At 42.1% G+C, this 121,896-nt stretch overlaps 1 protein-coding gene and 1 long non-coding RNA gene across 8 annotated transcripts; one reads left to right on the top strand and one right to left on the bottom strand.

The window, feature by feature from the left end:
• Window positions 1-448: 448 nt before the first annotated feature.
• Window positions 449-101,117, bottom strand: KCTD1 (potassium channel tetramerization domain containing 1). 6 transcript variants are annotated; one of them, XM_068190248.1, is made up of 5 exons: window positions 100,981-101,117; window positions 33,392-33,570; window positions 6,843-6,987; window positions 4,297-4,602; window positions 449-1,441 (listed from the first exon to the last, which is right to left on the bottom strand). In XM_068190248.1, the coding sequence occupies exons 2-5, from the start codon at window positions 33,553-33,555 to the stop codon at window positions 1,283-1,285; spliced, it is 774 nt and encodes a 257-aa protein (XP_068046349.1). In that variant the 5' UTR covers window positions 33,556-33,570; window positions 100,981-101,117; the 3' UTR covers window positions 449-1,282. The 6 variants fall into 6 exon arrangements, with proteins under 6 accessions (XP_068046349.1, XP_068046315.1, XP_068046338.1 ...); XM_068190214.1 differs by lacking the exon at window positions 100,981-101,117 and adding an exon at window positions 67,760-68,069; XM_068190237.1 differs by lacking the exon at window positions 100,981-101,117 and adding an exon at window positions 67,279-67,402.
• On the top strand, window positions 68,434-71,333 carry LOC137478213 (uncharacterized). 2 transcript variants are annotated; one of them, XR_011001474.1, is made up of 3 exons: window positions 68,434-69,477; window positions 69,573-69,627; window positions 71,257-71,333. It is a non-coding gene; the product is annotated as an uncharacterized lncRNA (long non-coding RNA). The 2 variants fall into 2 exon arrangements; XR_011001468.1 differs by lacking the exon at window positions 68,434-69,477 and having other exon boundaries at window positions 69,492-69,627.
• Window positions 101,118-121,896: the final 20,779 nt, after the last annotated feature.

Here is a 121,896-nt window from a genome sequence, read left to right as displayed (position 1 = left end):
GAGGGGCTGGCCACGTCACTCTCTAGACAGAAGAACAACGGCTTGAAATGAGGGAAATGAGGAACCTGAAAATCAAACAGGCTGACTAACACTCAGCAAGGCAAGGGCTTGGAGAGTCAAAGCTGCCAACTCCTTAATCAAGAGGGAATGATGCAAGGATTTACTGTGGCGCTGAAGGTTACAGAACCAGGTGTCATTTTTGGATAGGTTTCCTTGGGCTGACCTGGTGTTATTTTCATGTCTGACCAACAGTTTCTCTTCCAACTGGGGCAGTGCTGAAGGAACAGCAGCCATGTGCACCACACCACAAAATCCCTCAACAGCCTCTGCTGCCTTAAGCTCACTCCATCCTGTGCAGGCAGCTCCACCTGCCCACTGTCTTGCCCCTCTACATGCTGGAGTGCAGTGTCATCCCACCTCTCTGCTTCTGTTGGCTTAAACCAGACCCTTGTTATTTTAAACAGGAGTTTATTGTATTTAATACATTATAAAATTTGAAAAATTGTAGGAAAGCAGCAGATTCAAACCAGAGCATCTCTACCAAATATTAATTATTCTGGCCCCCTTTGAAAAACACAAAACAAAACAACAAAAAAAAACTCATTCAAAAGAAAAGTTAACCTTTCACATCTGTGAGGGCTGACAAAAAGTGTGCGACTTCTGTACAAACTACATTTAAAATTTCAGCTTTCCAATGCAATGGATGGTTGTCTCCTGAACACCTGCCCATCCACCTCTAAAAAAGACAGACATAAACCTCCATATGCAAATAAAGTTGAGTCAAGGTGTGTACACATTAAAAAGTGGATGGCTGTTTGGCAATGAAAATGGGTGAAGAATAGTCCATGAATCCCCCCCGGCAATGGCTTGTTCACCGTTAAGTGGGCCCGGGAAGGGCCTAGGACACTTAATGGCCATCACAGCACCAACCTCATCTACCACATTTTGTCATTGCATTTCCTACCCTTTGACATATACATACATATATATATGTACAGACATACATATACATACATATTTTTTATGCGTGTGTGTGTGTTTTCTTTTATACCTTGAGGTTGTTATTATTATTATCACTACTATTCCAAGTGTTCCCATATGAATTCAGGTGTGGTCTCTATATTTGATATAAATGTGTCTTTTATTCAATTTTAGTTCCAGGACTTGTTTGGAGTCCAAACCGCACATGAAATGTCCCCCTTTTTGTTTTTCCTCTTTGTTTTTCTTTTTCTTTTTCTATTTTTTTTTTTTTTTTTTTTTTGCATAAAGAAACATGTCCATTTTAGTCCAGAGGCTCTTGCTTTATTCGAATGACGGAGGGTGCACGAGATGTCCTTCTGAGTTCTCGTCTCAGTACGTATTCACTGAATTGGGAAGAGTCCACCCCACCTCCACATGAACCAACAATCTCAAACCCTCTTTGCTGTAACCTCTCAAGTACCTGCAAAAAAGAGGAAACAAACACCAATGTATAAGTAAATTAACAGACTATTTGCTGTCCAATGATAATAATTGCTGTTTTCAAATGGATTCAGCTAGGGGGAAAAAAAGTGGTTACATAGCTTAACTGTATTGGATTGATTTCTGCTGACTATGGCCACTGAGCAGTGAAAAAGAAAAAATGAAGAAAAATTTATTTTTTTTTTAGTACTGCCAACAAATCTAGTCTTCTTCTGGCCACAGAAACATGACTAGAAAAACACATTCTTTGCTTCACAGAATTTACAATACAAAAGGGCAAATGCATGATTGCACAGCAGATGCTGAGCAAACACCACAATGAAATGGTGACTGTGTAGATAGCAATGGTCATAATTTAAGAAAACCTACCATGATATTTACTAGAGACTTAAAAACCAACTCTTTGTTACTTTTATCATCATCTTCACCTGTTCTGGGATTCCTTTGCCTCACATGTGAGGGAGACTTGCTGGGATTTACCAGGGTCAGCCTGACAGCCGCCAAACCCAAGGAAGGGGCTGATGCTCCTGGACCCCAGAGGATGTGGGACCCTCTATTCAGCATGACCAGACCTCACAAGGGTTGTGCTGGAATCAGGTGCCTACCATGGCTTTCCCAGCTGTTTCATGAGTTGTCAAACTGGCTTGCATGCGTGCTGGGACAACACTGACAAGCAGAACGGCAGAAGACTGCAAAGGACTAGGACAGGGGAAGAAGCAAGCTGAGGTTTAAAAATGCTTCAAAGAAGACATGCCATGTCTTTACATAAAATGTTTCAGGTTGGCAAATGACTTTCCAAAGTACTTGAGCATGGCTAATTGCACAGCAGTCATATAAAAAAGGAAGGGATAGGAAAAGAGACTTGAAAACAGCAATTGAAACACATGTAATCTTTAGCTTTTAACAATATATGCCAAAATCCCCTGCCCCTATCCAAATGTGTCGGTGCAAGCCATTAAAAAACAGAACAGGAGAACTTGAATCTTGATAAAAAAACATGGTGGAAGCAACTCTGGAAATTAACTCAGCCCTGGAAAATCCATTTGGTCTGTACCTCACTCTTCAGGTCTTTTGGTAGTCCTTGTCCTGTCTCCCGTTTTTATTAGTACTGGGAGATGCTTACATCCTCCTGCTATCAATGTGGGATCAATACCTCTCTTGAAGCTTGTACATAATTTGCTACTCTGACTCAGGTTATTCACATCAGTAAATATGCTCTGTAATTCTTTTTTGTGCAACAAAAATGTAAGCATCAGAATAAGTGACAAAGTGCTGAAGGATACAACTGCCTTGAAAACTATCATATGATATAACTAAGCAGCCATCCTTGAAACTCCTTTTCAGTTGTAATCTGACATCTAAGGCTGTCCTAAATTTGCATTAATCTCTATGACAAAACAATTTTGATGTTTTAACATGACAGTTAAAGCCAGTAAGAGACAGCTGTCCAAGCATAACATGGGTTAGATAGGTCTAGATAATTCTATCTAGACCCTTGTGTTAAGTGCTAGCATGAGTGCAGTGCCTGGCCAGCCTTCAGAGCGTGCCCCAGTGCTCAGCTTGCTTCATTTGGAGAAAAAGAGGCTCAGGGGTGACCTTCTCAAACTTCCTGAAAGGTGGCTGTTGCAAGGCGGGTGTCAGGCTCTTCTACCAGGAACAGCAACAGGTCAAGAGGAAATGGCCTCAATATGCATCAGGGGACATTCAGGTTGAGTTGGACATCAGAAAGAATTTCTTCACAATGAGGGTGGTTCAGCATAGGAATGGACTACCCAGGGCAGTGGTGGAGTCACCATCCCTGGAAATGCTCAAGAAATGACTGGATGTGGCACTTAGTGCTGTAGTTTAGTTGACATGGTGGTGTTTGATGAAAGGCTGAACTTGCTGATCTTGGAGATTTTTTCTAACCTTGATGACTTTGTGATTCTCTACCTGGACAGTGGGACCTGGCAGATGAAAAGATGTCAAGCCCAGCTTGCAAGCCTGTTCTGTAAAAGAATTCACCCATGAGCCTGCAGGATTTAGGAGGTGTGTTTAAACCAAACAGCATTGATTGTGCCATTGATGACTTCACATGGGAAGTGCTGGCTATGCAGGATGTGCTAACTAGGGGCAGGCAGGTGTCTGAGGTTGGTTGCTTTTAACCAACAAAGGATAAAAAGATAACATTAACACTGAAGTTGATCATAATTATTCCAGGAATTACCTGCATTTGTCTCCCAGATTTTTTCTTATCCATTTCATAACATCTACTGATTTTAGACATTGCTACACCTAATCACAGAATACTTTGCGTTGAAAGAACCTTTGAAGATCATCTAGTTCAACCCGTCTGCAATGAGCAGGGACATCTTTAACTAAATCAGGCTGCTCAGAGCCCTGTCCAGCCTGACCCTTGAATATCTCCATGGATGGAGCATCCACCACCTCTCTGGGCAACCTGTTCCGGTGTTTCATCACCCTCACTGAAAAATTTTCCTCCTTTTATCTAGTAAAATTCTACCTGATTTTAGTTTAAATCATTATCCCTTGTCCTACCAATCACAACAGGCCTCTACTATGCTATAAAAAGTCAGGAAAAAACACTGGAAGTGAAAGTGAAGGGTTTTCCCTATGACCACAGAAAATTCTAAAACTACTGTAGTTTGTTTGCAAAGAGATTTGGTGATACATGAATTAAATGGAGAAAGACAACTTAACACACAGAAGTAAATAACTTGCTTAAAACCTCCAGCTGATTTGCTCACCAAAACGCTCCAGTGACATGGAATAGGGTCAGCCCACTGGTAGCTGGCCAGCAGCTCCCTTTCAAAAAATGCACATGTGACTTCCTACCTGAACTGAGTTGAGGTGACAGTATCCATTCAGCGGGAATCGGATGACGTGTGTAGAGTCGTGGTTCCAGCCGGCGTTGACGGAATTACACATCACGTCCCCGATCTCCGGGAACACCTCCTCTATCAATGACTTATCTCCACTCAGTGTAATCCTCTCGCCGAGATCTGGGGCAACTCGCACCACCAGGCACTCGCAAGACTTTGAGAAGCGGCCACTCTCCCGGTCCTGTTTCCACCGTTCCATCTCTCCTAGCATGGGCTGAAGCTGGAAATACTTTGCTTCTTCATATAATAAGCTGTAGTCCTGAAAGACACACACATTACTGTGCACAATTAAGAGAGGCATCGCAAATGTGGTGCTTAAGGTATACGGATATTAGGGCCAACGCTGCTCTAGGTCTGGAACCCTTTGGACAGAGCTCCTAATTACTGTGTAGGAAGGTATAATAAAGTAACAGTGCAAGCAAAAAACAACCATCAGCCACTTGAAATACAATGAGTATAGCAGCACTTGCAAGAGTAGGGAAAGGCTATGCTTGCTCAACTCCCTTCTGAAAAAAAAAATCCCACTTTTCCCCATATTTCATCCCCACAGAGATGTCATATAATAATGATCTCATTGAACAGATGGAACAGAATTCAATCAGGATTTAGAAAATTCATCACTAGGATCCATTGTGTCTTACAGCAATACTAGCAGGCATTATAACAGGTATAAGAATGTAAATGAGGAAGCCTGCAATGTTTGTTAGTGTAAAATGATTCAGATATTTGCATAATGTTTGCACATATTAGTGCATTTTAAAAATTAAGTATTTTTTAATACTTCCATATTTTGCCACTAGTATTGTTTACTACATCATCTCAAATGCCAGAGCAGAGGGAATGCATTTCTAGGCATAGCCACTGCAGAAGTAATTTAGAACTGATGATGTGGAGTCTGCCTACTGCCATTTTTTAAATTTAAAAAACATTTTTTTAAAAATCGTGTTTTTCTAGGTATAAGAGCATAAAACCATTTGGAAAATATTTATACTGAGGAAAGAGATACGTGAGAATTAGGAATGAGAGAGAAACAGAATGACAACAAGAGAAGCCTGCAAACAGTTAATATGGTCCTGAATTTGAACTAGAAACCAAATACTTGATGAGAACACCTAAATCATGGTAAAAATACTGCTTACATTTATTGTGTAACAAAAAAGTAATGTAACCTATGTATTTCTAAGAAACAAAAAACATTATTCATCTTAATCACTTTTTTTTGTACACCTTAAAGCATAACTGGGGAGGACATCCCTTTGAACATCACAGTTGGGTGAACTTGCCAGGAATTACATTTTTAATTTCAACACAGCCACAGTATATTTATGTGTTTAAAAAGCTCTACATAAGTAATTTCTTAATAATGCATGAAAGGTGGCTTTTCCTTTTTCTGTGTTTCTGATTACCTGCAGAAGTGCCAAGAGCAGCCATGCTGAGGCTTCAAAAGAAGGAAATGATCCTTATCTGTTCACTCCAAACTCCCACTTTGTACAGGGAGACCTGCCCCTGTCACTATGGGAGCAGCAAGGATGTGTCTACAGCAGATGATTCAAAGGTTGCTGAAATACAGCTCTTGAACTCAGCCTCACATCTCTTATGCCCAAATGCCTGAAAAAGTCTCTCAGGTGCAAGGGGAAAAGGACTGCATACCGGTGTGAACTGCTCCATCCCTGCCTCACCACCCATCACCTCTCCTGTTCAATCACAATTGCTGCATTTCCTGCAGTGAACCATGTGCCCTGATGTGTGATCATTAAGTGAAGGTAAGGATCTGTTCTGATTGAAGACACCACATATTCACCCTCATAACTGCTGGCAGATAAACATCACATGGATTCTGAAGCTCTGCCTCTGTAGGCTTTGTCTGACATTGAATTACCATTAATTAATTTTATTACCAAAAAAATAAAAAAAAAGCAGGCTCTTTATTAAAGTTTAAATAATAAACATAGAACTATTCATTCCTGACTTCTCTAAAAATCCAAAATTAAAATTGCAGTATGCATTCAAGAGTCTGAGGGAGAAAAGATTCTCTGACTTAATGCCCAAATATTACCATGTGTGCAGTTTATTTTGTCAATATTGTGATTCACACACCATTTTCTGAATTTCAGTGTGGGAGTGGAAACTGAAGCTGCTGCAATCACTGGGGAAGCATAAAAAAGGATAAGAGGACAAGTAATCACGAATAGTCAGTTGCAGATTGTAACATTGCTTCTGTTTCCATAAGTATGGTACAACATTTAATTTCTCTATGTCAAATCTGGCAAGGATGCTTTATTACCACTGTAGCCAGGAGGAGGAAATTTAATATTGGTGCCACTCTAGGAAAGGAAGACACCACTTTAGCAACCCCATTCTTACTTTTGCCATGTACCTGAAATCAAACACCACACCCTGCAAGTCCACCTTCTCTATCCAGGGCTCTGTTTTGACTACACACCAGATACTTGCCTTACCAAGGTACATGCAAAACACCCAAGTCCCTTGAAATCTCACCTTGAAATCATCAGGAATGAGGAGTTTTGATGTCCTTAAGAAATTCAAGATATATCTGAACATCTGCCCATCTCTGTCGATGAAATAATGCTGCTTGAGACTGTCGAGGACAATGGGCTCCGTGCCATCGAAAAGCCGGCCAATTCTGGAGAGGAAACAAGAGACAAGGAGCACAGTCAGACTAAGCTCAGCTCAAGAGCTGCTCAAATAGCCCAGCACTACAAAACCCTCCCATGCAAACTTCACTGAAGCTGCTCTGTGGCTTTCTTTCATTAGAAAAGGGCTGGTTTCAAACCAGTGTGTAAGCCACATATTTTCCAGCATGGCCTCATTGAGTTCCAAGCAGCACAGCTGGGGAGGTTGAAGGGAAGAAGCCAGGCCAGCAGCCTCCTCCATCTACCTCACTGCCCCAGTCTGTACCTCATAAGATGACAACCCCTCAGTAATTCTGGACACCTCTTTGGACAGTCGCCTTCAGCACAGCCCATCCCCTCTGAATGCTCCAACGCCTGGACTGACTCATTCTGCTTTACAGAGCACTGCATAGGGAACTTGATTTAGTTTGGAAACTGTACTTGGGGAATAGCTTGGTTAAGTTCTTTGCTTGGTTTTCACTTGTTTTTTAAACCCAGGTCACTTTTTGGACACTATTTACCGCAGCCAACATTAGGGCAGGCACAGCTAAGGTGGGGGGCAATGTGGTAATATAAAGATGACAGTACAGAGCTGATAACATTTCAATGTGAGGTAATGCTCTAATGTAACAGTTAAGTGCTTGTGGCAGGTATCAATCAAAGCACTCAAATAATACAGAAAAATGTCTCAGCTTTTAGACGCTATCCACTGACCACCAGAACCACACAGCCACCTAGAAAGCCTCTGCTTGGCAACAAGAGGTCTTGCAACATCAACCACTGGGTACATATACATTTCTGGATGCAGGTTTCCCAAACCAGCTTTAGTTAGAGCAATTGGAAGAGTTGAAAAAGCCAAACAAAACCCTCAGAGTAACACCAAATAAATGTTTTGTTACTGTACTGGGGCATTTGCAAAACACTCCTGAGTCATTCGTGGTTTCCCAATGAAATGAGCAGGAGTCACTGGCAGGTCTGATTTTGTGTGCCTGTTCATATGTCTCTACATGCAACGTGGAAGTACTTTTTGATAACAAACTGTCACAGCACACTGTTTTTGTTTTGTTTTAAAAACAGTGAATAAACAATTAACCCCCACCACCAGCAATAAAAAAAAAAAAAACACCAAATACTCAGAGGTGATCGGCCCTCCAGGCTGAGAGATGCCCCATCTACTGGCCAACAGAACGTCCAGACGACATTTAAGAGGCAAAAGACAGAAGTGTCTCCCAAAGAGGAGGAGGCAGCAGGGCTTGCAGCAGGGTCTCAGGGAATTGCAGAGGGGCAGGGCTCCAGGCGCCCATATACTGTGTTGCATCAACAGCCAAATATCCTCCCTTTGAAAATGGCACAGACAACCCAAACAGAGTTTGGAACGATGTCTGTGCCTGGAGCAGGTATATATGTAAGTTGTGAACAGAATACAAATCTCATCTATAGTTTCTCACCAGCTGGGAGGAGACCAGAAAAGAAATAAAACTCCATTAACCCCAGCTGGCCATTTACAATTCTGTAATAAATGCATGAATCAATTCAAGTTGCATGAAATCTGTAACATATAAGGAATTCAGTATATTTTGCATCATGAGCAGGTACAGAGCACTTTTTTTTCAAAGCCATCCCTTGAACTGTTCAAGCTTTCTTCCTCAAAGACTTGTTACTGCCTGCCCTGCTGCTCAAAATTTAAGCTGTGACAGCCCATATAACATAGGCTTCTGTTCACGTGGTGTATGAGCCACATTTTATGTCTAATATGGAAGTACTCAGCATTTAGAATTAATTTTCCCTTATACTCAAGCATGTCATCTTCAAATTTATCACGGAATTCACACACAAAACATGTATTTGGCCAAGTCAGTCATTACTGAAATGAATAATTGTAATTGGTTTCTGCAACATTTTCCTAGTTCTAAATTACTTATATAATTACATATTTTAAACCTCTAGGCTTTTTGTCTCCATTTTATTAATTGTTTAGAGAAGAGCAAGATAGTATCAGAGGATGGAGCCTTCAGACAAAACCATAATGCTGAGGAGAGTGCTCAGCCACTGGGAGTGCTACCTAGGACCTGAATGGCTTTGGGAATGGACTGGAAGCGTTAACAGAAAGCGCTGCATTAGTGCTCTGCTGCTCTGCAACAGCAACAGCAGCAAAATCCTAGGAACTGCAAAGTCCCAAATCTCTCCTGACTCCTCTCCCAGGATCACTCTGCAATACCCTTTCACATATTAAAACAGCATTGGAAGGGTAGACCCTCAGCAGAGAGACTTCTGTAAAGAAAATTAAAACTTTTTTCCTTTTCAGATGGAAAAATGTAGATTCCAGCTTCCTTCATATGGCCTTCAGGGAAAAACCTGAGGTACTACTATGGGATCCAAATCTGGTGACATGGTCCTGCTCCTAATTTGCATTTGCTACACCCATCAGGAGAGGAGACTGGGCTATGCCAGGATCTGGGAACAACCAGCATCCTCAGCTTTCAGCATCCTCAGCAGGAACTCTTGTGTTCCCAGGGGCACAGTGGGAAGCACTTTCTCATGCCTCACTTGTCACCTCCTCTGCACAATACAATTTGATAACCATCCTCCCTGCACTCCTGCTTGGCCACACACTGGGATTATACATGCTTAAGAGACACCAGTTTGCTAGCACAAGAAGGGACTGGTAAGCCATTATAATTTCACTTCACAAGAAAACCTGAAAGATGTTTTTCCCCATCTCCTTCTTGACAATGTTGGCTGATGATTGGAAAGACACCTTTCTTTTTTAAATGACAAATACGTAACAGCTGAATGGAGTTTCGAGCCAGGAGAGCACTTTGAAGGAGGCTTGCAAAATAAGATGATAATTATATGCAGAATTAGCCAAATATCAAGGGTAAAGGATAAGAAACTGTAGTCCATTTACAAGAAAATGTGCTTCTGAAATATTTAATTAAAACTAACAGGCTGGAATTTTCCATATGTCAGGAAAATTAATGTCCCATGGGCTGAAAGTGCGACCTCCAATGGGTAATAATTAATGTCTGTGGCATTAAATATCATATTCCACTGTGAGAAATCAAATGCTTCAAGGGTTGAAAATATAACCAGTGGAAAACCCTGTTTCCATCAGAGAATTTGGTTTTACTTAAAGGACACAAACTAGGTATAGCTACAAGCCCTTGTTTACTGGAGAAAAAACAACAGGGAATGGAAAAGATCATTGCTTTAATTCCATAAAATACCACAGGGATGGATCTTTCTTCCCACAGATCAGCACTCCTGTAACAGAATTTCTATACCAAAAAGCTAGCACAGGAAGATGACATTGCTTGCAGGATTTCTCAAATTCTTCAGAAAAAAGTCCTGCTTGTCAAGTATAAAAATATACTGTCTGCAGCAAAACTGTATACACAGTGTGTTTATAGCCTTGTTCTCACGTTGTATATATATTTAAATATATTATTATTATACACATAAAGAGAAAAGACTTCACTTTAGTATATTCTGCCTTAGCTGGAAATGTGGGAAAGCAGCAATAATTAGGAACAGGATGGCCAGCAGTAATTAAACAAGTCAACTATTGCAAAACTCTCTTAATGCCAAGAAAAAATGACAGAGTTCTACAGATTGTTTTAATGGCTTCACTGGACAGAGCTAAAATTCTTCCTTTCTGTAATCAAAAGGATCCAGGGAACTTGGAAAAGCTGCAAGCCTTGATGTTTGCAAACATGAAGAATATTACATCACTTGCAAACTAAGGTAGAAATAAACATTTCTCCTCCGAGAAAATACAGGTTTCTTATAATTGAATATATTCAGTATATAATTTCTCAGTATATTAACATCTTTATCGATGGACACTACAGACTCCAAACTAACTGAAAATCTTTTGCAATAAACTACTTTCAACAGTTCTGATCTGCCAGAGTTCTGTGCTCCCCACGTCTTTCACAGAACAACAAAAAGGGAGGAAAACTGGTGAGAAGTCCTCTTCTTAACCCATCAGAGGGGGCTGTGCAGCAGGAGGAGCAACAGTGATGCCTTGGAACCTGCAATCCCACACTAATGGCAAGGCAAGTAACTGCCTGGCTTTCACCCAGGGCGGATATTCAGCAGCTTAGCAAAGAGCAAAATACTCATGAAAACACAGCCCTCTCCCTCCAATAATGAATCACATGACAAAGTAAATGCATTTTATTTGAAATCTTACTCATCTGGTTGGAGCCACTGCAGCAAAGTGATTAGGAGTTTGGTCCTTAAAAGTTAAGTGCAAGTTTTATTATCACATCATTGTATTTATGTGGCTAATGGGAATGCTTATTTAACACTCTGGAGTGTGCGGAGAGTGAGCTGTAACAGGCTTTTACTTTTTTTTTCCCTCTGCAACTTTTTAGTCCGAGCTGTCCTTATTAATTTCTTTTCACTTTCTTTTACTGAGTGCTCAAAGGCAATTTGCATAAGAGTCCATTATAAATTAGATCTGTTTAATGGTATGCTCATCTCATGGCTATTTAATTTTACTTCCTCATATGTCTAAATTACATAATTTTGCACCGTCCCCTAGCAGCTAGTACAGTTGAAGTGGTGTCCACGCCAGTGAGAAATGTTATCCTACCCAAGTGGAGAATGATAAGGTTTCTATTCTTTTTTTTCAGAGAACCACTTAGTATCAACCTGCTTTTCTTTTTTGAGTAATTCACATCATTTGGATCCATAGAGACTGAATACATAGCAACCTTTATAATTCTGCATAACAAAAGTTGGCTCATAAACATAACAGAATACATTTGCAATTTTCAGGAACATGTATTATGAAAACCGCATTTTAAGCAAATACCCTGTTGTAATCTCTTGCTCTCAGTGCTATTATAATTTGTTCTTATCTTTTTCTTCTTACATTTAATTTAAGGTTTCATGTCCATGAGTCTCAGGAATTTCTTGGCACATACAGTTCCTACATTATGAGAAGATGCATGAATACAAATAATTATAAAGCAAAGGTAACAGGGAAAAATGTATTAAAACCTAAAAGCTCATTAAACTTTCTATAGAAAAAGTATTTATATAGGAGCCAAAATTACAGATAAGAATGTACAGGAAGAGGTATTTAAACACCAGTTCTTATGAGATTTAAAAAAAAAAAGTTACATGGCATTTTAAAGAACAGATAAATGCCAAATACTGAGTAAAAGGATGTCAAACCTTTGTAGAAATATTTGCTAAAGATTAAGGAACTGAATCATTTACATGGAGAAGATTTCAAACATCTTAAGATTGTTACTTCAGCATGACAGTAAAAGAAAAGGTAGGGGCAAGCTCAGAGGGTTCATAAGGCATTTAGAAAGAAGTGAGATAGACAAAAAGTGGTGAATAATCTTAAAGGCTGAGCAAAGCATACGAGGAGCAGATGGGAAGGATCTGAAATGATGAGTGACATGGTATCATCAAGGAACACACTAGAGACAAAAAAAAACCAAACTAAGAAAAAAGAGAGAAACATGGGATTTGCTACAACCTGCCTGATCAGAGACAGCATCAGGAGCAGAGATGAAAGCCAATCAGACATATTACAAAATGAACTAATAGCCGCTGGATCTAATCCAGATGGACAAACCGGCACTTTAACTGGAAAAGTATGAATTGCACAACATGGTGTAGTCATGCTGCAGGAATGCTACTGACACGAGAGCAAACGATGTCTTTCTACACCACAGATGAGCGTGGAGAATGAGAGACATATATTGAAATGACAGCAGAACAAACGTGGACACATGGGTCACAGCAAACACAGGGGTAAATTAAAAAATGGACGGCCAAGGCTCCACAAGTCAGTAGAAACACCCTAACCTCTGTTTTCCCAAAAAGGAAGTTTTTCCAAAATAAAATAAAAGCGGTATTTTCCCTGCTAAAGAGGCGACCTAGCTACCTAGGAGTTTCACACCAGAACTAATGATTACACCATGAAATAGAGCTAATACAGCAACTCCCCTGGTGTACAGAACATATTGGTTGATAGTCAGTCACCCTGGTGGGTGTAGCGTGCCTGAATGTTCAACAGAAGCCAGTTCAAAAATGTAGTCTCTGTCACAGCCTTCTCCCAGGATGTTCAAACCCTCATTCCCAAACTCAGGACCATCATGTACCCAGACACCACTGGCACTCATAGAAATGCTGACATTTTAGAATAGAAAGGAATAAATCGTTGGGATGGGATGTTGAGAGCTGTTGACTCATGACCAGAGAACAGTATATGCAGGTAGATGGAAACCACATTGCCACAATCAAATCTCCCTCATTGCAAGACGGCAACAAGGGTGAGGCCAGGAAAGCATTCCCCTGACCGTGGATGGGCCAGGGATTTTCTGTTTACCATATTCCTTCTCTCTCTGCTCTGGTATACCAGGGAGATGCAGACTGATAAGAGGAACGGGCTGAAACCCTAATCTGCATTTTTTCACACAAGGCTGGGCAGGTAATTGTTTTAAAAGTAATTTCAATACCGTGTCAGCCAAGCCTCCTGGATCTTTAGGTTGCATTACAGGCTTCAGATATGGCTGAGAGGGGTCTATCCTCTGCTCACCAGTTGTTCTCCCACCCCAAACCAGGATCTTTACCCCACAAACCCCATCACTTTTCAGAAAGTGAGGTTCCTCCATCTGACAGACACTGAAGTCATTGACATTTCCCAAGACATGTATGGGCCATTCACTATGAGCTGGACTTGATGATCCTTGTGGATCCATTCCAATTCAGAATATCCTCTGATTGAATACACCCTTGATCCTCACATTTTTGCTTGTCTTCAGATACCAAACATACCTTCAAGTCCTTTTGCTACCATACAGATATGTTGCCAGAAAACTGAAGCCTTGCAATCCCCAAACACGTGTTTCTTCAGCCAAACCACTGTCTACAGACTGGTGCCACAGCCTCTCTTCCTCTAGAACTTTCAGACACCTCTGGGACCAGCCAGCACCCTGAGTGACCCACCTACCAAATCTTGGTAACTCAGAGCAGGGCAGGAGGCTGCAGATATCTGCCATCATCCCTCTCATCACAGAGGGCAATTTGCTCGAGGTATTTGTGAGGACATCAGGCAAAAAGAAGCTACACACATGGCCTTCCCTGAACACCCAGGGACCATAGCCACAGCTTGACCACCAGGATTTTAGCCTTTTAAAATGCCATCTCTACTCTTCTTTCTTTTCAGGTTTGTGCACACACTGGATATACCGAAGAACAATCTACAAGCCTTTAAACCCCACATCTCCTACAGTGTTAGGAATCTTGCAAATGAGTCCTTAAAAACTTTCTAGTTTTCCAGAGCATAGCAAAACCACTTTTCCTAAAATCACTTAAACCAATGAAATGTTAAATCAATTATTCATGCAAATACTTTTGCCATCTCTGTTTTTTGTAACCAAGTTTTCTTGGCAATGATAACATTTCACAGAAAAATTAACAAATATTCTCTTTGCTTGCCAAGATGATTTTACTAAGCTTGAATCCGATTTCATTGAGGTATGTTATTTGTTTTATCTTGAGGGAAGCTGCCTATTAAGTTAGTAGCAACCGTGTCCTTTTGCTTATGATATGGTTATTACTGAGCTACCAGGAGTACCTTTAAGTTATTAGGGTGCAATGGCAAATTAAGTACTTTGCGTCATAATTAGCTAATAACTTTTAAATTATATTTTAATCATGTTTAAGATGGTCAGGTTGGCTGTGAGTACAGATAATGGAGGATAGGAGCAGAACAGGAGTGTTTATCATTCAATACCAAAAGCCAGAAAGTAGGTAAACCGGTGGATGCACAACAGCCCAAAGGCCATGATAATCTATATATTCAGAACACTGAACTCCTTCATAGGCAGCAATGTAAAAAGTGGGACTTGTGTCTTAGGATCACATTTAAGTAAAAAGCAAAAATATATCAGTTACAACTCAGCCTCCTTTGAGCCTGTCAACTTTTTTTTTTTTTTTTTAATAAAAAGATTGTTAACAATACCCATCCTCAAATCCGTGTTGATAAACCTGTTCATGCAGATTCCACAAACAGAGGACACTGTTAAAGCAGCTTGGAAAAAACTACCAAGGCCATTTCCCTTTCAAAACTCATGATCAAGAAAAACCAAACAACCAACAAAAAAACCTTCTCAGAATAGGGGAAATCCTTTGATGTGTTCCTTTGTACATCAAGTTTGCCCCTCAGCTTTCATGAATTTCATTCAAACCACTATTAGCTCTCAGTATTTCCTCTGTATCCTTGAGAAGACTCAGCATCAAAATTCCACATATGAATCACTGGAAATCAGGAAACACCATGAAATGCCTTAGAAAAGTAGTGGCAAAACAAGTTCTGGATCCAAATCCATTAGAGACCCCACTACACCATGTATATGCTTTGTAGAATCTGTAAGGTGTTGCTAATTCTGCCCCTTTCCAGGATGTTGCTTTGAGAACCTGGCATCACTCTCACATGCCTGGAACCACTTTCCGTATAAATTACAAACATGGCAAGGAAACCATAATGAATTAAGCTTTCCAAGATCTTCACAACTTTGACTACTCAGCCAGAAATCACATCTATGTTGTTTTGCTAAGTGTGGCCTTCTCTAAGAGAAAGGACAACACGTTTCCATAGACAGGACAAGAACACACTTGCCTTTCCCTTTGCAAGAATTGCACAAGCTCCTTCTTCATTGCAGCCCATAAAAGCAGGAGACTGCACAATTAACCTCTGTGTGCTCTGTGGGGGATTCTACAGGAACTGCTTCCTGAGAGACAAGAAGAGGCCACTACTGCATTAAAGCCTAAGTAAAAGCTTCCCATTAATGAATAAAATTCAGAGAGACAAAGCGCTTCTAAAACTTTTAGATGACTGTGTCTTAACTATGTCTCTGCCTGTGTCCCCAGAAAACACCACCCTCCAGAGCCCAGAATGAAGGAATGAAGTATTCCCAAACATCCTCCCTCCTCTGCTTTCAATAAATACCCATGAAAGTCACACACAAACTTTGTAACATTCTTCTTAAGTGCGGTTCACTCAGAAGACAACAATTTGCTGCTGTTAGCTTGTGCAGCAGAAGCCTATAAAACAGATTACCAGGTCCCAACCCTGCTGCTGAACTAGGGCTTGGACTGTCAGAAGACAAATTTGCCAGGGAAGGTGGAAAAGATGTTCAGTCTGCTTTTTAAAATCTCGACACAAAATAGACAAAGGAGAAAAAAATACTTGTACAAAGAACACTATTAAGGTAGTCAAAACAAGCTTCACAAGTTAAGATATGTCAGATATTAGAGATGCTCCTGCAAGTCACATTTGCAAACCTCCCTTTGTGTGAAAGATTTTAGACTTTAGATTTTAATGATCCACTCTTATCTCACAGCACCCTGAACTTGGTACCCAAGCCAGGTATAAACCAGGTTTGTACAGCCTAGCAGGCTGTTGCTCACGGGACACCTGCTTCATATGCTGGAGCTCTAATGGATGAGGAAGGGACTGCAGGAAGGGAAAATGGATAAGGTAGATGAGGGCTGACCTGGAAAAATGGACTCTGTCCAAGCATGTGCCAGATTTCCTCTGTGATGCTACCACTAAGCACACCTGCCTTAATTTTTTCTACCCCCTTTGAGTGAAGCAAGAAGGTACCAGACTAAGGAACGTTGTGAAGAAAGCATGCAAGAATGACTCTTCAGAACAGGACTCAAATAATATGCAGAAAATACAGCCCAAGGGCCACATACTGAACTGAGGAGGAACAGGAGATGCTGATGACATGTTTAGTAAATAAGCAACACATCTCTCTGCACAGAGGCAGGCAAATGTATTGGAGATAGTATTATTACACATATACTATGAAAACTACAAAGGTCACCCTGGCTGTCCAAATAATGTTCTTCTCCTATAAAGCTTACTTTAATTGCAATGAGAGAAGCTGCAAGGACAGCTACCCAATATCACATTTATTATACTTGAAAAATTAGTATTTTCCCTTACTTACTTAGCCCACCTGCTCAGAAATTCCTCTACCTGGACTGAAAGCAGTACTTTCAGACTAACACCCTAGATTACAAAATCTTCTAGAAGGGCAATCCATATAGCATAAAAGTATACACAACAGAGGCAAGGAAGAGGTGGGTGTTATGAGCACAGAATGTAATATGAGAAACACAGGACCGTACACTGCTCTTCTCTTGATTAACTCACACACAGTACAATCACATTGCTGTGATTCCCATACATTTACATGTTTAATCGCTTCCATGCTAGAGGTTAAAGTGATTTATGCACTTCAGTAACTAGAAAAATCACACCATTAACCAAATCAGTTCATACAGAACCTGTGTGCTAATCAGTTAAGAGGACAGGAAAGTCCACCTGAAACATGTAGACAGTGGCTCTGAGCAATAAATAATGCTTATTGCACAGGTTGGAAGTGCCAAAGCCACACCTGAACATTTTGGTGGTGGTGGGGTGATAAAAAAACACACAGATAACATTATTTCCATTGACAAACTTTACATATACAAAACAGTGGCTTTATTGTTTATTAAATTAGATGCTGCCATGGTGTAATCATCCCTGCAGCCATACCAAACCCAACAGCAGGTCAGACGCAGTCCTGTGGAGGAGGCAGAGAGAGGAGAAAGGAAGAGAAGTGAGACACAGCAGAGAAGCAATACAGCCCCATAAACTAGTGGTGCAAGGAATAATTAATCCACGGATGTGAAAACAGATGCTGTAACTGTAGAAAGCAAAATCTGCAAAAATACCAAATGACACAAGTAAATGTTACAACATGGTTCCTTTAATAAACAATATCCAGGATGTGATTCAGCTGCCTGTTGCCACTTGAGATACTCTAGGGCATCCCAGAGTGCTGGGTGATGGCACAAGGACACTACTGCAGGCTTGTGCACTGCTAGAGCGGCCACAGAGTCCAAGCAGAAACTGTGCACAGGCATTAGCTTCCCATGTCAAGGTGAGTGCATCCCACTCACAAAAATGACCAGAAACTAACTATACCAAATTCATGTATTAGACAAAATCTAACATTCTTCCTGGACACTCATTTCAAGTTTTAAAAAGTTGGGCTCTATTAAATAAAAAATTACAAATTTATATTATATTAATTTCAGAGCAAAAGTCTGTAGTGCTCCTAAGTTGTATAGGAATTTGTAATCTTTTTAATTTAAGAATTCTTTTACCTGGCAGCTCAGGTTACTCTCACACAGAGAAGCTGGCTGGTCCTAGCTTCTTCCTGAGCCACAGCTTCACTACAGGAATACAGAAGAGTGACATCCAAAGCCATATTACACTGCGAAGTGTGTTACGAACCCCACTTCTTAAATGCAGGCAGTCAGCCTCAAGTATTTAGCAGGGTATTGAGGTGAGCTGACTCTAGAATCAAGCTACAGCCCATGGATAGACAGAGACTCCCGTGGAGGGCAGCCCACCCACACAGGGCTGGGTCTCACTCCACGCACTCCTTGTGCACTACCGCAGCAGAGATCGTGTACCCCAAAGATTGCAACAGCTCCGTCACGTAGCAACTAATAAATGCTGAACGCAGATAGGAAATGATCTGTGGAGAAACACTCAAACAAGCTTAACCTCATCAGTCTGGAGGATTTACAGCAATGAGGATATAGGTCCTACATCTGTTGTGATCCTCCTGGTGGAAACCAGCACAACCCAACAGTGAAAATCTTCCTGGGGTGGTTCCAGGATGCTAATAAACAAGAAGATACCTATTAAGCTGAACACTGCTTTTAAACTAGTAGAAATATGCTGTTGATGAAGCAGACTACTGCTTGAGTTTGTAGGTTTTCATAATTTCACTCACTTAACTGTGAAGCTTTTCTTTAAAAAGAGCAAAATATAACTACACTTGGAACAATAGAAGTGAAAAAAGCACCATTTCCTAAGGGTATCTCCATACTGCATCTGCCCTTTTCCCCAGATGCTGGTAACACCAGACAATCCTCATATCAATAAATTAAGTTGCAGCTTGCACTAATACTAAAAAAAAAAAAAAAAAACCAAAAAAACTGATCAAGAACCAACAGGAGTACAGACACCTAAAGACAAGGATTTCCTTAACAACAAGAAGAAAAAACAGCTAAGAATTTATTGAGAAAAATACTGAATTTCAAACCTACAGTTTTTTAGAACAATGCAAGTTCTGATACAGGCATTTTTGGGGAGAGAAAACTGTTCCAGAAAGTTGTCCTCCACTCTGTTGAAAATCAAACACATTACAACCACCTTGCATTATTCCCTTCAATTGTGTACTTAGTTAATACCAATGCTTTTTGCTCTGTATGTGAATGTAATAAAATTTTAATTTCGCAAAAATCCAGGTGTCTTGGTAGATTTCTGATTTTTTTTTTCTTTCTTCACCCCAAGGCATAGATATAAATTGTTTTCTGCTATCTTTACAGGAGATCTACAGAAACACATTATCAAAAGTTGCAGAAGACTGAAAATAGTTTAGGGTAATCAAGAGCTGCACTGTTTCATCAAAGCCCCATCTCTCCAAAAGCCACTGGTTTTGCAGAAAACAGTTTGGGGCTATAGCTTGATTTTGATAATTTTCCATTACCTTCCTAAAAACCTCCTCTTTTCGTGGCAGGCAGAAGACAATTAGCACCATGAAAGGAAGAAGTGTGGAGAAAGATAATGTGTGAACACAACCAACTTTGACTAGGAAGTCAGACCATCAAATTAAATATTGCTAACCCCCCTATGCACAAGAGTCTGTATTTATTTGGTTTAACCTCAAAGTCCTGTGATGGAAGCTGATAGTGCAGTTCTTGGCCCCTCATTTTTGCACAGCTTTTCTTCCCCCAGTGTATACCACAAGATGACTACCCACAAGTAATGACAGGAGGCGAAACGGACCTGGGCTGCCCACCTGTCCAGCAGAAGGCAGAACCTGCTGCTGAGCATCATGATAGGTTTTTAACAGGAGGGAGAGGGCACCTGAGGTCAGACTGGGCTCTGTCATATCACCACTGATACTGCAGCAGTGCAGTTAACAAGAGATGCAAGACCACAGGTCTCATTTGCTTGCAGCTGTCCCTCAGAACAGATGCTTTCCCCAAGCCCTCCTGCTCAGCAGCTGTGCCCACTCAATCCTCGAATCCTGCAGCCCACCCAGAGCTCCAGCCACAGTGGGTGCAGACACATAATCCATTTTTGCTGCCTCTAATTGCCACCAACCACTATCCATGTGCTTTGATGTTAGAAGACCTCTGGCAGAGATCTGCCCCAGGGATTTACACCGCAGTAAAGAATGAGTCTGCCGTATTCACACTGGTAACACAAAGGCAGACAGCTTTGCAGGGATCTCTGAGAAGTGTTTATGAAGAACTGAGCCTCACAACAGATGACAAAAGGCAGGGGTATTTCTTCCACTGTGCTTCAAGGGTTGGTTGATCTTCGAGGAAAATCCTCTGCTAAACAAATACTGAGGGGTACAGAAACAGCCAGCATATGACTGTGGACAGTAGCTCAGGCTACTTTGCAGGACTGAAGATAGACAAAGCATGTTTGCTCCTCAGGGTCTGTGAACACAGGCAAAATTAAATTCCACGTCTAATTTTGGGAGCACATTACTGGCTTATTATTTATTAGAAACAGACAGACATGACAAAGAAGGAGCTTCACCTCAACTCTGAAGTGGGGAAAGCTGACAGCAACAGATTCTTGCTGGCTGAAGCATGTGGAATCACTTCAGAGCAGGGGCATCAACTCCCTCCACACTACCTGCCCTACCATTGCCAGTATTTTGTTACTACGGTGGAATAATATTAGGACATCAGTGAGGAAAATAAACTCTCTGTTATGATGGATGTGCATTTAGTCAGCAACGTGCTACAAGAAACTTGACCTTTATCAGGACTAGATTTCACTGACTACTTTTTTGGAACCTCACCCCATTTATTTTGTTCTGTCTACAGCCTCTGCAATTTCCAACTGATGAAACTTTCATCACCTTTCCCAGTGGAAGCACACTGCAAAGAACAATATTCTGGCATGCAAGGCCAAGGGACAGAACCCTTTCTCTGGTCCTTCACAGCAACAGAAAAGGGTATTGGAATAAATACTCCCAGAAGAGCTGCAGATGAGTTGTTCCATGTGAAACAGCCTGGCAGAGCCCAGCAGAGTTTCTGCAGCTCAGGCTCAGGTTTGCAGAACAACATGACTCATTTTTATTCTCTGAATAGGAACTGTACTGCCAGCTTTACGTTTTTACATGGTAGCAAACCTGTTATATGCTCTTCATCACTCCCAGGGCCATTCATGTTTATCATGTTTCTAGGATTTCATTAATAAACAAAAGGAAGACAGGCTTATGCCTCTGATTGAACTACTTTGCATTTTAACAGGAAATAATAAACTGACCCCTGTGGAATCTAAACACAATTGAAAGTTGTACCCATACTAGCTGTTTCTATTTTCAAACCAGTGTTTTATGCCTTGTAATGAGAGCAAACAGCAGTGACTTCCAATAGCATCTTTTTCATCCTTCATTTTGTTGAGCCTACCCAAGAGAGAAGCATGAAACATACCTGATTAGGACTTTTATTTCTACTTCCCAAGAGGGGAATTAAATGCTCACCTAGAATCAGACCTCTGTGGTCTGGAGAGCAGCATCCATTCAGTTTCAGAGAGCTACACCATTAATCCAAAGTGGAAGTGGGAAAGTGCAATTGTAGCTCTGCTGATGAGTTTATCGAGGTTAGCTACTAAGCAAGGGCAGGCCAGTATGAGAGGCATGGCCCAAGGCCCAGCTTTATGAGATTGCAATATTAGAAACTGGGAAAATGAGAATGCTTGATGAAAAGTGGGAACTCCAAATACGCTTTAGCTACAGAGAAGCAGCATTTTTTCTCCCTTCCCTTTCCCATAAGGTCTTCCAAAGGGGAAATAAGCAGGCAGGTATCCTAGCTGCCACTGTTTTGCCAATTTGTATCTCCCTAGAATAACATTTGCCACCACTTCCCCACTCATGCATCTCCTTTGCATCTCCAACTATGGACACTGGGCTTTTCTCTGTGGCAGCACAATGGAGCCAGAGTGGTTCCCTGTGGCATTACTGCAGCAGAGCTGGAAGTTGCCATGAGCAGAGCACCACCCTCATCAGGTTTTGAAAGGCCAGAGGGAAGATTATCACTCAGGGGAGCTCATACACAGGAGAAGCCAGTAAAGAAAAATTAAACCTTAATATTCTGCAAAGAATAAGGACATTGTTTTTGAAAATGTCAGCAAGGCACAAGAAAAACATATTTAAAAGTCAGCCACTGACACATCAGGAGTCAATTGTGCTGGGCAGCAAAATATTCAGAAAAAATATAAGATAAATATAAATATAGCTTACATGTTTGAAAGTAAACATTAACTGCTTTTCACATGCTTTATGGCAACTTCAGTCCTGTGCAGCTGTAGCCACAGCACTTTGAGAAAAAGCAAAACATCTCATTGTTTCAAACAAACATGAGCAGTTTGATGTGACAAACTCCAAGCATAAAATGAAAAAAATATTCCTAAAACTCCCACATTATACTGCTAGTAAACTAGAATTTCATAGCAAAAGTGAATAAACAATAACTTTTGAGGCTGGAGAAATTACCATCATGGTGATATCTAATCTCTCCCCAGAAGTCAAGAATTATGACTAAACCCTTCCAACACAGATACAGCCTGAAATTCTATGTCAGAAGTATGTCCAATTGCATTTGGCAATCCTTAGCCAAGAGAGAGGCTGACTATAATTGGATGAATATTTGAAGTGCTTCATTATTCATGTAGGAAGGCTAGGTAAAAAGTGTTTTGTAGTCCCAAGACACTGGAGGGTGTGTGTTATTGGGTAATAACCAATTAGGAATGTTGACAGCACTCTGCCTTTGGGATCACCCTGGCCAACGAAGCACCTGGGTGTATGTTGTTGTGCAAAGGCACACACCCACTGCCTACTGCTCAGTTTATTTAAGCTAGGCTTTCACCAAAGGAAATGGAGGACACCCCAAAGGATGTGTGTTTGACAACTCAGCTACATTCAGAAATAGTGCTTCTTCGTTGTTCTGTCTTCCAAAAATACACCTTTTTTCAGTAGCGTTTCTGAATTACTGATGCTACTGGTTATTGAAAACAAATTCCAGTTCTTCTGCTTTACAGCTTATAATCTAACAAAAAAGCAATATTCTTACTATTTCCAGTAAGGAAACACTGACAGCAAAAGATAAGCTTCTACCCCAGTAATCTGGTAAAAAACTCCACTGTGCTGCTATAAATACTTCAAACTCAGAACAACAGAAATCAATGCTTTTCCTTTCATGCTAGTCTAAGAAAAACATATGAATCATTAGTACAGGCATGCAAAAGATTTTTAACACTTCAGCATTTAAAAACTAAGAATCTTGACTCTTGCTCACAAGAACCAGAAATTCAACACCAATTCAGGTTATGATAGAGCAGTTCAACCCTATCTCTACTTCCCACAACAAGGGTAGAATGTACTGATGGTACAAACACTGAGCTTTATTTGCTCTTTTATTTTCTTAATCATTGCAATGAAAAAAAAAACACCCTGCCAATTTACATTCTCATTGAGAGCAAAGCAATTACTGTACAAGCTGACCAACACGACTTTCATACCACAAAAGAAACGCTCAAAACTCTTCCTGAAAGATTTGCTTCTTTCAAACATGCAAAATTCAATATGTTATAAGGAGAAACATATCTGTTTTTCTGCAGCTCTCATTTTCTGGCTTGTATCATATTTAGCCTGTCCTGTGGCACTGAGAGTACTGCAGCATTTTCTCTAAAATCCCCCGAATGCCCCGTATCACCAAGAAGATGATGTTTTGATGAAGCATCAAGCACGGGCCCTCGAGATAATGGATTCAATGGGATACACTTAAAAGATCATTTTTCTCTTTTGTATTGACTGCTTGCACTGCTCTAAGACAGGAAGGGCTTTCATTTTTTATGTAAGCTGCAAGACCCCGAGGGTCCTCTAAACTGTTTAAGAGGGATCAATTTTCAGATGGGTAGAAGGGGCCCAGCAGACCGTCACGGTTTGGAGTGCCTTCTTCCCCTCGGATCACCGACAAGTTCGGGCGAACCGAAAACCAGCTCCCAGCTGAGCCACTCCAGCATGGCAGAGCTTCCCACTGTTTGGGATTTGTGGTTAGCACTCGAACAGAACTATAATTTCTAGTCTGCATGGAACAAAATACGAAAAAAAGTTTCACAGAAGCAAAATAATCACAGGGGCTGACGGAGATAAACAGCAATCGAGCTGCTAAGCAAAGCAGTGCTTGGCACTGGTGTAGGGGCAGGAAACCATTGCCCCACGACATGGGTTTAATGCAGTGACATTGTTGCAATTACACCCAGGCAACCTAACAAAACAAATTTATTTTATGGCACACAATATTTCCAATTCAACATTGCAACATTTATTTTTTAATTACAGAACAAAGAACAACTTTTGGGGTGTGGAAGGACATAATCCATCACTTGCTCTGAAGTGACACACTTATGGCAAATGCTGTATATTATAACTTTCTATGCCACAATAAGTAACTACAAGCAATTTCTTAGGCAAGGAATGCAACGGGTTTGGGTGTGGTTCTGTGAGATACTGCTTATCCCTCCATCTCCCTCTGTGTCAGCAGGGAGCCAAAGGCAAGCCACATGTTGCTGCACTGGGACTTCAATCACTCCTGTTTTACATGTGTCTCACAGCTAGTCACAGCTTTCACCTGCAACACGCCTCAAGTGGAAAGAGTGTTTATCGTTCAAATATGGCCTGAACGAGAACTAAAATACAATTTTTAATTAAAAGAAATGGGATGTTAATAGGTCATTTAAAGAACAATTATGTCTACCATTTGATTGACAGGCTTCTCACATTTTATCAAGAAAACCCCATTGCAGTCTAGGAGGTAGAATTTACCTTTCTAAATTGCTGAACTGCAGAAAGGTACCCCATTGCATTTAACATTGCTTTTTGCAACTATCTCATCTTCTGAACAAAACCCTTTCATCTTCCTGTCACTCTCCCCCTTTATCTCTTTTAATCCTTTGCAAACAGAAAGGTTTTGATTCACAGAAACTGAATTGCCAGAGTTGCTCTCCATCACCGAATGCCTGTTCTGCAAAATGCAGCAGTGTGAAGAAATTGCAAAGATAGGTATTCAGTAATTAGCTTGGGTACCAGACATGGCACTGCTGAGTTTGCTGGAAGCAGGAAAAACGAGTCCAGGTGGAGCGTCGTGCTATATTGCTTTGAGCACTTGAGCTACCCAAGTGTCTACACACACAGTGCTGCACAGTGGAAGGACTGGATAGGAAAGTGACTGTGAGCCCACTGCTTTCCTGAAAGCACATCCCTACAAAGCAATCCACAAGTAGCAGCTACAAGCTCAGCTTAAATGCTTTCAAACAGTTGCAGAAGCCCGATGGTTCTCAGAAGCAGGCAGAAAGTGCCTTGAAAGTGCCTAGAAAAGTGCCCACATTTGCTGCAGAGAGCTGCAACTGTGCTGGAAGAGTCCTTCAGACCCAAGCTAATGTACACATCAGGGCTAGAAACAATTTATTTGATAACTGATTTAAAGACTCAATGAAAGAAATCAATGTGAATGAGTCTCAGAGGCATCCCCGAACTGATGTCACTAAGAGCAAAAGCAGTATCTGAGATATCCTTAAAATATGCTGTCTGCTTACCTACTGTAAGACAGCTCACCATTAACAATAGCCAGAAAACCATACATGTGTGGGGGGAAAAGGACAAGAAAGCAAACAATGTGCTTTGATCTGGTCAGGTAAAGATCACTTGTGACCTCTGTGAGCTCCGACTCCTTCCAACAGAGATAGGAAAGTGTGTATGAAAAAGAAATGAAGACAAAGCAACGAGGGACTTTAGTTGACAGAAGTAGGGTCAATGCTCAGAGCAGAATAGGGACAGAAAAAAAGATACTGAAAGGCAAGAGTCAAAGAGAAATCAACATCTTGCATGGTGTAGACAAAGGCAAAAAAAAAAAAGATTGAGAACAAAAGACAAAAGGAGAATAAAGCTTGCCAGATGACACTTGTCTGGTTATGATATTTGAATAAACTGCAGACTGGTTAAGTTAGAGGAAAAGTTCACATAACAGGAACTAGTGACATTCCCTTAGCCAACACAGCATTTGTGCCTTATTTGCATCAAAATGACTGCAGATAACCATTGAGTCCTGAGCAGTTTTCACCATTTCCTATGTAACCTCTGCAAATACATCCCCAAATGGCAAGCATACATGAAACCCAGCCAGAAGGTTGATCATCACCAGAAAGAAGTAAGCCAGAAGTTGGAATCTATATCCTAAAGCTTTAAACACACCCAAGAGGTGGCCGGGTGTTGACGGCAAAACTGGAAGCCAAATATGTTTGCTTCTGCAATTATGTATGTACTAGATGCCAATTTGCTTAGCAACTACATTGCAATTTATGAAAGGCCCATGAATTATGAACAGTTTATGTGGGAGCAGAATGAGAACCTTGTGCTAACACACTCCTTGCCATCAGGAACCTCTGTAAGTACAGCAAAAGGCAAAACAAGTCACTGAACCTCACGACTATGATTCAAACCTGGGCCCTATCAGAAGTGACCAATAAGCAGAATACTTCAGTGCCACTTCAGTTTCTAATGGGATTTTTTCTTATTAGGTCAGCGAGACCTAGAGACTCAGAATATTGTTTTATCTTCCCAGGTCAGGAAGAGTGAGAAATACTGCTTGGGTGCCTTCAGTCTAGCTTATGAAACCATGTTATTGGGCAGAAAAATACAAAAGTTGTAAGGTTCCCATCCACAAATTTCCATCCAAGGATTCCAAGGATTCCAAGAAGCCTTTGCAGTCAAATGATTTCTCAAAGCACAGACCCTTAAACTAGTTATTGACAACCTCCCCCCTGCTGGACCCCTACAAACCCACAAAAGCCAACTGGCAAAGGAATCCCAACACTGATTATATGGCTATGGATTTTCTTCTTTGCCCCCAAGAAAAAATGATTGTTACTTCTGAGGATTACTAGCTTCAGAAATAAGGAGCTGAAGTCTTTAGCTTTCTAACACTCCTGAATGTAGACACTTATTCCTCTGAACATACTTCCTTACACACTGTCATAGCTGGGCAGCCAGAACAAGCATGTAATGAGCCCCTGTAGCATCAAGTCTGCACATCTACTTTCCCTGGCTCTGCATATGTGCAAAGAGCTCTCCAACAATCCACTATCTTGATTTTACTGTCATTTTACAGATCTGAGTGCAAAAGCACTGAACAAATACAGGACACTGCTTTTTACCCTCCAAGTAAATATACATAAGCCCACTTTTACTGACATTTAGAACAGGAAGACAGACATCAATTTTGTGGCCCCTTTCAGTGATGATTCACCACCAGTTACTGACCACATGATGTGAGAACCTGCTAATCTGATGATGCTATTTCTTTCACCAGTCACCAGCCACAAGCTACAGCAGCAACTTGCTGACCTTGCAAGTTAAACATATTACAGGTCTACAATTTGAAAAATATTTACTTCTACTGAGGCAACAGTGATGACTGACCTGTGGTGATCATTAATTGAGGCAAAACGAGGTCAATATATACCCTAAGTTCAATATACATACCTAGAGCTACAATTAATCTTGGTTCAGCCAGGACCAGAAAATACCTCTCAGAGCTCTTTATTGACTGATGTGTTAAAGAGAGATCTCTTTAAAATATTAGTTGTGTAAATTCTCTGAATTTCTTTAAATAGGCATAAAGTATAGTATCATTCACAGTTCTGTTTCCATTTTCTTTCCAAATCTGTATATGTGGTTACTCTAACCAACATAACTGTACTGCCTGACTCCGTTGAGTCTGGTCCTCATGAATCAACAGTTGATTTTTTATTAATACATGTTACTGATGATACCAACATCATCAACCTCTATCTCAGTTACTGGATCTATAAATATTTATGCTTAGAGATAGTAATCTTTTACACTTTCAGTCATCATCCCAAAGCACTCTACAAATTGGTTTTTTGTTAACCTTGGTAGGAAGCAAGTGAAGCTCAAAGTTAAATCAGTTATCTTGGGTCACAGAACAGGTCAGTGAGAGTCAATGTATTTCCCTATCTCAAGCCCTCACTTTTCCTTGCCACAAGACCATGCAGCAATCAAATGATGAAATATAAAAGGTGAATAACGAGATGACTAAGAGAGGATAGATAACAAAGATTGAACTGACCCTCTGCCAACTTCTCCTGCCTATTTCCCTCCTGCCAGGAATGTTACAAAACGTTAAAAAGCTGTGACCTGGACCATTCATGCTAATACAGCAGACAAAGGTGGTTACAGCAATACTGAAAACTTTCACAGAAGCTTGCTCTTTCACAGAAGCTTGCCTTTGATGTTGCTGTTCTAGAAAAGATACAGAAAGAGATGGACCTCTCAGGAAGACAAATCCAAATAAGGAGAGTGGAAATGAAGATGCAGTAACACCCACTCTCTCAATATTTCCTTAAAAAACCCAAATCACCAAATGCTCATTAGTTAGAAAATTTTGTATTTCTTCAAGTTTAGCACAACTTAGAGCAGACTGAGAGGTGCTTTCCAAGGTGAGTAGGAAAGTTGTGACAGGGCTGCTTTCGTGCAGGTGTTACAGAGAGAGGCCTATGCAAAGTGCAGACCACCCTCACCTCAGCAGGTCTCCCACCAAGACAGAAGTCTCCAGTATGGTGCTTCAATTTGCAGAAGCTTGAACTAAGGGCCATGTCAGTTTGTTTTAGACATGGGGACTGATGATAGAAACTGACAGAGCTCTGATACAGGCAAGCATTGCTGCCTGACTCACAGCATGTCCTTGGAAGTCTACCTACACAACTTGTGAAGGATAAGTCTTTCTTCCAAACTGTCAAAAAAGGCCAAGGACAGTCTGGGCATTCTCCTAAGTAATTCTGTGCTCTTGATGCAAAATAAACCCTTACCAATAAAAAAAAAAAAAAAAAAAGTCAGTGTCCTAACTGGATCCAAGTGTGTGAAATTTAATTTCCCTGAGGGCTGAGAGTGAAGATTGGGTAAGAAAACTGGGACACAAATGGATTGGTTCATATGAAAACCTGAAATAGCCCAGGGCAGAAATATGGAAGCATTGTGAAATACTGTATAAGAAGAATCCATCTTCATATGCAGGGAGTAACTCAAGATGGGAAATGTAGCAACACAAACAGATACTCTAAAAGGTTCTACAAAGTTATATACAAGGTTTTAAGTGATTTTTTTCCCATTCTGTGGTGGGAATATAGGATGTGGCAATCCAATGCCATGGTATTACACAAGTATTTGTACCAGATGACTTGGATAGAACTAATTAAAAGTTCAGATGCTTTGAACATACGAGATAGACAACACTGCTGATATTGCTGATATCAGAGATACCAGACAGCTGATGCTTGTATGATCAAAGTTCTACATCTTCCCATTCAGCTCCGATATTCAGTTGAGGTTGTCTTAGCCTGGTACACAATAACTTTTGGTAGATGCCATGCAGACAGCATTAAGGCTGAGAGATGTAGGAATGCCGATTCCAAATCGATCGTGCTGCAAGATGACAATGCACTGGAAGGAGAGTAGGCTGCTTGGGTTAAAGTATCAGAGCTAACCAGCCAGTGCTTCCTCTCCGGACAAGCATAAATCCTAACACCTCAACCCATTATCCTCAAACTTTTTGGTGACCACGGGGAACAATGGCACTGCACGCATGTGCCTGAGCTCTTGGGGGAGAAAGGCTCCTTTAGCAGACCCTCATCTTGGATCCTCCTTTCCTGGAATTTTTTTTTCCTGTGCAGTGGAAAAAAAAACTATTAAAAAAAAAATCTTTATTTTCAAAAACCAAGCAATTAAAAAAATTTTGTACACCCAAGTCTTTAACAGATAGCTCACTGTTGCCAGGTATCCACCTAAAGATATAGTAACTTCAAGTAAACTAAAGGTTGTACAATCTGTGCAGGGCTGAGTGCACCAAGGTCTACAGTGGAGAGGTCTCAGTGGAGACAGCTACATAGAAGGACACCTGCTCCCTCCTCAGATTTTAATAGAAAATTGCTATTTATTTCAGCAGAGAGACCTCACATTAGGTCTTCTTGGTAGACAGGCTGATTCAAACTTAGGCTTCTTCCCGAAGCCTAAGTCTGGCAAATTGTGTTATTGAGCTTTATGAGACCATGTTTGAGGCATTGTCTCACTGGTTTCTTGGGAGAACCTGAAGCCTGTTGATGAGCTGAAGTATTCATAGGGGATTTTCCGTGTGAAAACAATAGATTCTCCCTAGTCTGGATTATAACTGAGCTCTTTGAAATTATATGATACTTGATTTTAAAATCAACTTTGAGGGCTTTTTAAAGCATTATTTTAGCTTCAGAATTTATAATTCTAGTATTACTCAATTCAAACCATCTATTAGATAAGCTGCTTGTCTGTCGGATTGCTTCACCAGGACAGCTTTTGCCCAAAACACAGATCGGTTCTGATTCTTTGGCTTCTTCAAGCATAAGAGCATTTGAGAGAAACCCACAATTGTCTTTCCAACGCAAAGGGCAGGGATCCAGCAACAGTAGCAAGACACTTTTACAGTCACACCAAGGTTTCTTTGGAGGAATGAATAGGTATCTGTCAGGAGGCATTTTACATGTCAAGGCACAAACCAGGTTGGGGAATCTAACAGAAGAATTATGGAAAATGAACCCTTCAAGCTACAAGTCTTTACCTGATATCATTTAAGGAACTATTTTTTAAAGCACTCTTTCCAATTCGTACTCCACTGTCCAGGAAGAAGAAAACAGCGAGGTACAAGATGAGGTGCTATTGACTCCAAAAGGAGAAGAGTACACTTGCTCCAAAGCAGAGACTGCTCTATCAGAATAGGTCTCCCTCACACCAGCAAGTCAGAGTGACTCCAGAGCTACTGGTTTGAATATCACCCTTTCAATCTCACAAAGAAAGATGACTCTGGTACCTGGCCCACAGATTAAAGGTTCATTTTAGGCTTCTGGCCCTTAGACTGCATGTAATACGAGTCAGAAACCTAATGACTTTCGTGTTTCAACCTGTTACATGCTGGAGCCTGCAACCAATGCCTTGACTCATCCCTGGAGCAGTGCTCTTTCAGGCAAGATAATCAAGACCTTATTTTTCATAGACAATACTTCATATAACAGTCTCAGGAGGTTTCAACTGGCCCAAAAATATCTGTGACACCTTCCTTAGTTTTGATGTCATTCACACATACGGTATTGACAGAAAAAGAAACACATAAGCAGTGTTGACAAAAACCTTGTGCTAAATTTGAGTAATGAAGTTATAGTCTAGCCAGATAGGAAACTGACAATGTCAGGCTTCAAGAAACTATTTGTATTAATGTCCAGATATTACTGGATAATTTTTACCTAGCACTCACTCTATATAGAAATGTACAGATACATATACACATATATATACATCCCAACTCTCCACTGGAAAAAAACCTCATGGCAAAATCTCAGACAAAACCCAAACAACTGTATCATGATTACTGGCATACTGCTTCATGCCATTGTCTTGACATTCAAACTAGTATAATAATTACTCTTTTGAAGCTGCTAATGTTAAAAAAAAAATATCTCTCAAGTTCTGGAAGTGGCTGGGAATTCCAGGTTCTAACAGCTACGCTGGAAATACTCATCAAGAGGTTCAAAAGACACTGTCAGAACTGAAACACAAACACATGTCAGAACGACTTGAAACAGAATGACTGTAACTCAGAGTTTGGGTTTTCTTTAAATTATGTTTGAAGAGCTTTTAAAATGCTTAATTTATTAAACTGGCTTTGATACTACAGGCATAGCTTTCACTTTCAAGTGCTACAATGGCTCAATTGAGCATAGAATACATTAAGCTTAAATTCCACTGCCAACAGACACATTTTTGAATGACATTTTAGTGTTTCTTCACTTGAAGTAATATACTCTCTCTGCAAATCTGACATGAAAACAGAAGCAGCAGCCTCTTATTCTGCATACACAACAGTGTCAGACACCATCACTGCTCCAACTACCAAAAAACCCATGAAGCATTCACAACTACTAGGAGCTGAACATGAGAAGCTTCTAAAAAAAAAAAAAACAACCAAAAGAACAGATTTGGTTTTCGAAGAACAGTTCAAGTTTTCCCAGACATTACTTCAATCTCTCCTGGCAGACCCAGGCTTTGGCATGGCTTCTTTTGCTCCCCTCCGCTGGACCTTCCTTGAGGAGGCTGTGACAAGAAAGGCCATGTGCCTCGCTGTGTGTACGACTCTCTTCCTCCAGCCCTGTTGGGAGCACTACTTCAGCCCACCTAACACTGTGAGCTGATGATGCAGAGGCAGCAGCATCAAGTGAAACCCAGGCTTTGAATGAAGTCACGTCCCATGAAGTGGGCTTTGTGCCCTTTGAAACGGCAAGTCAGAGCTGTGGGATCAAGAAACTGAATATCTCCCCCCTCAGATTGGAGAGAACACAATGGGCACACTGCCTGCTCTCTAGAGCAGGATTGCGCAGTGAAGGGCAAGGTATAGATTTGTACTGTGGACACAATGACTTCCTGCTGTCTCATAACCAACCCTTAGAGTTACAGTACCACCACACTGCTTGTCTGCCTGCACCGCCAGGTAATGCCCACACACACTGCTAAATGCACTCTAGATTTCTTAGAGATGCACTCTTGTTTTAGCTACTCTACAGGCACATTTGCTCACACGTGCAGCAGTTCTCTGACTGCTTAATACCAGTGAGCTACCAGAGTCACAAATACTTCATTCAAAAGGTACATGAGAGTTAAGAGCCTAATTATTTAAAAAGTCCTAAGATTCTATAAAAAGTATTCAGTTAATACTGTCCTATAGTTTATTTCATTCAACTTTGCCTTTGCCTCAAGTGACACATATGAGATGGCGTGTTGACAGCACAGGAGAGCAGTTACTGTTCCAAAAGAAACAAAACAAATACTCCAACACCCCCACATTTGGGATTAAACGCAGTATCACTACAGTTTTTGAATGTAACTAACCACAGCATGGGTGCCCTGGCATAAACCCAGAATCCTAGGTAGTAGAAAATAAGTGCTCTTTTCTCTCAGCTTTGTTTTAGTACACACGCATCAGGATTTGCAGAAGCGCCATTTGTCAGAAACACAGTGGAGCAGGGAAAGAAAAGTAAGTCTCTAACTGCCTACTAACAAAGAAAGCTAATTTAATTTTGAAACAAAAGGAGCTAAATTCATCATTCTGAGACAGCCCCAGGACGTCCAAGCACGAAAAGGAAGAAAAGGAGTTTGCCAAAGACATGCAGAAGAAGCTTTTTAAAGTTACCTGGAATCGGGATATTTTGTAAGCGTGGCCAAGCTGCTGGTATACATGTGCCCACCCACATCAATGTGAACTGGTGCGTTGGATTTTGTGAGTTGTGCTGGAGTGGGGATGCCTTGATTGTTCAATGGAGATGCAGGGGATCTAGTGATCAGAGGTCTTGACATATTGGGCCGACTGTCCTGTGAAAAGATAGACCTGGGTTAATGATCTCCTTTAAAACCTTACAGAAACCCCCAGTCTTGACTCAATAGGACTGTCTCATCGCCTCAGATTATTACTTTTATCTTAGTAAAGCACAGACAAATATTCGGCAGTTTTTAAAACGAATCCAGCTCCGAGAGTTTGAAATGGCCACATTTTAAATCAGTGGGGCAAAAGGCACTGATAAAATCCACAAAGAAGAAATCACATTCAAAACCAAGTTCTTCCTGAACACTATGCACGACAATCAATCCATACCAACAAAAAGGGTCATTCTCATTTTTAAGAGCTGATGAAAGCACTGACAGAAATCGATACAGACAAAAAGACCGAGAACAATATTTTCCTTAACTGAGACGACCCCAGGTAGAGTTTCTGTTCCTTCCCAAGCCCTCCGTCACTGCCGTACCACCAGAACAGGAATACAAACCCTCAACTCCTCCATCCTGCACACGCTTCTCTTGAATTCCCAATTCACATAGCACAGGAACAGAAGCAGAAACACCTGGACTAGTCAACTGCTCATGGACTGCAGACCACTGGACATCGACAGCCTTTGAGAAAGACATTTTCCATTTAAAAGTTATACGTATGGCGACAGCTGCCCCCGCGTGCCGCACATAGGCTGCAGGTGTGAGCGGCTCCCCGGGGCCGGCGGGCTGCGAGCGCGGAGCCGGAGCCGGAGCCGATGCTCGGCTGATGAAAGCAACTTTTAGTCACGGCGGGAGCGCTGCAGCAGCGCCGGGGGAGCAGCGGCCGCCTGCGCGCTGCGGGTGGGGCAGGGCAGGGCGGTGAGCTGGAGCCAGGAAGGCAGGCGGCAGGCAAAGTTGGGGATTAAAATAGAAATGCGTTCGAGAGCGGTTTTGGGACAACCCCGCTTTCGACTGAAGGACAGCTCCACACGGGGTGGAATCTTATAGGGATGCCCTGAGAACTAAAAGCCCTTGCAAATGACCGAGTTTTACATTTAAAAGGTAAGCAAAGCAGCGAGAAGTCAGATACACTTCATCACAAAACTCCCTTTGTTCTTTCAACACCGTCTTTCAGCTGCACAAAGTAATGGATTCCTTGTAAACATCTCCTCGGAGCCAGGCAGCAAACCTCAGCAAAGCGAGCGCGGCCATCACAGAGAGTTACGGGCCGTTCGGGCCAGCAAAGTCCGCCGCCGCCAGAACCAGCGTTTCTCCATTTTTCATGGCTGTCAAAGGACTCAAGTCATAAAGGCAACATGAGCCAGGTAATCGTCTGGCTGAAATGATTTACAGGCCAACGTTGCACAATAAATCCGAGTAGTATGTCACAAAAGGCATCTATAAACCACAAGGTACTTAACTAATTTTCCTTCATACACAAAAGCAAGCTTCGTTCTAATACTGATAAAAACTAAGGGAATGGAGAAAATCATCTAGTTTAGATGTTGGGGCGGGGAGGAGGGAAGGGTTGGGTTTCTTCTCTTTCTTTATAAGCAGAAGTTAATATAAATCTGCAGAAATACCAGGCTTAATCACTACAACTGCTGGAGGAGGTGCCTGCAGCGCAAAGAAGACAAGTCCAGACAAAATAAGGTACACACGCTATGCAAAGCTAATGTCTGCTACAAATGCTATGTGGTACAACCACCACCCAAGATGCTACTGATCTGCAGAGCGGTATTTAGCAAAATAATAAAGAAAAAAATTAAAAACAACAACTACAAAGGTGAAAGTAAGGAATCAAGGACTGATACAAACTAAGGGTGGGGGGAGCATGCGTTGGACGATCAGCAGGCCGAAAGCAGCAGGTCTGAGGAACACATTTCAGTGCTTAAAAGCAGACAGTTTGGCAAAAATAAAGATAAAATTATCAATGAAAGTTGAGACTAAAACGAAAAATAAATTCTGTAACTTGTACAAGACGGACACCAGCACGTCCCTTCACAGGATCCTCTCTGGCAGAAAAAACAGCTCTCTTGCAATTTAGTACAGTGCAGCACCACCGAGTCTGTCACAGTTTTTCAATTGGACACATTCTCTCCTGTATACCCTGCCTGGGGCTGCTCAAGAGAAAATGAACAGATTTGCAGGGTTAATATTGTAGTTAGGCAGGAACCTCATTCAGCATAGCTGTGATAGCACTAGCTGCACAAAATAGGAGAAGAATGTGTGGTATAAACATCACTGCCAGGATGGGAGATAGGTTGGAGGACCGTGGGCATTTTAAAAGGCAAAAGAACCCACAAAGCTTAAGAAAAGGGAACCAGTTTCCAAACCCAAGTCATAACCAAGCTGCCATTTACACAGTTTACCTACTAAAACTCCCAAGAAATAAAAATGCTTTACAGTAAAACCTTTTACTATTTTATTTCACCCTCCTTTTCAACATTTCCTCTTCAAGTTACCTGTGTTTATGTGTCTCATGAAACAAAGTCCTTCTTCTCAGTGGCTGATATTAAGCACAATAATGCCAACCTTGCTCCAGTCTGAGCCCACAAAGCACATTTCCCTGCATAAAAACAGTTCGGTACCATTTTGGAGACACTTTGAAATTAGGCAATTATATCTCTACTGCAGTTGCCCCAGCGAAACTAAAGCAAAAATGGGATTCAGAGAAGCAGGTCCTTTAAAAATCCCTTTTTTTTTTTTTTAATGTGGCACAACTCAATAGCACTGTCAGAGCATAGATCACCATTCAGTGCATACAGCATTTAACAGATCAGAATTATATAACTGCATTAGTTAAATCACTGTATTGTTCAGCTACGGAAAGGATAACACAGGGGCAAACAGTTTCTGAAGAAATACATGGGTTGCATTGGATTATTGCAAACGTGGAAGTGAACAAGTTTTGGTAAAAAGTGATTAAAACAAGGCAGTGCTGGTGACCTAAGCTTCTACCAGCTAATGTGATTACAAACACAATTCCTTAGCAAGAATTACAGGTGGAGAAGGGAGAGAAAGAAACTAAACGGGCTCCAGCAAGCTATCTGGAACAGCTGACAACAAAAAGAATCAAAAAGCTCTTCAGAAGCCTTTCTTGGTGTCAGGCAGGTGAGACATGAACCCAGGAATGGGTTCAGAGCTCAGCCACGGTTGTTCTCACACAGGAGATCACAGAGGTTGTTGTCTGCCTTGGGAACTGCATCAGCTTTGCTCATGAGTGGGGCACAAAGCATGGCCACCACCTGCACTGGCTGGATGGGCAGTGACCCTCCTGACCTGTCAACAGTCTGACCTCTCATAGCTTTCCTCCTCAAACATTTTATTATTTATCCTACAAAAAAAAATTAATAACAGAAAATACACTTTTATAACAGTTCCATGAACCAAAATACTTCAAATACCCTGTAAAGCATTTATCATTATTAATATCCAGATGATTCCCCCCTGCCTCCAACAACTTTTCATAAAAATTAGTTCCTGCTTTCACTCAGAATGAGTATATGACTGAAATGATGTAATGAAAAGTGCCAAAATCTATGTGCTAGGCAGGCTAAAGGCAATTAGATTGTCTAAAACTTTTCAGTTTTGGTTTAGCACACAAAAGCACTGCTCTTAGAGCAGTTTGGGGCTCCTCCACTTCCTTGTTGATATTTGAAGGAGTCTTTCCACAACAAGCAGCTCATAGGCACAGTTTTTAGAGTAAATCTGAACCTTTTAGAGTAAATCTGAACCTCACATTTTCTGCTCTAAGCAAGCCCTCCTGTAGACTCATCAAAAGCAAAAGCAGCCCTGCCTTAACTGCTCCTCCTGGGATTTACAAAAATCCGTATAATTTAGAAGCCTTCCTACCAAAGGGGGCCAAGGATCATGGAGAAGAGTTTACAAATCCCTTCTCCCGTCCCTGCCTTTTCTTCTATACCGTCTTCTCCCCAACTCCACTCAAAAACATTGCTAAAGAATAAGCCTTTATACCTGGGTTAAAAAAAAACACAGTAGCTGCAGGGCTGAGATGTGCACTCGTGCAACTGGTCTACCAAACGACAATAACATAGGAACCATGTCAGTGTTCTGGTAGCAAGTGGAAGGAATAGGAGATATCTGAAGAACATGAGTCATTACAATGTGCTTAGTGTACAAAAATCAAAGAGATGGGAGGCTTAATCCTCCTCTCAAAATATTAGCACAGGTGTCCTAAGTGTTATTTACACTCTGTGGTCTTGAGTAGAGTCATCCTGGTTCCCTTCTTAAGACAGAAACCTTGACAAAAACCGTGCCACTACAAGACAACCTAAGCTCAGGCACAGAAGGACCGGCATTCAAGTACAAACCGTCAGCTTGACTCACTGGACTGTGAGGATCATTTTAGTTTGCAGGTCAAGACACTGCTGGCTGGAATTATTTTAGCCAGTGTCTTTCCTGTAAGCCAGCCCAGGTCAACCAGAAGTGTATATGCTACTCAGTAGCATATATATTCCCTGTCAAAGCCCCAGCAATTATTACTGCTGAGAAACTCGAAGTTACACATTTCTAATTCCCTTGGATTTTTTGGGGGAAGTGAGGGCAAGCTTATCTGTTCTAGACATTAGAACGAATAATCATGCAGTAGTTTGTTCTAAAGTATCGAATCCGTCTGTGTTCATTATCCTTTTTTCACAAAAGAGAGACATGAGACAGATGCTTCTCCTCACAAAAGCTTGGTACTCAGGAACAACTGGAAACAGTAGTTAACACATCCACATCAGCCACCTCCAGCAGCAGAGTCTGAACACATATATCCCACTGTACGGGGAATGAATCCAAAAGCAAACAAACTTCAGAAGCTGGCATCAAATCCCTTCTCCTCCAGTACAGAGCAGAAATCACTCAAGCGTCAGGGACATCTGTGTGCCTGCACTCTAAAATAAACAACAGGCTGATGCTCCGGGGTGAGATGGGGGAAAGTGCAGCTCAAGAACCTCATCCAAACCAGGAACATTAGGACTGCTCTTGGATTTGGCTCCTGCTCAAGTGTCCCCACTTTGAAGATGCACTTTTTTTTAAAACAAACATTTCATTAAAGATTAAAAAAAAAAAATCCTGATCACCACAATGCTTAGACAAGTACCCCCCCACTTTTTGAATTCAGCAAAAAGAGTTGCCACAACAAAGAGGCTGGAGAAAGCATTTATTCAACATAAACAATATCAGTATGGTACAAACAGCACTTCTGGAAGGTGTAGCAAGCAGGCAGAGATACAAAGCTACATGTCCAAGAAACCCAGGAGCTTATCCTGCTGGAAGGGGAAAATCCCCCCATGGGTACCTCCATGAGCTGGTGATGTCCTCACACCGAATTCTCTAGCTGTAGCTCTGGTACTCAGCATCCACAGATGACACCAAACTGTGCTGGCCCCTCAGACAGAGCCCTGTAAGGTGGTCAAAGATGACCATGTGCACCACACAGAGCATGCAAACTGCATTTTGATCTCAAGGTGTGCATGCCATCATGGTGCTTTTTCTTCACCTTCATTCTGAAGAGCCCAGAAGCACAAAGAAATTGCTCAGAACTTTGTCAAAAAGTCTTTACATGTAAGCACATCCATCCTTTTCTTCTGCTTCTTCACCCTGACACCAATGGTCGGTAGCTCCCTGAGGACATGGTTGGGCTTTACTGCTGCCACTGGGTCTGCAAAACAAAGAAACAGCCCATTGTTTTCCCCAGCAAAAATATGCCAATTGCACTGTCATGTTTTGCCTTTCATCAATATAATACAACTGCCCTTGCTCTCACAGCTGCAAGGTTTAGGATTGCTGACTCTGAACATTAGGAATTATGTTTATAAGGCAAAACTCCAGAACAATTGTGTCTGAGCATCACATGAAAAACAGGCCCAAAACACAATCAGCTGCAATTCAATGCCACAGTAAGCTAAGACACCAGGTCCTCTGAGACTCAATAGTAGTACTAGATTTATTATTCTAAATCTCTAAAGCTTCATTTTAAACCCTGAATGTCTGTCAATATACAACAGAAGGTCAAATTATCCTGTGCAAGACTGTCAAATACAATGGAGAGCTTGAGAAGCAGGAAGGTTTTCTGGATATGCTGAGCCACCAAACTGCAGAAGATCTACTATGCCAAGCAGCTGCTCACTCCTCACACCACAAGTGCCATGCTTGGGGCACTCAGTATTATTTGCAGAAATACATGCAGCAATGCATTTTAGAAAGGTGGGTGTCACAAGGCCACCTGAGAGAGGGGACAGAGATACCCAGAAGGGTCCCTCATAGCCAGAGTGTAGGGTATAGTTCATCGTGAAACAAAAACCGTGGCCAAAACTCTTTCCTGAAGGTGTCAGGAACAGTACTGGGCTGTCCTGTGTGTATCCTGAAATAGTCCAAACACAGATCAAGCCTACAAAGGGGATAACCGCACCTCTGGTCACACCAGAGTGGCTATAGCAGTGGTGACTGGAGCACTTACCTGAGGGGACAATTTTAACTGGTACATTCTCCTTGTCCCAGAGTCACTGGCCCTGGAGTGGAGCGCTGATCTGGCCCCTCAAGACAGGGGTTCCTTGCAGCACATCCCAAATTCTGGCTGCTTTCAGCCTTCTCCTCCTTGAGATGCTGGCACTGCAGAGCACATGCACATGCTAAATGCTGCAAGCGCTGGAGAGATGTGGTGGCATTTCCTTGGTAAAATGAGCCTTGCTGGGATTTCAGAGCTGACCAGGACCTAGAATAAATGACACATGTGCAGAGAACCAAATGCAAGGCAAGGGGCTGAAGGAAGCGAGGTATTTGTGCTGAGTGGAGAAAGCTGTCTACCTGGAGACGTAGGACAGTTAAAAACCACCCTTGTGCAAGAGCTTGGAGGCACCTTGATAATTCCAGAGCCCAGGAGCCAAGTCTATAGCACACAACTAGCTTGAGCAGAACAGCTCTAACCACACTTTCATCAGAAACTTGTCATTGAGCCCTTAAGAAAAATCTTTAAGTGGAGAAAAAGAATTAATGGATAATGGCAGAAGTCAAATGAAGGCCTGTGCTCACACCAATACATCAGTAAAGGCGAGTCCAAAAACCTGGCAAAGTTTACAGAGACAGGAGGTATCTTCTCAAGTGCTTATAAAGTTCTCTGAAAACCTCCCTAAGCCTTGAAACTGCAGACAAAAGTTTAATACCTCCCTCAAAATATTTTATAAGTTTGCACTCTTTATGGAAGATTAACTCAGCCCCTTGCTTGTTTGGGTGAGTAGTGCTGAGGTCAGCCCAAATGTTGTCATTTATTACATCCCTGTTCTTCTGCACTGCCTATCCATTTCTTCCTTGGGTCAAGCATAACTCTTCTGCTGGAGGTGGCTGATGTGCACACTTGCTGTGCTTGGGTCAAGCAAGTGGCAAACATAGCCAGCACACAATCTGACTGAAGCCCCTAACACAAGCAGGATCTTTGGAATACATCCAACCCACTGTATTATTAAAAAAACCAAATGAAACTTGGAGGTCCAGCCCAGATTCACTACCCCCAAACACAAACACTTTGGCTTTCACGATGGAAGGAGAACTTCTATAGCCTTTAGAGGTGCCGATTCAATTATCACTCAGCAAAAGTGTCCATTTAATTTACAAGCAAAACCGGATTTGAAAGCTGCTCCCAGTTAGTGCACAGCACACCACTGCCCACCTGACACTGTAATAACAGGGTGTTCACCCCAGGATGCAGCAGGCAAAAACATCCCCTAACCATGCTGGAGGACACAGATGCAGGAGGACATGGGACCAAAGGTAACAGACTTGCCGTGACACTGCTAAGGGTGTCCTGTGATATGGGCAGACTGGACAGCTGGCATTTCAGGCCACTTGCTCCACCAAGGGCTTGTCTGTTCTGCACCAGCATCTACTCAAATCAGCAATGAAACTGAGGTAGCAGTGACCAAATGAAAGCGGGAACTCCCCAGCCTGAGCTGGACATGACCAGTTGAAAATATTTTATAAGGTACACAATGCAGTTCTTCAGTCACCTTCACTCAAACTTCTTTATTCTCACTTACAAGAGGAGACAAGTATCCCATCAGATGCTGTAGAAACAAGCCAGTAAGTACAAAGAGCTCCCTTGCCTGAGCACAGAGCAACTGCAGTCACTGTGGACACTTAAAAAAAAAAAAAGAAAAAAAAAAGGAAACAGTATTAAAAGATGAGCAGTCCCTGGGAAAGGCTTCCAGGTCTGAAGAGCCTTCAGCAGCCTGGCAGCCCTGCCCACAACACTACAGCTTGATACTAAAGTCTTTGCTTCTACTGCCCTGAGGACAGTTTCATTTACTTTCCTTTAAACCTGGAAAATAGGTTGCTCTTCTTCTCGTACCTCTATCAAACCTCAGGTAGCAGAGAAAATGTGAATTTACTTGTACTTCATAGGAAAGCAAGCACACACAAAGGGAGTTTCACCTTTTGCAAAGGGCAGAGATGACAGATTACTTCCCCACCATACAAGGCTTCCCTCATTCCAGTGCAAAGCATAGATCCAAATATCTTGGACCACTTCATCCCTGCTGCAAGAGGTTTTGCATGCCAGCTACTTTGCAGATAGCATACCTAAATTCTCTGGGGCTCCATTCAGAGTCTACACCTCCTCCCTGAAAGAGGCAGCCACTCAGTCAGCTCTCCCCATTCCCAGGGAATAGCCCAGCACAGAGCAGTCAACAGCTCCCACTGCCTCTGCGAGGGATGCAGCATCTGCCAGCTCATCTCCTGCACCAGTGAAGGCAGGAATGTGACAGCCACCTTCACCACACATACATGGGGTTTGGCCAGAAACAGCTATGGGAAGGACAGGGGAACTCTGAACACTGGAATCCATCTTTCAATTGTTCCCAAGCAGACTACTTGTAGGTTAAGATTTATTAAAAATGTAATTTTTAGTCAGACTTTTCACTCAAGTGTTGTTGCCTTTTATTCACTTCTAGCAGGTACTCTACACATATTTTGCAAGAGTTTTCACAAACGGATAAGGGAAAAACAACAACAAACACTCCCTCCTGGGTTTAGAAGGAAAGGACTTCTCTTTGCCAGAACCATGCTGGTATATTTGAATGCAAAGTCAAACAAATCCTTACAAATGGTGTCAAGATTTGAGTGGGAAAGAAACCAAGTGGTTACGTTCTTCTTGGATCAAATTTGCAATCTGTCCAATAATCTTCTGGTGAGAAGTAACACTAAAAAAACAAGCATTGTTAAAATCTGTTTTGTTTGCAAGGTAAGATCCTATCAGCAGTACCTGAATAAAGATTAATGTCTTGAATTGCAGTTGTATCTGAAGATTTCAAAGACCCATAAATTGTAGAATTCAGTGGGATAACTGGAAGATTGTCATGAATTGTCAGAATTTGAGTAATGGGTTTCTATTCTTTAGATTTGACTCACAAACTGAACAAAAAGCCTGTACTGCCTTATTTGAAGTCAGTTTACACTCTAGTTTGAATAGCACCTGCCCTTGGGTATGTTCCAGAAGAACATCTACCTTTCCACAAAGGGAGGCTAACACCCATTGTAAAACTTCCAGAGGCACATTAGATGTCTGTTCTCCCCCCAGCAATTTCACCCTTAGAAGTAGAAGGAACGCTGCCAGTTACAGCCTGTGCTGAGGAAACATGAGTTATAATTTTACCCTGGGAAAATTGCTGAACTGGGAGCTTCTGGTGTGGCATAGGTCTTGCCTTCGCAATCCAATGGTTCTTTTGATTCAGAGAGGCTTTGAAAGGGTGGTGATGAAAAACATAGCCTCTCCCTTTGAATCAGCCAGCCGCCTGCTTTCCTTTGCACTTTTAAATTTGGTTTATTAATTTGCCTAAGAGCAGAAAGAAATAACACTGAGCCATCTAGAGAAGATATCTACTTCAGACTGAACATGAAAACAATAAAACAGCCCCACTTGTGGACCATCTGAAGAATTTTGTATCTAGAATCACCTTTACCACGCTTAAGAAAAATACAAGAAAGTCTTTATTAGGTCTCCTGGCCATATGAAGAGGAAAAAGGTAAGGGACAAAACAGAAGGATCTGATAAAACCACTTCTTTGAAATGTTGTAAGACAGAAGAGCTCTAAGCAATCTCCAGATGTTTCTTGAAGCAACCAGTAATAAAATATTCCCAGCTGGAATTGCAATTTTGAAGACATTGAGTCCATTTGGTAATTATGGCAGTAGCCAGTAAAACAGACAGCTTCATCTATAACCTGACTGCAGGAAAAAGGCATGAAAGTGCTTTGAAGCCACACATGTATAAATATCTAATTAATGTTAAAGATGTAAACAGAACCACAATTTTGAAAGTCACAGCTCAGTCTTGTAGAGAATTAGAAAGAAGGCATGAAATTGTAATATTAAATTATACATTCCTCACTCTGGGATCAATGAAACACCATGAACAAAAAACCCTGACCTTCAGGACCCCTGTGTCACTCAGTTTTCTTTCTTTCTTTCTTTCTCATCTATTCCCCTTCCAACAAGTCTCTGGAGTCGAACTTAGCAAAGCAACATCCCAGTCTCACCAAAATGATAATCTATCAAAACCCCACTAGAGGGACAGAGACTGCCAAGAGGGAGAAGAGTGCAAGGAAAGGGTAAGAGTTGCACTTACTGAGATGACAGGCTTTTTGGAAGTTCTTGTCAAGATGGACTGCAATAGGGAGCATTTACCCACCTCTCCCATGCATTTCCAGGGCTAGCTGGGAATTTTTCCTCTCCTCTTGTAACTCCCATTAAAATTATCAGCCTACAGATTTCATAACAAGCAGGAGAATGAGAAAACCCAAGCATTATCGTGAGAGAAATCGTATTATGATTAACTATTTCAAAATGCCTGTGGGTTACTTAATACCTTGGGACAGGCAGCAGAACACCACAAAGGTGTCACTGTATGGGGACAGGAAACAGCCCCCTGCTAAAAATACGCACCAGGCAGCACACAGCAATGGGAGCCTCTCCCCAGAGCTCTGGTAGTGGGCTATGCATGTGGCACATGAAACCTGCACTCAAACCCATCGGTGACCCAGATACTTCCCTACCCCCACCCCACTCCAAAGTCTGTCCACCTTTGGATTTTAAAGCCCTTAGAGAAGCAGGTATGTTTTTGAGTGGCTGGTAGGAAGATGCCGAAGTCCCAAACTAAGCTAAATACAACTGTGAGTATATTCAAAAGGCTTCTTCAATGCAGTACCACATGAAGGTTTTTTATTTCAGTTTGCCTCTTTTCATGTGTTTGGAGTTTTCTAAAATGCTGGAAATGTATTCAGGGAGGAACGAAGAAAGTCATATGCCCACCATTCCCTATGCGGGTCAAGCAGCAATTCTGTTTTGCTAGTGTGAAGGGCAGGATTCAAGGAAAGGAGAACACAGGAGTCTGCTCTGGCAGGCAAAAAGAGTGCTTGGCAAGACAACGACCATATGGCACATGAACAAAGCATATTTTAGATTTGGTTCATTTGATTCCATTATATGTAAAAGATACTCTAAGATCCGTGGCTAAGAAATACAATTTTGGTTATTGTTTTCAGACCTGTAGGGATTTCCCCAAGTAGTGCTTGTAGCTTATATGATAAAAACATCCATTTGGCAGCTAATTTTAGGATTTTTTACCCAGAGGAGTGATTAACCCTGAATCTGTACAACCCTGTGCTATATGCTAACAGCAGCCATCACTGCCTCTGCCAACCTCATGAAGCAGCAATCCACTATTTAGTTGTGGACAAACAGTCTCTGTGAAATAGCTCAGCAAACTCTTATTTTTATATTAAAAGTCTTTTACTTGATCCAACACCAAATCAGACCATGCATACAACCTCAGAAGAGTGGATGAAATCTACATTATATACAATATGCACTCCTTTGGATGGGATAGCCTGCTTCTAAGTCTGTGGTAATATTTTTCTGGTCATTACTAAAACACGAAACACGAGTGGTTGGGCAACAAAAGGACCCGAAAATGTTTAAAGAAGCAGCAAAAGCCATGCCTGTCAATCAAAGATAAATGCCCATCTCACTTTCTCTAGCTACTAGCTTTTATTGCCTCTAATGTACAAGACATGTCAATAAAACTGAAAGTAAAAACACACTGGCATACACCAACAGTCACCCTATGTCATTGAACAGAGAAGAATCACATCCTTAGATGATTCCAAGGGACAGCTCAAACTTAAACCAGCAAACAGCAGCTTCATCAAGAAAATAAAAGATAAACATAATAAAGGTACATTATTTTCAAAACACACAGAAGTGAGACAACCCTGGACACAGGCTGTTATTTGCCACAGCTGGACCAGCCACCAAGAGGCAACAGGCATTTGGTGTATGTATGCAGGCATTTGGCTATGAAATAAATGTCTCTCCTATCAGGCTGCCCTGTAATAGGGCTCTTGGAGAAGCTGGCAGTGGCCAGAAGGCTCAGCTCAGCTCAGCTCACTTCAACTGCTGTTGAGGCAGTAAGCTTTACATGAACTTACCCTCATTCAGAATAATACTTGAAGAAATCTTTTGTTGGGTTTGTAAGGAAGCAGGGGAAGACTTCATTTAACCAAAGCTAAAGGAAACAAACTCACTGAATATCTTGACTGGTAATAACCAGAAAGACCATGCTGCTCAGGGTCCTCTCTAGGCCCAAACAGAGTTTTGAACCTATCTTCTGCAATACAGAAAAAGCAACTTTAAAGAAGAATAAAGACTACAAGATTGGGGACCAAAAAAAAAAAATAATTAAAAGAACAGTTTGAGTATCAAAAGTACTAAAGGGGACAGGTGCAGAAAACCATCAACTATGATGAAATAAATTTTTAAACCATATGCAAGAAATCCACCACATTCCAATAGGGACCTGAAAAATGGAAAAAACATTCACAAGAAGAAAGGTTGACAGGTAAAGGGACAATTGTATATGGCAACACATCCGGAGTCTTTAAAAAAAACAATCTCAGATAAAGAATGGAAGATAACGGCAAAGGATTTTGTCTGGAACCAGGTAAATTTGAGGGAAACATCAAGAAGGCCTTACAGCTTAGGTCTCACTTCATGCTTGCCTCCCACTCAGGAGCAGTGGAGGAAGCCATCAGCTCTCTCCCTAGTGTGGAAAAGGAGGACAGCAGAGGCTGAAGCACTAGCTTTCCTGAAAAGGGCAAGCACAGAGTGCAACAGAGACAGCAAAGAATCCCCTTTCGAAACAATAAACCCCTGCAAGGAAAAGGAAAGATAGAAGAAGAAGAAGGAATTAAATTGCTAAGAGTGGAGGGAAAAAAAAAACAAAACTAAAGCAAACTCCCCCCAAATGTCAAACATTTCAGTTCATAGGTCTCTCCTCCAGAAAAAGTATTTGAGAAGCCTGGCTTCAAGAACAGAAGATTTATAATGTCAGAAATAAAGAAGCATTTGAAACAAGCAGGAGTTTTTTCAGGAGTCTTGCAGTGATCACCCAGTACAGCGTAACTTCAGTAACAATCCTAAAGTTGTAGATTGTCTCAGCTATCTTCCATCCCATTACAAACACAGTGAACTAGACACTTGGTTTCTGATGAACACCATCTTCGAGTTGAAGAACCAAAAGGGAATAGCTTGGGGAGAGGTTTATCTGTGGGGAAAGAGGCTAGAGTGGAAGGATGAATGGCTAGATTTTGTTTTTCAGCAGAAAAAACAGCTCATGATTTCCACCCCACACTGCCTTGCACAACGAACAGAACTTCAACCCAGAAATCAACAAGGGGTGAGGGTTTGTGTGTGCCTTATTCCACATATTTGAAAAGCAGCATGGAATGAGGTGTGGCAAGTGGAATTCCTAACTCCAGCTCTGGCCAGGAAACATGGCTGGATGCTAACCATGCCATGAAGGTCTTGTCATCTAAAATTCAACTAAGTCCTGAGGTGCTCAACACTTTCTCCCACTGAGGTGTGCCACAGACACAGAAAAAAAATTATATCAGATTCACGGGGTTTGATAGCCACAGGAGTCTTGCCTGCCACACGCTTGCTTCATCAAAACCTCTTAACCCATCTCACAGTGATGAGTCTTACGAAGTGCTCAGCATCGAGTAGCTTCACCGAGAATAACACACTCCTGGCAACAGCAGCCTCATTTGACCAGAAGCAAGTCTGGAAGTTTCTATGATGCTGACACTGTGGAATCCAGTAATACGGATGGAGGTTCACCTCGTGAGGGCCCAGTGAAGCAAGCCAGGAGGTTCAACTAGGACTAAGAAACCCAGGAGAAATGTGAATGCATGGCTGAGCTTAAGCAGTAGCAGTTACATTATAAATGGTTTTAAACACAACAAAGGAATGAAAGATAAGCAGACAAACTCTAATACTCATATGCAAATTAGAATCAATGATGATGATTGATTTTTAGAAAGGTTCTAATGATACAATGCCAAATAATTCTCCCCACTTGCAGCCTGGCATCATTTAGTGTATATCTAATTAAAAAAACCTGAGTATGGTTTTTTCTTCTCCCCCTTTTTCTGTGCTGATGCTTGTTTGCATTACATCTATTTTGAGCTAAATTAAATAAGAGAAGCAGAGTTTTGATTCAGTAGTAGCAATAAATGGGGTTAGCCTGGCATTGATCTGTGTAAAGGGGCCAAAGCAAGGACTGCCAGAAGCAAAACATGGTCAGTGAACTCTACAGCACAAAGAGTGACCCTGCAGCTGAATTCCTAGCCCTGATTACAACAGAAAGAGACTTGCTTTCCTGAACAAAGAGTATTTCAGGCAGAAGATTAGCAAGAGAGAGTCTACTTGCAATGGCAATCATAGGAAACTGACCCAAAATTAAGAACCACAGCAGACTTTGGAGGATTTTAAAAAGCCTCTGAACAGTCAAAAACAAATGCCTGCCTTACACTGCGTTTCTTGTATACCATAATCAAGTCCAAATGCTGAAGAAACAATATTTTTCTTTTGCATCTCAGTTAAATAGCTTTAAGTTAGTAAAGTGTGCAGCAGGGAAGATGAGCCAAAACCATGTTAAGGATAGCATGCCAAGAAAGTTCCCTTGAAGACTAAGAACATTTATCTTGCAGCCCTACAGAAAGGGCAATCACATTTACTCTAAGAGGAAAGGCCCTTTTTATAAATCACGCTTTAAATTCAGCCAGCAAATTTGTACAGAAGGAGAGTTTCACAATCCTTAGGAAACATGATCAAATTTTCTTGCTCTCTGGGTGTTTGTGCTGTTATGCAACACAGAATAGGGAGAGCACAGCAGTAAATCTGGCCTCATGACTACCAAGTTTAATCACAGTATATCTACGATGGAGAACAAAGTGCCTCTTATTCCCACTGCACTGTGAACCCACCAGATCTCAAGCCAAGCAGTTCAGGCCAGCTTTGGGCTAGAAGCTGGCAGAGCACTGGAATCAGCCATTCCGAGGTTGAAGCAAGTCTCTCTCTCATGTCTCTTCCAGTGAGGCCAGTTCACACAGGAGAAGCACACAAGGTGTTGGGTATGCAGTCATCCCTAGCAGCACCTTCAGCCACTGCTCCCAATGCTTCAGCAGGTCTGCTGGCTATTCACAGGTCCTGCACACACTGAGAAACTGGCAAGAAGCACAGCCCTGCCAAGTGATCCAGGGCTGCTGAGCAGCAATGCTTCTTTTATTCTCATTTTTTAACCCACCCATTTTTTAACCATGGGTGACATGGTGCAGTATGCCCAGAGCTCACCCTTGCTGGAAATCCTGAGTCAGGGCTGATGCCCAGCAGGGCAGCTGGCTTCACCAGGAGCAGTGAGACTTCAGCCCCCAAAGCAGTGAGAAAAACAGAGAAGCACTCATTATCACTGCTTTGACTTTTAACCTATTTCTTTTCCATATTTTACATGAGCATTTACTTAAAAACAAGGATCACAAAACAGTGAGGCATGTCAAGTCCTTATGTATAAGCTGTTAAAGATCTTCAGCCCATTTTCCCTGCACAAAGTCCCATATGTGATTTTTGCTTGCTTCTTTACCAAGAAGAAAGGAGGCAAGGTGGAGACCCACAGAGGAAAGGAGCGAAGGTTTAAAGAGTCTGTCAGCATACTGACAGCCTACAAAAAATTAAGTCAGAAATCAGAAAGACAGCACCTTGGTTTTTTTCATGCTGCTCATTTGGTTCACCACTTTTATTAGGGGTTGATTACATCCCTCTCTTGAGTTTTGCGGTGGCTGCAATGACAGAGTGTGGGACGTGGTTGTCATGACTGGGAACTTGCTGACTGATTTACAAGAACATACAAACCCACATAACCAGAAGATTTTTATTATTCACTCATGTTCTGAATGTTCCTTTCACCTTTCATTGAATAAATCTTGAGAAAGTGAAGATTTATTTCTAGTTTGAAATTCAGCTTCCCTTTTGTAGAATGGTGCCTAAGCATAATATACCTTTGCAATGGAAAAATCACCTCACAATATCCCTCTGAACAGCCGAGGTCAATATACTTACATTGGTAACAGCATCTTGAAATTAGGTTGTCATTTTAACTGTTTAGTGGGCATTGAGCCATCTCAAATAGATCAGTTCATTATTAAAAGTGGCAATTATTGTAAATTATACTCTTCGTAAGAGCAGCTACCTAAGCTTTAAATATGTTATGATACCTCCCTGACCATTCCCTTTAAATGAGGATAGCTGAGGGCTCAGACATCATCATGCAGCAAATAGCTGTGCAATTTCGGACAACTCTTTTTTAACCACTCCTCTCCCCAGGGCTACCACCCCCATAGCAGAGCTGGCAAAACAGACTACATGCCCCTGCCTCCTCTGTTCCAGTTCACAGAATAAACATGGCAACCCAATTTACCAGTGACAGTACCCAAAAAAATACTAATCCCTCGACCGAGGTTTGTCGTAGCTGCTGAAGTGCAGGCACACGGCTCCTTTTGCTGACTCCACAAGGGAGCAAAAGCCTTCCACAAAGGAGGAGGGCAGCCGAGGGCAGTAACATCAAGCTAAGATTTGCCAAGGCTTGTCTGTCAGAGGACAAAGTTTTGCATTTTAACCACTTTTGGCACATTCCACATTCGGTATTTTCAGGAGCTTTCTAGGATGTTTATGAAACAACTGCAGGGTAGGCAAGTAAATTGATGGCAGCACAAAGAATGCCTTCCCACATTCTTCTCCCATGCTCTTACTGTTGAAGTAAATGAAGATGTAGTTTATGTTTCTGTAATTACAGTTTGTAAAAAGGAGAACAGGTTGTTAAGTTATGGTAAGGAGCCCATGAGCCTGTCCTCTGCTTTGAATACCACAGCAATGTAGATTTTACTGAATAAAGAGACCAGTTAAAACATTACTCAGAGAGAATCTACACTCTGATGCCATCCAGCATAAAACTACCTACATCTGCAACAGTCACATTAATCAAACCAATCAATTGGAAATTGTTCTTATGAGAGCTATTTTAACATAAGTCAACACTGCCAAGTTTCAGTCATTTAATATTTACTGAAAGAATACTACTACACATTTGCTCTATGACATTTCTGTACCGTATATCATCAGCTGTTTGCTTTTAATCCTGCATTTCCCCCATTAAATACTTACAGCATTTATACAGCCTCGTAAAACTCCAGTAGAAAAGAATAAGCCACCAGAACTTTTCCCCATACATTACTTACCAACTTAACTATGTAACACAATGTGAAAGGTTTATGCACACCACCTGGATCTCATTACAGCTAAGTTTCTGTCTTTTTAAAGTGTACTTTATCTGGAATATTGAAGTCCCTTAGAATTTCACTTAAAAATACTGAGCTGACATACACACAACTCTCTACTGCAGGATGCTAACTCAGTAAACAGGTTCACAAATCAAACTTGTGGACACTTATTTCTGGAGTTTAAAATGCATCAGGTTCAGTTCAAATATCTGAAGCCAACTGAACACCTCAGCCTAATTCAGCCTTCCCCTGCTAAGCATACTACAACTAGAGATGCTACTCCTTGTACAGTAAGAAAACCAGCAAGAAAAGTAAGAAAGGAAGAGTTTCAAGATAGCATTGGTTTCACCTCCCTACCGATGGGTGCTAAGGCTCAGAGGTACACCAGCTTGATATAGCAAGATACATCTAAAAAGCAGGAATCTGAGCTGTGATGAATTCAGTAGGAAGATGATCAAAGAGTTTGCTAAATACCCAGCTGAACCAAAGAAAGCTTGTCAAACACTTTGGTATTACCAGTTGAGAGATTCCCGTTCAATCGTGAGGCAAGAATTGTGGTTTAATAAAAGCATAGAACAAAACCAAGCATAAAAAAAATCATGTGCAGTGATTTTATTTTTGTTGTATATTTGACTGTAATTACTGTCTTAAGTACTTTAATTGCCTGGCATCTCCTCAAGTGCCTTGCCTGTGGGGAGGGGAGGCAGGGCAGTTTATAGTTTGTTATTAATGAATGAAGTACAAACAAGTTTACCTTGTCTGTAATCAACGTTCCCATCAAAACAGTTTGAGAGGAAAATGTAAAGGGGTCCATACATCCCATAGGCCCAAAGTGTCTCTGTTAATATCTGCTTTTTAATGATTCATGTGCTTTTGACATGTCACACCACAGAAGGAGAAGCGGCAAACATCTTTATAACACCCACATGAAAAGCATCAACTATCTGTGTTCTCTTCTAAAGACATCTGCTCTCAGCCACTGATGTGGGGATGGGGTGTGGGGACAGGCCCCATATGACCTCCCTTGCATGCATTCTAGGTGAGAAAATGGGGTATGCAAGCAAATCTGTAGGGTCATTTACAATAGCACTGGAATGACACACATCCAGCCCTTCTTCTCTGGAAATAATTTTTGCCTGGAGTGGAAAGTGAGTGGAGGAAAACAAGAATAAATGATGAGAAGCAGCTCACACAGGATAAAATAAAATATAATTGTCTGCTTCATTAAGAAATTATTAGACACAAGAAGCCATAAGTAAAAGTGAGTTATATGAAAAAGATGGTGAAGCCAGGAGGATGGAGAAGCAAACTGCTATTTTTCACAATTAGTGAAAGACACAGAGTGTAGAAATTTGGCCATTAGTCTTGTTTTTCCACTTAAATTGGTACAGGAGTCTGCTGCTTTGAAGTAACATCACACCAACAGCCTAGCAGACCATCTAGGCAGCAAGTGCACCACTGGCAGAGCAAGCTTTCTCTTGTGGCTGTCACCCTGTCTTGGTGAGCTGGTCTGGAGCTCACCTCTGGGGCAAGAGCAACTCTTCACCACCCAGGCTGCCAACAGCAGGGACAACCAGCATGAGTTCAGTAGCTTCCACTGCAAGGATACTTGCCCACTAAGACCCAGACTGAGACTGCTAATTTTCTCACAAGTCAGCAAAAAATACCCTTTAGGAACAGCTAACATGCTTTCCATTTTCACAGATGGGGACCTTTTTCCCCACCCCCTTTTTTTTTTTTTGACTTTCACTAGTGCAGCCAGAATAACATTTTATGTATTTTGTGTCCTGCTTACAGCCTTCCATTAGCTGGTACAGCATCTCCAACACTGTCATCTCCTATGTCTTGAAACACAACTTACTTTTGTGGCACTGTCCCACTGGCATGTAGGCAGCACATTTGCTGCTCCAGGGAAGCTCAAAGATTGTGGTGGCCACTTTTCTCTATAGTTAAACACAATTTTCAAGTCACAAAATGGCCAGCATATTTGACAGTTTCTGCAAAGCACATTCTTTATACAACTGAGCTCAAAGCATCCTCCTCTTGTTGTTAAAAAAGCAAATATTGCTGATCAGATGAACACTTCCCCTTGAATAAGTTTCTTATAAATGCACAACCATGTACCTTGATATAGCTACATAAATAAAGCATGAAAGCAGACCCTGTAAATATTGATTTGAGCCTCCTACTCATGCAGATGCATAGGCAGAAAATTGACAGAAGCGATCATAAAAGTTTAAAATATATTTATGAAAAAAGCAGAGTACAGTATGATAGCAGCTTAACCTCTTCTCAAGAATGGGTTGCTGAAAGCTAGCACCCAGCCATCTACCTACCAGCAAGAAATTCCTGACTTCTCAGAGCTGTGACACCATGTGTTTCCTTAGGGGAAAAAAAAAAAAAGTGTTTTGATCAAGCACACCACCGAGGCATTTAAGGTTGTCATGTAACATGAACTGACTACACAAGAGAAATTCAGGCATTAACATACACAGAATAGACTAGCGTGCACAAGTCATTTTGGATGCAGACAGCTATTCATGCAAATAATTCAACAATCCTAGTATTCTACTAGGAAACTCTGAGTCAGATAAACATGGGGAAAAAGGACACTCCAACTGTCTCCCCTTGACCCATACATTCCCACGTGCCCTCCCACCATAGAGTGGAGCTGCTCTCCCTGTTTGGCATGCAAGTGGGATGAGATGAAGCTGTCTTTGAAAGCAGGAACCCACCAGAGTTCTTCTCGGGAATTTTATGAAGTAGCTTAAGGATTAAGAGAGTATATGACTAGCTTCTGCAGCACTTTGATCAAAAACATGTTTTCCCAACTTCCTCAGTGAGCTTTAATAAGATGCAAAGAAGAAATTGATCTGGACACTTTAGTTTACAAGGAGTATTTCAAGTAGCTTGAGGAAGCTACTTTATTGTCCATTAGGCATAAAACCAAACACAATGCTTACAGGCCATTTTACCACCGTGCTGATAGCAGATTTCTTTCAGAATACATATCCAAGAACCAACACTTACTCCAACACAAAACTCTACAGGAAACCACTGTTTTAAATTTTACTTTTTTGAAGATTAGGGAAAAAAGCCCTTTAGATTTTAGTTCCCCTAAGAAGCAATAATACAATGCACTTAATTTAAGTCCCACTCACTTTTTTAACTCACTCTAAAGTTGAAGAAAACCCAGACTTCACTCTCTGTCCCTTAACTGTTCTTTTATATTTTCCTCTAGCTTTTCTACTTTAAAGAAAAATATGCAGAATTCTTCTTTGCCACCCCTCTGGGTCTATCTTTTCCTTGTTCAGATTTTCAGTGCACCTACTACACTTGTTATTAAGCATTAAGAAAGAAGGATGTTTTTCCCCCTAATTTCTTTCTCCAATTTCAGCTCCTCTCCAAACAGAGACATTATTTTTTGCTCCTTGAATCCATTAAATTAATCCAGCAGAAGCACACTGGCATACAGAAGTTAATCCAGTTCCCCAACTGATATGCTGCAACAAGATAGCTGATAAGGTATTCTCACCCTGTGTTTCCTCTCCTTCTTATTTTCCATTTCAACTTATTACTTCCATCTCTTTCTTCTCACGAAGTAATCATGCTCTGCCTTCAAAATCCTGCTAGCTCAGTTATTTTAACCTTTCTGGCCTCCAGAGAGGTTGGAAAGCTCCCATCTGCTCCTTTCCCCTCCTAAAAATCTAGTCCCTTCAGATAAAGTAAGTAACAGCTATTTCAGACCATTATCATTAAATAAAATTAAAGCTTTTCAGGGTGGGGCTTTTTTGGAGCTTTTTGATTTTATAAAGATTGGGGTGAGGGGGAAGACATTTTAATTTTTCCTTCTAGCATTAGTTCCCTTTTTGGGAGGAGAGCCTGAGAAGACCCACAGAACCCTGAGCCGCAGGCGGGGCTGCATGGCCACTGCTCCAGTGTCAGTGCTCCTGCAGCTGGAGCCTGAACCAGCTCCCTGCAGGAGGCAGGGGCCATGGAGGGCACTGCCACCCCCTGTGCCAGCTGCTGACAGGGTTAGGGTAGCTGGCTAGCTCTGGCAGCTCTGCTGCTGGTAATCTACACAGAACAATGCCACAACACCATGACACCAGAGCATTTCACAGCAACTAAGTTGGTAAGATCATAACCCTGTAGCAAAAGAAGTGTCCAGTCAAATGAGCCCAGCACTTTACAGAAATAAAAATGCCTTAATAAGTTAGAATAGTCAGCTGAGTTACCAAGCAGGAGGAGGAGAAGTGTGTTTTGCTGTTTTAGCAAAAATTTGGACATGGGCCTTCTATATTAAAAAAAAAAAAAAGTCATTCTCATCTATTATATTTTTTTCCTGGAAAGATAGAGATTTGACCCGATGCCTTTGTATCTCTCAACAATTAAAACAACATACACAAGCTTCTGAATATTTTACATGACAATCACAGTTACTACCATATCATTATCCTGTACTGCAAATCTAGCCTACTATTATATTCACAATCCTGATTATATCCACTGGCAGTTTGGAAGCAAATATACGGAGACTGAGAAAAACTGAAGTGGTTAAAATTCTACTTTAGCACAAGAAGAAGACATCTTTTCTTAATGAATTACCACAATAAACTCTGAAGTCTTGAATTATCCTCCTCTGTACCATGGGGATAATTTTGCCAGTTACACAGTAGTGTAGTGCTACACTTCCATAAATCCATACAATGCATTAGCAACTCAATTAATACTATATTTAGTATTGAGTCACTGTACATTCTACATGCAATGCCCATTTTGACACATTAGTACTTCCTAGTTAGAAAAAAATCTCATTTTCCTTAGCTTTTTTTTTAATTCCTTACTTTTGATACTTTCCCATTGCCTAAACTTGAACAGAACAGCTTGTATCTAGAATACTTTCAGTGGAAATAAAAAAAAAAAATTCAAATGCATCTCAAAAGTAACACACTAAAAGTCTCCCAAAAAAGGTAACTTACAGAGACTTCTAAGAGATAAAACCAGTAATAAGGTTACTTTGAAAGTGTGTCAAATGCCCCAAAAGAAAGGCAAAACTACAAAGTTCTGAAAGGACATTAAAGTTATTTCTGCTTTTCAAAAATCAAACTGGAACTGTGTTACACATACTGCTTTGGATTGGCAGCAGCTTCAGAAAGCCGATTTTGCAGCAGTTTGAGGCTGACACCGAAACCACGTTAGTCCCATTCTGCCTATTTTATTTTCAAACGGTACTTGAGGGGGAAAAAAAGCAGATTCAAAGGCTGAGGAATTTTGCATTGCCATCCCTGCTAAGGAATATAACTTTTTCAAGTGTTTGTGCTGGGGAAAAAAATCATATTCTTAACAGATTCAGTCAGTTCTAGAGAACTTAAGTTTTCCTCAGATGGTTTCATGGACCAGATAGCTTTGCCTTATCTGCTCTTACTCAAAGAACAATTATTTTCCCCCTCCCAAGTCTGTCAGTTACTGACCAGTGTGTGTTTTCAGAGAAAGTGGTTGTTTTGTTTTTTTTTTTTTTTTCCCAGGAAACTGTATTTTCCAAGAGATAATCAGCAAGATACATACTTCAGCATTACTAAATTAAGAGACAAGAGAAAATAAACCAGAAAGCTCAACAGATCATTCTAAACTGCTGATTAGTCAAACTGTGCAAGCTTAGAGCATCTTATTATTTCCCCTATACCTTTAAAAGCATTTTAAAAACTTGAGAAAAATGTGAACCTGGTCTTGCAACAGTCTAGGGAGAGCTTCTAGAAACTACTGTATCATGACAAGAAAGACATGGCATTTTCTAAACCCAAGCTGGAAACTAGTACTGATCAACTTGATAAAAGCCTACAAAAAGCATCACCACAAACAGCCAGTATCACTGTCGTATCTGAGATAAGGAGGAGTAGCACGAAAGCTTTTTTTATGACTAGCCAGTGCTGCTAGTTATAAAATCATTAGAAACACAGGAAAACGCTCAAAAAGGCAATCAGTGGAAGCAGGCTCCCTCTATCTGAATTTCCAACAGTTTATACTACAGCCATAGGATTCTGTTAGGACATCTGTGCTCCCATTTACACTTTCCAACTTGTCAACCCAACTCTCAGCTAGGTCCTCCCAATTTGGCATCAAAACTAGACGGGTTAATTACAGCACTTCAGATGACTCGAATTCTTCTGAATGGGGCGATTTCAATACAAGGGAAGGAATTTATCAGGCATGTCACAGGTGAAACAGCCAGCCCTTGTTAAGAAGGAAGGAAGGAAGCTATTTAAGTCGAGTTCATCTTCCTTGCTTCTCCTCTTCCCCACATTTCAGACAAAAGGTCAAAAACAGTCTCAAGCCATCCCAAATAGAAATGAAGTGAGGAGGGCAACATGAGTGGATTTCCCCTTCTCTTACATGCCAAAGCCACACACCCATGCTCCCACTCCCCACATTGGCCAGACACACCACGCACTTCTGCTGCGACTTCTCCAGGGCAGCTTTCAACGAGAGGATGCTCAATAATTAAACACTGGTGCCACTGAGCCCAAGAGTTTCAATGCTGTCCCTTGGTGTGCACTGCAGACACCTCACCCATGAAACAAGAGCTCTCACCAGCAAGGTGAGGACAAGCTCCCCATCTGGTCACCCTGCATCAGAGCAAGAGCTCAGTATGACTACACTGGACTTGAATGACTCAAAGCCAAGGCATCAGACACAGGATGCTGCCCTTACTGCAGACCAACCTCCCTCTGCCACTTTTGAAGCCTACTAGAACCTAGAGAGAAAAATCAACAGCAGCAAAACAAGCAGATAAAAATACTGCTGTGGTGAGTAAAAGCTCAGGATTTAGCTGAAGGGTGTTGAGAAATCACTCTTGAAATTTTTCCAGCAATCTCTAATTTTGAATAAACATAAGCGGACACACACACACACAGAAAGGCTTAAAAGAAGGTGTTTTAGGGAAGTTGTGCATTTATACATTACATTTCTGACAGGCTGACACAGAAGTATTCACAGAGTACACATAGGTGCCAATTTGCAGAGGAGCCTGAGAGCTGTGGCTCCTTCATTAGAGCCACCAAGCAGAAGAGTCAACTACACAGGCTCCTCTTCCTCTCATTCCTGATATCAAAAACCAAAGTAAAACAAACAACAGCATCATCAGACCTGTCCCTGGGCACTTTGAGGAGGAGAGCGATAAGTGAAGGACTGTGGTAGAGTTAAGCTCAGCTCAGAAATCACCCCAGCACCTCCACAAGACTTTTTGGATAAGGAAACAGGAAAAGGAATACCAAAATTCCTTTGGAAAGGAAAGCCAAAATTCAGCTTCACATCTTGCCTCCTGTAAAGAGCTTTCCACTCTCTTGCCTTTACACAGACAAGTGCTCCAGCCTGTGTTACCTGAACAGCACCTACCAAACAACCTCCCTTCCACCACGAGCTACCGCCACTACCAAAAATGCTCCACTCAGCCTTCATCTCCTATGCTCACCTTGAGGAAAGATTGGTTTCCTACAGCTGGTGACACTGTTTGAAGAGAAGTGATTACCTCTTTCCAGTAGTCACACACTAATGCATTATATCCAGACTACATGACCTATTTTAAGTACCAAGAACACTGCAAACCACATCAGAACACTCAGGCTAGGATTTGAAGCAAGTCAGAAGTCCCAAGGAGGTGCTAGCTCAGAACTGTGCAATATGGAGCAGATATGTCCTAAACATACAGTGGAAAAAAAATCCATACATTGGTAAAGTGAATGGGGCTTTAAAATGTCATTCAATTTCCATTTCATTAAAATGATCTGTCCTAGCTACAGAAGTGTACTGGTGCATACAATAGGTAAGTTTATCAATTAAATAAGAATTTATTGGAAATGTTTATAATACATTTCTGCACTACAATTTTGATTATTTTTGAAACTAGAAGTTGCATTAAGAACACATCAAAGACACTTGTTCTCATCAGGGATTAAGTCCTCAGCAAGTTTGAAGATTTTCAGATCAACTAAAACTGGCTGAATGCAAAACATGTAAATTTCTAAAAGCCCAGAAAAGCGATTTTTCCTTGTTGATAATCCCCAAAAAACAACCAGAACAGAATTCAATTGTACATCGTCCAATGTTACTTTTAGATCAAGGTATTACAAGAAGTTCCAATCCCTTCCTTATTCCCTATTCTAATGCCCAGAAGAATCTGAAAGCATTCCCCGGAAACATGATTACATATTTTTACTGTCTCAACACTAATAAATCTCTTCAACATCAGATAAAATGCAGTTACCAACACTTGTCCCTTGAATCCAAAATATGATAAAAAAATTATCTTCACATACATATTTGGCTACATGCCCTTAAAAATTTCCTTCTGAAAAGAAGGGTGCATTTGTTGCTTCAGAAGCAGAAAAGCAAAATAATAAGAAAGGACACAGGGAAAAAGATGAACAGAAGGGTTTCAAAAGTGACTGAAAATCTACAACATCTCTAATTAGGTTCCAGCTTCGAACACAATAGTGGGGGTACCATGGCCTGTTATCAAGTTTATAGCCAAGGGCACAAGACAAAACAACCCCACATTCAATTTAATTACAGCCTATGGCTTTTGCAGTAGTTGTGTGTTTCAAAGGGTTTAAGCACTCATTTATTTCTACACCATACATGAAATAAGGCAACTCCCTGTCACACAGACTCACCAATTAGACTGAGCAGTTTCTGATCTCTTGCTCTCTAGAAACAGAGCAGTGGGCAAAGGAAATCTTTTACAGGATAATCACAGAATACTTTTTATTTAAAAAAAAAATCAGCTCTCTGCTGCCTTTAAGCTTGTGCATTTTATCTTTGATGTGCAGAGTACCAACATAGTAATTTCAGATTCTATAGGATGTAAAAGAGTGTCAAAATCTTCGGCAGCACCTTCAGTGATGTTATTTTTTTCCTCCTGATTGTATTACAAAAGTCATATTCATTTGAGCTATAAGGAACTGGTCACCTCTTGCATTCCTGCCATCAGTGAAGGCTGGACAAAGCAAGTCCTCCGACCAGCTCATGTGATGCAACTAAATAAAATTAGTCTAACTTCTAAAAGGGAAAATATTTTGAAAAATTAAGTGATAGTAGAAATCACCCTCTGAAATAGTTGCACAATTTAATACCTCCAACATATCATGCTAATGCAACCAAGAGGACCTACAAAGACAGTACTGGACCTTTAGCTGCACAGCCACCATTCTAAATGCATATATCAAAGCAGCATTCTTGGATCTGCTCTGAAATACTCTCCCAAGTCACCTTAAATCAACTCCCTAAAAGCTGATTCAACATGGACCAACCTTAGCCAAGGAAAGAAAAACCAGTTCCCTTCATTCCTTTCAGTGCATGCACTGCCCCCAAAGCTGTATACAAGATTACTACGCCTAATCTCTGTTCTGCTTGTCTTGTACTCATCTTGGGAAACTCACATGCCTACCAAGCTTCATGTTCATTGTATGGAATGTAGCCTCGGATATCCTACTTTCTTAAAAAGAAAAACCTATCTACAACAATATTTAGGAGCACTCAGTTACAAACAACACTGACTTCCACCCAGAAGAGCAATAGCCAGGATTCCTGCATTTCACTATGGAGACTGATAAGAAAGCTTTGGGGACCATACTTGACACCACTACTACCTTATCCCCCTGCCCTCCAAGGATTTCAGAGCAATTTTGATGATTATCAGGTATAGTAGTCCCTTCTACAGATCTACTTTCCACATCTGTAACTTACCAGAAAACAAAAAATCTTACTCATTAAAAAACGTGTAAGTAACAAAGTAACAAACAGTACCCTCAAAGGTAGACACAGTTTCTTATACAATAGATTAAGCTTTCTTTAACCCTTACCTTCTACGATTTTAACCTCAGTGCTTCTCTTAAAAAACACACCTAGCAAATTGTGGATTTTCTTGCATCCTGGGATAATCCAGTAATCAAAGAGAAGAGCACTAACCGCGCAGTAGGGCAGCCAGCACTAACCTCTGAAACCTGATCAATAGTAGTACTGTCACAAGAATTAACAAGGTATTTAGCAGTCATCAGCCTTAATAGCCACTGTGCTTCAAGCCCTTAAGATAGGGATATTGCTGCATCTATTACTCTGGTAGAAATAAAGCCTAGCATCTTTACACCACTATCCTAAGCATCCTTCCCTGAAACTACCTGATGAGTTCTCCTGCCCTGCATACTGGGAAAGCACCTACCAACGATTCTGGTCAGGGTACTAGAGATACTTGTACAAAATACAAGTCTTTTTTGTGGCCATTTAAGGAATATGCAGGATGTTCCCAGATCAGATTCTTATCCACTTCCTCCTAAATCCAAGACTAAAAAGGGTTAGACTTGTTAGCTACTTTTGATTTGCTCCTGGTTGTGCCTACTGCCTACTCATATTCCTCATGTGCTATTGTTCTGTCTTCTTTTGCAAAACCTGCAGCCAGAACTAGATTTCTGGTTCGGGTCAAAGTAAGCCCTTTAAAGAGAATGTAAGGCAATGAAAAGTCATGTGCCACATCAAAAGACATCAAAAAGGGCAACTCTGAATTTAAAGCAGGAAAAAAAAAAAAGGCATTTCAAGATTGCCCAAAACAGCTTTCACAAATGCACATGGCTCAAGTTTTTAATCTAATCAAGCTTTTGGTAGATATCTTAATAGCTAATAAATTCTTCACAAACAGCCCAAAGAAACACAACCGAGTTACAGAAAAAACATCACCAAAGCATTTGCAAGTGACAGGCAACTCTCCTCCCCCATGGCAGAAGCCAAACTATTTTCCTACACCTCTTTTCGGGTATTACTACTGTAGGAAGTTCAGCATGAACCAGATCTATAAAACCCAAAAGCTACCACCACATTTTAATATCAAAAGTTCAAGCTTTAGCTATTGTTCATCTTTCAGCAACATGGGAGATGAACAACAGCCAAATTACATCACTCTGTCATCAACTTGAACTGAAGTACTGCTGTCAGTGGCAGGAAAATTGCTACACTTTAGAGCAAATATGGACTGAAAAGAAAGTTGTGCCATGATGGCAATGCTGTATGCTTAAAATACACTATAAATGCTGCTCTTAAGGCTAAAACCTAAAGCAGTAGTTGGATCAAGAACATTTAATGTACCTTTCCTGAGCTCAGGAGGAGGCTCCTATAAACTCATTGTTGAAAAGAATTTGGGGCTAAACGAAAAATGGGAGCTACAACACAAAAGCATAAATTTAACATTCTTGCTTAGACAGTCAATGCAAATTGAAGACACCCCATTTAGTACTTTCATTTTCCACACTTTGCTAAATGCTGTTAAAAAAAAGAAAACCAAAACTCACAGTATAAAGAATAAATACTAAGAAACCCACACATTATGCCACCACTTTTTCACCAGAGTATTGCACAAATCCATGAGTTCTGCACAATCTGTCCCCTGGAAGACTAATTACAAAGACAACCAATAAACCACAAACTTATGACCTTCATGTTTTCAAGGAATCAGTAATATTTGTCAACAGTGGAATTTAGTGTCATGGTACTTGATGAGATATATTCAGTAAAAAGGCTTAGAAACTCTTTGTTTATAATTAAGCAATAACGATTGAGGGCCAGGGCATTTCCTGGGGATTAATGACAGGGATGGGAGAGCCAATGGCTTGAGGCAATGCCTTGGGCCATTAACCTCAGCCAGTCATTAATTTCCCCAGGAAATGCCCTGGACCTCGATTAGTGTAAGTATCATAAAAGGTAGCTAGAGAGAAAAAGTTTAGCATTAACGGTTTCCCAAGGAAATCCATTCCACAGCCAGTATTTTTTCATTTTGTCACATCCCAGAACTGCATAAGTTAAAACTGACACAAGAAAAATTGGTGATGAAAATGGAAAAAAAAAAAAAGAGAGACACTTTTTTTCTTTTAAAGATTTAAATTAATGAGGTTTGCAGCAAAGGCAAGACTCAGCTACAAAAGCAAGTGGGCACCTTGTTTAACTCATGAAATTATGAATGGAGGTGAACATTTCCATATAATTTTTCCATTTTAAAAAATCACACTGTCTAGTTATAGTACCCTTGGTGATTGCTCATTTTCCTTCTTGACACACTTACGAAGACAGCAGATGCCTGTGTACTCTATTTTAGCTCTTTCTTCCTTTTCTCCCCACAGCCTTTCTTTCTCAGTTAATGAGAATTACAGCTCCAAACGCTTCCCGTAAGAAGCTCAGCTTCGCAACAAACACTACGGCAGCTGGATTTCTCCTCACCTAAGCTTCATGCAAGTGTGAAGGGATCTGTGGGCCAGGGTAGAGACAGAGTTCTATAGTCTGACAACTGGAAGTACCAAGACACCTCATTTAACAGGTTAAAGACATACACACTCCCTGGCCACTGACTGCTCTGCCCAGTTCCCTCTTCCCCTTCCCAGACGAATGTGCAGTGCTCCTCTTAAAAAGCTGAACTGTGCCCGAAGTTTCAGAATTACTTTCAAGATCATTAAAGATCAAGGGGAAGAGGAATCTAGGGTTAAATACAGCGAGGAGCATTATCTTTTACCTGAAATAATGAGCTAGAACAAAAACATTATCTGCACATAATCAAGCCTCTAAGCCATTCAGAGACACCAGATACACACAGCAGGGGATCAAGCTACAGTACTCCACTGAAGTGGTCCAAAAAAAGCCTCCCTGAAAGAAAGGAGAGGTCACAGGTATTTTAAACATAGATGCTTATGCAGGCATTCACTGGGAGCCCTGCCCTCCCCCTCCCCACCCCAATTAGCCTTCAGGCTGGTTGATTAGTTGGCAAACTCTTTGAAAGGGTCAGTCTGTCCAGAACTGGTATTTCCACTCGGGAAACAGCTCAGGCATGTCATATACCTGTGCCTGCCCAGCGCCGCGCTCCCTGGCTGACGGCTGCGATCCCTGTTATTACTTGACACAAGAATGTCAGAGGGGTTTTGTAATCATGTAGGGCAGCCAGCAGTAAAGTTCTTGCCTGAAACGCGGTATTTTATGGGGCACAACGTAACTGCATACGCTTTACAGATTTAGTTAGAATGGCTTCCAAACTTCAAACCAATTGCAGAGGTGCAGTGAGTCTTTAATTGAAGTAATTTAGCTCCGGCACTCAAACACCCGAGAGGAAAGTACTCTTGGAGGGGATGGGGAGCACGCACCAGCACACGCTGGCACACAGCAGAGGGGGCTCTGCAAGGCACGCATTAAGGCACAGCTCAACAGCGTTTTCGACAACACCGTTTTACCTTAACGAAACACATCTAATGAATTTGGGCTCATTCCACAGCTAAGCTGCACCTAAACCCGTTTAATTGTGCTCTTACTGTCTATTTCGCCACTATGGTAACTAATGCAACTAAAGCCAATTTGCCTTAAAAAAAAAAAAAAAGGAAAAAAGGATCACTGCCAGGAAACAGAGCTATTTTAAATAAACAAATACAAGATGAATGCAATTGCCATATTAACCCTCTTGTTAACTTCTGAAGTTTAAAATTACACCCTCATTACTAGTGTGTAATTGAGTATTCTCCCGGCTGTTTCTTGCATTTGAGGTTATTCAAATAGTTCATTAGCACATCAAGAACACCACACACAGTAATGATACCTGATGCCCCTATCTACTATTCTGGCCTGACTTCCGTAAGTCACATCTGCAGCAAAAAGAGAAATAGAAGAGGGGAAAAAGAAATAAAAAGGAGGAAAAGGGGAGCCCATAGGGCTGAGCTGTCAGTGCTGCCCTCAGTGCTGAGGGGGAGCATGGCAGCACCCAGGCAACATTCAAGTCCAACATTCAGGCACACAGTGAGTGGCCACTGGACCTGTAGCAGGGCCTGAAGAGACTGGTGGGGCAAGTAAGTTGGATAACTTGCATCCGGGCTCTTTGGGTGCCTGAAGAGTGAGCGTGACCCAAGAGCCACCCCAATGCTGGCTGTGTGCCTCAGTGCCCAGCCTTGGGGGAAGAAAGGAGGGGGGCAGTGCAGACTATGTGGGGCAGGGTGAAGGGTTGCCACTTTTTTTTTTTCCTTTTTCTTTTTCCGGTTACCTGTGTGGGGGAAACAATAGCAGGTGAAACTACTGTGGGTGAGGTGGTGCTTCTGTGCCCATTTGCTTCGGGGAGGAGGTGAGGCAAGGGGTCATGTTTCACTGAGACCACCACCACGGCGGGCGCAGCGGCATCCAGGGGCTCAGCGGGGCGGCGGCAGAGTCTTTTGGGGGAGGCAGAGGGCCCACATGCATCGCCGCCAGCCGCAGCCCCTGCCGGGAACACTGCCTCGTAGAGCGCCCGCTTGGCCGGGGCCACTGCGGCCGCTTCTGCTTTCACTGGCGCGGCGTCGCCGTCTTTGGGCAGCACATAGGGGTTGGCAGCGGGTGGCCGCGGCCGAGGTCCACCATTGAGGGCAGCAGGGGTGTAGCAGCCCCCGCCAGGGAGGTGGTGGAGGAGGTGGTGGTGGTGGGGAGGGGGGTGGTGGTGGTGGGGTGGCTGCAGTCCTCCCAGCTTGGTGCCAATGCCAGCGATACTGTTGAGGGTGGCAATGGAGACGGCACCAATGCAGTGGTTGGTGTAGGTCTTGGAGAGCTTGGCCGCCTTGGAGAGCATCTGCATGCGGGTACCCAGGAGGTTCTTCCCGATGGCCTTGTTCTCGTACCAGGTAATGTCACCCTCGCTGCAGTGGTCCCGCGGGCGCTGGAAGAAGGCCTTGCAGAGGGGGTTGCGCTTGGAGAGGTACTTGACAAAGCTGGCATAGGGGCAGAACTCAGTGCCAGTCTCATACATACGAGGCAGGTTCTCCTCGTCGCTGCTCTCCGCCCGCTTCTTGCTCCAAGAGGACGAGCGTGACTTGTGGTAGGGCCCCAGCGCCTTGAAGTAGACGAACTTGCGTCCATCCTCATCCACAGCCAGCCCGAATGAGTCCTCCTCCAGCTCCCGCTGGTTCTCCCGGCCCCGGGTGCAGAAGTACATGCAGGTCTCAAACCAGACCTTGTTGAGGAGCCCGAAGGGGCTCTGGGTGCTGAACACGCTGCACGTGTAGAGCTTGCGGAGGTCGGCGCGGGTAATGGCCTGCTTCTGCACCACCGGCCCGGCGCCCTGCTCCTCCAGCTTGCGGATGACAGCGGCCAGGGTGAGGTTGGCGGCGCGGAGCTCGGGGTCCTTGGTGAGGTCGAGGGTGCGGCAGTAGGGCGGCTCGTTGAGGTAGCGGTTGAGGGAGCTGCGGATGCTGATGAGGGAGGACTTGGAGTAGAGCTGCCCGCTCTTGGAGCGCGCCTCGGCGTAGAAGGAGCGCAGGACCCGGCAGAGCGCCCCCTTGTCCATGGTCTCGAAGTCGGGGCTCTGCGCCTTCTCGCTCAGGTACTCGCGGAAGATGCGCACGGCGTAGCGGGTGGCCAGCCGCGTGTTCTCGCTCAGCCGCGCCCGCTCCGGCCGCTGCAGCAGCAGGGCCGCCTCCAGCTCCGCGTCCTCCGCCGCCCCCCCGGGGCCGCCGCCGCCGCCGCCCCCCGGGGCAGCCCCGACGCCGCTGCTGCCGCCGCCCGGCGTACAGCCCGGGGCGGGCGGCAGCGGCTCCGTCTCCTCCTCGCCGTCCCACTCCAGACCCATCTCCTCTTCCTCCTCCTTCTCGTCCAGCAGCAGCCCCCCATCGGCTCCGTCCTCCTCCTCCTCGTCCCCCGTTATCTGCACCTCCTGGATCTCATCCTCCTCCTCGCCCTCCTCCTCCTCGCCGGCGCTGCAGTAGCGGTGCGGGCGGGGGGCGACGCCGCGGCCGGACGGCCGGTCCCCCGCATTGTTCCCGCCGCCTCCGCCGCCCCCTCCGCCGCCGCCGCTCCACTCTCCGCCGCCGCCGCCGCTGCCAGGCATTCTCGCCATATTGCCGTCTCCCTGCCAGTCCTCGGGCAGGGCGCATGCGCTATATTGGACCGCAGCGCTGGAGCGCTTTTGTGTTTTAATGACCTTCAGCTACCGGGAGGCAAAGCCGGGCTCTTAAAGGGGCCGCGCTCCCACTGGCGGCGGCGGGGAAGGGGCGGGAGAGGTTGGGATGGATGGGGAGGAGGCTGAGTCGCGCTGAGGGGGTACCGCGGGGAAGGGAGCGGTACTTACCGCGCCCGCCGCTCACCTCGGGTCCGTCCCGTCGAGCAACGCTGATGGGCGCCGGGCGCGGGGGGGAACCGCCGGGCAGGTGCGCCCCGGCCCGGAGGCTCCCCCGCCACCCCCGGCGCCCGTCCCACCTCCCCATCCCCGAAAAAGAAAGCACTCCGCGTGTGGAGCGGCTCTTTCGGTAGGGACGGACCGCCACCGAGCTGCTACGACGCCTCGCACCTCCTCATTCCACAGTAACTTAAACACAGACCAAAAGGAAAAAAAAAAAAACAAAAAACAAAAAACCCGCAAAGCGAAGAAAAGAAAAACCAAACAAAAACCCAAAAAACACCCCAAAGCCCCCCACACAAAAGACTCGGGCTGTGCTTGTCCGCAGCACGGCTCAGACCTCGATAGGATGCTGCCGGGGAGCGGGCGGAGGACCCGGCCCCGTTCCCCGCCTGCCGTGCTGCCGCGACATCGCCTGCCGCCGACCTCGCACCTTTAATCGGGCGCCCGGATTTCGGTCGAGGGGCTCGGGAGGAGACGGACGCTCGGGGCATTGCATCCGTGCGGCTTGGAGTCCGCCCGGGAACAGCCAGTTGGTAGCCGCGGCGCTCGCTTGGCTTGCGGGAGCCCCGGCGAGGCTGGCTGCGGAGAGGGAGCAATAAGGGCTCGGGGGCTGACGGGCGCTCCGGGCCGCCCTCTTGCTCGCTGGGGCTGCAGACCTCAGGGCAGCCGGAGGGGCCTCGGCCCCCCCGTGCCGCCGCTGCCTCCCATCGCGCCCGCGTTCTTCCTCTGCTACCCTCTTCCGCGACGGAGCAAAACCCGAGGGGACTCCCGCAACCGCGCCGGGGTGCGGAGCCGCCGGACCCAATAAGACCAGACCCAATAAGGCCACTTTGCGGGTGTTTTCGCAGAGGGGAGCCCCGGAGCGGCGCAGCGCGGGCGGGGGGCGCGGAGCCCCGGCTCAGCCCTGCCCCCGCCGGCCCGCGCCCCCCGCCCCGTACGCGCCCGCGGGGCGCTCCGTCCCCCGCCCGGCTCTGCCCCGGGAAGGCGGCTGGCTGCACGCTGCCTTCCTTACCCTTCCTTCCCGGGAAGGGTCCTTGGCCGGGCTGGGCTCGGGCACGAACGAGGGCATAAGCCCACGGCCGCGCACCGCGGGGAGAGGGAGCCTGTCCCACTCGGGACGGGAGGGGACGAAGTGGATCCCCGCTGGAAGCACCCCCACTCTCCAAACCAAACTACCCCACAGAACCCCCCGTGCTACTTAGCCGAACCATTTCTTTTATTCGGTACGATGAAATAAATATTCATTACGACTGCTGGCTACACCTGAAATTATAGCCCTAATTGCAGAGCTGTTGGCCTGAGTTACCACATTTGCTGCTTACTCATCCGTAAGAATTGCTCAGCGCCGGGCCCCAACCGTGGCGGTTCGCTTTGGGGGGGCTCGGTGCCCGCGGGTGCTGGGCGGTGCCGAGCTCCGTGGCCGCTCCCCTGGGGCAGAGACCGACGGCCACGGACAGGGCGGCCCGGACAGCCCCAGCTCCCGCCGTCCGGGGAAACGTGGGATGCCAAAGAAGGGATGTGCAAATTGTTGAGCAAATTAGGCCAATTCGAAATAAATAAGCACTGCGGGAAGAGAGCCTGCCACTCCCGGGAAATAATTGAAGAGAAACCCGGCACTGTTATATTGATGTAAGCCTGGAGTAATTACACGGAGGTCAAAGTTGTTGCACGCGCTACAGAAGTTGTGCTCATTCTGTAGTTTGAGAGCGGATTACGTTCCCTCTTAGGTCGAGTGCACATATAGAAAATTCTGCTTTTTTTTTTCCTTTGCACGTAGAAGGATATAAATAAGGGGATTTTTTTTTTTGCCTTGTCATATTTTATCTGTAACCTAATCCTAAAACAAAGTCTCAAAGACCGTCCCATGAGATGGACCAAATGCTGAAACAGATAGCTAAAAGAAACAATACCTTGTTGTGTTTAAAAGCTAAATGCCGCAGACAAGCTCCTTTTAGGGGCTATTACTACCCACCCTAGAACACAGAGAACTGCAAGGTTTGCAGCATAAACTTTTTTTAGATTATTTTTCTTTATTGTTCCTGTAAATGCTAAAAATTTACATGATCGGCATTGTCCTTTGATTCTGTCTTATGATCGTGGAAGCCACTTTTTTTTAAAGACCTTTTCAGAGCCAAATGAGTGCAAAAGGTAATTGCATATTTTTTTAACTTTAAAAAAGATGAACACCAGGTTGACAGCTTCTGCACTTGGATGTTCATTTAATCACCATTTTCTGATTACAGGAGGTGAACTATGTTGACAGACTTGCAGATGAATATGCAGCCCAGTATACGAATAGTAAGTATAAAGGACATAAAGAACTTGCAGTGAGGTTGGAGGGGAAAAATGTATATGGAGCTTCCGTATTACACACATCAACTGGAAACACCTCAGCAGCCAGGGGGGATTTAGAGAGTAGCAAGAGAGGTGTTCAGAGTGCTGCAAGTGCCCATAACTGGGAAGACACATGCAGAAGTTATATACCTGTATAATCTATATGCATATAGGTAAGTTAATAATATACATATATGTTAATTTACCTATCTGTCTATGTTCCTAAAAATAGCATTTAGCCTAGTCAGATGTATTCCAGAAGTTTAAATCCTATTGTTCAAGCTCTCCAGTTAGATAAGGTAATCGAACTGCATTCCAAAACTGACAGATTGCACAAGGTTGTCTAATGTGAGCTGGCATATAACATTAAACTTACATCCACTCCACCCTCCACGTCACTAATCAGAGGTTTATCCTGCTGAGAGCTCTGTGCAGGCAGAGACAGCATTCTACATTCTCCCCTAGGACTCAGGGTTTGAGGCTGATTATCAAATAGGTCCTGTCCACACTCGGAGAATACATTTTATTACTGCTGTCAGTAAAGAAGATGTGATACCCACAGAACACTAATAATGGACTGGCCTCACGGAGGATTATCCTTCGGAGTACTTGGAGATCAGTTCATACACCACAGAATGAGCATGCCAGTTTAAAAACCAAAACAACCTCCTCCGTGAGTCAGTTGGTTTATAATAAAGGTAGTGCTTGTTACCACATTAGCAAATAGTTTCAGGTCTTTCTTCACTTCTTTTTTAAGCTACTCTTGCCCCTGGCTGCGCTCCTGGCAAGCAGAGAGCTTGCTAGAGCTGTGTTCTTTGACAATCGGCTATTGTGCTGAAGCTTTCCACAGACCAATTCTCCTTCAGACTAACAAAATCTGCTTCTCCTGTAGCCTCTGTAAGTGGTTATTTCATTACAGCTACCTAAACCTTCATGCTTTGGTGAGTCTTGGTAGGTGTTTCATCACGAGACTTTACGAGGAACTAAACTGGAATACCCCAAAAGCCAACAAGCAAAGAAAAAACATTGCATCTGTTTGTTTCTTAGGATCCTGTCTAGGCATCTAGAAAAATTTATTTTAAAAACGCTGCTTAAAATAAGCTTGTGGGTTAACCTTAATGCTGGCCACCAGGCATTTTTTAAAGAAAATAACTTTTTCTCCACATAGACTTTTACTGTTAGTTTAAATACAATAAACATTTTCTTTAAATGTCGTAATATGTTTTCTAAACACAAGATGTTTTCACTGTAGGGGCAGGCTAAGTGGAAATTGGTATGAGAAATCCATATTGACACTACAGAACTAGAAGGCAAATAACACTTGGGACTCTTGGAAAATTCACTTAGGGAAAAAGCATGTCCTAGAAATCCTTCTCCCACCCAGAAACATGCAGTTTTGAGATAAGCTTTTTTAGCATTTCAGAACTGTCACTTCAAATGCTAATTCCGTTTTTATTTTACTTTTTTATTTTTGTATGTGATATTTCTAGTTGTTTCATTACTTCTTCATACTACGGACAGCTAATGTTAACATGTAGTGTGCTGTAACAGACTTTAAATCTCCTTTATTTTAATTTTTTTCTTTTTTTTTAGCATTTCCCATCTGCCTGGCAATGAAACAGCTTCATATAACTCAATAAAGGAGACATTGATTTAGTAAAGTAAGGATGTATCCATCAGCACTAAGTTGCAGCTGTTCTTAATGGATTTTAAAATACAAAAGCTATTTCACCTCTTAGATTGTCATATTATGAAATGTTAGTAGTAGTTACGCATATCAAAGCACCAGCTACCAGCCAAACCTTGTGAAACGTGAAGGCAGCATCAAGCCAGCCCCCTTGTGAAGCTCCCCGATGCCAACTGAAAGCCTCTTTCCCCAGTATGCTCCTATTTTATTTTTTCCCCCTGCAGATATTTGCCTTTACCCTCTCGCTGCTTTTTTTTTTTTAATCCTTTTACAAAAGCAATATTTCTGCTACTGAGGCCACAATTTGTTTCCCAATTGCTTTGTTTTCAAAATAAACCAGAGAAAACCCAAGCCATTATCTTTGTAAGAATGCATATATTCAGTGCTTGGCAAACTAAAAGGCAAGACTTTGCATATCACCTTTATTTTCAGTGTCAAGAAGCTGGAGCACTTCTGCTTCCAAAAATATGGAAGAGCTATGTTGTCAGACAGCTTGGAGAGAGACAGGTAATAAATTGCATTGTGCTGCATAAAGGTTTTAAGGGTCTTTTAAAATGTGCTGGAGGTAAGTTTCCAGGAGATATATTAATGCTTTTATTTAGCTGTATTTCAGTTTGTGTTTGTCTTTGCTTCTCTGGTGTTGAGGGCACGTGAAACAAATTGGCCAGTCTGTGTGGCACAGTGGTAGCTGGTTAAAGTTGCTCTCGTGGTTGTCTGATCATTTCTATGAACTACTGACACCAAGCAACCTGGTGTGTTAGTGGCACAAAGTTTGCTCTCCATGGAGGCAGAAAGAGCCCTTTCTATCCAAGCTGATAATTGGTTAGTTTTTATTCCTTCTCAACTGAGTCCATACATTCTACGTGAAGGTGAGGGAAATTTAGAAGGATCAAGCCAGTAACTCAAGAAAGGGAGCTCCAAAGAGAGAGATCCCTGTGAAACTAGAAAGCTTGCATGTGTTGTAGGTCTAAGTACAAGTTTTTACTTCATACAGTGTTTTAAGCACTATGTAATAGAGCATAACTTTATGCTGTATTGGATATGGAGTTCTTGAAATCCTATTTTGTGATCATAATCCTCCAATAAAAGTTTATTTTGAACCATGAGTTCTGGCTGGAAGTTACACTGGGCTGGATAAAGTCTAGAAATGCAGGGAGGGACTGTTGTATTGTGTTTTTATATCTTTGTAGCAGTTCTGTAATGGTTTGCCCCTTCACCCCCCATTTTCTCCCAATGGTTCCACTCTGAGCTCTCCTGCCCCTCCAATGCCACCCCTCCCTGGTGCCTTGTCCATCACGTAGCTCCTAATCCCACCCTCCCAAATTTTTCCACCTTGGGCATCGAGTGAGTGGACAAAGGCCAGGGGTCCCTCCCTTAACCTTCCCCCATTGGTTTGTGTTTCTGTCTGTCCTCCTGCCTTCCACTGCCCCGAACTCCCCCATTGGGGGTGGGCGTCCTTCCCCCTTGTCTCCGCCCCGGTACTTAAGGTGATTACAAAAGCCATGTGAGTCACTTTCAGCCACCGGGACATGGAATTCAGAGCTCCTCAGAGCCTACAATAAACCTGAAACTTTTCCCTGGCCGTGAGTCGACTCCCTCATTACCTTCTCAGATGCCGCCTCTCCTCCATACAAGGCAGACAGCGAAGCGCTCTGTCTTAGCTGCTCCCCGAATCTGCCACGAGAAACAGGGGAGTGTCCCTCACTGCTGACCGTGCCTCTGCCGGGCAGGCGAAGCCAGGGGGCTTCAGAGAGAGCACAGTGGCAAGGGACAACTGGTTGTATGATATCAAGGTCTGGCTAAGAAAACTCCTTAAACATTCCTTCAAGAAAAAAGGAAAAAAAAAAAAACAAAACAAAACAAAGCCTGAATCCAAACAAGAATGTAATAACATGAGACTCTGAAGAAGTGCATTTTCCAGCTTGTTTCTTTACCATATGGATTTTATTGTGGTTCCTTTTACCATCCCCATTGCATGAGCCAAAGTTTCTGTGTTGCCATGAGGTGTGCTGAGCACTGATTCCCGCACAGGGCCAGAGGTAGAGCTTTACACCCCATGCAACTTATTCATACCAGGCTTTTCTCAGAGCATAGGATCCTCAAGAGACAGGACAGCTGGCCTACAGCCCAGCATGGAAAAGGGAATCTTCTTTTGACTGTCGACTGATGGCTTTAAAGCCTCTTTGTACCATGAATTCACTGTCAATATACTTTTGTTTTGTTTTAGTGACTGAATTAAACTGATTATTCCCCTTTTCCACCAGTATTGTGTCTGTGTCATCATGAATTTGGAAATTCCCTTTCAGGTATTTATGTAGCAAAAACCCAAGTACCAATGGTCTGTCTTCTTGGATTTTCTCTTCTCAATTGAGTTATCTCAGCTGGGTTGACACAAACCCAATTTAAGCAACTTTAGAATTGTGTGAGTTCAAAGGAAGCCCACAGAGGGTGTAAACACACTGTTAAACAGTGTCAGGCTGTCACCCGGACCCACCTTTCTGTTGCTGTTGAATTTTAAGTTACACTAACTTGTAAAGCAGCATTCAAGTAGAAGGGAATAAATTCATAGGTCATATGAAAGAAGAGTGCTGGGATAAAAAAAGTATTGCAATGTTTACTGCCAGATCCCATCACCTCCTTTATCAGCGTGGTTTAATTCATACCAAGAAAAAAATGGTAGAAAATGTGGCAGAATATTAAAAAATAAGGGAAGTCCTTTATGCAAAACCACTTTCATGAACTAAATGCTCCTACTATATCTGTCTTCAAATGAAACTGGGGGAAAAGCCTCAGGATACTGTCAGGACTTTCATTTGAGGTTTAAAGCTAGAGGCCATAAAGGACCTTTCAGGTCTCTTTGCAGTTTGCACCTGCATTTTGCTGCATTTTAAGTTATAGAGAGTAAAGCCTGGAAAAGTAGAAAACCTGAAATGATTCAGAGAAAACAAAAAGAAAATTGATAAATTTAGTGAAAAAGGCTGGATATATTGGATGCACCTCTCTTTTTCCAGCATCAGGTAATAAAAGAGATGAAAAATACCTTCTAGCATCTGGTAAGCATCAGTATTTTGTAAGAGTTTGGCATTAAAAACACCCCAACAAACCACTTCTGCAACTGTTGAGAATGCTTAACTGCAAAGATTTTTTGTTCGGCCCTGAATTGTACTGTGCTTTGAATAGCCTTGCTTTTTCTATCTATGAAATGTTAAGCTGGGCTTGAATCAAAGTTTTCTTATTTGAAGATCAAGGCTAAAACTCGATTTCTTTTTATAGAACAAAAGGTATCATCAAGTAAATGAAAATAATCTAAAAAATCCTAGAGCTGAGACTTTGCACATTCATGAATTATACAACTACAAGCAGGTAGTTTATTTGCTAGTAAATATCCTGTTTTTAGAAGAAATAAGCATTGTTAAAATAAGCAAGAGAAAAATTACAAGCTCCTCCTTTGCCTTGGACAAAACAAGGTCACATTTGCAATTTGCAGTGCTTGATCTCTCCCTTAGCAATCTTGGCAAAGGTTTATCAAGTTATTCTGAGTAATTTTCTTCAAGTTATGAGTGTGTCACTTGGTCTGTTATGGACCTGTTCCTTCAGTTTACTCTGCTGTTTACCTGTGAATTGTCACACTTGTTCTTGCAGATCAGTGTCAAAAGAAAAAGAAATAAAGCAGTGTTTAAAATCAAAGCTTCAGTGTGGAAGGATATAAAGTGTGAAATCCAGACCCATTGCTTTCATTCTGGCTTTAGTGATCATAGAAACCTGCTGTAGGGCAGGATTAATCTGCCAGAAAATTATTATTGAGCCCTGGTAACTCAGATATATGTGCAGACTTGAAAACGTTGTTCTTTGTGCCAACTCCAGGTCTTACAAGAACCTCACACGGTATCCTCCACCTTGGCTCAGAAATATGCTGTGTTCCACCATAAAGAGGAGGAAGTTTCTTAATTCCCAAGCAGCTGTGAACAATTTAATCTCTTTGCAAACAGCCCAGCATCCTATTCCAACTGAGAGTTTTTTGGAGGATGGAGAGTTTGAAGAGCTGGTGAGAGATAATAGTGTCTTTCTTTCAAGGCCATTACTATGGATTTGGCCTCAACAGTAGCATCTTGATGACAGGGTTGCCAAATCTCAGAGCCTCACGATACTTGGTTGGAGTTTCCTCCTCCATATGCTGGGACTGAGAGGTTTAAAATGATTCTTTGGCAGACACAATGAAAGCTTGAATTACTTCTCTGTAAATACTTGGAAATCAGGAGGCAAGCCACAGTTTTGCAATTTTAGGAAGAAGAAATCCCTGTAATTTTAAGATATGATTAAGATTTTATTCTGAACGCTGGTGGTTGGAACTCCTGGGATTTCCCAGATAAAATTACCTCTGAGAACTGAGCTGATAACTTGAATTGGTTTTCTGGACAAGTCTCTAAATTACTGACTTCTTTGCCTCACATAATTTCTTAATCAAAAAAACACCATCCAAATCCTACACACAAGCCATTTTTGCTATCTCTTTGGCAATATGTGTAGAAAAGTCAGAAAATCACAAAGAACTATTTCAAGAAATTCATACCCAGATTTCTTTGAGTTCTCAGAACCAAGAACTTTTTTGTTCTGATTATCAGGAGGTCTCTGCACTCAAAAATGGTTGTATAGGTATTTAAGCCAGCTGTACTCTTAAACAGGCTTGCACCTGATATGGTTTCCATGGGACCTGCTTGGTCCTTAGCCATTTGCAAACATGGCTGCTTATGTAGATAATTAAATTAGAGTTAGTGAACACAGTGTTCTTCTGAACAGCTGACCTTCCATGTTTCTGGCACACGGTAGTAGAGTGAAGGGAAATACATTCTTTCTATGGTTTACATTTTCTGTACCACATTTTTCTTTTCCCTAAGACTTCCTAGGTGTGACTTTCTGGATACTTTACCAAAATCTCCTAGTATTTCACTCTATTTTCACCTGTTACCCTTGGATTGCTCTGCACAACTCCAGACAGAGCATCTAATCATCTTAGTTTCTCTATTTTCACTGGAGTTCCCAAATTTTTAAGCTTTTATTTTGTCCAGCAAGATATATTGGGCTTGGCTTACACTAAAATGTTTCATAATATTCTCTAAGAACTAGTTTTATTCAATCAGAAAGTAGTGGAGTTTAAGTACTTAGGAATGTCAGTCATATCTAAAGTGTAGAGGCAGAATTATAGGAGCTTTGTTTGTAAAGCTAAATGGATCAAAGTATCTGGAACAATTTTTAATTTTTTGGGGGCAGGCACTGTATTTCAAAGGAAGTTGTAGATTAATTTTGTTAACCCATTGCTTCAAATGAGTTTGTCAGATCCCAAATAGGATTTTGGCTACTGAATTCCAGTTTGGCCACTAGTTTCACCACCTAGGCTAATTAAGGATGGGTTGAGAGAACCCCACATGCAGCTGAAAAATTAATGTAGACACTAGAAAAAAAAAAAAAAAACCTAGAAAAATCCTGATGTCCTACTGAGGTCAGCAGTACTAATTAGCATCCACAGACAGGAAATCTGTTTGAACCTGCCTGCTTTGCTTCCTGTCTTTGATCACATCCAAACTCATATAGGAAAATGCTTCTGAAGCTATATCATGCCACAAGCATGTGGTGGGATGCTCATGGGCCAGCCTGTCCACCCAGGACTTTTATAATCATTCTCACTTACTGGGGTTGCTGAAATTTTGTTGTATGGAGGACACAAACCCAGAGGCCTTTTGGCTGCTCAACAGAATGAGTTTGACCCTTGCAGGGCTACCTGTTTGCCTGGCTCTTAAGCTCTATGAAGTCCAAGAAGCCTGGTACTATTCTAGGAAATCTTGGCCTCTAATCTAGGCCTTTTGGCTGCTCAACAGAATGAGTTTGACCCTTGCAGGGCTACCTGTTTGCCTGGCTCTTAAGCTCTATGAAGTCCAAGAAGCCTGGTACTATTCTAGGAAATCATGCTGAGAATTCCAGCTCTCTGTAGTAGTACCAGACACACACAGAGAAGCTACAAACTGCCTCCATGTTGGGGAATTTTGCCAGATCTTAATTTCTTTATACTTTCTGTCCACGAACTCTGAGGTTTCATGAAGTTTCTCCCTAGTACCATAGACAAATGCCACTACCTTCCTTCTCTGTGCTGCTCAAAAGCCCATCTGAGGTATAGGCTGCTGAATTCTGGTTTTGTTCATGCTCTCTGAAGGACTGCTCCATCTCTTAAGCTTTCTCTAGAGCTGGGTGACTGCTGATAAAACAACAAATACACATAAGTCCAATACTTTTTCAGTATTTTTGGTTAAATTAGTGGAGTAATATCTGAAAGTTTATAGTGTTTTATCTGCTGTTCAACAGAACAATTTTGAAATTAAGAAAAGTTTTCATGATTTAAAAGCTTCAGAGAGGTAAAGCAATATTTTCCAGCATAATTTGAACATAAGCATTGTGCTATCTGTATTAGGTAAAACTCCTCCACACATTACATCAGTAATAATACATTTTTTCATGAAAGGTGGCAAATATTGGTGGGAAACTACAGTAGTAGTTTCTCAAAGTTCTATGCATAAATTATTATTTTAATAGGCAGTAGGCAAGCTATCACTTGCCTGTATGAAAATTTATCCTTCATTTTAACCTCAGAGAGAGAATAATTCCTCTCAATTTATTCTGCTTTGCAGAAAGGCCATGAAACAAAGAGGAAATGTTGTGAATGTTCTACAACTTCAACTGGAATAAAAAAAAAATTAAACCAAAGCAAAAAAAACACTTCAGCTGAAAACCGACTAATATAAATAAGGAAACAATCAAAAACAGTTAATAAAACTTCTGGCTTTGATGACACAACTGTTTTACACAGTGCTAAAAGAGTGTATCTCTCAAATGTGTGTAAAATGTTGCCAAATCACAGAATAGTATGCAGAAACAGGCAGGGATTTTATTGTATTGGCATAACCAGTTTGAAGACACTTGGCTGGATAATGAAGACCAAACTTTTATCATGTGAAAATTACCTATTGCTGTAAAGCACCTATTACCTAACCCTGGAAAGTACTTCAAGAAACACTCCAAAAGCAAGAAAAGAGAATCTACGACCACTGGTTGCACCTGTCTCTTTGCATCCAGCCATGAAGAACATTTTTCTGTTCTGGGCTGACACTCCCTGGGTTGACTCTGTTGAATCTGCCAACAGGATAAGGCTTAGCAAATAGACTGGGGAAAGGAGAATTCTGTCTCAGCTGTTTGCAGTCATCTGAGAGCTTCTGGTGATCCATGCCACTCTGTTTGTGCTCGCTGCAAAATGCATACACCTTGGGGGAAAATATTAGTAATCTGGGCACAAGAGCTAAAAACTTTCCGGTAGAATAATCTGAATCACATATTCGGCTTGGTTTCCTCATGGAAGAAATAGAAAGTCCCCTTGCTCTGTGAAATCAACCATCATTCAACTAACTATTATATTTTTAAAGGACATTCTCAGTAAACTGCAAGGATGCCAAGACTGCTGTTGTGCCCTAATGATGTATGTGAGACCTTAATGTTGATACAGAGCTCAGGATCATGAGGATTTTCTAAGAGAAAGCAAGAACTCTAGAAAATCTACTACCACATTAGCAAAATTAGTAGTGTTGAGGGGAGCTCTTCTTGGACTCATGATAACCAGTCTGACCCATTATAACTTAAAAGTCGTAACAGAGAGAGGTAAAATTTCACCATGGACATTGCTCTTGAGTAAAGACCTTCCCTTGCCAAAAAAAAACCAAAACAAACAATCAAACCCCACATAAATCCAGACCAAACAGATGGCTCTTTTCTCCATTAGCATCCTGTCTTTCTCTTTTTGAACCACTATTACTGCTGTATCAGAGAAGATTTGATACTGGGATATCATATACCCAGCCCAAGTATATCCCAGATTTGATACAGGGATATACTTGGGCTGGGTTAAGCAAGATGGAACTACAGTCAACAACAGGAAAAGGTGGGGGGCTGGAGTTGTACTACAAAAGGACATTAAATAGCTCTGAAATTAATCCTACTCAGGTTGTGCTCTTCTCTAACAATCCCTGTGTGCCCTCTAAGTTTGTTGGCAGTTAGCCAAACCTTTAGAGCCCTAAAGCCATCCTACAGTCAAACTGTCTACAATTCTCCGAAATTTCGCTGAGAGGAGCATTTAACAGAGGAAGATGTGGTCTTGTTGCCTGCAGTTCTTCCCATCAGCAGACCCGGTGGATAGAAAGAGTCACTGTAGGAGCATTCCTGTAGCCCTGATCCATTTATGTTCCTTTGGCACATGCAGGCATATTCATGAGCTCTTTATCCAAAACAGGTGAATTATTCTCAGCAACACAACTAAATTTGAGCTCTTGTCCTAGAAAAGGGCAGTAGTGGACAAGGTTCAGGGCAAGAGCATATTTGACACAGAAAAGGGAGGGGACACATGTAACAGAGACATAAAAAGATGCTTCAGAACCATATTTCCTTCATCACACAGCTGACAAGAGGTGGGATTTGCCTCTTTTCCCTCCCAGCAGTGACTCTGCCTTGGTGAAGGCAGCAGCAGGAGCAAGTCTCATTTTCTAGGGCTCTGTCACAGATGACGTAGACTTGGGACCAGAGCTGATTTGTTCCTCAAGGCAATCTGCCCTCAGCAGGTTCTATGTTGCTAGAACCTCAGGTCAGCTCTGTCAAAACCTCCAGCAACCTTCTCTGAAGACAAATTCCTGCAGTTACAGGTGAAGCCGAAGTAAATTTGCTGTGCCTGCAGAGGCAAGAGAGGATTTCTCCTGGGACACCTGTTAAAGACTCCAAACACTGGTGCCAAGCAGCACATATCTTGTAGTTACTTTCATCAGACAGGACCACTTTGCCCCAAAGGTGGCTGAAAATGAACAAAAAGTTGTGTTTTAAGCTACACCAAGGGTTCTCTCATTTGCCATTTTCACAACTCTCAAAGGGGTACAAAATGTAATAGTTTCTTTTTGTTCTCTCCATTTGAAAGAAACTAGAAATTTAATTTTGATGCCACTGTCAACAGTCCAGTCTTGAGCTGGTAAATCTGGCTGATAATTATCCTTGACCTGGGACTCTTCTTTCTTATTCTTCTAAGATAAACTCCTCAGTTTTCCCCCTCTTCCTTGTGCATCATACCCAGGTAACTGAAATGCTACACATCAGTCCCAGCTTGGACAGTGTTTCCCCTCCTCATTCATCCTCTACTCTCTCCAGATCATGTCATACTTTCTCCCATGCCCTTTCCTTCACCACCTGTTCTTCCTTTGGGAATGAGCAGAATTACATATCCATCTGCCTTAACTGTCTCCTACACTTCTGCTAGGAGAGATTGGAAAGATGAAAGACAGGGAAAAGTGGTGCAGAAAATACATTGAACTGATACGTGAAGCTACACTGAACATACAGTCTCCTCCTTCTGCTTTATCTCTTCTCCTTTGCAATCCTGTGGAAAACAGGAGGAAAAAAAAAACACTGCATGGCTGTCAGGTTCAAAGCAGGAGAAAAGAAAAACCCCTTCCTCTCTGAGTGATTACACTGTGATTACATCTCATGATAGATGACTTCCCACACTTCTCTGAGAGAATCCCTGGCTGCTCTCTTGTTCCTATGGGCCCACACAAACAGCTGAACAAACAGCAGTAATATCTGTGGGAAAGACAGGATGATTCTACCCCTTTCTCCAAGTTTCTTCATTTTTCTATAACCCTGCCTGCCTCCTTAGGAGGTTCCAGCTCCTCACCTTGGCACACGGTGCCCAACAGTTGTGATGCTCTACTCAAGGTGGCATCAAGCACTGCAGTCCTGCCAGGACTGGTGTCCCTAGCCATGGGTGGGAGAATCTCTCTGCTTTCAGCCATGTGTCCTTGCTGGTGTTTGGGTAAAACAGTGCCCAGCTCTTGCTAATCTCTAGTATTCATGATGACATGATCTTCCAAAACAAAGCATGAAGAAAGAGATGAAACCTGGATTATTTTATTAACAGTGTGTTTGGGAGTAGTCACTTAACTTCTGGGTTTGAGTTTTCAGACTGCAATAATTTTCAAGTCCTGTTCTACCTTTCCCTTCTCTTACTGCCTTATCCGTTTATCCTCCACCTCAAACATAAAGGCTAAGAAACCTTCATCCCAAACATAAAGGATGATTGTTTTTCCCCTTTTAAATCCAGGAATCTCTTTAATCCTGGATGTGAGACAATGGAACACATACTAGGAGGTGAGAGGAGAGGCTTGGCAACACAAGAGAGAAGGCACTAAACTAGTTATTTATTTTCCAATCATTAAAGTCCACACCCTAGAGTTACTGGTCTTTATAGCAGCCTGGTCAAATAGAAAAAGACACAGAAGGGCAGAGGAGAAAGGTCCTATGTTTCCAAACTGATGCATGGACAAGGTGCCAAATGATTGCATTTCATTTATTTGCCACAAACTGGGTTAGCTTTGAGCTTGAAGGAGAGAAAATAGCAGGCTTTTAAGTACTGCTTCTGGGTCTGGCATCAACATTTCTGTTGCCATAATGAGTCAGACATCAGAGGCAATACACATGAAAGGATGCAGGCCAATGCCTAGGCAAACAGAAGTGGGAAAGCAGAACTGAAAAATAAGTGCACGTGTCAGGGAAGAAGGACTCCATCATCACAAAACATTTGAAACAATAACCTCAACTTCCTTTATTTCATCAAATATATTCACTTTAAAATAAACCCACTACCACCACCACCACCAATACAGAAACCCCTCTAGAATTCTGGGCATAGTTAATCTGCCAGAGGCAGTTTGTTCTGTTATTGGCCATTTGCTATGTACCAATGCCACAGTCCCCAAATGCTCTTGCACATTTCCCATCAGGCAAGCACACACACGATTAAGAACATTTGAGCAGTCATCCTTAGAACTGTGAAAAACATTAATCCTTAAATGAAGGGAAATCAGTCTTCTGAGCCACAGAAACCATGGCCTCAGATGCTCCTTCCCTTTGCCTTTAGCAAGGGCTCCTGAAGGGCTGTTGGATGATTAGGGGTAGATAACTGGCTGTGGCAACAGACTATGGGGTGGGAAGTGCATTCACGGAAAACATTTCAAACTCTGATTTGCACCCTTACTTGGGGGCTTCACTAGGAATTCAGAGCAGTCCAGACATATATTTGGCACTTTTCAGCTGTCAAGTAACTCTCTCAATTGCTCTCTTACGCCTCACATTTTCACTGTCTTTTCTTTCTCCTTTCTTTTTCAGACCATCCCTTCTTCTCTGACTCCTCTTTCAACGTGTATCATCATTACCTAGAGAGTTGATATGCATTGCTTGGTGCTCTTCTTTACTATTCCTTGTTCTCTTCAATACTTTATCAAACATAATTGTCACAAAGAAAATATTTATTCCAAGAAGTTTTAGTGATCTGCTAATCAACTAGTACAAAATATTCAACTAGAAAACTCTAAAAGATCTCCCATGTCCCTTCCTGTCCTCTGTTACTAGCCTTCTTTTACTATATCAGGACTTCTCTGTTGATAGTTTTAATAACGTGACTGATTAATGGGGAAGTTTTCATTTTATTTTGACCAACAATTGTACTAATAGAGTCTCATCACTATTAGTACAGTTGCACTGATGTGAAGATACAAGTGGGCATCACCTCCTTGATCTTGGTTAGATCACAGAAACTGCTTTCCATCTTGAGAATCAGAGCTGCAAAATTTTGTCTTACAAAATTATGTGACATAAAAAACCTCTACTAAAGCACACAGAATTCAATAACCATGTATATAACCCTCTGGTGCCTCCATTGCTACAGTGTTAGATGGTGTTGATGCAACACAAGCCAAAATGGTGAGGTCACTGCTCCAATAGGAACACAGTAATGAGGTCCAATATCCACAAAGAACTTGCACTCAAGCTCAAAGAACTTGCACATGTTATTGTTCTGGAGTCGGTTAATGATTAACATGTATTAGCTCCTTGTGCCTTACGGACATAGCATCAGGGTTTCTCAAAAATGTAGGGACACACAGACACACTGTAGGGATTTTGGAATAGAGTCTATTCTTTAGTGTTGGAAGTCAAAGATCTTACAGAATATTAAAAACGCATTGAATGCCTGACTCTGCTGCCAAGAATCAGCCACCATTTTACATGTAGTGCCTTGGTATTTCAGGCCATGCCTGCCTTGTGTGATCCCACGCATGTGCTGAAAATAAAGGGAATGTGATAAGGCAGCAGAAACATGATTAAGCTTTGATCTGAAAAGGGATCCTGACTCTCTTATGCTGCTGAGAGTTTGTGGACACCAAAGAGAATATGGTAAGTTTGCTCAGCAAACTAGAGGTGTGACATTTATACAAGTTACCCAACACTAGAGCCTTCCATACAGCCACAGCAAAAATAAACCTGTTTCCCCACTAATTGGCTTAAAGCCAGCATAGCTATGTTGCTTCTCCTACTGCCACATTTTCTTTTGCACTTAATGATCTAATCACATCCTCCTTTTTCTACAGGGCCTTTGCCTCATTCAGTGCCCAGGATGGATGCGACTCATTGAATAGGCATCTGTAGTCCGACAGTTTGTCTCAGATTTGCCTGGAGCTGAAGATACATCCTTTGATTATATCCCTGGCTCTGCTGCAAAGTTTCTGTGTTTGAGTACTGGACTAGTAACTCAAACCGAACAAAGTGGGCATGAAAACCCTCTTCTTTTTTTGCTGTGGGTGTCTGACTGTAATGACTTGAGATCTCATTTGTGAAAGAGCTAAGTGCTCATTACATGCAACTGGGGCAGAATGCTGCAAAATGCTAAATACTCTGAAAAAGAGAAACACTCAGAGGTTGAAAATTAAAATTAGTAAGACAGTGTCATCAATGATCTCCCTGGACTCCCTTTCCTGTATCCAAAATACTTCTTCCAGCATAGGGACAGTGTGACAAAAACAAGTACATATCTGGGAAATGGCAATTTAGAGGTTTCAAATCCCCATTAGGACAAAAGGAAAACCATTCTCAGGTCTGAAGGGTGGACCTCTGTCTCATACAGGTTCCAGGTGTTTAGGCTCTCCTATGTAGTTGCTCAAATCAGCAGACTTTTGGTACTTCTAATCATTTGTCCAGTCAGTTTAACCAAAAAGGCTTTGCCCTTCAGGATTTATTCAAAACTGAAAAATTTCAAAAAAACACTTCAGTTTTGACAGATCTTTTCTTGTAAGACAGCTGTTTTGTACATATTTCCTGTCTGAATTGCTGAGACTACGGCAGAGCTCTGGGATGAGTGTGCCAGTCCCACTGTACAAGTTTTTGTTTGCAAGAGTTGTTGCTCTGGGAGAAGTCAAACTAGGCTTGCAAAGGCATGTCTGGAGTTCATCTGAACTATTCTGTAACAGCTACAGATGCTCCACAATTCCAGGGGAGCTCTCATGGCCCAGGTCATCATGCCATGCTACAGACACAGAGGGTGACCAATTTCCTTGGTAAGTCCAGTAACTCTGGGCCATCCATCCAACCTCAAGGCCCTCAGGTTTTCCCAGAAGGCTACACTGCTTCAGGCTTAAAGTAGTCAATGGATACAACATTATATAAACCATTTGAATGAAGCTAGCACCTATGTAAATGTCAAAGCTTAATACCTTCTTCACATACATACATACATCCCTGACAACACCACATCTGAATCTCTTCATCTTCAAGGAGAAGACTTTAAGTGTCTCAGAAGAGAGATCACCTGTCCTTCAAGGCTGATGTCAAAGGGCAGCAAGGAGCATCCTTATTTACTAGGCACTACAAAAGCAGGTGTAATCAAAGCTGTTCCAAGGAGAAGAGACACTCATCTCATCCCTCTTGGACTTCAGCCAGGTATTTCTATATCCTTTTCCAGCAAACCTTCCCACTTTTAGAAGACAATAAAATTTAGGCAAGACTACTAAAAGAGATGGAAAGATTTCAGGAGGCTGTGGCAGCAACTACAGCCTTTGCTGTCTGGGTTCTGTGCACATCACCTCTAACAAGGATCAGTGCAACCTGGCATTTCAATGATATTACTGTGGGAGCAGTTATTTTCTGCAGCATGCTACAGTTTCTTGTGCAGCATCAAATTTGGGATCATTTTGACATCTGGTCTGTGGCACTCATCCATCTGTTGTAACTGAGTAAATGTTGGGTGGGGTTGACAGGAGAGACTTAAGTGCTTGTTTTCATTCTGTAGAGGAACGGCAGAGCCAGTTCAGTAATTAATTAAATACTCATCTTAAAAAAAAAAAAAAAAGGTGTGTGCTAATATTTTAAAAAATATTAAAGGCAGCTGGCACTTCTCACTGCTGAAATGTGGGGACATTGATCCCATTTCTGCTCGGTTCCATTTGTTTTAAAATGCCTTCCTCATTGGGCCAGCACTCTGGTTGCTATTCCTGACTCAGCCAATTGCCTCCTGGCTGAATTTGGATAGGTCACTCCATTTTTTGTGCAGCAGTTTCCCTCTCTAGAAAATGCATCCAAAATAAAACACTTCTTTTTTACAGACCTTGAAATCTGCTGATTAAAAAATGTAACAGTATAGGTGGCCAATATCTATACTACCATTCTATTAATTTGTGGTTTTTCTATTCAAATAATCATCATTTTTACGATAACTTTGCTGTCATCTGCTCATAGCAAAAGCAAGGATCTGAGCACAGTGAAAACAAATCCACAACTTATATGGCTGACTCTCTGTGTCTTTTGGGAACTTGTTTCTCTCATTTCACTCAGAACAGAGCACTAAAATACATCTCCTTGTTTAACTGTCTGCTCATAATCTTCCCACCATTCACAAATGCATGGTGCACCAAGCAACCATGTCCTCCCCTGTGAGTGACAAGGAAATGTTCCACCTGCTCTCTTTTAACTTCTGGACAGACCTTGGTATGCATTTCTTTGCCTTTGGACAGTGACTCCTGCTGTTCTGTTTGCCAGTCTACTGGGACGTAGATGTGCTTTCTATTAAGCAATGAGTTTTACCCTGCTCTGTGATCAGTTTATGGATTGAAGAAGTTATTGATAACACTTGAAAATGCCTTCAGTAGAACATCTAGTTGCAAAGGTACTAGATAACCAAGGAAACAGGGGAACTCCCTATGCATAGCTAAATATAGTAATTTTTGTCCAGCGTGTCTAATCCTGTGAGGTTCTGACCACCTCCAAGAAACCCTGGCACAGGCAGGATGCTCAGAGCAGCTTGCAAATTGCTATTTTGTGACTGGCAGATATGAATGCCATATCCATTAATCCCAGAATATACATAAAGATGTGCACCAAGCTGTGGAGATGACACAGTCTGTGCTTGTGAACGGAAAACTGTGTGATGTGGCTTTTCACTTTCCTCCTTCCCTTTCTCCTCTACACACAGCAAGAGGTGTTAGCCTAGGAGTCTCTTTTGCACCTAAGATTATCAGTCCTGTCATAAAAAACAAAAGTAAAATCCTGGGCTTTCAAATGTAGTTTCTTCTAAAATACTATTAGAGAACATCAGAAGCATCCACTGGGGACACCGATTAAGAAGAACAAAATGCAATCTTCTTTTTGTTTTGTTTTGGTTTGGTTTGTTTGTATGTTTTGTTTTGTTTTAGATAATAAGAAAATTCAGTGTTGTAATATCACCCTGAAGGTATCTACCATTTTACCTATCTTTACCATTACCAAAGCAATGTTACTCTTTGCCAGGGAAAGGTGGAGGAATTAAACAGGTTTTATTTGTAGATCAGGTTAGGCAGAGAGGTTTCATATTATTATTTCTTAGCTTGCAGACTAAAGCATGTACTGTATGTTGGAACTAAATTCCATTTCTCTACTGCGATTTGAGTCATAAGTTTCTTCTCTACATTATTTCCCTCTCTGTAATTTCCCCTGGTGACTCCTGGACCCTGAAGTGCCACTAGCTGCAAAATTACACATAGGAGTATTTTGAACTTCAGTCATTCTCAAGAAATTCATAATCCTGACATCCCACAAATACTGTATTTGGTGTGAGATGAAAGGAACTTATTCACTGCTTTAATCATGTCCTATTCATGACTATAAATGAAGATTTCTCTTTATTCAAGCATCTCTCCATTTCTTTCTTGCCCACTCCAGGACTGGCAAAATTTCAAATAACTCATAACGAACTGAACACTTTTTGCAGCAGAACATGATCACTGCAGGAGTAAGGGATGGAAAATGCATAAGAGCAGTGAAAGGAACCTTTAGATTACAAAATTTAGTAATTTTTATAGGAAAAAAATGTGAAGGCTCCAGTACAGTTCTCTTTAAAACTGGATCACAGCTTTGTTGTAAGGCACTAAGTCCCATTTTTGTACAGTCTTCTCTTCTGTCTCTCTCCTAAGGACCAACCCCAGGTGAACCTCACTGTGCCAGTCCATGCTGAGTTGAATGATATTTGCTGTCAGTTATAGAATCTTCAAATCATAGAACAGTTTGAGTTGGAAGGGACCATTAAAGGTCATCTAGTCCATCGTGCACCAGGGAATTTCCATTTAATATCAAAATATAATTCCTCTTATTAGCTTTAGACTTTCTGGCTTTATGTTTCCTTTTGCATTTCTGATCTTTGTGAGATCATTGCCCTGGCTGGTTCAGTATGCAAAAGCAAGGAAATAAACATGGAAATAGGCAGGAGTGATGCTGCAGCCAGTTCTAGCCAAGAATTTGGAAAAGCTCAGTCTTCCAGGAATAACACTGGGGTTTTTTTTACAAACTAACACTGCTACACAAAAAATTTCCTAATATTGTGGCAGAGCAAAATGAAAGGTTGAATTTATTTTCCCAACTGTATTGATTATATAATTTACTTTTATGATATGCTCCGTCTCCTCTCTTAGCAAACCAGCTCTTTTGGTGCATTTTGGGTCCGTTCTGTGTTTAACTCTTGTTCAACAGGGTGACCAGACCAGTTCACTTGGGCGAGGAGCCTGGCTGCATTAAGGGAGCTCCTCTCACTGCTCTCCAGGTTCTGGTGATGCCTGGAGCCTCTCCAGCTTTGCCTTCAGGTGACTGAGCACCAGTCTGCCCCTTCCACTGCTGCTCTGCTTTAACATGACAAAGAAAATAAGAGAGTTTAACAGGTTTTTCATAACCTGAGAGTGTTTTCAGAGAACACAAAATATTTCCTCTCGTATTTGGCATTTTCCGTGTTGGCAAAGCAATACAATTAATGTCACTTTCCTCTTCAACTCAATTTATTTGGGTCCCCAAATTTTTCCGAGTCATCTCACCCTGGATGACCAAGGGGTCACATAATTTTCCCAATGTTGTTTTGTTTATATGTCCCACCTTATTGTTCTGAAAATTCATCAAAGTATTCTACTGCCTTCTTTGCCAACCCTTCATTTTTCATTCCTGCAACACTTCCTTTGTTTTGTAAAACAGATCTAGGGCAGAATTTCGCATCTCACTTCATGATTTAGATTTTCTTAGCAATATCTTCTGAGATAAATTATCAAAGACTTTCTGAAATTTTCTTAAAACTTTATATTAAATCGTTCTGCATAATCACTGAGATCTTCAAGATTTTTTTAGGAAATTATAAAAGGTATGTTTCACTGTTACTGGATCAGCCATGCTTAGCATTAAGCAGATTTTTTTAGTTTGCTAACTTATATTTCAAAATTTCTTTCTTTTTCATTTGGTTGAGATGATCTTGATTTTAAAGTAAAATACATGCAATATTCCATTGCTTTGGTATAGCAGAATAGCCTATTTTTAAGGGGAACTTGCAGGCTTTTGTTAACAGCTATCAGTCTTGATTGATGCCATCTGCTCTGGGAGGTTTGTTACTTTAGCATGTCAATCCTGCAGTTTCTTTTCTGATACCTCAGTGTTTGACAGGCACCCATCTACAGTAATTAAATAGACTATCTAGAGACTGACTGCATTTTCAATTGGTAAAGACTGATGGGAGGATATAATGTAGTGTCTATAATTGTATCTTGTCATTTTTAACTGCCCCTTTGATCCAGCAAATTCACTAATTCTGTTTTAGATATTTTAATTTCTCCATTCTTTGTAGAAATGTGTCTCTTTGCATTTGAAATACCCTCTCAGTACTCCTGTTTCATTTTCCCTTGCCAGTTTACGTTCCTGTCTTTTGGGTTAGCCAGGGCTAGATTTCCTTTTCCTGAAGGTTACCTGTTTGGTTCATCATGCTGTGTTTGTTTTTTCTAGCCTTCCTGCTTCCTTTTTGGTTTCAGGGTATGCATACCTTCTGTGATGCAATTATGGTAAGCTTAAGTAGTTCCATGTTGAGGGTAAAGATTGTAATGCCTCCACTTCTGACTCCTTCTCTGCACTTCTGTCCAACTCTCTCTTCCCTCCAAATGCAAGAAATTTAAAGGATTATATTTTAATTGCAGTTCAGTTTAGGTGTTATATTGTTATTAGGCTTCTATCTACACCCCAGGAGGCTTTATACAATGTTTTGTATTTCTTGTGTTTCCCCAGGATGAGGGAGTAATTGTGTATTAGCTTCTGTATTTAGGACTGGCCCAGACCCAAGTCTCTACACTCCTAGAAACTGCATGAAGTGCAGTTGTGACACAAACAAGCAACAAATACGATTTCAAATAAAGGTCCTGCCAAGGTGCTTTGAAGGGAAATGATAAATTCAGATTGGTCAGGCCACTTTATGCTAGAGCAGTCTTTAGTGAGTTCAAGGGCACTAGCAGGGTTTTGGAAAAAAGATGGGTGTGTTATCAGGCTGGTGGTCTCTGGAAATGTAAGAGTTGCTTTGCTTTTTTTTTTTTTTTACCATTATTCTGTTTAACTATGTTTGCTAAACAAGCAACTGGGAAAAAAGAGTAAGAAAAATCCTGGTTTAAGACCAAGAGACACACATGCTTTGTTTTAGCATCTCTCTGCCATGGTAGGACAAACTGCTTTAATCAGTTTCAAAAACCATGCACAGCTCTGGAACCCAGAGGAAAAATAGAGGCATTTAAACGAAAATGCCCAGAGCATTGAGAAGGGGAGGAAAGGGAGGAAAGAAGTGACATCTTGCCTTCTGCTCCCACACTAACAGGAGGAATATGATCTGTACAGGAAGTAAAAATTAGGGAATGGTCAGGCAAAGCTCTGCATATGAACAAATAGTTTGCATGTAGAGCGTGGCTATGAATGACACCAGATCACTGGACTGCAAAGACGCAACCAAATCCACACAGGTCCAGCTTAGACTGGGGAACCTGGGAGTGCTCCAAGTCTGGATGAGTTGGATCCAGGTCCATCCCAGTTCCCTTCCCTGCGGGTGAGCACGGCAGCCAGCGGGAGCTGTGCACCCTTCAAGCCACATCGCCAGTTTGGGTGTCTCAGGAGCAGAGCAGGGCATAAATGTCACTGCACACGGTGGAGGCCACTGCAGAGAGTGTCATCGACTTCTGCATGGTGGGATGGGGCCTATTTGGCTGTGGCTAACTGAAGCCAATGGGAAGTCTCCTTCCTGATGTAAGTGCAAGACTGACACCTTTACAGAGAATAAGCAGCAATCTCCAGCTTTATATTAAGTTCTCTATGGCCATGGCAGTAAGACAACATTACATTCAATGGAATTCAGCTCTGAAAGGAAAGAGTTGCATAAAAGAAAACAACAGCATCACCATACTTTTTAGGAGAAAATGAATGAAGAATTTTTTTTTTTGAAACTGACCCTTGGCAGCCTGTTTAAAAGTGCTTGAAACTATCTGAACTATACAAGAAGAAAAAAAAAAAAGAAGGAAAACATGCCCACAAGGGCTGAAAAATCACTTCAGTAATAGATGGCTTTTAACTTTACATCAGAAAATGTTTGGCAGGCATAATTTTACAGTGTTAGGAAAATGTGTGTGGTGACTGTTTGGGTGAAAGAGCAAATGTAGTCCACAGTGAGATTTATCAAATGCTCACATAAGCAATCAGAATCTGGCAGGGCCAGCTGCCCGTGGAGAGAGGCAAAGAGGATCACAGCTCTAAACTTTGAAAATTTAATGAAGCTCACTGACTTCTCACAGGAAGTTTTTTTTTTTTTTTTTTTGAGCATGTTCATGTATCATGGGAATGCTACTGAGCAGAAGGCTATGACAAAATTCCAGCTATAAGGTGTAAGGGAAACAAAGCACTCCAAACCCCACCAAAATCCAAACCACCCTTTTTCTTTTTTAAAGCTGGAAATATTCTTGATGTCTCAACACCCCTGAGCATCCTTATGTGTTATCCTTAATCACACAAACAAGCCTATTGACCTGAATGGGGGTATCAAGAGTCTTCCAGGATTGGCCTCTTTTCACAGAGACCACAAGAGCACCAAATTTCCTGGGGCTTGCACAGGAATATGTACAGAGGCTTGAGCTCCAGTGGAAGGAGCAGATAGTGCCGTCTGGGGGGTCATGAAAGTAGGAGCTGACTATCTGTTTAGAGAGGGAAGTACAGACATCAAGGGGAAAAAAAAAACAACAAAAAAAACCAAAAAAACGGAGCTATGAGGCTAGGGGGAAAAACAAGCAGACCAAAAAAAAAAAAAAAAAAAAAAAAAAAAAAAAAAAAAAGCAGTGTAAAGAGCAATGCCATTTTCCCTAGCTTTATGCTACAAATACCAAATCAACTTGCTTTTGTCATTCTGCTGGAATAGCATCCTATCAAAGTGTGTTTTTCCAGCATTTTTTGTGGCACAAGAAGATTTTAAAATAAAGGTTTTATAGTTCAGACACCTCATAGATCTCCCACTGCTTGACACATGACCTTTTTGCAGCAAGCGATGACACTTGGGAAGGTGTGTGCTTAGGAGATTCCTTGGAGTGTGGGGCTGTGACAGCAATGTACACCCATCCAGAGTGCTCCTGGCTCCTGTGTGCCAGAAATCAGGCACCAAATGACACACCCAGGCAGTAAGGTGCCCCAGACCTGACGTGGGCTTTTGGAGAGTGATAGAGGTGCTAAAAATATGTAACAGCCAAGCTCTGCTGTAAACGTCAGAGGAGGGAACCAGATGGGTGAGTCTTATGCTCCTTGTAAGAGCCTTGACAGGTTGTGGATAATTAGTTTGTGTAGACTGGAGGCAAGCCAGCAATACCTTGGTCTATATCCCACATGTGGGAAGTATGAGTGGGAGTTAGGGGTACCTTGTGTCTCCCAGGAACAGGCTGTGTCCTACATGTAAAAAGTCAGAATTTGATCCTGTTTTTCACTTTCATCAGGACTGTGCTGACTTTCCAAATCCCCAAGGATACATGAAAGTCATATGTCTGTTTGACCCAAATTACTAGCAACTCATACTTTCCATATGAAGCTCACTATAAAATAACAAAAAAGAAATTGCTTAATTGAATATGTTTGGAACCTAATATCAGAGGAGTGTAACAAATAGGAAACAGTCAAGCACCATACAATCAAAGAGTTAGTTAGGGAGAAGTTACAAATTTCAATACACATGCAGCTGCCTTGTGGAAAAACAATCAAAACCACTCCATTTAATACAGCTATGCATCTAGAATAATTTCCATCTAGACATGGAGAAACACTTAACATATTTTGCTTGAGACTTCCCCGTTGTATTCTCTGGAACTAAAAGGGAAACTGTGAAATTCTGCAGCCAAGTGATTAGTCTAAGTTCATAGGGCAGGAGATCTGGAGGAAGAACTTAGGAGTCTCGGTAATATACTTTGACCCCAATACCATCCTTCAGTCTCTTTCACGCTGATGACTTTGGAACTAGCTTTAAAAGATCCAGTGAGAAGCAAGATGGGAGTGATAGATAGCTACACTAGATAGCCAAAGGCAACAAAAAAGATTAGAGACATGTGGGGGTATTTCTAAACAAAAAGATTAAAACCAGAACTATTTCATTTAGAAAGGAAAACAGTAAAAGATGATGGAATTGAGGTATATAAAATAATGAATGGTGTGAAGGAGAAATCAGATGCCCTTGATAAAACAAGAGGGCACCTAATGGAATTAAAAAAGGCATTAGCCTATAAATGAATAAGGATATCACTCTACAGCTTATCTCTCAGCAACCTGTGGAACTCCCAGTTGTAGGACATTGATGCAAATACTTGAGGAAAACTAAGGGAAAAATGAAAGACTGTACGCAGCCAGTAATGAACACTAATTTTTGAGTTAAAGAAAATGCTTATTCAAAGCCACAGTTTTCCCTGAAAGAACCACTTCTCTCCCTGAGAAAGAGCTAACAGTTTTATTCCTGACCAGAGTTCTTCCCAAATAGGAATGCTCCTGCCTCCTGGTTTCTCAGGAAGTCTCTTCCTTGAAAAAGCATTACCAGCCTTAGAAATTCAGTTTTCTGCTAATAGCAAAAATCATGGCCTCATTTTGCCTCCAGGAATCCCAAGGTATTTTTGTACCACAGAGGCTACTGTAAGGAAAAGCTGGAGGATACGGAAGGTTGCACTTTCTCATTTTGTCTCTTAGCTCACATCTGCAGCCATCTTGAACTCCACCGCTTCTTTCCCCCTCCTCCAGAGCCAAGCTCCAAATCCATGTAAGATTTCACCTGGATCTCGTCAGTGACCATCTCTTGAATGCCTAGAATGAAGCCATTGGCTTTTTGTTTGTCAACACAGGCTGGAGTCCTACTTGCCCCAGCTCTCCCTTTTGACTGTGTTTGAATTCCTCCGTTGGACTTTCACCAGTCTTCAAGGCTCTCCCTAACTCCCTTGCACCTGTGAGCCCCCTTTGATAACCAGGGTGTAAACTGTCCTCTGCCCATTTAGTCAGCCTTTTTCTCATTTTCTCCTGTAATGGTCTCCATGCCTTCACCTACAGCCACCAGCTGGGGCAGCTGCCCTGACATCGCTATAAGCCCTCTCCTGTACAGATGTTAAGCCCGTAAAGCCCCTTTCCTGCCGTCCCACTCAGAGCAGAACAGGCTGCTGTAAATAAATGGTGTCAAACCCGCCTGTTACTGGCAAGCCAGGAATGTCTGTTTACCTTGTGTGAGTGGTCCTTAGCGCATCGATTAGCTCTCTTAGGTGTTTAGAAAAGATTCGGTGTAATGGGTACATAATGGGCTACAGAAATGATAACGATCTGTGAATTATTCAGCACGGTCCCCTGTGCTGAACGGATGGCCCATCAACCTCTCAGGGCAACTTAACTAAACCTGTAGGTGAGTCTTGGCTTGTTTAGAAAGCATCTTGGGGAGATTCACATCGGTATTTTAGGTAGAGACCCCCATTTCATTCCATTCCATTCTCTAGGTCCTGGTGAACAGGGCGCTCCTCCCTCCTTCCCTTGACAGCTCTGTGATCATGCTGATAGACCTGTACTCCCTTTGGAAGCTGCGCTACGCATCTCTTCCACCTAATGCCGCCGCCAAGATCAGTTCACGGAGGGAAATAAAGCTGTTTTAAGGCAAATTGCTCCTGGGAAGTGAAATTTCAGCTGCTTCGGCAGCCCCTGGATTCTTTGGCTTCCAACAGTTATTCAGAGTTATACTGAACGCCTGCCTCTCCTCCCCTCTCTTCTCCCTGCTCTCCTGGCAACACTGATGGCAGGAGATATGATTAATTGTTGAATACCTGCAGAGCTCTGCTGCAGGAGGGGAGATGGTACTGCCCCACCAGGATTTACAGACTGGGCATGAAAGCAAATTAGCGTGCTGAAGGTTGACTGGGTGACTGGATGATCGAGAGGGTGTTTTGGAGTTAAGTTTGTAAGAAAGTGAGGAAAAGAAAAAAGGGCTTTTTGCTCATGTTTCTTTGCTGAATCTCCCCTCTCCTTCTTATAGAATGTGTTGAAAATAAAATGAATGCCTCTAAAGAGATCATAGGAAAACTGTAAGCATTAAAGGTCTAACTTGGGAAAAATGAAGAACTATAGAAAGAGATATAGTTTTGCAGCTGGAATGAAAATAAACTAAGGATGCTATGTGAAGAGCAAATCAGAAATTCCTCCCATTGGCAAAACTTCTGCAAAATTTTCACTGATAATAAAAATAGATACTGAATTTTTTTTTCCGTGAAAAATTCTGTGTTTTAAAAACTGTTTCTGTCAGTTGGTGTTTTTCAAATTTCTATCTAAGGAACATTCAAAATAAATAGTGGCTTTCGGGTATGGAAATTGATTGTTGACACATATATCTACATATACATACACGCATATATATAAATGTGTATATTCTTTAAAAAAGCTATTTTGTCCACTGACAGAAATGTTGATGAAAAAAAACTTAGTCAATCATAGCCTATTGGTCACAACAAAGGTCACAGTGGTACCTTTTTGGAAATATTCTCCAAGTAGCCCAGGTTTTAAAGGCATGCACAAAACAGAGTATTACCAAATTTAAGGTCTCACTTTAAATGCTGCATCTTCTAGATAATGCATCTGGAAATGTTCTGGGAAACTATTGCCTAAGCAGGCCCAGTTTATATCCACGTTTATTGTCATTTAGCTTGAATAGCTACTTCTCTCCTCTCTGGGATTCACTACCTGTGTGACTTGACAGAATTTTCATATCACTCTGCAGACTACACATTGCTAAAAAGGACATTCAAGCCTCTTCTAATCTCCTTTCAAAAGCCAGACTGTCCATTCCCCCGTCAGCCTTCTAGCTCCAGCTTAAGCTCACCTTCCTCAAAGACTCAAAGATGAATGCCTGGAGATGCACACTGTGTTACAGATTAAGTTTCACCCGTGACTTATGTAGAAATACTAACACTTCCTCATGTCTGCTGGAGATATTTTGCCTGAGACAACCTCCCATCATTTCTGCCTGATCCAATCTTCATGTGGCTTCAGAGATCACCTGTGAGAACTGAAAGCTGACAGGTGAGGTCTGACAAAGCCTAGTACAGCAGTTTTGTTCCCACACCAGCAGCCTGTTAGATAGAGGCAACCATTATCACAGAGTCAGAAGTGGGATGCACATGCCTGTGGCTCTGTCCTGCAAATCATCCTGAACTCTGCCAGGGAAAATAAGGGAAAACCCATAGATGCCTATCCTGAACCTGAGGTTTGAGGCAGAACTGAGTCATAAATGCTAGCTGAGGGGGAACCACAGATGTAAAGCAGAAAGAGCCATTAGCCTGTGTGAGACAGAACTCCTTTTCCTATAATCTTCAAGCAATCCTGCTGTTCAGGTTTTTTTTTTTTTTTTTTTTTTTTTTTCCAGTTTTGGGTTTTTTAAAAGGCTGTTCCTTATCCATGAGTGCACCGGGCAAAGACCAGTTGAGTAAAAGCCACTAAATAACCTGTCAGTATGAGTTGTCCCTTGCCCCAGCAAGCACTCCTAAACTTTGTATCCCTCACCCAGAGACTTCGGCTGCGTACAAAACACCTGCAAAGCCGCATCTGCACAAACCTGCCAACCACATCAAACCATGACTTCCACCGCCAGTGGGGGAAGGCAGCCAGATGAGGAGCTATCAGGAAGAGGTTATCGGGTGAGCCATTCACTTCATAAACACGGGATTACAAATGAACTTTCTACAGCATCAGCTTCGGCTCATTTGGATATGGGATGTTGTTCATTTGATTTCTGGATTAAGAGCATGATTAAAATGCACATTAGAAAATCCAAGATTATTAGAGCTACAGCATACATCATCAGTATGGAATGTGCTAATTGCTTTCACTTCTAGATTTTTTTCAGGTATTATCAGCTAGGAAGATAGTAGCTACTCCCTTCTCCTGCCTAGACATTCTCTAAACATACATACTCAACCTAATTTACCATAGAAGTAGAAAAAGAAGAGATCTCTGCATGCTCAAGTAGTAAAGGTGGGCAAAATAAAAATGAAGATGTATGTTTTATATTTGTCTCCTTCTAAAATCAAACTTCTTTCTTAAAAAAATGTATTCTGTGGAAAGCAGGACAACAGAAATCTCTATTTTAACACAGAAAAACAAATTAATGCTTTGTGAAACAACACAGAAGTCAATGGCACTATACCAGAGATTAATTCTATCCTGGCTGTAAAAAGAAAACATAAATGCAACACAGACCAACAGAAAAAAATTCCATTTAGAGTAAGAATTATGTTTCTGTCAGAAAAAAACCCAACAACTAACTAAATTTATTTCCTGGAAGGAGATCCAACTTGGCTCCGCTGCAACAGCGTAAAAGGATCCAAAATAAGTAACAGCAGGCATCTCCGCTAAAATTTGCTTCTGATCAACATTATTTTTCCTCTGGTACAAGAGAAGAGTTGCACATGTACTGCAAGTGAGGCACAGTAGTTTACTGCACAGAACATGAGAAAGGAGGCTGAAGCTCTGGCATTTAAAACTCTGCCCAGCCAGGGAGCCAGTACAAGTTCTTAAACAAACCATATGCACTCTGTGGAGCTAATTCCCAACTAAATACTGTCTATTTCAGACGTATAAGCTCAAATTGGAGCAGGAGGATGGGGTGGAATAGTCTTAATTACATCCAAAATCTATGCCTGCTTCCACACACAGGAGGATGTCAGGTCAGACACTCACTGCAGCGATGTCAGCAACACTGAGGAAATGTCAGGTCCCTGAAGTACCAGCATCTTCCTAAATTCATCTGATGACATGAAAGCAGGAACTTTATATTGCGCTTTAGTGGAGGCAGTTTGTATATACCAGCACACATTAAAAAATGAAGAGTAAAGCACCACAACCAGAATCTGTACATCTGTGTCTGTTTTATGGTATCCTGAAAATATTTCTAAAGTAGTTGGAAAACAGAAAGCAGAAATTATCATTCCTTCCCAGCTAGACTCATGTGAAATGCTATCTGACTGTGACTGGCAGATTTGGTATTTTGTTAATTGTGAAAGACCCCACTTTGAATAATGTACAAACATTTGTTATGATCAGTGAATATTTCCCTTCACATCGCATTTTCTCCATACATAAACTTAGCATAATCCAATAAAGAGCCTATGTGTGCAAGTCTACATGCAGCCTTTCCACTATGCAGGGGAAAGCCTGGCTGTTTTCACATACAATATTCATGCAGTTTTTCATTTCTGCCAGAGATCTGCAACAAATGGAAGTTTTCCTCACGCAAAATCTTAGGGTGTTCCAACATAAAACTGGTTTCATTCGGAGATATCTAGTAAGATATGCTTCTCAGAATCCAGTAAGAAACCTGCACCGGACATAGGAAATAATTCATTAAAAAACCCTGCAATATCAAAACCCAACTAGGGAACTATGCTGAGGTTACAAATGAAATTGTAATGGGGAAAAAAAAATTAAGAATAATCAAGAGCCAGCTGAGTCCTAAAGTTTCACAGTAATTTGTCTTTCAAAGAGTGGATGTACACCAAATACTCTCCCTAAAATCTTGCATCTAATTCACTCATGATCAAAATGGAAATTACATTAAGTCAGTGTTTCTTAGGGACAGAGGAACACATCAGGTCCAAACTTGACTTAAATCCAGAAGAACTCCACTGAAATCAATGGCTACAGCAGTGCAAATCAGCAAGAGATCTAAATCTGTCCTAGCTGATTCCAGATCTATCTTTTATTTGCTATATGGCTTCAGGCAAGTCAGTGACCTTCTTTTTATTTCTCAGTTTCTCCATCCGTAAAATGGTGATAATATTGTTGTAATACATGAAGACTGGGGGAACTAATTAGTTCTCTAAAACAGTCTGGATATGGAAATTTCTTGGGATCAATGATTTTTAGTTACCTCCATAATTTTTATTGACTCTTTATAATTTTAATACTTGGCTTTTTGCTTGCTTGCATGTTTCTCTTTTTAAAAACCACAAGCCATTGCCTGGCATCCTTATTCAAGTTTTACGCTGTTTACTTCCATGGCAGGAATCACATGAGAAAACAGAAAACCGAGCACAAAATTTGGAATTGGCCCCAACAACAAACGATGAGACTATTTCAAACAAAACTCATAAATCGGTGCATGAAATTAATACCGTCTACATTAATTTTTTTCAAGAGCGCAGTTTATTAACTGATGCCCAAACCACCAGGGCACAAACAAGAAAGTCACAAATCTTTCTTCACCCTTATTTGAACAACGCTCGCTGCGCTGGCATTTGAAGGGACAGCCGGTTTTGTTCAAACAGTTAAAGCGGGGAAAAATAAATAATGAAGAACAACCCAACCTGAAAACACCCTAACGTCTGACAGCTCTGAGAGGGACCTCTAGCGTGTGCTAGAACATTTTGTGTTGCGCTTCGGGCGCAATTAATACACCAAAATCACCGCAGTCATTTTGAATAGGCAAAGGGAAGTTTCGCCAAGTGCCTCCGACCCGCGGGGCCTGCATCCTTCCGCGGGCCGAGCATCCTTCCGCGGGCGCTGCAGAGCCCCACCCGCAACTATTAAAGTGACACTTTTTTTTTAAATTTTTTTTTTTTTTTTACCTGCCGGACTCGGCGTGCGCAAGGAACCAACTTCCCCCGGTCACCCCGGAGTTTCCCCACTCCCCACGCCCGCAGCGCTCAGCCCCCTTCCACGGCCCCCGGCTCTCGGCCGCCCCCGGGAGCTCGGGGGCGGCTGAAGCTGGAAAGTTGCGTTCCAGGCCCAGCCTTTCCTCCGGGCTCGTGACCGGGAACAGCAATTACGGGAGCCCCAGCCGCACCTCGCCCCCCCCCGCGCACCGGGCGCTGCCTGCGGGCACCGAGTGGTGCGGCCCCTGCCCTTTCCTCCTTTCCTTTCCCTTCCCTTCCCTGCCGGCCGGGAAGCAGCCGCGCTCCTCGGCAGCCCCCGCCGCCCAGGAGAGGGAAGCGTTTCGCCCATCTTTAATTCTCCCGAACAGTCCGAGCACGCTCGGTGCCCGCGGGGGCACGCTCACATAAACTTGTACCGCGTTGATTGGAAACAGGCGGCGGGTGGCTTGCTTTCTTCTTCCTTTTTCTATTTTTTTTTTTTTTTTTAAGCCGGCGTACCCGGCTCCCTCATCCAGGCCGGCGTCGGACACAGGGGACGGGGCAGCCGCGGTCTTGGCGCGGAGGCAGAGCGGCCGCCGCTGCCCCGCGGGCGGAGCGCGGGGGGAGAACCGCGGGGCCGCCCTTCCCTCCGCCACCCCGGCAACAAAGGGCGCCGCGGGGGGCTCCGGAGGGGGCGCGGGCATGGGGGAAGGTGCCTCCCGCTCTCGCACAGACACACACACACACAATGGCGGCCCCCTCCTGCAGCCCGGCGGAGAACAATGCCAGGCGCGCAGCCCCAGCGCGTAAACACTCACGTTTAAATTAAACACATCCCCCCCCCGCCCGCCCCGCACACACCGCCGCCCGAGTCCCCCCATCGCAGCGGCGGGGAAAGGAGGCGCCCCTCGCTTGTCCGCCCGCCCGCCCGCCGCGCGGCCCCCTCCCTCCTTCCCTCCTTCCCTCCTTCCCCCGCTGCCGCTCGCCGCCGCTCCCCGCCCGCCTCCCCGCGGCGCTGCGCGGGGGCGCGGGTTGCGCGGGGGAGCGCGGCGGGCGAGGCGGCCGCGCCGCGTCCCCGCGCGGGGTACGAGCGCCCGGCACATGCGTGGAAGCGAGAGGCGCCCGAGTCCCTCCGCACCCTCCGCTGCAAACAACAACAATCCCGAGCAGCCCTTACCTGGAACATCCGAGCGGCCAAAGTGTCCCCTCTTTTTTTTTTTTTTTTTTTTTTTCCCCCTTCCTTTTTTTTTTTTTTTTTTTTTTTTTTCTCCTTCCCCCCTTCTTTCTCCCCTTTCCCCCCCAACTCACACTTCCGATATTTCTCTCTCCCGGCAGCGGTCTGCTCTCCTCGCTACACCAGAGAGAAATGCAATAGCTTGGCTAAGGTAGACAGAGCAAAATACAGAGAATAGTTGCTCCAGGGCTTTGAAACCCCTCAAGGCAAGGATCAGGATACAATTAGCTCATGTCTCTACCTCGAGTCTGAATCAATCTCCGAAATAAAAGTTAAATTAAATTAACTGATCACACGGGCATAAAATTGATCTCCTTCGAAACGTGCATATAGAAAGACATATATATATATCGCGTGTATATTTTTTCGGATTTTTTTTTTTGGTGGAAAAAACAGTCTCATTCCAGCCTACAACTTGCTTTTTACTCTCCTCTTGCACAGAAAAGCTGATTTTAATCGTTGTGATTAGTTTTGATGTAACGTTTCCGCGGGCGATTTCTGCAAATGGATGGAGTGTTTCTTTGCCAGAAGAGGGAAAAGCAGCAGATGATGATAATTATAAGGATTGTTGGTTGTTTCTTTCTTCCTTTCTGTCTCTCTCTTTCTTTTTATTTGTATTTAGCTCTGTCTCTTCACTTTCCCGAGTTGACCTGACATTGCCACTGCACTAAGGTCGCACAACTTGTTGATTAGGATCACCTCCCGTTTTGATCGAGGGATATGGGATAATTTGGCAGTGGAGCAACACATTTTCTGTTCCCTTGGCTATATAACTTCCCAAATGACGTGTATAAAAATAAGCACATGGAGTCTGCTTTGCCCCAGTCAAGTCTGAATCAATGCCTGGGGGTGATACACAAACTCATTTCAAATGTTCAACCATGCAGAATTGCAAAAAGATTGAAGGAGTTGCACTGCATTTTTAAAATTTTTCTATATGTGTCTATCTATCTATCTATCTATCTATATAATTTTTTTTAAGCAGCAAAATTAAAATATAACAAATTCGTGTAAGCAAATCCCGGAATTTACCACTTCGGTTCATGTGACATCTTTCCAAATGCTACTAACTTTCCTTCTCCAATTACCCAATTACAATGGAGCCTTGCCTTTTTAATTTTCTTTACCCTGCAGTTTGCAGCTGCCTTCTCCTGAAGATAACAAAACGGTGAATAGACAAATAATTTAAAAATCTTTTTCTTGGTCACTTTTCCCTTATTCTACCTTTCTTCACCTCCCACGCCACTGGGTATTGCTTTGTTCAAAGCTTCTGTGCACAGAAGCTGTATTAATTTGTTGTTGTTCCTGTTAGAGTGGACTATTTTGTCATAAACCCACGGGTCACCTCCCATTAGTGTCACATCCTCACTGTATACTTTTGTGAAACGGTATGTTTCTAAGCACTTCACAGTCCATTAATTCAGGGACTTTACTGACATTTCTTAGGAGAAAGACCAGGCTACGAGGCCAAAACTGCCCAGTAAAGCCTCTGAGTAGAACCAGACTTGCCCAGAGAATATCTGCAATTAGCTTTTTACGATATGTTTTTCGTATTTTAGAGAAAAAAATGCAAAATATAACAATCGCCTTTTCTCTTACGGCTGCTGCTGCAGCCTCAGGAATGACTAATTCTCTTGCTTAAAAACACATCCAACGCATTCTTTTGGATTTTCCTCTTCTCTTTAAGTGATAAGCCTAATAACATGGAAGGACTTCCCATGTAGGAATCTCGCACCATTTGCGAATGCTTTGTCATTCTGTTGTAACAAGAACAAATAGGTTAATTAACCAGGAATGGCTGACCGAAATTAAAAGGAAAAGCTAGAGTAATCACACACTTACATGCCCCAAGAAACGTGGCTTCATCTTCAAACTCTATTTTTAATATTCTTCCAAAAACTGGTAGCGCACAAGAGGAAAAACTCCCCTCAGCCATATGCGCCTTCCCCAACTGGGTTTGTATGAAACAGGATCATTGCAACCCTTACTAATGTTATGCAGCTTGAGCACAGTGATTTTAAAGTACTTAAAGCTGGTTCAACAATTTAAAGGTTCTCATGGTTTGTCAGTTCACAGTAAAGAAAAAAATTCAGTTTTCCATCTGGATGAAATAAAACCTTACATAAAGTCTAGTACACCTGTGTTGTGACCTAACTTTATTTCTGTATTACAATGTGTCAACACAAAATAATTTTTATGGCCTGTGTGTGTGGCTTTTAAATGCTTCACTGCTCTTCTCTTTCTAATAAATAAATAAAGTCATGCCAGCATCCTGGCACTCATTAGCGACCTGCATATTACAGAGAAAAATCATCAGTAAAGGAACAAACTTTAATTTCAAGCTTGCAAATGGCTGTTATGGTGAAAGGGGAAGAAAAATAGTAATATAGTATCCTTTAAAAATATGAAAAATATCCTTGTACAGTTATTTTACCTGCAGCAAGAAGTTTATCAAATGATGTCAGCATGAGATAAGAAAAGGTATATTTTCTCATGAAGTAAAAAATCATATTATTTTTTACCTTAAGGAGGCTCATTTGGTAAAACTTTATTCTCCAAGACAGAAAATCATGGGCTGAAGTGGGATAGGGTAAATGTCCACAGGGGCAGCTGCAAGCCCTTTCGGGTAGATATTGCTGCCTCAGTTTGTCCACTATCACATCAAGATGGGACTACAGCCTGGTTCTTCCCTCTACACGGGGATACAAAATATAAAGGCACATGAATAAAATGGAGATTTACTCAAAGAAGTCGACATTAACTGCTCCACTGAAGTACTATCTGTATCTCTTTTCACATGCAAATTAAATGTTTCCATAGTAAGTCCCCAGAAGAGGAGAGAGACCCTGGCGCTGGTTATTCTTTCTTCTCACAGTTTGCAGTATCTTCAGCCTTCACTGTCTACACTCAGGCCTGAGTTTACTACTGATGGGGCCGAACTCTGATCTAGGAATGTATTTTGACACTGGTAATGTTCACGAGATGTAAATATAACCCATACAGGCTGCCACATATATCTAAATAAGATAGCAGTGTTTACCTTTATTAACTGCTGGGAGGTAATTTGCATACAAAGGAGAACACATTAAAGCAAATTCTGTTCCATTTTACTTCGAGTTATCTATTTTTAAACAGATTTATAAAAACTACAACATGTTTGTGCATTATGAATATTTTACTGATGCTGAATAGCAACCTTAATGAGCTCAAACTGAGCTCAATGTTTGACTTCTGAATTTTTCCTCAAATCATCACCTGCTCATAATTAGCCTCTGGAAATCCATATCATTGTCAATGTTAACAGTTTGGAAAATAGCAGCTTTTGAACAGGCAGGTTTTCCAACGGCTGAAGATCATATGTGTCCACTTGCTAAAGGGCATTATTTCTGATTTAGCTGTAATCCTCTCTGGAAACAAGTACATTGGCTCTTCTCAGGAAGGCCCTCTTGTCAGCTTGACCTCTTAAAAGTTCCCTCCTACAGTTCATGGACTTCATGTTTACTGCAGTCTTGTTTCAAAAATACTGAGAAGAGCAGCTTAGTGTGGAAATATAAAGCTAGCAACAGTTGCCTGCACTAGATATTTTGTTAGTGGCTCTTTTTTGCTTTGAGAAAAATTGAAAGGATTTTACATTGCATTTGAATGGGGGAAATTTATAAACACAGTTTTTCCAGATTGGTTTTCCCCAAGGAGTGTTAAAAATAATGTATCTTTTTCTTTATTACCAGCAATATTTTGATGCAGTATTTGAAGAAATAGATTTTGTTATTTAGCAATGAAATGGATTGAACAGTGTGAACCCTACCAAGCAGCGAAGTAGCCTAAGTGACAACATCCCTTCTGCATTTATGAGAATAACAGGGTGTTGGATCTTCTATAGGAAGGGTTCTGAATTTGAGCAGCAGCAAGTGCTTCTACCACATTTCTACATAGTCCTTGTGTACCGCTTGTACTTAGGTCCTTTTGCTGCTGGTTAAACAAGATGAAGTTGAACAAAACTACTTCTACATCCCATTACACTTCCTGGTTATGTGGTTGTCCCTGTGTTAGGCAATGTAAATCCATACAGAAACAGAAGGAGTGGTGGATTTCCTTGTGGATCCCTTAGCTCTGGCCTCATGTCATGACCAGATATGACAGTTCTGCCTGCCAGTCACCGTAAGAGGGGCTGATGTCTCTCTCTGCATCCCAGCACCAAAATCTCTTGTACTGCAAGCTCCTTCAGTTGTCTGCTTCAGAGGGTAATACCAGACTTATTGAGTCTCTGTTTTAAGGTGAAATAGCATGACTAGAATGGGACATGAAGCTCATTTTTTGTCATTTTATCATTGGTATGAAAACTCCCAGAGTGAACTCCCTTCTCCAGAAACATAAATTTTTGCAGAAGGAGTGTACAGAACTCTCCTGGGAGCTTCTTGCTCCCTTATGAAGCTATGGATAATCTTACAGCCTGGATGGATAATCAAGGGATCACAGAGTAGTTTCACAGAAAGCCTCTCTTCAGGTTTTGGGGGCTTTTCTGTGAGTGTCTTTTGGAAGCCTTCAGCACTTCTAAATCCCTCTGCCAGCAATGGAGGCTAGAGGTGCTAAAACCTCTAGCAAATTACGACACTTGTGGATAGGCTAAAAAGGTTAGAGTATTGCCTTTGAGCATGTAGGTTTGAAAATGTGAACCCTGGTGTCATTGCCTCCTATGTGCATATGCATTTATAATTAACTTTGGGAAATTCTCTGCATTTCTCTCATGTTCTCTGCATTTCTCTTCGCTCCCCAGTTATTCTTTTCCCTGAGAAGGAGCTCCTCTGCTTGCTTGGTGATTGCAGAGGCTTTCTGGGGGGCACAAGAGGATAGCACCATGCTTTGTTTCCTGCCTTCGGACGTTTCTGTACAGAAAACCTGTCTCTGCTGCAAAATAGGTGACGAAGGACCCATTCTAAAGAACTTGTGAGGGCAGAGGCAAGTCAGAGTTCACCTCTGCTCCTGCTCTCTTTTACTCTGACTGTATTTCCCCAATGCACATTAGAAACCTCTACCCCTCACTGCAAGCCAGATGTTTCTTTCAGATTAGTCAATACCCTTTGCAAAAGGATTAATGCACTCTTACACTTACTCTAAGCTTTTCTGGGCTGGATCATGTGAAATACAGCAGGGTTGAATATAGAAGGAGCTTCAGATGGTCTCACTGTTCAGAGAGACTGTGCAGAATTCAGGGCATAACTGATAATGTATCTCATGAGATTGTACAAATTGCTCTAAGATCGTTCCAATTTAACTGCTCAACTCATTCTAATTAAAGACTACACTGAGGAAAAGTGGGTAAAATGTGCTTTTGTGGGTATGTGTGTGTATGTTGGGGGAGAAGGGAAATCGGTAAGGAGAAAAATAAGCATTTGATTATCTTATTTTGCTTTTTCATATTTCAATAGCCTATAACAGAAAACATGGTTTCTACACGTAATATAATCTGCCTCATTCTCAGTTCATCTAGTCCAGAAACACTCAGTTTTACTTTGTGGTCCTATTGCCTGGGCCAGAACTGCTCTTGAGAAGCCCTATAATACAATGGAAGTACCTTCAGGGCACCATAGGAATTTATGTTAGTGTATCTCTTTGTGCATCCTTTGGGTGTCAGAATCTCTCCGCATTCCTACCTATAAAAATGATTCCCTGAGCACACCTATATACACAGACACAATGAGCAGAGGTATTTGGTGTTGTTAAATAATAAAACACACCAACAACCTTCCCTTGTGGATTTTTCACATTAAAACTACCATTCTCAGAAGTGTTACTCAAGTGTACCTTGAGATTTCAGAAAGGAAATTGACATTGATATTACAGCATTCTCTTTCAACAGAGATATGTTTCTAAACACTCTCCTTCAGAAAACATGCGATTCAGCATAATATGGAAATACATTGAGACCATTATGTGAAATATGAATTTCTACCCAAGATACCATCCTATTGAACTGAAGAAATATTTCAGAGTGATACACAATACAGCTGCAAGAGAAACTCAGGTGGTGAAATCTGGATTTGTGCCTATGTTTTGAATAGCCCAAAGTCCAGGAGTGGGTATTATGATATGGGGTTTTCAAGGATCTGGATAAAGAAAAGGGCAGATCACAGAATGTGAACAGGGCTGTTGCTTCATCCACCTTTCCAGAACAGTGTATTCCAAGTCTTTAGACTTAGAAATACTTCTCCTAAGGAGTGACCTGCAGATTTTGGAACCAGGCTAGTTTTCTAGAATCATTGTAGAGTAAGTGTATTTGTCAAAAGGATATTTGAAGGAGATACTCACTACCCTTCTGCTAAAGAAGCAGCAAGTGTCTGAAACAATCCCTTTCCAAAACAAAAACATGTTATTATTTGTATTATATTTATGTGTGGCAGACATTATGTTATGCCTTCAACATTATACATGAGCTTTGAAAAACTGATGTTACTAGCATCTCCTTTCTTTGTAGAAACAGGAATCTGTGGAAAGCAGTGGACTTTTATGTTTCGAATAATTTGGAGAAATCCACTTTTAAATCAATAATGTTTTTCTCCCAGCCACTTCCTGACAAGCAACAGTTTTTCACATACTGATTTTATATCACTGTAATTTTCTGGGTTTGCAGTGAATTACAGGACCTAGGCTACTCTGGCCATATTTGATGGATGAGTTATGCAAAGGAGAGAAGTTGCTTAGATGTTAAGGTATGTGTGTCTCCTTCTTGGTTCCATATATAATGTGTATATCCCAGCTGCAGTTATAAGGGTAATTTTCATGTTTTATTAATGTCTCAGTACCTATTTTTATATAAGAAAAATGTATATAGTAGGTGGTGATAGACAGCAGTATTTTTTTGGGTAATGATAGCAGTCAGGGATATGAGCCTTGTGGCCTCATCACAATCCATATTTGTTAATTTCTTGGTCAAAACCAGTGGCTTTACCAGAAGCTCGTCGATATTTTAATCCATGCCCTGCTGGTCCTATCACAGCTGCTAGAGGGACATGAAGAGACCTACAAGTTAAAGAGGATTTTAGTTGACTGCCTGTGAAAATAAATGCAGTCACATTTCCTAAGGCAGAGGCTGAAAATGTCTGCCAGGGAAAAATGTCCATCTGGCAAAACTCTTCCTCTCATGCCACAGTCAATGAAAATTGCTGTGCTAGTTCATGCAAAGGCAATACTGCCATACATACCTCCAGGCAACCTTTCTCCATCAAGACCAGCAGAAGACAGATGTTGAGAGAAGTCCCTGCTAGACTGCTCTGGGTTTGTTGTTTTTTTTTTTTTGGTATGGTTTGGGGTTTTTTTGGGGGTTTTTTTTGTGGTATTTCTTCTAGTCTTCAGCCTTCTGGTGAGCAACAGAACCATGAACCATGGAGAGTACACAGGAAAGGGGAGCTCCTAAAAGAGAAAGGACATGATAATCACCAAATATAAACCCAGAGACAATTCAAGGAAGGTGGCACAAAAGAGGCATCTCAAAAATAAGAGCACATCAGCAGGAAAGCATTGCTGCCAAGGTGACATCTATGCTAGGAACACTCCCCTGACAGATATAAAAGCAAACAGTGCTGGCAAGGAGTCAGTGGCTTGATGTAGTTGGCATAGTTGCTGGTGCAAGGAAAGGAGAAGGGCTTGTGCCAAGGCAGCTGATTGCCTTCTCCACTCCCTGCAATTACACTACCTGTGTGCACTGAGAGCTACTCCAAAGTGAAAACAACTTACTGCAGATGCACCCTCACTGCCGAAGGTGGCTTATCCCTTTGTGTTCTGAACTTCTCTTCTGCAGGAGAAAATGTTGCTAATGCAGCAGCCACCTTCGCTCTAATGACATCAGCCAACAGAGAAAAGCATATCCCAAAATGATCAGGAAGGATTACAAATGCTGAGAAAATATTCCTTTGGCTTTGCCTGGTGATTTGCTGCCACTTATCAATGGCTTGGCTGTGGTGTTGTCCTTTTGATTTCTCTCTTAGCTGTTGTTTTCAATTTGCCTTTTAAACTCAGTAGTCAGCTAAACCCACACAGATGCCTAGGAGTGATCCTCAGTTATTTCTCTATTCTATCATACAGACAGACATGAAAATGTACTGGTTGTGACTGTGAACCAAATCAATCCAATCTTAAATCAAAGTAAAAGCTGTGAGGTCACAGAGAAAACCCTGCCAATGTTTATTCCCTTATAGTCATCCAAGATAAATTTCATTTGATCATCAGTCGTCCCCAAATTGAGGATACAAATGCTTTTCAGTTCCTCTCAGGCTTCTCATAGTCCTCTTCAATGGCATGAGACAATGAGTACCAGCAAGTGTCACTCACTCACTGTTTATTTTCCTCTGCCAGCTTTGTAGTGCAAACACTCTTTGAGGGAAGTTTTGGTGTCCCCTTTGGAAGCACTTCATTGTCCTTCTTTCTCAACAGCAGTCACACCCAAAACCTGAAGGGCCTGGGCAGGTCCTGGGGTCTTTTAATAGCTGTGGAAAGGGAGTTGGTGTGTGCAGCTTTTTTCAGGAACAAGTTGAACTAACTAGGTGGAGTCTGTGTCAAAACTGGGTTCATTTTTCTTCTGGTTTTCATTTTCTGTAGCATGCCTTAGTGTTGATTAGTCATGACTTCCCAAGAAGCTAAGTGTCCCTGCTTCCCTGAGAGAATCCAGTGAATACTCTTTCAGCTGCTTTGCAAACATTGACTAACTAATCCATGCAGTACCCCTCGAGACAGGAAAATGAGGCAGAGAGATTATATGACTTGCCCAAAGCTACAGAAGGAATAAGTGTCAGGGGTATTATGAACAGGGCATATAGATCAAAGGCAATACAATGAGCACTCAGGAGTTCCTGTCTCCCAGTTTGCTTTTGACAACAGAGAAAAACACTACTTTTCTACTTGTAGTTTTTACAGGATTTTTTTTTTGTAAAGGATCTTGTCAAAAGCTTGAAGGAAATCCAATCCAAATAAATCATCTTAACCATACTATGTTGGTGTGGATGACTTCTGTTTGTGAAAGGAATTTACGTGCTTGCCGGATTTCAGTGAGAAATGATGTTGTAAGATCACAAAGGCACAATCTATTTCTCAAGTAAAGTTAATACAACAACTTTCCTCTATGGTCTAAGCTATACAGCTGCGGGATTTGTTTTTATGTATGTGTTTTCAGTCTTCTTAACTAACCTAGCTGCAAAACTTTACTAAGTGAAAGATTTAAGTTGTGAACTTCCTTGTAATGAATGCTGGGAATCACAGCACTTCTGGGAATGAGGAACCTACAAATAGATGTATACCACATACCACCCTTCTGGATTTTTTTGACAGTTACTTGGTACTTCAGGGGCTTGTATTTCCCGAGAAAAAATAATTTTCATGTCAACTGTACTCCTTGTCAAACTGGAGTCCTTAGTAAAGTTCCTGTAGATTTAAATACCCCAGGTTTGTACTTCTCATTTCTATCTTGATCTCAAATGAATTTTACTGTGGGGATCATACCACAGTTCCCAAGTGTAAGCTTGTGGAAACAAGCATACTGCAATTTCATATTACCTTTAGTACTGGCAACAAATATGTTGTGTTACCTTTTTTCCAGGTTTTAAGAATTTCTTGGCTTGTAAGAACTCCTTTAGAGGAGTAGTAATACTGAATACTCTTCTGTGTATATCTGTATGTGTGTACAAACACATATATAACTATCTGTGAGCAGCAGAGTCAAAGCTGTGCACAAACCCCTTCATTTCCTAATTTTAAAATTATGAGCTATACAATCAATGCTTTATTCAGAATGGCTTTCTTCAACTCAGTTCTGAAAAACTATTTTTAAAGAAAGATGGGACAATCAGAAAGACTACTCGGCAGACTGTGGAGAGAGTTGCAGGAAGATGTGTAAACACCATAGTCTTAAATTGCTGAGTTGGATCACAGACTGCCTGGAAGCTCTCTTGAGGTCCAGGTGCTCATTTCCCAGCCCAGCCACTGGGTGCTCCTGGGTGACTGCAGATGGCAGCCACCCCTGCACACAGTGGGATCGCCAGTGATGGGAGGTGACACATTTCCTGATCACTATTTGGAGTTGATCTCATCTTTTCAAGGGGTGTTTTCTAATTTTGACTTGCTGGATTCTGAAGGGTACAAAATTTGATTGCTTTTTACTGATTCTTTTTAGTGTGGAAATGCCAATAGGATCCTCCTTAGAGAGGCTCCTCACAATACCTGAATATTGTGCTCAGTGTTGGGCTCCTCACTACAAGATATTGAGGTGCTGGAGTGTGTCCAGAGAAGGGCAATGGAGCTGGTGGAGAGTTTACAGCACCACTCCGATGAGGACCAGCTGAGGGAACTGGGGTGTCTGGAGAAAAGGAGATTCAAAAAGGGAGACCTTATCTCAAGTTGCACCAGGGGAGGACTAGATTGGATATTAGGAAAAATTTCTTCACCAAAAGGGTTGCCAAACACTGGAACAGCTTGTCCAGGGAAGCAGTTGAGTCACCATCCCTGGAGGTATTTAAGAGATGTGTAGACGTGGCACTTAGGGTTTAGTGGTGAACTTGGATAATTTGTTGGATTCAATGATCTTAAAGATCTTTTCCAACCAAAAATATTCTATTCCATGATTCTCTAATAGCAACAAGTTCATTCACTGCTTTTAAGAGTTTTCTTTTGCCCTTCAGCCCTGCTTATTGTTTTGCACTCTTTGCACAAGTGCAATGATACTTAGCACATGTTTAAACGCTTTGATGAGCTGGGGCCTAAACCCTCCACACTGCACTGATTATTACACTGATTAAAGTGGCAATTAAAATTTGCTGTTTGGAAAAATGAGTTATTTTTGGCATTATTGTTAGGACAGACATTAATTTGAGCATACTTACTACCGTATGACTTGACAGCAATGCATGTTTTGTTCCTCCAGCACAAAGTGAAAATAAACAGCAGCAAAAGGGAAACCCCTTGCTTGTGGGGATGCTGGTGCTTCTAGACTGTCTAGGTCATGATATCTCAGAAAAATGCTGCTCCCAGCCAATCATATAAAATAAGCTAGCAGTAGGTAAAATAGTCGCTGTCCTTGCCATGCTGAATTCTGCAGGTAATTCTGTACCAGGTTGCCTTTGCCTGTACGAAAAGCATTCCTCCTAATGTCACTTGCTACATCATTTGAGCATAATGTTTGTAACACGCCTGGATTCATACATCTCTTAGCTATGATGTTTAAATAAACACAGTACCTACATGTTTGGGGTTTTTTTTATGTTTTTGTTTGGTTTTTTGGGAGTTTGTTTTGATTTTTTTTTTTCAATTTCTTAATGCCTGGTTATACCCTGTGGATTCACAGGGTAAATGCCTAAACCCTACAGTTGTATTTAGTTTTGGTTTGCTGAGCTTCATCGCAGATTTGAGAGGACTCTGAAAGGTAGGTGATGTTGTGCCACCCCAGGCACATTTTGGCAGGTGCTGGCACAATTTCCAGGACTCCTGGGGACTGCAGTTCCCCTGCAGGCATGGGCGGGCCTTTCCATTGTTTCTGCCTCACTGGGTTGAGAGCTTAGCTGGCTCACCTTGCTTCCTAATCATGCATTTCTTTGCTTTTCTGCTGTGCTGCCTAGCTGGAGAGTGCTGTTTTTTCACTATTTAACAGAGTATCCTGAGTGGCAGTCATTGTCTCCTTAGGTTTACGTTCTTAACTCCTGCTTATAAATGACATGAGCTCAAAATATCCGAAAGGTGGACAAACAGATCTGAACTGTGTGGATACAGAGTAAGACAGGTAGGTGTAAGAAGTAAAATTTTGCTCTTCTTGCATGAATTTGATCAATTTACTGTTTGATTTGTTATTCTGACACCAAAGCCTTTAAGGGAGAAAAGAGGTCTCATCTGATTACACCCAGCTGACTCCAGCAGTGATTTGTTTACTAAGCTGACAATACCTTTAAATTAGGATAACACCTCCCTTGTGAATGAGATGAATACACCCAGTGTGAATGTGTAAATGTTGCTTCATCCCTCACTGTCACAACTGCATTGATGACATCTTCCAGGAATCAACAAAATCATCTTGGACTTACCATGAGGATTCACATGGCAGGGAGCTAATGCAGGAAAGGGACAGCAGCCCTGGTTGAACTCCAGGCCAGTGTGTGTTCACAGACACTTTGCTTTCCTGGAAATGTATAAATAGTGGTTAGATTATTTTATATTTTAGGATTAAAAAAAAATAAAGTAAGATCCAGCTACCTGGTAAGTGCTTCAGGGTAATGGCAAATGCAGGATACAGCCCTGCAGGACAGAACAGCCTCATGCCTGGCTCTTGTCAATGACAGCACAAGGTTATCAACACCATCAGCTCTATCACTAAGCACTATCAAGCCAAAAAAAGAAGGGATTCTTCTCCTGGTCTAAGAAAACAGCTCAGTGTATCTCTGCCGGGTGCCTGATGCTTTGATTGCCTGTTTGCCCCATTGTTGCTGGTATTAAGATACAAATATTAGTATTTAATTGAGAGTGATTGTGTGAAAATACAATGAGAAAATGACTGTCTCATAGTTATCTCACTGAGCAGGGACTACAGCAACAGAAATGCAGATTTGTGGCTTGCTTCAGAACCGAGGGGCAAGAGAAACCAGATTGAAAGTAAAATCTTGTAAATATAAAAAATGCAATTAATATAAGCACTGGTTTTAGTGGAGCTGAGATCTTTCTTCCAAAGTGAAGTAGTTCACAAGAAATTAAATCAAAAGGGTTATGAAATAATGGAGTTTCCTTCAGCTGCTCCTGTTCTTCTGGGCCAAAACCTCAGAAGGCATCAGCACCCTCTGTAAATGAATCATTCATCATGGAGCCTGCTTTTACTTTTATTTTTGCATCCCAATAAATAAATTCAATTTAATATTATTTACACAGACACACTGTAAATGAAATAGTTTGATTTATTTCATCTGAAGATCTGGACCATTATTATTTACGTTAAAAATTCTGTGTAGAAAGAATCCTCACAATTCTTGTCATTTCCCCAAATGAACCTAAATAATGAAGTGTGTGTCATGAAAAGAAGTACAGAAGAAAGGAAGAATGAGTATCTTGATAATTAGTCTTGTCCCCTTCTCTCCAGTCAGACTATCCTTAACATCTCTTTTTCAGAAGATGCAATATTAAAATCTTCCAAAGCAGCCTGTTCTAATTATCCAGTGGAATTTACTGTACAGAAACTCTGTAGTTTTATAGTGGAATCTACAGTGTGATCACAAACCAGCCTTACTGTGTCCTAAATTTTACGACACAAAGATTGCTTGAAGGAATGACCCCTTTTGTTTGGCACATTGGAGCCCAGATTGCCATGACTATGGCTCATGTTTTGTTCATGTGTATACATATGTATATATTTTCACTTTCCGCTTCTTTTCATTTCTCTTGGAGCGCTGAGGCTTGCGTATTCACTAGTTTAAAATTTCTGTAGTAGGGCAGCCAAGGAGTTTGCTTTTCATTTTTTCCCCTGTTTGTTCCCTGAACTCTTCTTGCAGTTTAACAAGTCAAATACAAAACACAGGGGGAATAAACATCCACATGACGGTACCATGCGTGATATGGCATCATTGATTGGATATACTGCATTGGAACATCACACAAAAGAGCCTGTAACGAAAAAAAAATCAGTTGCCTGAAGCTTTGAGCTTTCAAATTAGACTAAAGAGGTTCCCCTGATAACCAGCAGTGTTGAAGCTTTCAGTATTATTTAGCTGTCCTGGTGTCAGTAATAGTTTTCAGTTAGAAGAACACAGAGACCTAATGCACTGCTAAGGTAACCCACCTGCCCTCTCAATGCTTTGGGATCAAAAAGCCTATCTAAAAATCTCCAGTTTACCAAGCATGACTAGGAGCGAATGCAACTCTTCCTTCTTCAACACTATCTCCGTCTCTGCAGCCTATTTTGCATCAAAAGATCCATTTGAAAGTAGAGATCCCTTAGAGCTAAATATTCTAAACTGACAGAAGAATTTCTAGTGGCACACCAGCCTAGAGCCATATTTTTATGAGGACATCATTTTCTATTTCTAAGCTTCAGTATGCACTCATGCTTCCTCATTGCCAGGAGCCATGCCACATCAAGTTGCCTCCTCCCAGCTTTTATGGGTTTTTTTCTTTTTTTTAAATGGAGTCCGGTTATCTGCCGAATTTATGGCTATCTCCTTGACAAATTGTCAGACACCTATGTCACTGGGATGGAGGTGTCCTGGTGCAGCACAAGCCATAAAGGACATTGTAGGTGTCATTAAAATATTTATATGGGACAACCATTTGCAAGTGTGATTAGTCTTGAAGATTGGGAGAGATTTAAAAACACCCCAAAACCCAGACAAGATATGAAGTATTCAGTCCTTAAGTATAAGATAGGAACTCGCAATCGACAAGAGCTTTAAGTTCATGGGGCTGACCCTGAATTGCTTGGCACCTTGCAGTGTTGCAGAGAAGGGAAGCTGTGCTGGACCCTTGGCACCAGCAATGCTTTGCAGAGCTGCCCTTGGGTTACAGTCACCGTAGGGCAAGGCTCTGGACTCCTTGGATGTCTTATTCAGCACTGAGCAGGCTGCTTGCACTTAAGTAAACTGCCATCACATCACTGTCTGGCTAGAGCCTGGTGAGTCACACTGCTGGATTTTAAGAAACAATAATGGGCCTGCCTCAATTTCATGTCATGGGAAAACACTGCTTTTACAGTAATGAAGCTAATTTTTTTCCCCAATGAAAAGGCATCAGGGTTTAGCTGCTCCCACGCAACGTCAGGGAGTTTAACATCCGCTAAAATATTCTCAAGGACTAGCACAGGATTTCAGTCTTAAAAATTCCATATCCATCAAAGAAGGTAGGAATTTTTATGTTAAAAGAAGAAAGATGTGCTGTTATAAGTCAGCAACTTAAAATGCCTTTATCTATACAGCCTGCAAGACATCTGCAGAACATTCAGCAATTAAATATGCCCCCAGCTGAACAATAATGTTGCTGCTTGGTCTGCATATAAATTAAGAATATGTTAAGGGTGTGTGTTCAAGATGGGCTCTGTTGTTGTCAATATCCTCTGCCATAAGATGCCCTTGAAATCACCCTGAAGTCTGCAAAGGGAACCTGTAAAGGTTCCAGCCACACATCTCTTCCTCTCTCACCCCAATAAAAGAGAGTGCAGATCCTTGAAAGAGGGATAAGTAGTAATCATTAATCATCTTAGATAGCTTAGATTTTCTCTCTTAGATTTTTCTCTTTTCTCTTAATCCCTGTTAATTAACAGGGACCTGGATAAATTTACTCTTGGATAAATTGCACCTTTTCTTCTTCTTCTTCCTCCATCCATCCCAAACCAAATATGCAGAATATGCTGGTTTGGGAGGGATGGAGGAAGAAGAAGAAGAAAAGGTGCAATTTATCCAAGAGTAAATTTATCCAGGTCCCTGTTTCATGTGAGTACCAAGCAAGGCTGGGATTGTCTGGTGAAGCTCCCCTCCCACTACAGTACCAGGGTTTTCCCAGAGGTGCCACCATACCTGGAGGTTGGTTTTTAGGCTGCTGAACTCTCTGCAGCTTTCCTTTGACTGGAGGGCCAACAGTTGTGTTTACTCCCTGTAGCAAGTCTCCTGTCCAGCTGTGGTTTGGAGCTCCCAGGTGTGTGTATATCTCTGAGTGTGTGTGTGTGTGCTGGAGGGGCTGGAAAAAAAACAGCTGGAGAGGCCCTGCTTTTCTTCCACTGCATCATTTCTGAGGGTGACTAGAGGGTGTTGGCACACCTGTCCACCCATTAAACTTTACGAATATATATTTTGTCTAGTGTCTTCTGTGTAAGGATACCAAAGTATTTGCAAGATGTTAAGGTGCTTCTTGAAGCTGCTGTATTGTTCTAGTGAGGCAGACACCCTGGGAAGGAGCTATGGGTGCCCACTCACACGTGGAGCAACAACAGCTGCAGCTGCTCAAGGGACAGCAGACCTTGCTCAGTGGCTGCCTGTCTCCTCTGCCAGAAGTCACCCCTTGCAGGAGCAGAGGGAGTGAGACAGACGCTTGTCCATGTGTCTGTGGCTCCTATGGGTGCTGGAGCAATGGTGGACATCCATCCTGGTCCCCCAGGAAAGCACAGGGAGATGGATCAGGGAGGGCACGGGTACTTGATGCTTTCTCTGAACCTGCTCAAAGGAGGGACAGGAGCATGCACATCTGCAGCAGCAGGGATGGAGGTTGCCAGAGCTCATCATTCAGGACCCCAAGGCATTAACTTCTGCTATGACTTACACCGTCCTTATGACTGTAGCACCCTTCTGTTTACATTGAATTGCCTTGAAATTACAACAAAAGATAAAATTAAAAAAAAAATAATTTAGCTTTTGCCCATTGGGCCTTATTGTCCCACAGAGCAACAGAAGCCACATCTGTATCCGAAAAAGAGAAGCACTCTCTTGCTCATTGCTCCCGGTAGCAGCTTTTTGTGGATAGTCTGGAGAGCACAAGAAAACATACAGCTACGTGGCACAGCACATGGGCCCAGGCACATGTGGATTTACAGTAAAAAATCCAGTTGGAGGTCTTTCTTCTGGGCAGAGCTTTCCATGTCACCTCTCAGCAGGAGAGAGCTGCTTATTCTGTACCTGGATTCTAATTTTAACAATACCTTTCTATTTAAGCACTACAGAATATATTTTCTTTCAGCAATCTTGTAACAACAAACAGCTTATACCTCCCTTTCCTTGTCAGATTTTTTCTTCTTCTTCTTTTTCATTCCTTTTTTGGGCTATTTGAAAAGAAACCCTGAATTTTGCCTGGTACAAGCATCACTTGACTTGTTAGAGGTGATATAATGGGGTAAAGAGACTTTAAGTGTGCAGGAAAACCAGCATGTCTTGATAACCATATAATCTTCTGGGAGAAAGGTACAGAAATATCCAGAAGCAGTAAATATGGTAAGGTATGCATAGGGCAACTCCAGACCATTAGCTAGGGACCCATAATGGAACATTGCCATCTTTAAAGGCATTTTTGTTTCTACAATTTTTATGACAGTTTTATGGCAATTCTGTTACTACTGTACTTCATTGCTTCACAGTGATTCTTTTTTATCTCTTGAGATTTTTCTGAGATGTTAGGATGTAATAGATGGTGAGAAGAGCAATCTTCGCATAGCAAGCTACACATAAAAGAGTCATATAATCAATTGTTCTGATGTCATAAAAGCCACAGTCCACTGATCTGATGTCACTGTGATGGATTGGGAGTTTTAATGCTTCATTTATGATGTTTAAAAAAATGTGGGAAGGGGTGGTTATGTCAAAACACATGCCATTCTTAATGTGGCATTAACAGAGCTAAATGGGATGAAGTGATATTTATTTATTTGACCGCAGAAGTGTGAGCCAAGATCAGTGTTAACAGCATAAATGTGACTACTTCTGTGTGCTTTCAGAAACCAGTGGGCAAGAGCCAGGAGCAATGAATATTTACTCCAGCTGAGGATCTCCTCCAATGTTTTAATTAATAATAAGGGAAATAAGGGCTCAAACTTGACTTTGCCCCAGGTCAGGGGCACATGACTGTGGTATCCAAAGAACAGCCTGGGAGGCTATGGCTGGAGGTGTTGCAGTCTGCTGCCCCACATGCTTTGGCAAAGGAAATACCCCCAGCTTGCCCTTCCCTTCCTTACAGTAACCAGCGGGTGGGGAGAGGAAGAGGAGTGGGGTCTGGAACAAAGGTCTGTGAGTTTTGCCATGGACAGAACTGAATGGACACAGCAGTCACACAGAGGTGGCTCTGCTCCCTTCATTATGGCCCACAGCTAGGGAAAGTTGCTTGAAGGGGAATGTGGCCTGGCCCTTACCTTTTAGGCGAGACAGTGCAAGATGGGTCATGTGGGGCCATAAGATTCAAGACATCCATAGGTCACAAACTCCTAGGCTTTAGGATTGGAAAACTGTCTTGTTTCAGTGTTTGCACTCCTGAGGCAATAGGTCGTTCAGCAGGGCATGGACTGGTACCATTTTTGTGGTCACTGTGTGGTGAGAAAAGGAGTATATTACTTTTACGGTGGAGGAGCTTGAGGCTGGCATTTCCCATCCTGGCAGTCAGCCACAGCCCTCTACTGAAACACATCAGGTGGCTGTTTCAGTTCTAACTTTTATTGGACCGGTCTTGAAAGTGCCACTGACAGGTCTCAGGGTCTGTGTGTGCTGGGGACATGGACAGGTCATGAGTCCCAGAAACTGCCCTGGATTCACAGGACTTGGTTTAATCTTGACTCCTGTTAAGAAGCTTTTATTTGCAGCCGAGAGGACTGGAAAAATGAAAGTCACTCCTTATCAAAAACTACAGCTGTGAAATCACCATATACATGGGTGTTATGCATAAGAGCACTACCACCTCAGTTTGTGATGGGCACATGAGCTTTTGCACCTGGCCAGGTGTACATCTGGAAAAAAAAAGTAAATTCCATGCAACATTCTTGCTCATCCTGGCTACAGTTAAAAGATGATTTTGTGGCATTGCCAGACAGAGAAGTTATCATCCTTTTGCCAGTGCTGTTCTTAGCTCCTGTCTCCTGCCCCTCATCTCCCCTTTCTCCACTCTCTCCTCTTTCATTCCTTTGCCCATAAAGTCCTTTCAGCCTAGGAGTGTCTTTCCTGACTCAGCACAGCTGGAAACAGTGACTTTAGAAGGATTTCAAGCAGGGTCTCCAGGGCATATCAGCCCAGCACTGCAGAGGACTTGTGGGCATGCAGGCAGATAACACTGGGCTTCCCTTTGCAGTGGGACAGTGCCCACTTAGTGCCCAGAAAGGGAACACGAGAGCTCACTTGCAGAGAGGGATCCTCCAACTTCACTATTGTGGGTTCGCTGGACAAAAGTGAAACACTATCTTTGTGTTCTTGCGCTTCTGAGCCTTGGGAGCAGGACTTTCACTGCCACCAGGAACCCCTAACAGAACCACTGCCCTATGCTGGTCTGCATCTTCCCCCTTATCCAGCTGATTTTCTCCTCCTCAAACACAAAGTTGGAAAAGAAACCAAGGGATCCATTGCAGAGATCTGTACTAGTGTATATTTTTTTCACCATCATTTTTGAAGTATCATACAGTCCCCTTCCTTCATGTTGAAAGCAGAGTAAAAGAACTCCAATTTCATGCCCTCGGGCCTGAAAGAAAGAATAAAAACAACACAGCATTTGCATCTGTTTAGCAAGCTCTGTTCTAGAAGTCTCCATGCAGGACAAAAAATGGGGGAAAAAGGCCCATCATTTCAGGTGACATGGAGCTGTCAGAGAGTACTGAGGAAAGGAAAGGCATAGAAGAAAATTATTTTTGTAAATGACCTAAGAATTCATGGCCTTATGATTGCAAACACAAAGTCTAAAAAGGTTACATTCTCTTGCTTCTCTGCCTACCCCTGATATCAATGAACATCAGCTAAAGGTGGCTGAAGAACCAATTTCATGCATCTACTGTAGAAGGAAATGAACTGAGCCAAGGGCAAAAATAAAATTATACAAATGTTATTATAGACTAGCCTGCTTCTGTCCTAGTTTAATTCAAATTTCAGTGCTGCAGGCTTTGCTGCTGGCAGTAGCCTTCCTGAATAAATCAACATTTGCTTACATCTAAATTATTAGAGAAACATGTGACTTTGTTTATTGTATAAATTATACGCAAGGTTAAAGCATTAACTGTTCAACGGGCTTTGTGCAGCCACACAATCACTCCCATCCCCCCCAAACCTTTCTCCCCCAACACTGTTTTGAGGACAAGGCATCCAGGCTGGGCTCAGTGGGGGCTGCCTGACAGGAGTGCAGCTAAAGGCATCATTTTAGGGCCTTTCCTTTCATTGTACTGCCCCGGGGGAAATCACTCACTGCCATGCAGAGCACGCAGAGCATGTAAAGCACCCTTGTGCTGACTGGGTAGCTCTTCAGACCTACTTTGCAGCAGTGTTTTTGGGTGTAGGAGGTAATGGGGAGAGAGGTGTTCGGTACCTAGGCACGTGTACAGGCAGAAGGAAGGAATCTGCTGCTACCAGCCCTTGTGATGGATGGTGGGGTCCCATCTGCCACAGCCTCCACAGCAGGTTCCTGGCTAGAACCACAGCAACCTAGGGTCTGGGACCACAGCAGCTCTGGGGCTCCAGCGAGCTTGTGTGCCGCAAAGCCCAGACTCCCTGTGGGTTTCCAAGTTTCATGGTGACAGCTGCTGAAGTTCATCTGGGAAGGTGCTCATTAAGAAAACCAGGCAGCTCTGCTGCCTTCACCACACAGCCCTGAAGGAGTCAGGGGCTGCTGGGGCAGCCAGAGCCCCATCCCCTGGCTGCCAGCTCTGTGTCTGTGTAGTGACAACTGGTGTGGCCCCTCCCAGCTAGACTCACTTTCCATAGCTGCTTTCCTTACTGCTCTTCACATAATAGAAGCATTTTGATTCCCTTTGAAATACAGTCCTGTTGCACAGGAAGGCTCTGCTTTAGCAGTCCTAAGCGCTGCTGCAATGTAACTTCTAACTGCAGTGTCTGGGATTATTGCTGCAAAGTATTGAAGGATCCTCTTTTTAAAACAAAGCAAGCAAAAAACTCAAAGGAGCTCTTCTCCCCCAAAGCCAGTAATGTCTCATGGGCCAGTTAAGTGTGGTGCTTTTTGTCACAAGTATATCACCACACAGCAGCTGCCTAAGTCTTTTCCACAAAGGTATCAGATGCCACTAGCTCGGGGTCTAGGATATGGAATCCAAATATATGTCTCCTGAGTTCCTGCCCTGAAATACTATCAGGAGGTTTCTGTGGCCATACTGAACTGAATATTTTGTTTACATTTCATTTACACTTATAAATTAATATATACTTTCAATGCTGTTAAAGGGCCATTGAACAAAGTGTAGTTTTATATTCAGCAACAGGATGTAATTTCCCTATCAATAAAATTGTTGTTTGTTTTTCTCTGCACTCGATTATTATGGAAATTTCACAGTTTCTCAGCTACAGTGGTGTCTAGTGAAATGA

This window comes from Anomalospiza imberbis, chromosome 1 (genome assembly GCF_031753505.1).
Source record: "Anomalospiza imberbis isolate Cuckoo-Finch-1a 21T00152 chromosome 1, ASM3175350v1, whole genome shotgun sequence".
Lineage (NCBI taxonomy): Eukaryota > Metazoa > Chordata > Aves > Passeriformes > Viduidae > Anomalospiza > Anomalospiza imberbis.
The sequence above is the reverse complement of the archived record's forward strand: the minus strand, read 5'-3'. Positions and strand labels throughout refer to the sequence as shown.

Excerpts from the sequence above, each read along its gene's own strand:
- KCTD1 (XM_068190206.1), bottom strand. The coding sequence starts at position 67,047 with ATGGCGAGAATGCCTGGCAGCGGCGGCGGCGGCGGAGAGTGGAGCGGC. Across the intron at positions 33,571-65,229 it reads CTATTGTTTCCCCCACACAG|GACAGTCGGCCCAATATGTC; the intron begins GTAACCGGAAAA and ends ATCTTTTCACAG. Across the intron at positions 4,603-6,842 it reads TCATTCCTGATGATTTCAAG|GACTACAGCTTATTATATGA; the intron begins GTGAGATTTCAA and ends TGTGTCTTTCAG.